We start from the raw sequence: 115,777 nt of genomic DNA on the forward strand, positions 1-115,777 counted from the left end.
TTAGCATCTTCGATTTGAGAAATATGATTGGTATGAGAGCGGATTCGATGAATAGCATGAAAGAAACTGGTGTTTTTGTCTCCATCGGAGACCCAATTTAAACGAGCACGCTGAGCCCATTTAATGTTATTCTGGCGCTGAAGAGCAGAGAGTTTAGCATAAAGGCCTTTAAGAACCAGATGAGAGTTGGGGGCTAGATCAGAGATCTCAAGAGAGTTAATAACACTTTCAGTTTTGGAAATGGCGATGTCCAAATTACTAACTCCAGAGATACTCCAACGCTTAAGCCGAAATCTAGTACGAGAAAGAAAATGAGAGAACACATGCATAGGATTACCCCGAGGGTGGAAATCCCAAGCATCACGGATGCACGAATGGCAACCAATATAATCCAACCAAAAATTTTCAAATTTGAAAGAGCTCTTTTTGAAACCGGGAGAGAAACTAGCATTAAGAAAAAGCGGAGAATGATCAGAAAAGGAACGATTAAGATGAGAAAGAGTGTAATTTTTGAAAATGTCGTTCCACTCGAGATTAACCAGACAACGGTCAAGCCTGGCCCATCTACGAGCTGAACCAGCCTGGTTGTTACACCAGGTGAACGGGGATCCGACAAATTTAAGATCCAAAAGATTGTTACTGTCGATGAAATTGTTAAAAAATCTAGATTTGCGGCTATAGTAAGAAAAAAAGAGCCACCCGATGCTCGGGTTCTAGAGAGAATGGAATTAAAAATCTCCCGGAATGAGCCAAGGAAGCTTAAGATTAGAAAGTTTTTGAAAGCTCATACCAAAAGCCATTTTTTTGAGAAATACAGCGAGAAGAGTTATACACCACGGAAATGATGAAATTTTTGGAGAAACTGGAAGAAATGACGATATGAAGAGCACGACGAGAAACAGAAATGGGAGTAGCTCGACCGATGGCTGGATTCCAAAGGATAAAGATACCCCCCGAGAAACCGTCAGCGAGAACAGAAGCCCACTCCCAGTGCTTGGGGATCTTTTTACAGAGACGGTCAACACGATCCGAGTTAGCGCGAGTCTCAACAAGACAAACCATGACAGGCTTTAACTTTTTAATAATTCTGGCAAGACGAGAAGAAGTATTCCGATCTGAAATACCCCTGCAATTCCAACACAAGATTTTAGTTGTATTCATAATAAATATAAAAAATAATAGGACCGAAGAAACCTCCCTAAAGAAGAAGAGTGAAAGGATAAACAAAAAATCAAACTCCGGAGCTTCCGGTTTCAATTCTGCCTTTCTTCGGAGAAACTTCATCGGCATGAACACCTTTCCTGATGAGGGTTTCTCTTCTGACTCCGGCTTGATATTGAACTAGAGTCATGGAGTCATCAGGCTCAATCTCATCATCTGGCATTTCATCATCTTCATCGTCAGTGGAGCCCTCATCCGAAGCGCTATCTTCTTCCATTTCACTAGAATCAAGAGCAGAAGAGACAAGGGAGACGACAGAACCATGAGAAATATCAGAGGGATTAATATTAGGAGAGACTAAAGGAACGGACGATTTCAGGAAAGGGGAGGGGAATCGGGCTTAGAGATGGGCCTTGAATGAGTGGTAGGCAGGTTGGTTTCTCGGGGGGAGCGAAAGGGAACGATTTGATTGGTTAAGATGGGCGGTGGAGTGTTACGCAGGGAAGTGGAAGCAACGATTTGACATGGGGGGACAGACGAGTCGGTTGCTTGGGAAACAAGCGAAGATGAGGGCGTAATAGTTAAAGCTTTATCTTTTGCTGGCTCGATGTTCGCAAGGCTGAGATTAACGGTTGGATCAGCATCTAGGTTTTGAACGTTGAGATTCTTAACGGGATCAGGATGTGGGAAGTCGCGAGAGGAGTGGAAAGTGGATGACCGCCCGCGACCAGCAAATCGCGAGCCTCCACATAAGCTGTGCGAAACAGTGCCTCGGAACTCGACAGCTTCGCCTTCCACGCCGTCTGCAGTGCGAGAGGTCACGTGAGGAGCACGGGAGGTGCTTCCTCCGCGACCTCGAGCACGGCCACGCCGGCGAGAAACCAGAAACCATGGTCCGAAATCTGTTTCAATCTCATCTTCAGGTACAGGGACGAATATCGGGTCCGACTCGTCCATAATCTGGTCGACATCAATCGGATCCAGGACGGTCCTCTCTACCGGCACTCGAACAGAGCGAGTGGGCAAAGAGTTCCCTCCGGTTCCAGAAGAAGCCGCCCGCGAGCAGGACTTGCTGCCGTGTCCAATAAGCCCACAATTATAACAAAATGTTGGTAGCCTCTCGTACATCACTACTACAAACACTCTCTGGTGATCGTCACCGATCCAGAACCCACGACAGAGAGGTTTCGACAAGTCAATCTCTATACAAACACGAGCAAACTTGGATCTGGCCAATGAAGACGTAAGCTCATCAATCTTGACAAGGTTACCAAAATTGCAGGCAATGGACTCAAGAATATCTCCTTCCCAGCATTCGACCGGGAGGTTATGAAATTGAACCCAAATTGCCGCTGAGTTTAGTTTTGCGAAGCTTGGTTCAAAGAAAGGCTTCCAAGGGGACAGCTGAACAATGATCCCGTTAACAGACCAAGGTCCGTCAAGCAGGAGCTGTTGCATTACTTTCTCAGAAGGGCATCGAACGAGGAGGAAGCCGTTTGGAAGATCGGAGATGAAGATCTCTCCAAATTGATTCCACTGATTCAGAAGCGCCGTCCTAACCTGATCAAAAGGAGGAGATTTACCAAACAGTTTACCGTACAAGGCATACTGGAACCTCATCCGACCGCGATTAATGGCATCTTTGTCCAGCTTAACGAAATTGGAAGTGGAAACTTTCAACTTGTTGAGGAGTTGCTCATTGTGAAGAGGAGAGTTATCAGCGGATTGATTCAAGGAAGCTGTGATTTGGGACCAAGATTTTTTGAGGGGAGGATGAGGTTGGCCCCCGCTTGCCATGGCAAGAGGGGAAGCAGAGACTCCCAAACTTGGTTGATTGTTTTACTTCAAAGAGTTTGTTCAACTCAAATATTCAATAGAAGATTCAATTCAAGAACATTGTTCTAATAATTTGAGTGATAAACATAAAAACAGTGCTCCATTTTTGCAATTTGGAATGATATTTTTTAAAAAATATTTAGGGGAAATTACTTGTATTGCTCCCACGAGTTGTCATTGGCCGGTATAGTGTTTACACCGCTGCAAACTACACAATATATATATATATATATACCTCTGGGAAGGTTCATAGCAACGTCCCCAGAGTATAAAAAGAATGAGAGAGAAGAAGGCAGAGAGATTTTACTGTAGGCAAGTAGATAAACAGTATAGTGAGAGGTTACCAAATGCTTGTATCACCAACCAGACCGGTATTAAACATATGAACTTTTCTAGAGTTTAAAAAAAATGAGAGAGACAGAGAGATTTTACTGTAGGCAAATAAATAAACAGTGTAGTGAAAGGTTACTAAATGCTTGTAGCAGCAACCAGACTAGTATTAAGGTGTGCATTGGATTTATTTTACCTTAACTGTAGGTCTAGTAGAAATATAATTTAATGGTTGTGATTGATTAAATTACTATATATCTTTGGTTTAACTGTTCAGATCAAAATACTATACATCCCAATTTTAAACATAATGACATAAATTCAAAACTTGAAGACTGTTGAACTCCCATCCATACGCACAACACGTATCTCTTTGAAAAAAAAAAATGAGTTTTTATTTAAGTTTATCCATTTTCTCAAGGAAAAAAGACTTTCAGTGGGTAGCTTAGCGTATTTGTGCATTTCATGTACCATAGAGTTTAGCCGTTCTAGGATTATTTATTAAAAAAATTATAAATATCTTATCAATTTGTATTAAATAAAATTTGAACCACTGAAGATTGATTTAAGGAAGAAATTTTGAATTTAAATTTCAGTGTATATGAAAAACACGTGTTAGGAGATAGAAACTTTATCTCATCTTTAGGAACTTATGGTAAAAAAAAAAATCAACACTAATAATAATAATAATAATAATAATAATAATAATAGAACTGTTTGAAATTTGAATTAATGAGTCAAATAACTATAAACTTTATTTTTATGTCTTTATTATGATTTTTTTTATTGTATTTAGGTTTATAGGTATAGTTTTTTTTTATTTTAAGTCTTTATCATGTTATAAACTTTGAATATTTTTTTATTTTAAATTTATTTTTTAATTAAATATTAAAACTACAATCAGATAGATTTTTCACGTTTTAAACTTAGAAAAAAACTAAATTTTTTATAATAATTAAAAAATATGATATTATTTTTTATGTCACATAATAATAAGGCCAGCTGAATTTGTCAAATGGAGTTTGGGGCTCCAGGGACCCAAGGAGTAAGGACACAAGTAAATTCAGAAACGAAACCAAAGAGGGGCTAGCAGGGGTTTCAACCCCTTCTTGGCACTGCCAATCCCGTTATTTTGGCTGGAACCAACCACCTTGGATGTTATTTAATACGTCGTGATCTGTACAAGTTACATTGGATATATGATCCAACCACCAAATTTAAATTCAATTATGTTTGAAAATTGGAATTGGCGGGCTTGTGTTGTATGTGAGACTTGTGGGCCAACATGCTTATGTTTTATGGGCTAAGAAGGCAAGGCAGCTAGCAGATTTAAATTGAATTATGAGAAAAAAAATTGTATTGGTTTGCATCCTTGCAATTCTATACATTGGTTGGAGATAATAATGAGTATATTAGTATTTTTCTTCTTTTATTGGATCATGTATTGTTTCTTAATGTAAATGAGAATCAATGTATAAAATTTTTGGGTGAAAAACATAGAACATGATTGGTAATTACATTCTTGTGATACAACTACAATGAGTTTGATTAAGTGCCTAATGCTATTGGTAAGCAAATTGTCTTTCATGAAGGGTTCTCAACTGGTAATTGGCTGTCTCCGGACAATCCTGATTATGACTTGCGTGTTCAGTCCATAATTGGGGTTACTTCTTGGCTTATTTGGAAGACTCGGTGTAATCTTATTTTTCGTCAAGAAACTCTTGACTTTCAATCCATTCCTATCAGGGCAATTAATCATGTCAGGGAGTTCTCTCAATCTTCAACTTTTAATTCCAGCAAGCAACTCATACTAAGCAATTTCTCCTTCAATGATGGGCCTTATCTTTTTGTGGCTTCTATGAGTAATATGGAGGCCAATACTCATGGTGCTGGTTTTCATCTTACTATGGTTACTCTCAGTTTGTGTTTGCAGGGTACTGTAATAATTTTGCAGAAACAACTCTTGAAGCTGAATCCTTAGCTCTTTTGATTGCACTTGGCAGCCTCCATGCGTCTGATCTCCAAGTTAAAACAATCTTCATTGCTTGCCCTGAGCTCTTCAACATCATTAAACATGGCTGCGATCCTCAAGCTTGGCGATTGAACCCGTTAATTATCAGCATTAATGATTATCTTTCCAGCTTTGATCTCCCACGAGTTTGCATTATTCCGAAGGCCTGGATGAATGTTGCCAATGATCTGGCGATTCATGGAGTTAACTCCCATGCTCTCACTCTTTTCCATCAGGGTAAGGATCTTCCGCGCTGGCTCATGAAGCAAGTCCTCAAGTCTGGCTTTAGTTTGTAATTTTTCTTTATTTTGTTTTTGCTGTGTGTTTGTTTTTATTGTTTTATGTTTGTGTTGTTTTTTTTTTCTTCTGTTTTTCTTTTGGCTTTGGTCTGTATCTTTTAAATCTCTTGTGTAATTTATGTTTGTTATCAATAAAATAGCTCTCCGAGCTCCTTCCCAAAAACAATGAGATCATTGAGATGTAATGTTGAGAATATCAGTATATGTCATAGTGTATATATGTATAATTAAATAAGGTTTCGTGGTAAGTCTACATAATAAAATGCATAAAAAAAATGTTATATCTACTAGCAAAATGCATAATAAAATAGGTTGTTTTAATCAAAGATTACGTTGTCAAGCTATTTTGTATTGAAAACATTTGTTATGTTAAATGAATTTTCTTTGATATTTTGCCCTCGTCCCTTCCTACCAATAAGCTATGGTTCCATCCCTGCAAGCAATCCCATAAGACCATTCTTTCTGAGCGAGTTAATTGCTTGAGATAAATAAATCGTAAAGATCTCTTTCATTGGGCTGTTAAGAACCCCTTATTGTTATAAGCTATTTGTTTTGTCTGTTGTAGTTATCTATATTTAGTAAATCCTAGATGTCTATATTGTTGAGGAGTTTCTAGTTTCTACAAACTCTTTATTATTATTGTTGGATTTGTATACTCTTTAAATAAATTGAAATAGTTCATCTATTTTTTCTTTTATAAAAAAATTGTTAAAGCTGATTAAACCATTGACATTTCATTCTACATTTTTAAAGTACAACATTATATTAAAAACACTAATATATTTATTCAAGTCTTACTACCATCTCTTCCATTTTAATTGTTTGTTTTATAAGTTAAAGGTGAGTCATTGAGAATTCAACTTTCACCCAATGTGTAGTTAAAACATAAATAATATGTGCACAAGTGACTTATCCACATAGTAAAAAAAAAATATTTAACTCAATTTAGGACAAAACTATGCTCAATCCACAAGTAACTATTTAAAAAAATATATACATAAATATATATATCAAAATGTTTTCATTTTAGTATGGCAATCTATTTGACATGCTTTCAAAATTGTTCAATATAATTTGTATTGCTGTTGTTGTTACTATTATAATTATTTTCATATGGACATTCACATGGTATAAAATATTGAAAATTTGGTATTCCCATCAACGATACACATTTCCTACATTTACCAACAGAAACTGAAATAATTATATATTTACATGGACTAAATCTGATTGTTTCTGAAGAAAATGGCCTTAATACCATTGATTTATTGTCGAGGGGCCAAAATGAAATTACAAGAACTTATCTAAAATTAAAGAAAATAAAAAGGATTCTTTTGAAAAACTATACAAAAGAGCGGATAAGACCGCGTTTCCCGATCGCGTTTCCCACCTCTTTAAAAGATCTAAAACCCTCGACGAGATAACTTTGCTAGGGTTTTTCCATCCGATTTGGTTCCTCTCTTTCTTTCTAATGGTGTCGGCGATGGCAAGCCGAACCCTAATCTCCAAGCTCATCATTCCAGGTCTCGCCGTCCCCCGATCCCTCTCTCGAGCTGCTATCCGCCCGTCCGGGTCGCCGCTCCTCCGTCTCCGCCGCCCACTTGCGGCCTTTCGATTCCCCTTCACACCCGGTGTTGCCGATGGATTGCGTTGCTTCTCGACCCGGCCGACGACCTCTTCGCTCAATGATCCGCAGCCGAACTGGACCAATCGGCCGCCGAAGGAAACGATCTTGCTGGATGGCTGCGACTTCGAGCACTGGCTCGTAGTCATGGAACCCCCCGACTCCAGCCTCACGCGCGACGATATCATCGACTCTTTTATCAAGACCCTCGCTCAGGTCGTCGGCAGGTCTGGGGTTCTCTCTGATTTTTTATTCTTTGTTTTATTCTTGACTCTCAAGTGTTTGTTTGATGCCCTTGCAGTTCCTTGCGATTGTACAAATTTTCTTCGTATTTTCTCATGAATCTTAGAGATTTTTTTTATAAAAGATGGTTCCTTTATGATTTTGGTTGATTAGATACTTAGCTATATCATATATATATATATATTTATGATTATGTCTCTAGCGTGTGATTTTAGGAACATTTGTAAGAGATTGTCTGAACTGTATTGGATTTCTTAGAAGTTCGTCCATGGGAGCTTTTTGGTACTGTTCGGCTTGCTTTGAAAATATTAGGGAAATACTCAGTATGTCCTTCCACCTAATTGCAACAGTATGATGCCTTTTCAACACCCCTTTTTTTTTTTCTCTTGTAAATAATCAGGGGGATAGATTTTTATCAGCAATTTGCACATCCTTCTTTGTTTTGATTGCTTCAGGTTGTGACTTTACTTTCTTTGTAACATGGATATATCTACATATCAATATAGCTTGTTGTGTTGTGGGTTTCTTAATGAATAACTTTCAATGTTAGTTGTGATGTTTATGTGTGTTCCGCTCTATTTTTTGAAAGCAATTTTGATAAAATTTTCTATTGTATGTTTCTTTTATAATATTGTTTTTTTTGTTTAGACTTCCATTTTGTCCAATACTTGCCTTGTTACAGTGAAGAAGAAGCACGGATGAAGATTTATTCAGTGTCTACAAAACATTACTTTGCTTTTGGAGCCCTTGTCTCTGAGGAACTTTCTTACAAGATCAAGAGTGCATCTCTAACCCTGTCTTTTCCATGTGGATAGAGTATTGAGTTATAATGTATAAACACATTATTCTTGTCTTCAAACTATTGCAGCTCTGCCAAAGGTCCGCTGGGTGCTTCCTGATTCCTATCTGGATGTGAAGAACAAAGATTATGGAGGTAAGGGCACAAGTTATATATGGTGTGCATATCATTTTCTACACTTAATTCCTATCATTTTCTCCTCTTAATTCAGCAGAGGAGGAGATATCAGCCATAGAAACTTATTTACATTGTGCATATAAACATGGCTTTGTATATGCATGTATATTTAGGATTTTGGCTTGGAAATAATTCTTCTATACTCTTTGTGATTTTTCTTTGAAAAATAAGTTTTAATTGGCTGTTAAACAGTTGTACCTGTTTTTAGAGGCGGCTTGCCCAACAGGCTTATGATGTCAGTTATAGTTTAAAGAGGAAATTTTCACCTGCATGTTTGCATCTAGGCACTTGCAAGTATAACATTGTGATTTTGTGATTTCCATATAGTTAAATAATTTGAACTAGCGCTCACTAGTAAAAAGTATGAGAAACATCGGCCATTCTTTTACTAGTTTTTGTTACATTTTGGTGTCCATTTGTGCATACGGAAGAAGGTGAGCATGCATAGCAATTGAGAAGCCACGGATTGCTAATCTGTATTATATATATATATATATATATTTTCTAATGGGCAGGGGAACCCTTCATTGATGGACAAGCTGTACCATACGATCCTAAATACCATGAGGAATGGGTACGTAATAATGCACGTGCAAATGAAAGATCCCGCCGCAATGACAGGCCACGTAATTTTGATCGGTCAAGAAATTTTGAAAGGCGCAGAGAGAACATGCAGAATTTCCAGAACAGAGATGTACCCCCCAGTCCAAATCAAAACTTCCAAGCTGGACCGGGTTCTATGCCACAGCGTGATGCTTCTCCCATGGCTAATCAACAAGCTCCAAATACCATGCCCCCACCCCCACCTCCACGTGATGTTCCTGCTACTGGTATGCCCGGACAAGGTTACCAGGGCCAAGTGCCTAATCCCCAGGGTGGCTACATGCCAAATAGAGGTGATGGTAACCCACCTAGAGCCCCTGGTTATCAAGGAACAGGAGGCCCTGGGTATCAAGGAGGCAGTCCTGGTTACCAAGGAGGCGGCCCTGGTTATCAAGGTGGAGGCTACCAGGGAGGCGGCCCCGGTTATCAAGGTGGAAACCCCGGCTATCAAGGAGGCGGTCCTGGTTATCAAGGTGGTGGTGGTCCTGGTTATCAAGGTGCTGGTTATCAAGGTGGCAACCCTGGCTATCAAGGTGGCAATCCTGGCTATCAAGGGGGGAGCACTGGTTCGCAGGGAAGTGGACCTGGTTATTCAGGCGGTGCACCCGGCTATCAAGGTGGCAACACTGGCTACCAGGGAGGGTCTGCTGGCTACCAAAGCAGTGGCACTGGCTATCAGGGAGGAGGTGTTAATTATCAAGGTGGTGGTTCAACTTATCAAGGGGGTAGCTCTGGTAGTCAGGGTGGTAACTAAACATATCAGACAAGCTCTACTTACCAGAAAGTTATCTGTGATAACAGCTGCTATCTTGTGATAATTTGATGTTTTCATGAAGTAGTCTGTTTATATATCCTGATGTCACTTTTATGTGTTCTTGAGATAGATAGGGAATTTAGTCAAGGGTTGGATGATTCATGGGGTCCTTATTATTTAAGAGTTTGAGTCAACAGGAACTAATGCTGCTTTTGTCAAACTTGGGTTTTGATGAGCCCTCAGCTTATATGTGGCGCTGCATTAAGGCTTCCCTTCTGGTCTAGTGAGAGGTTATGGCAAATAAGGTCCTCAAAAACTTTTGTTTCATGAATACTGTTATGGTCTGCGTTATATTTAGAATCTCAGACATTGAATATGTGCTGGTATTTGATCTTGTGGCCAAATTATCATTTGGGAAAAATTTTGCCTACTCAGCCTTTGGTGCTTGTTTCATGACATGGTGCTTTATGTTTCAATCATGGTTCTTTTTTTTCCCTGAATGAGAATGTTTTTGGTTTCAGCAGAAATGGGACAAGAACAAATAGAACATATAACTTAACTCATTTCATTTCAGGCATGCACATATCTGAATTGGAAATTCCAAAAGTGACAAAAACACATAACATAAACGGATAAACCTTATGCAAACACAAACTACAATTCCCTTTGGAATTTCCATTAGTTTTGTACCAATAGATAGGTCAGAGCCCAGGAAGCAGCATCTTTAATATTAACACAGGTAAAAGTAGAAAGAAAGAAAAACCAGAAGAAAGGCTTGGCCTTCCTTTGCCACATGACTTGCCCATATGCATTCAATTTATAACACCTCTTCTTCCATTCAGTACTCAGAAGAGGATATCAGATCAAATCCTTTCTTCCTCTTTCTCCACCACATCCCTCTCTGCCTTCTTCCTTCACCTTTAACCACAAACACACACCGATATTGCTATCGCCTTCTCAAATCTTGTTTACTGCCTTACGATGATGAGAACTCCCTTCATCACCTTTTATAATGAGAGGTATTTGATGCTTTGTTAACGTGAAAAAGTATAATTTAACAAGGTCATTATTATCCTCACCTACATAGAAAAATTTGGTCTAGTTACTTTAACTTTATATTCTTCGGCCATTGATACTGGTGGTTAGAGGTGGAAAGATAATTAGATGAATGGAAATGGGGACCGACATGATTAATTTAATTACAATAACTATAAGAATAAATGCAAAGCAAAAGCTAATGTGAGGATATGGAGATAAAGGATAGGTAGGAGAGCAACACAAGTGTGAATGGTGGGGAAACATGTCAAGCACTAGAATTGCTTCTATTGCATAATTTAAGGAAAGGAAGAAGTATTACTCTTCGAAATTCTTTGGTTCCGAAGGGCTGGCGTGCTCAAGGTACATTTGCACCTTTAGAGGTTCGCTACTCATGGACTTTATCGGTGTTATTCTTGGAGGCTGAAGCCACTGTTTTGTGTCTGTTGGAATCCAAAGATGTGCATTCTTGGTGCTGCTTTCTTGAGGAAGAGTTCGAAAATATGAAGTGACCTCCCACCGGGTACCTGTTTGAAAGATTAAGTAATAAACTTGGCCTCCAGAGTCAAACAATTGAAACTATAATGCGAGGAATGAACTGGAATTCAGTAATTACCGGCCGGAAGGGTTTTTGTCAGTGGTTCAGCAACTGTCAGTTTGATCAAGAAAGCACGAAGAGCGAATTCTAAGTCATTTTCTTCGACCTTTGAGTGGTATGTCTGGTTCACTGCAAGTTTAAACACAAATTTTTCAATGGGGGCCTGCTTTTCGTCGTAAAAGATCACTGCCACTCTCTCCACCAATCCCTGCAGAAATGTTAGAAGCCATGCCATCAAACACAAGCTTTGAGCAGTGATTGAGATCGTCACAGACACAGTGATAATAAATTCAGAGAAAACTTGAGCAACGTCAACAATAAAAAAAACTTATCTTGCTTCACTGCAACAAACAGAATAGAAAACCAATTAAACTAAATTCATCATCTCAAAGTTCAATTCTCAAAACTTAAATGTCATAAAGAGAAAAAGAAGTATCACCATATCAAGGCAATTTCTCAAACACATGGCAGGCATCAGAAATAACAACAAATTTAGCCAAGGAAAGCAAGAAAGGCAGAGACCTTTTGGATGAATGACTGCAAACAAGAGGTAACAGAGTGGATGTAGCTGGATAATTCTGGATGTTTCGCCTTTTTCACCACAACATTCATGTATCTCCTCCTCTCAAATGCCCCTTTTTTGTCACACATCTCCCATCACATAAACACACACATATATATAACAAGAGGGAGATTGAAAAAACCAAAAAAAACTAACAAAAAGAGTGAGTACCTGGGGGATAAACACCTTTGAGAAACACAATGGAGGTCACAGCCACTTCCAAGAACTCCACAAGTATCCTGCTTGTTTCTTCTATTGAAAAACATACAATTAACACAACATATGAACAATAAAACACAACACATGCACAGGCACAGAGATACCTTGTGGAATAGTGTTCTTGCGATCCATGGTGGTGTTGTCGTTGAGAATGAGAAGAAAAGGAGATGTTTCGAAGAACAACAAGAGAAAGATGAAAAAAGATTCAAGCTTTGAGAACGGAGAGGTGTTCAACTTCCATTGATGATCTTTGGTACACGCGCTTGTCCAAAAATAAATAAATAAATAAATAATAATGATAATAATAAATATTTTTTTTGGCAATTTATCTAATGTTGACGAATGAAATTAAAAGATCTTAACTTTTTAATGAATTGACAGCCAATTGAGATTTGAACGCTTATTTTTCTCAACAAATTTGAAGTTTTTTTGTAATTTGTACTCAATTCTTCGATAATTTTGTTCCAAATGTTTGACCATAGGATTGACTTATCCATCCCATCACTCATATGTTGACACGTGGTAGATTTTTATAGGAGTGGGTTTGCGTGGCGGTCAGCCGCGATAAGAAAAACACGGTCATAACAAAGAAGAGGCGGTGGAGTCGAGAGAGAGAGAGAGAGAGATCCAGCGAGGGAGTATATAAGGAATCAGAGAGCAGAGGAATTCCTCTCGATCTCTGATTTCTGATCTCTCTCTTGGATTTCTATGCCCTATTTAGGGTTTTTTTTGGTCTCTTGATGATCGATCTCCTGGTGATTCAACAAGTAGGGCTTGTGATTTGAGCCGAAGTTTTGAGATCTAGCGAAGTTGGGTGATTTACTTTTGATTCGTCATCGGTAAGGACAAAGGATTGAGTTTGATGTAGAAAAGTTGTTTGCTTGATTTTGTTTTCTGCTTTCGGATTTTATGGGCATGGAGTTGAAATCTAGGGTTAGGATAAAAAAACCCTAATTTTTTTGTTTCTCTTTCTTGCTAAACTTGCCGCTTCTCCTAAAATTATCGGCTTTTTTTTTTTGGGTTGAAAATTAGTTGATTGTGTTGGGAATTGGTGGATTTGTAAATGAAAATTTTCCTTTTGGCATGTTTTACCGCATGAAAGTTTGTCTGGCATGACCTATAGAGTATTTTTTAATTGAATTGTGTTCTTCTTGTGTTTGATTTGGTGAAGAAGTTCAAAGGGACAATCAAATAAAACAAAATTTTCTTTCCTTCATTGTTGTTCTCGTTGGTGGTTGTCTGTATTTTGGCTTTCCTCAAGGCAAGCTAGCACACCCTAAATTTTAGGAAACAATTGGAAATTTGTGTCTTTTTATTCTTTGTTATCATGATCTTGTAAGTAATATACATGTATGATTTTTAGTCATTCTTTTGTTTTTTGAGTCTTTTTTTTTTCCCTGTTCTTGGTCTGATGTCATGAGTGCATCCAGTAGTGAAGCCATCATCAGTGAATCTTTGTATCTTCTTGTTTCTTAGGATATTTCAAGGATGGAGAATTTCCCACTTAGATATAGTGCATTTGGACAAGTACATCCTGATCTTATTGTGCCTAGCGTGACTAGAGGTGAAATCCTCTGTCCTGAACCTCGCCGTGCTAAAAGAATCCCTTTTGTCTTAGAGAATTATGGCAGGATCAGTCCCAAGCCTAAGAGGTATGATTTGTAATTTTATGCGCTGCCTAGAAGTATGAATTCTTTTGATTGTTTAGTTTTAGTGTTATTTTCTATTTGCATCCATGATTCTGTTCCATCACTTGTTCTTTGGCGTTTCAGAAAATAAGGTTTATTATTAGATGGATTTCCAAATATTGCTGGCTCCACCTGAATTTCCAGATGGTTGGCCGACATGTATGCTTACTGCCGCTTCCTTCTTTTGCTTTAATCAATAAAGATGATAGTAAGAAATGTGAAATGCAACAAAGATGCTAACTTAATGCAATAATTCTTGATGTGTCCATATTATAGTAGCCTATGGTCCTGAACCTCACCGTGTATTGATACAAACTTGCTTAACTTGTTCAATACAAATTCATTAGTTGTATGTGACTCAACAAATCATTGTGTTAGTGCTGCTATAACTGGCAAGGAAAATGCTGTGAATTAAGGATAGAATTAAGTAAAGGATACATCTTATGTTTAACAGAATTTTATCGAGTATCTATGTATCAAATTCCTGGAACACCAAACAATGATTCTTGCTAAAATCTAACTCAAGGTGATGGTCAGGTCTGGCAAGATGACCATTGCCAGGTAGGATGTGTTTTACATGAGTAAAATTTCCCATCAAAGCTGGTCATTTTCTACTTTGTTAGATGTTGTAGAAATCTGTTATCGTATAAATATTATTTTCAAGAATGTTAACTATTGCATGATACTACTGTAGTTTGAGCAAGCTTTTGGAACTCCATTATTATATCTTTATTTTATTGGGTTGTAACCTCTAACTTTGTTCACTTGTTTTACTGCAGTATTTTACCTGTGCCTAGGAAGGAGAGTGTTTTGGAGGTTTTGGATGCGATACTAGATAAGGTTCTTTGTTATTCTTTCATGAAAGTTTCCTCTTTTAATTATATTCAGCATGTACTCTTTTCTATTGTTCATAATTCACACAACACTTGACTCTTTGGCTTCTGTTCTTTACAGGATGAATACAATGAAAATGATTTAGATTCCAGTAACCAAGCGAGTTTCTTTTGCGGATCACCACCACCACGGACGAGCAATCCAGTAGTCAACGATGCACAATTTATGAACCAAACCCGGGCAGTAGCTTCGCCTTCAGGATTTTACTGTGATATGAAGCCTTCGGCAAGAATCAAAAGAGGTTCCCCTACTTGTGGGTCTTCAAAAGACACAAATCCGAAACTAACGATTGAAGGTTTCGCTTGCAGGAGTCCAGACTCTCGTGGTGTAGTCCCGCCGGCATTTGCCTGATTATCTTGGAAACTATCTTTTACCTCCTGTAAAAAATTTTGACAGCCCTGCTTTGGTCCTGAGATCTCCATTGCATCTATACCCTTCACACAGCATTCATTTAGCCAGCCTGTACATACCACCAAGTTCTTGTAAATACTAGTCCTGTCTATAGTGGTTTTATGAGTTGTTTGTGCTGCTCATAATGTTTAAAGCTAGATTGAGTTGTGATCATGTATATGAAGTGTCCTTTTTGTAAATAGTGGAATTTGTGAAGATTTGAGTTTAGAGCCTTCTGTTCATAAGCTTTTGTGTTAAACACCATTATGAATCAATGAATCCTTTACAGGAAAAGAATGACTTCCTCTTAAGTTTTCAACCGTTATACATATAACATCAACCATACCCATTAAACAACGTTGTACCTAATAAATAAAATAATGTTCGTCCTGCAGACTCCTTCGCAAAGTCAAAGACTAGTATGTTCGTCCTGATTGAGTTTAGTTAGAGTCAGCTGATTGCTTCTTTTGATCTTCTCCTATCTCTTCACATTCTTTTACATATGCAAACACTGCAGGATCATAGGCTGCAGCTCTTCGAAGATATTTCGCAGCTTCGATTTTCTCTCCTTGTTGAAATAAAGTGCTGTGCAACAAGTTCTGATCAAGTTAAGGAAAATGATCTACTAGTAAATAGTGCACTGCATTATTAATACCTTCCTAACATAACCAAACCCCGGTAGTAGCAAGCCTTCTCCATAGGGTTTTCTGGCTCTGTCAACTCGGCTATTCTTTTCAAATGTTCAATCCCCTCTGATTTATTTCCCTGATGAAAATGATGATGCATGCGTTACATAACTGAAGAAAGTTGAGCTAAATATGAACCAAAAGGTGAATGTATTCCAGTTGATTCACCTGCCAAATTTGTGAAACACCTGCACCAAAATATGCCAGAGAAAGAAGGCCAACATCTTCTTGTCCAATCTGTTGGTTAGCAAATTTGAACATTAGAAATTGCAAGATGTTTTGGCTAAGTTGATAGAATCATAATAAGCTGCAGGGGTTGCTGACCTTTGGGATTGCCTGTTGGAAAGATTCAGAGGCTTCAGCAAATAATCCTTTTGAACATAGTATCTGGCCCAAAGCAACATGAGCTCTTGGCAATTCAGGATTCTTTTCTGTTGCAATTCTGTTGAGAAAGGGTGCAGTGCTTTAGGTTTGTTACAATATGAAGTTTAAACTGCAAAAGCAGAGTGAGAAGCCACTAATAGCTTCCTGAACAAAGAACTTGAATATGTAAGGAACTACCGTAATAGAGGGAGTGCACTATCTTGATGGCCCTTTGCTAACTCTTCAAGCGCAAACTGTAGCAATTTCAAACGTAAGCATGTAAGTTTACAATGATCAGTATTAACTAGCATCCACAAGAAGGATAGTGCATTAGTTGTTAATACTTACATCAAGTAACTTCTCTGCGGAGAGACTTTCTGCAGATATTTGAAGCTCCAATGGACCTTTGTTCTCCTCTCCAATGCTTTCTGTTGGACTTTTATGCAACAAAGCCTTTTCATCATGCAAACCCAATTTCTTACGAACATATGGGCTTCTGAGACATAGTTGCTGCAATATTTTTATGTCTCAAAGGTCAGGAGTACGAAATCAACTTTGTAATGATTTAAACCAGTATTCAAAGACCGGCTTTGCAGAAACAAGAGAAAGCAGAGTTTAGAAAGTTCAATGGTGGATCAGCTAGTACAGTTGGAATCAGAACGCAATGCAACAAACAATGCGGTAAATTCTAGCTGCGATGCAGTGAAGACATCTTTCACAAAGTCCAAGATAAATAACAGGATTGAAGAAAAAACGAAATATATACAACATATTAATATTTTTTTTTTTTAAAGTTAATTTTTGAAAACTTAATGGGTTATTAACAACATAATATTGTTCAACTTCTAGGCTATCACCAAATATCAACTGCAGAAAGGGAAAAAGGGAAACCAAGAAAAAAAAATGCCTATTTGCCAACTTCATTTAGTTCACAAAAGCACAGATTTTAAACATAAGAATTTAGAACCTTCATTGTACATGTGCAGAGAATGACCAAACCTGAAACAAGGTCAACGAACTGTTTGTTACCCAATAGACCAAACTACCCTGCAAAAAAAAAAACAACCATGAATGTAAGAGACATATATATATATATATATATATATCAAAGGTAGCTTAGTTAAGAACTGGTGGGAGTCTGCAACTCAACAATCTAGCATGTGCTATGGTAAAACTTAACGAATTACGAACTGTTAAAAACTTGAAAGTTTAGCAAATTGACTGAAAATGGAAATATATATTATTGCAATCAACACAGAACATTTCTTTCTCATGAAAATTTTCGAGAGGGAATTATAACTCCATAGTAACAGTCCGAATAATTAACAATGGACATATTTGAAGAACCAACCCATCAACACCATAAAGGGGAAGTTGGCGAGAGAGCTACAACAAATTTACAATCTAATAACAAACTGAATGTAATTAAACAGTAAATGATGACTTACCTGAGGAACGCAATATCCTATAAAAACTAATGGGATGGCCAGAACATCCAGGTATAATTTGTAATACTGCCAAAAACAAAATGAATCAAGTCATTTAAATGTTTCAAGTTAAGAGTGTGATCAGCATCAAGACATTTCTTAGGTTCTGTATAATGGGCCAAATTAAAGCCCGATAACTCACTCTTGCCAACAAGCCTAAAACTCCTTGCAGTTTTTCGACCTTAAATGTCTGGAAAGAAACCTGAGGACAACAGAAACTCAGCATTTTTTTGACATACTTCCTGCAATGCTTTAGCAAAAGACTTGAATAGGAGTAAGACTATTTGAAAAAAAAAACTTAAGCATGGATTGACTATTCAAGAACCAAAAGAAAAAGCAAAATCATGCATAAGTATGATCTCCACTGCCTTACTGTCAATAACTTACCATAGAAGTGACATGAGTTTTATGTACTTAACATGGTTGTTCATAAAATCCATCAAATAGAAATTAATTCTATGGGTGATATATATATATATATATATATTAGATGGAGACAAACAAACATATGGAGCCAGGAGCGCCTCTTGCATCATAATGCAAAACAATGTTTCCCACCAAAATATATTCTGTACTAGCTATAGGCGACAATGTCCTTCAAAAGAATATAAATTTAATCTATATCAAGAAGCAACATGACTAACAAAAAATGGAGCAATCAACATATGGTTCAAACCACCAACCCAATACTACCACTAACTCTCACAATTCTCATGTGATGTTATCTATTGGTCACAGAGAGGCATTTCTATGTAAAAAAAATAACAACCCAATATGTTCAAGGAGGATTATGAAGCACTAGGTGAATTTCCTTGCCAACAACCAGTGACGCTAGTAGACAGATATGCTTTGTGCCAACTGGTAGAGAGGTGAGGCATCTAACCAATACTCATGCCATTGATTGCCAGATAGACATCAACCATCTTAAACTTCTTATCAAGTTTTTAAAGGCAACTTTAGGCAAGAGATGGAGATTGCCACAAAAAGCTTTAAACAGAGCTAGTAAGCAGGTCCTGCCTTGACATTTCCATATTCAAGTTCATATAACTGAAGAACAACTATTTTATACCCAGATGAGGCAGACCATTAGAATAGTATTATATGGTTATAGTATAAGGGTAAAAATATCTTTTGGCTTAAGTTTGGAAAACCTAATCCTTATACTACTTTAATATAGACATCTGAAATACTGATCTTCAAGGAGCATTACTATATTGTATGTCACTGTTAGGTGAGCAGAATTCATAATTACTAAAGCCGTTGGTGTTGCGGCATAGAGTGGATTGGACAAGGTTGGGTTCTAAAAGGCTGCAGTACGTAAAAACAACAAAATATGCCAGTCACCAAGAGCTTTAACCTTATTTTACTATACAAGGGTGCAGTCTAGAACATGTTTCAAATTGAACAAGTTTAACTTATCTTTACCAGGATTTAAACACACACACACAAGTAAAGTTATGATATTACAAGATATAGACAGGAATGGTAAGCTTCACAGTTAGCCGCAAAATGTATCATTCCCACAAAACAGATATGACTAGTAATATACAAGTACATGATATGCTCTTCCAAAAAGAAGACAAAAGTAGCTCAAGATTTACATTGTTATGAAAATGATCACCTGAACATTGGTGTAATGCAGACCAGCAATCAAGATTGGAAAGATAGGACCAAAGACACCATGTGGATAGCAAGTGAGATCTTGGAACCACAATATGCCACCCTGTAAACTCTTATTTGTCAATCCATGCACAAATTTAAGGGGAAGCTTAAAAATTTATACTAGAATGAGCAAACGCATACATGTTCCTACAATCAGAAGTAAATCTAGATATAAATTATGAAGTGTCAAAGAGACAAAGATAGCAAAAGAAAAGGACACAATCATAGTGTGAGAGAGCTAATATATATGATGACATGAATGGATGAGCATACAGAAACATGAAATGAAGTTATCAAGAATTTTCCCAATTACGTAATGCAACAAACTAAGAAATAGAACAAACGAGGACAACTTAACTAATTAGAAATATCAAGCCAGATGTCTGATAAGAAAAAAATAATCCCAGTTTAAGATAAATAAATCATTCATAAAATGTTAGCCAGATTAAAATTTCCAACACTATTTTTGGGTCAGCAACCCATATTATTCATTTTCTTAAAAGTTTGGAATATTGATAGTGCAATCCACTCTTTCACACTTTATTAACAAAATCAAGATAATTAAACAATGTATTTTGATCCTCAAGCACATGGAACTCATAGAATTGAGAGATATGCATTCATCATGCATCCGCATTCCTTAATAAAAACACAATTAAGTTGAACAGAACCCAACCATGGATACATAATTGCTAATACAATACAAAGAACTTATTGTTTATGAAAATAAATATATATTTGCAATTTCAAGTCTCACACTTTCAAATCCTGGGTGATGGTCTAGACACATTGTCCGAATGCTGGCCATCCAAAGTAAAAAACAAGGAAACTGCACAATAGAATGGAGGAGAAAATATGAGCATAACAGAGTTGAGTAAAAGAAAGAGCACATTAACGCAAGCAAGTAATTATATCCATGAGTTATTAGAAAAGTTGCATCAGTATTTGTTTCTAATGCAAGTGATATTGAAAAAAGCTTGCATTTTACATTGTTAAAGCAGAATTTATTCCATGAGACTCAAAAAATATATGAATATAGTCACTGCGTACAATGATAAGCAACTGCTTCAAATGGGAATTGTCTAAGAAATAGGCCAAGATTATTTCTAAAAATACTGTGTGAAAATATAGAAAAACATAACAATGACAAATATCTAGAAAGTAATTGCAAGAAAGCCTCACATTACCTGAATAAAGAAGGGCGCAAAGCTCCACAAGTATGAGGGGCAGCCCAGTTCTCGTTTTTTCTTTTGGAAAAGCAAGAACTGCTCTCGGTAACTCCTTCCTGATAAAGGTGGCGGCAAAGGAGGAGGCACTTCCTAATGCAACATATTATTAGCTAAGTGTCCAGAGCCATCTAAGAACTAAGCTTATTATCAAATTAGTACTTCATGCTTTAATGAAGCATTTAAGAATATTAACTTTTAAATCTATGGGCTTGGTATGCAGCAAAGCATCCATCATGGCCACAATTAAGCATGCAAAAATGAGTATTCAAGAACAATTGGAATGCGAACATATAACTGAGAAAGAATGGATTCCAAATCAGTTATTATATAAGATTAGAAAAATCAAACGGGGACCCCAGTAAGATATCATGCGCACATACATTATACTGCTGAAAGTCATAATATATATGGTGGACTTGTCCTTTTATATTAATCACCACACTAAATAAATAGGCATAGGCGTCTAACCTAAATGATGAAAGGGCCATTTAAAATATCATTCTTCAGAAAAATGCATGAATTTAACTTCCAATAATGCAAGTAAAGCTTTTGCAATTCAGATAATATGGACCTTACAAAACATGCTCTTCCAACATAATTTCTTTTAGTGATTAATATGTCCCTTTCATAATCATCCAATATCTATTCAATTTGAGATCCTGAGTATCAAGTTCTGGTTGCTCACTTTTAAACACCAATTTTCACTTAAATCGTCATCTCCTAACTAGATGATGAAGTGCATACTTTGTATTTCTCCAGGCCTTACTCTAATACACATGGCTTGAACACTTCCCTTTACATCTTCTGGTGTTCACATATAATGAAGGGCATGAAAGTTTGTACTAAGATCTTACTCAAAAAAAAAAAAAATATGAAAAATGTATCTGTTTATTGTAAATCCATTGGAATTCTTTATTTTTCAGCAAAAAAATCTGACTCATTTTTCATTTGAAATTTGATTACGCATATCAATACATATTACATACTTTGTATCTGCAATGTTGCTCAAAGGAGTCAATGTCTATTAGCTTATGATATTCAATAAGGTAGAGAAAGAGCTTTTACTTGGAGAGGCACAGTGTCAAATTAAAGCATAAGTTCAAGTTTAATAAGATATTTTGCTTACATTTTGGATACAATCTTGCAATCTCTCCCACCTTCTTTAGTTGCAAAAGAAGAACAGGAAATAGGGTAGCTCTAAGGGCTAGAGTTGATGTGGGGATTACTACCCACCTGCATCAATTCACAGACAGATAAACAACCCAAAAAAAAAAAAAAATCCAAACTTCAAACTCCAAATGTTCAGCATGAAAGTGATTGCCTTTCAAGAAAAAGAATACACAACTATGCATCATCACAAGAACATGGTTGTTTACCCATAAGCAATTCGTATAGAATATCATATTCTGACAGCTCAAACTCACTTTTAACAAGAAAAAACCACAAAGCCACACAAAAAGCCCGCATCTTGAAATCATCATGTTTATAATCGACGGTGAGCATTTCTCAAAGTGATATACCAAATCAAATCACCTTCACATGATATATCTTGTTAAAAAAAAAGCAGAATATCTCACCATGGGAGGCCACTGAAGTCATGAAACCCTTCGAGCAGAGAAACAACACCATGAACAGGATATTGGTACCAACTCGCATCACTGACGGCTGCCTCCGAAAGCACAGCCCCATCCAACTCCGAACCCAACAACGCCAATCCAGCCCCAGGATCGCCCACATGAATCAACCCCTCTCCAGACCCATCGCTCTCAGGAGAGGAATCCTTGTCGTCGGCCTTGGGACCAGCAGTCCACGAATACCACGAGAAGGACCGAAAGGAAATGGTAGCGCAGAAAGGAGGACTGGAACTGAAGGGATTTGGAGAGGTAATGGGTTTAAGGTTTCTGAAAGGAGTGTGGGGGAAGAGGGAACCAGAGATCGCCGGAGGAACGCGACGGCGGAGGAGATTAACGGCGGTTCCCATTGTGAAGCAAATGAAAAGTCGATGTTTTGGAAATTGGAAATAAGTTCACATGATCGGGTTTTTTATATATATACCCCCAGTAAAAATTTTAATCATTTACATGCCCTCATAAAACTGAGACTTCTGCACTACGTATATAATAATGGAATTTTGGAGGGCTGCATATGCTAAACAACCATAAAGATGTGAACCAACAACAGGGCAAGTGGTAAACAGAAACAAAAGATGTTGTGAATATGAATAAAAGCGGTAAATTTCATGTCAAGTTCACGGAAGTTAAGTATAAAAAACACGGCAAGGCACTAAGAACAAGCACAATTACTTTGTTATTATGCTCATTTGTAGATCCATCAACTTGATAGCTTTGAGTAATCCACAGAGAAGATCAAATTAAGATTAATTTTTCAAAAAAAGAAGATCAAATTATGGTACATTTCAGGACTCTAATCCTTTATTTATCTCAGACCAGTATAAGACCATCAACAACCATATTGTTGAAACTAAAGAAGAGACATGATGTGAAATGAAGTTGAAGCAATGGTCACTGAAAAGGAGAAAAATAATCTGACAATGTTCATGTGGAAATAATTAGTCAGTGGATATGGATAAAACCAGAACATACCAATGCCAGAGAAGAGTTGACTATGGAGAGGCTACACGAGGATGAAAACCATGCCAAAAAGCAGATGGTATCATATGACAGCAAATAACTTCAACTCCTCTGCAAGACATGTTTCTGATAATAGGAGTCTGTTTAACCCTGATAGAATCCAATGTACAACTCCTATCTGGGGATGTGATGAATCGGAAACCAAAAATTCATGGACAACTCCATTTACTTCTATGAAAGAACATCCGGGTTGCTTCCGAATGCTATTATCGTGCATAACCTTCCTTACTCGATTTACATCGGTCCACCTTGATGTAGAGGCATAAACATTAGAAAGCAAGACATGAGAGCCACACCTCCTAGGTTCCAACTTCATAATTCGACCTGTTGCAAACTCGGCTAATTTTACATTCCCATTTGATCTACAAGCAAAAAGCAATGACCTCCAAATTACAGCATCAGGTTCTATTGGCATATCTCTGATAAGATGCTCTGCCTGAACCACAAGTTTAGCACGTCCTAAAAGATCAACCATACAACCATAATGTTCAATTTTAGGAATCAGACCATAGACCTTAGTCATACAATTGAAGTAGTAGTATCCTTTCTCAACCATTCCCCCATGGCTGCACGCAGACAAGACACCCAAAAACGTTACCTCATTTGCCTTAACCTCCGCCTGAGCCTCCATTTGTGAAAACAAATCCAATGCTTCCTCAGAGTATCCATTCATAGCAAGCCCGGATATCATCACTGTCCAAGAGAAAACATCCTTTTGGACCAACCCTTTAAATATCTGAAGAGCTCTATTGATATCCCCGCACTTAGAATACATATCAATCAGAGCATTCTTCACATTTAAAATCATTCCCAAGCCATTAGTGTCACAGTAAGCATGAAGATACCTTCCCTGGTCGAGAGCACCAGTTTGCGCACAAGAGGAAACAACAGATGCTATTGTTGCACTGTCGGCTTTCACTCCCTCCATTTGCATCTGTCTAAATAGTTCAATTGATTCTACAAATAGGCCTGAATGCGCGTACCCAGAAATCATGGAAGTCCAACAAACAACATTTCTCTGGGGCATTCCATCAAACAATTGCCGCGCAAGATCAACAGCCCCACACCTTGCATACATACTCACCAACGAAGAACCGAGATAGAAATCCAGATGAAATCCATTAACAACCACTAAAGCATGAATCTTTTGACCTGTATCAAGATCAACTCTCCTCCCACAAGCACTCAATGCCCCCACTGGAGTCATCGCGTCAAACCTAATCGACCTCCTCACCATTTCGCAGAAAACTTGCAAAGCTTCATCACAATGATTGCTCTGCGAATAACCGGAGATCATACTATTCCAAGAAACCAAATCACGCGCAAAATCCGGGGCCAAATCGAAGGCTTTCCTGGCATGCCCAAGCAACCCACAAACCGAATACATATGAATGAGAGAATTCAAGACAAAGGTATCAGATTCCAACCCCAATTTGAAACTCAAAGAGTGGATTTCCCTGCCTCTCTGAGGGATGAAGAGACGGGCGGCAGCCTTCAGGGTCGAGGTGAAAGTGTAGTTATCCGGAACAACACCATGGATGCGGATGGAATCATAGAAAGAAATTGCGAGATTAGGGAAAGGGCCAAGAGCAAAGGAATGGAGAACGGAGTTGAGGAAAGGGAGGTGCCCGCGGCTACGGAAGAGCGCAGAGACAATGGCAAGGGACATGAACTGGTCGAGGTGATGGACGATTGAGATACGACGGCAGAGAGGCAGCCATTGAAGCTCGATCTTGGGGAGATGCAGCTGCATCAATGGCTTCTCTCTCTCTCTCTCTCTCGCTTGGTGGCGGGAATGGGCGTTAGAAGAACAGTTGACAGTTGGACAGTTGACTTTGCAATTTTCTTTTTTCGGGTTTTAATTTTAAAATTTTGTATAAATATTTAAACATTTGAATATTCAAACATTTTTTTGATTAAAAAAATAAATATTTAAACATTTTTTGAATAAAATAAATATTCAAACATTTGAATTCACCGCATGTGGTTTATTCATTTAAACCCATATACCCAAAGAAAATATTGAATTTTGAATGAATAAAAATGAATCTATATATATATCTTTTCCTTGATTAACGGCCAGTCTCGCAGCAACGACTGAGATCGCAGCACTCGACGTCATGAGCTTCGAAGACTTCGGATCCTCGACGAGCTGGAACTCCATCGCCGGCGCCAAGGCCGACGTCGCAGCTGGGATTTTCCAGACTGCTACGGCCGTCGCCGGCTTCCGCCGCCTCGTCGATGCCATTGGTTCCGCAAAAGACTCCCCCAAGCATCGCCACACTTTGTAATCCTATCTTTGTGTTTTTTTTTTCTCTCTACTCCTCGATCGATCGTTTAGGTTTCAAGGTGAGTGAATCTTGCTATTTGTGTAGGCAGGAAGCGAGGAAGTGGATCGCGCAGCTCGTGAAGGACACATCGTCGAAGCTCAAGGTATTCTCCGATGCCAATGTCGACGCACAAGTACGTGGACTGTGTAAATTTGCCTTTTCGGTTAGGGTTTCCTTGAATTCGTTTACGGTTTTTATTTTTTTAATTGGAAATGATTGAGATTTGATTGATTTTGCACTTGAATTACTGAACTGTTGGTTTGAATCGAGTTTTTGAGGTATCTCTTTGTGTTGATGTGTTCTTTGAGTTGTTGTTTGGAATTACGGAAATCAGGGAGTGCATGTCCAACGAGATTTTTAGCATTGGTAACCAAGTGCGACGATGTGCTTTGGGTATTGAGAATTCCTTAAAATCATGGGAAATTTATGCTTTTTAACTGGAAACATAAACTTTGTGCTTCTGAATAGGTTTGTTTGTCAGCTTGGTGAAATTCATGCTAGTTTTTGCAGTGTCATCTTGGTGTCCCTCTGGAGGTTTAGGAAGTATCTATATGTTTCTTGATTATGTTTGATTTGAAATTGTTAAAGCAACTGGATTCTTGATATATAGGCTTTGGATTCCTAATTAAGTATTGTGTTCTCAGCAATTGGATTTGTTTCTGAAAGTTCTAAAATCATTGAAACTGGTTTCTGTTTTCCAAATGAGAATTTAATGCTTTGTGATTCTCAAAATCATTTTACACTATTTTGAAGTTCTCATGTGAAACAAATAGCAATTTCAAGTGCATGGAACTGCAGAACAAAGGGATTGCAAGCAAGATTTTGATTCCTTTCCTTGATTGGGTTCTCTTGACTTGCATTAATGATAGTTGTTTATTGTAGCTAATTAATAGAACAGATGAGGAAAAATTAGCAAAGGATTTCCAAAAAGTCTTGCTCGATTTCCAAAAGGTTCAGAAGCTCGCTGTCCAGAAGGAGGCAGCTTATGCAATGGCCACAAGGTTTTGTTCTGCTGTAAATGTTTCATCTTTGGGGGTTTGTACCTTTGATGGAAATGTAATTAGAGTGGTAAGCTTGTGCTTTTTGTTTGACAGCTTGAGCTCTGATGAACATAAGACACACGACACAAATGAAGAGCATGAGCAGCTCCTGCAGGAGCAGAAGAGGTAATCTATTGGCTTAAAAGATCTAAAAAAAAATTAGTCACCACTATTGGTTGAGTTTTCTTTTTCCCTACATCAGCTGGCATACTTGTGTTCTCAATAAACATTTTCCTTATTTTGTTGTTCTTTATCTGATTTTTGAGTAAACATGTAATTAGATTTTGCTCATATGGATTGATAATCTTTCTTTTTATTCAGACAAGAGGAGATTTCTTTAGACTGTGAGATAACTTTTAATGAAGCTCTGATAGAGGAAAGGGAACAAGGAATTAAAGATGTACACTCCGATGTGGTTGAAATAAACGAGATACTTAAGGATCTTGTTTTCCTTATTGACAATCAACAACCTACACTAGGTACTTAAAACTTGATAATCATACAACAGAATCAAAACTTCAAGTTTCTTCAGCATTATACACAATCCCTTTTATGTGTTTAATATTTGTGATTCAAACTTTCTCGATAGAGGACATTGGTATACGAATAGAAGCAGCAGCAGCAGCATCCACAACTCAAGCAAGAGAACAACTCGCAATGGGCTACAAAGGCAACAGATCGAACACCTCATCAGTGCGTGCACATACAATGCATCATAATCCCTAACTTACCAACTAAATGTTGATTGTTATCTCTTGACTTGTTTTGTTACAGTATTGCTGGGTGCTGATGCTCTTTGTTGTGGTGCTTGCTACCTTGCTTATGGTGTTGATATTGTACTGACAAACACCCATGCAATCAAAGATTTTGACTTGTACAAATTTAGCTGAACAGGTTTGTATTGAAGAGAATCAAATATCTGTGGAGAGATTTAGATTTATGTGCTTGTGGCAATATCAATGCAGAGTCTGACAGTGTTGAGAAAAAAGTTGTATGTTTACTAAGTTATACATCAGCATGGGGAATTTTCGGAATTCAACGAGGCATACGTATCATGTGTGTGTATTATACCATACAATGTGTAAAATTTCTATAGACAAAAGGCAAGAATGGGATAACCATGAACTCAACAAAATATGATAACTGTGCACATGTTCCCTTTTGCTTGATAATATATATTGTAGCGGCATATTGGTACCAGGCATCCCAACCTTAACAATTCAGCAGCAAACATCAAAGGAGGATTTAAACATCACAATGGGGATGCAATGAATAAGATTTCACTTAAAAGTACTATGATTACATCACCTCCTTAACAAGAGTTTAACTTATTTCTCAACAATTTTGACATCTGAAATAAAGTATGTTTGCAAACTCGAACCACAATATGTATGGAAATGAAAAATATAGACCGTAAATTCTTGCACAATGAGTACCATAAATGCAGTCAGCACAGCAGAAAGCGAGCAAATTCCTTGTTCTACAATGCCGATCTCACAAACCCTGTAAGTAACCACATAACATATTCATAATGACACAAACTTATCTTTATCAAAAGAAACATAGTGTTGTTACATATGCAAACTAATACCATCCACACCTCGTTTGAGATTGGCAAGCACAGCAGCAATCTTTGCACCAACGAGAACATTGTTCTTCACGAGAGCGATATCTATGAGTTAGTTAAAGAAAAACCACACTAAAAACAATAATATAACAGTGCAGACACTTGGAGGATAAATTTTTTATGTGGTCACTGTGTTATGGCTGATTTTCATTTTTTTTTATTGTGTTTCAATTTGTTTTCACCGGTTGGTCACTTGGGATTTTCCGGCCAAATTTAGATGATGTGGCGGCCGAAAATGCCACGTCACTCTTTTTTTATATTTTCTCTCATCCCAACTGGAGAGTAGTTGCTGACTCAGCTCGCTTAAAAAAAGAGTGACGTGCCATTTCCGGCCGCCGCGTCATCTAAATTTGGGCAGAAAACCTCAAATGACCAACCGGTGAAAACAAATTAATATCTAATGATAAAAAAGAAATAAATTGAAACACAATGACCAAAATGAAAATCAGCCATAACACAGTGATTACATGAAAAATTTACCTGACACTTGGACATAAAACTTGCAAGCAAGGATACTAGCAGCCAGTGAAGCTCCGCCAGTTAGTTCATTCACTCTAGCAAGCAAAAAAGGAGTGACAGCATTGCCAATCACATTCTTATGACTGCGACAAACAGAACAGTTCAGTGAATCCGCCAGTGGTACACAATGAATATAACAATTTCCATAGAGAAATTATGTATCTACACATGAAAAATATAGTGTATTTGCTGTGCATGTATAAATATGGGAAGAGAGTACTTCGCTTCTTCAAGGGCTTTTTGTATCGCAGATTCTATTGTGTATCCTGAGGCAGAATGATCTTTTGGAATAGGAACTGCTATTAATATTCCAGATCCAAGTCCTAAATTCAAGTTTGCATCTGTAATTCCAACACAATTTTTATTTAATATTAATGGCAATGAAGCAAGTCAGGAAAAAAATAGCATCTATGATTCACTTACGTATTAGCCTAGCACCGTCTTCCGGACTATCTAGACGACAAGGTATCTACATTCGGAAATATATATTCTTCTCTATAAATTCCTAATGTGAAAGTGGTTGACCAAAAAAGAGCGTAGATTTAAGTGAAGGATATCAGAGAAAATTCATATCACCTTGCATCCACTTGATTCTGTAAAAAATGCAGGAAACTCATGGGTCTTGTAAGCAGCAACAGTCACACCTTGAGTTTCCTGAATTTCAAAATTTAGTGCCTTGAGAAACTATATTATGAGCAACAGGTTTAATTGACAAGCAACAAAGAAAGAAAATTAGTTGCATTTTAACAGACTGAGAAATTGGGAAAATCAGGAAATCCTACATCTATCCTTGATCAGTTGAAACCTCAGCAATAACTGAACTTTGAAGAAAGTTCACTGAAAAGGGTAGAACTGTATGCTTTGCTGTATACCCTTATTATTTTGGTTAAACTTGTTCTTTATGTTTCTTATACGCATTGCAAACTTTTATTTCCTCAAATTATATACGATAGCTAGTCCTTAAATTTCTGCAGATAGATATTATTGATCCCCTGCAGCATGGCTTCACACTATTACAGCTTTGTTAGGATGGCTTGAAGAATTATAGTTTATAAACTAGTTTACTTCATCCATGTAAGCACCGTATTTTTGTTGTTGTTGTTTTTCTTTTTTGGGAAAAGGAGCATACCAGAAACTCCAGGGTTCTTGGTATATCTAGGATTGACTTCACTCCAGCTGAAACAACTGCCACTGGCGTCCTTCCAAGTTCTGTCAGATCAGACGATATGTCCATGGCTGCAAAACAGAGTAGTAATTCATTAAGGAAATGAAACTTCAGGGAAAAATTCAAGTTCATGTGTTAAACAGACTGATGATTATATACAAATAGAGAATTGTATGCAATGCCCAATAGAAGCTCCATAGTTCGTTGTATAGGTAGAATCTCTATTTTGATTTCAAACATATGTCAGCAATTTAGTTCATGTTCTAATTCGGTTTAGAGTTAGAGATTATATTAATTAGCGATAAGATCTAGCAATATTCTCCATTTTTTCCATTTGTTGCAATGAGAATATTTCTCACTCCAAATCAACCGATTTCAAACACAAGTAAAGGAAAAACTGATTGATAAGTACATGAGGACTTACTTTGTTCACCATGCCGATGGACTCCTCCAATTCCCCCAGTGACAAAAACATGTATCCCAACCTGTACAATATTAGGTGACAATCTTTATCATACGACTTTTTGGTAAAATTTCAGTATAATATGAGCGTCATATTTATGCTAAGTTGTATTATACATGTAACAATCTAGAAATAATAAAAAGAATGGCAGAAAACTATTGCCAAACTACGAACTAAAAAAGACACAACGTTTGAATCTATGAACTATGGCATCCCATGACTAGTTATATTTGCCGATGATCACATAGTTATATGCAAAACGAAAGAAGTAACATACAAGGAGACAAGCTACAAGGCAATACTTTAGATGCAAAAAACATGGTTGCAGAAACAGTTGTAGCACCATTTCCATGAGCTGCAACCTGTTGAAAAAAACAAAACAAAAAAATTAACAACATTACCAATTGTTAGAAACTTCAGATAAGCTTATAAATTTTCTACTTAAACTAGGAGTCAACAACAACTAGAACACAATTATGCCATAAAAATATGCTGGGACAAGAAAACATGAAAAAAAATAAGGTAAAAACTTACAACTGATAAGGTAAAAATTCTATAGAATTGCCACTTTAAACATAAAAGAACTTTGTCAACCAGCACTCACAATATGTGGAATGTCTCTGCGAGCAGTTTTTTGAGCTTTCTTCCCAAGTTTTGCGAGCCTCTCAAGTTGCTCATCATCAAGGCCTATGGATAAAACTAAACTAAATATTCCAGGATATGTATAACGAAAATGAAATGAAAAAGAAAGGACAAAACAAATCAGAGATCTACTTTTTGTTTTCTATAATTCCTGGCAGTAGAATTCATACATAATCGTCATTTCATGATTACCTAAAACGTTCTTTTATCATCCAAATGAGATCCCAAGCGAATGGTACTGTTCACTAATACCTGCTTTGCTATGATATGATTTGAACAAATGCAAGACATACTTGGATGCTAGGAAAATATCAACTTTGATCCTCTTCTATCACTATGAAATCTTTTCAAGTGCTGAATATACCTATGCAGGGAACACCATCTAAAATAGCAATGGTTGCCGGAATTGCTCCATTGTCCCTCACAATAGCTTCAACCTCTCTTGCTGTCTGAAGGTTTTCTGGATATGGCATACCTAAACAAAAGAAGCTAGTAAGGACAAACACCATGAGGAAAGTGCCAAGGAAAACCGATATTATATTGTTCATGATTTTACACGACATTTACGCCGCTTATGCCTAGCTATGAGATATTGCACACATACACATGATTCTCAGTATCAACAATTCCTTTCTAGTCTGATAGTTAAGAATGCGCAAAAACATGTAAACTCTCACAATAATCAATCAAAAGATCTTTAAACATCTAATCATGGCAATGCCATAAAACTTTTAATCTAGGAAATTCAATTAAAATTGCTTTCTACTCAGACATCATGACCACTTGAACAGCATGGCACATTCTTCATATCTCCAATATCACTAATTTGATCTTGTTCACAGTCATTGCTTGGAAAAATTATAACACTCAGAAGAAAGAGCAACTCAAACGTTCTTGATTACAATAAAAGCTATAAACAAACTAGAAACATATCAAAATCTTGTGATGAAATTCAGACACACCATGAGAAATTATTGTCGATTCTAAGGCGACAACTGCATCACCACGCAAAAGAGCACGATGAACATCGGGGGCTATTTTCAAATGATCTCTACCAGCCTACAACAAAAATAAATGTCAAAGCCACTTCACTGATGAATAAATAGGCTGAAACATAAGATCTTCCACATCTTAAGAAAAAGTTGTTCTTGGTTTCCCTTCTTTTGAACATTATAGCCTAATAATACAGACCAATATCAAATTCAAAGCCCTCCATATGGATTAAACAAACAGAAGCAACGTTGATCATCAGAGGTAATAAGCAAAAAAGAAAATTTGATGAAGAAAACAACATCCAAAAATAGCATATGCTACTAAGATAAGCATCAAAACTTGAAATTTTTTACAAAAAAAAAAAAAAAAAGTGACGATTTGGGAAAGAAGCCCTCACCATAGTCTATTGGTAACTCACCTTAAGTTCACAACTTCCAAAAGCGGAGATAGAAATGAAAAGATGCCCTGGTTAAAATCTAAAAGTTAGAATACCCGATTTAGTTTCTCTTATATAGTTAAAATATTTTTTTTGGTCCTTGCTGTGTGCTTGTAAAAATTTTACAATATAATATTTGAAAATCTAGTCTATTTCTAAATATAAATGATCACTTATAAAGTATTGATTTCGTTTAGAATATTAAAGAATAAAAGGATCTGTAAGATAAATGGACTCAGAAGGGAACGTAGATTATGGGTTAAAATTTCATTGGATTTGAGTTATTAACATGTGTGTGTATTATTATTATTATTTGGGGATGGGGGATTTATTTGGGTGGAGAAGTGATGTGTGAGGATCATGAGAGGACTACGATGGGTGATATACATGAGATGCTGGGAGTAGATGGTGGGCGTAGCAATTTTAAATTGGAGAGGGAAGGTTGGAGATGAGAGTAGTTACCCAGCATATAAACAATACAATACTTCTTGTGTTAAGTGTTGATACTTTGGATTTGTTATAGAATGATAAATCTCGATGGAAATGACTTAATCTACACCGTTAGTTTGTCACCCCAATCCCAAACCCTCTATAAAAAAAACAGGCAGGGTTCTGAATTTCCACCGTGGTGAAGACTGGAGACCGGAGATAATGATCATCAAGGATTAATTCCAGCAAGGGTGCTGAGGTTTGCTCACAATAAAGAAAATGAGAGACCAACTTGCATTACATTGCCATTAGATGCGTATCATAAGTTTTTATCATATTCCATGCTTGGATGAGGTTTAGGAAGAATAGAGTAAAGTAAGCGGAGAAAATGGGAAAAGAAGGAAAGGATATATGCTGGTATATCTTATTTGGGGCGAAGGTAAACTAAAGAAAATTTTTGAAAGTAATACAAAAGAGGTTTATATACTGTTATTAGTTATTACTAAAATATCTCTTAAATTTTAAATATTATATTATGATAAATAATGGATAAAAAAATTAATTTTAAATAATAATCTCAATTAAGTATTATTAGAAAAATAATTAAGTGACAAATAATTTTATACAACCTCATATATATTAGTAAATATAAATAAAAAATATTTTCATCCAATAAAATTATAAGAAGAGATTCATATATTAGTAAATATAAATAAAAAGATATTTTAATCCAATAAAATTATAACAAGAAATTCCAATGGATTTGATGAGAAGAGAGGAAGCTCAATGCTAGAGTTTTTTATTTTTTATTCACTCCTAAAATATAAAAATATTTTTTTTATTTTCAATAAATTAGCAATAAACATCTTTTTATTTTTTTCATTGTGCACATAAAATAAGATAGGAAATTATTAGGCTATGCCTTGGTTCTTAATATAAAAATATTATTAATTATTACAAAGTTATTATAAAGATGTTTTCATTCATAAACTTATCAATCTTTCTCAACCCTCCAATTTGAAGAGTTAAAAATAAAAATAAAAATAAAAAAAGTGTTTTCAACCCTCTATTTACCTCCTTAATCTTTACCCTCTCCCACATAAAAATAAAAATAAAAAAGTGTTTTCAACCCTCCATTTACCTCCAACCCTTCTCCCTCGTTAAGATCGTTTGAGAAAACTATCCCAAAAAAAAAACCCCTCTACCCTCACCCCCCCAAGCAAAGGGTTTAGATTCACCAAAGAGCAGATTTATTATTATTTGGGAACAATATAATTGTATAGAAATTAGCATTAAAAATAGCTTTTTTTACAATGATATGAAGTTCAAAGGGTTGTTACCGCGCGCGCGATGCTCGTCTCTTTTGGGAATTTCGTCGAACAAGAAGCAGACAATGCAGATTCACGCTCAGATGATCAAGAACTCTCTCTTGAATGAAGCTGAAGCAGTTGTTGAGCTGATGGAGAACTACTTTTCAATTAAAGAAGGGGAGGAATACGCGCGTCTTGTGTTTTGGAACTCTGATGCAGCTCTGAAGAATTTGTCCGCATGGAGTGCTTTGATCCAAAGATGTCACCTTTTTGAGTCACTGCCGCTATATGCGCAGCAAATTAGGATGGGCGTGATGCCAGACAAAACGTCGAACATCTGCGTTCTGAGGGCTTGCGCTCGGACTCTGGCTTTGAGAGAGGGCGTCCAAATTCATGCTCAGGTTTTCAAATCTGGGCTTGCTTCCGATATGGCGCTTCAGACGACATGCATTCATTTCTATGGGAACTGTAGAGATATCGACTCGGCCTATCACTTGTTCGATGAAATGTGTGAGAGAAGTTGTGTGACTTGGAACGCCATGATGAGCGCGTACTGTCTTTGTTTGCGGGCAAAGAAGGCCCTGGAGTTGTTCAATAGGATGTTGAGAGAGGGAGTGAAGCCAACGGAGAGGACAGCGCTGCCGGTGCTGTCTGCGTGCGCGCAGCTTGGCGAGCTTGACAAAGGCACAGCTGCGCATGGCTTCATTTGCAAGGCCATTGTAGATTATCATGAAGACTTGTTTATAGGAACTGGAATGGTGGACATGTACTCAAAATGTGGGAGTTTGAGCAATGCTAGCAAGGTGTTTGAAGAAATGACACAGAGAAATGTGTTGGCCTGGACGGTGATGACCGCTGGCTTGGCAATGCATGGGAAGGGCCAAGAGGCGTTGAGAATGCTGGAGAGCATGCAGGAGCAATGTATCATGCCAAATGCTGTGACTTTCACTTGCTTGCTAGCTGCTTGTTGCCATGCAGGGCTGGTGCAAGAGGGCCTTCATTTGTTCGAATTAATGCAGATAAGGTTTGGGTTAAAACCACAAGTGCAACATTATAGTTGTGTCGTCGATCTCCTTGGTCGAACGGGAATGGTCGATGAGGCGTATGATGTTATAAGGAACATGCCAATCGAACCTGATGCTGTGGTGTGGAGGACATTGCTTAGTGCTTGCAAGATGCATAATTGTGTGGAGCTGGCAGCCGAGGCGGCAGGAAAACTACTGCAGACGGATCAGGCTTCTCCGGCGGCAATTGATACATGTGAAGACTTTGTGGCATTATCGAATGTCTATGCATCCGCCGAGCGGTGGGACGATGTTTTAATGGTGAGGAAGGAGATGAAGAACTTGGGCATACACAATAAGCCGGGTTTCAGTTCTGTTCATGCGCACAGGCTAGATTGAGATTTCATTGTAATATATAATACTGAAATTCAATTGACAGAGAACATCTTGAACTCATTCTGCTTGTATTGAGTTCAAACTTCAGGCTTCAATAGTTTTCGTGATCTATCAATGAAGAAAACAAGATCACATTTGAATCTACAGGTTTCAAAAATGATACAGAAATTAAAAGTTACACTAAATTACAATCTCCCTACTTGTTTCTAGTAGGCGAACAAGATAATACAATGGTGTACTTGCTATGATTCGGTCATTTTCCCATTCTCTGTGTTGATTTCAGCAGTCAATGCTTGTATATCATCTAGTGTTGCTTGTTCACGGTTGGTCTTGCTTTCGGTGATGATCAAATGTGATGGTTGCGGGTCACAACCCTCTGATACTCTCATGCTGCCAATCTCACTCTGTATGTCTTCAAGTTCTTCCTCTGCCACGGCATGCCGTTTCCCACCCATCTCTAAGTCAACACTTGTTTTTGGAGGACTTGAGACTTGTCCCGGAGGGAGTGAAGAGAAAGGTGTTGAGTGATTTTTTACTGTGGCTCGGAAATCATTCTTGGAGCTAGGAATCTCGGAGAAGAAGGTCTCCATAAAATTTCTCATCCATCCTTGGTTATATGGATTAGTCTTCTTGTCATAACGGTATCGGAAATTCTCATAGGTTGTCTGCAGGATGATTTCCAAATTAGTCAGAATCCGGAAATACAAAGCAGGAAGAAATGGGAGCTCATGATGATAGATAACCTGATTGGTGCTAATTAAGTAGAGGTGAAACGCTGTCAATCCTCCGACAAACCACGCCGCTACAAATGTGTAGAGGATAAGAATGGCAGAAAAAGGGGACCTCAGAATCGCTCTCCACAGACTACATTCATTTGTGTCCATTATCTTCTTTAGATTAACGCAGCAAAACGTAAAGACATACAGGCAAAGCAAGGTTGTGGAGGACACGAACATGAAGAAGAACCGGTAATTTCTCTGCACAGAGAAGTGATTTAAAGAAAAGTTATGTACCAAGTCATCGATAAAAACACCCAATAGAATATACATCCTTCATTAAATTCAATGTATAATTGATACAGGAATTTGAGATTAATAGAGCCTTTTATACCCAAAATGTGTGTTTTAATAAGCAAAAAGTATAAGATAATTACTTCACTCTTGGCTTACAGAACATGGTGCAAAGGCGAAGATACACTGGTGGATGCGTGTGTTTCAACTGTAAAGCATCCTTTATACGATTATATCTGACCATGAATAAAATAAGATACTGCATGATGAAGAAATAAAGCAAAATTAAACTCACTTTTCCGATGCACTGCCCAACCCAAGGACAGTGATGATCGAACCGCTCAACACAGTTGTTGCAGATAGAACAATGGGAGCATCGTGGAGGCCGATATAGCATGCATGTGTGGCAATATTTGACCTTTACTGTAATCCCATTCACAAGGGCATCCTTTGTTGGCGGCAAACTTAATGAACCACGCTGATTTCCCACCAATTCGGATTCAGTATCATTATCTGGCTCTGGAGGATGTGCATTACGAGGAATAATGCCGGGATCCCTTGCAGATGTGAATACAAGAAGAAACAGAACCTACATTGTCAATTTAAAATTAATGAACCAACATAAGAAATGAAATACTATAGCCAATCTGTCAATTTCAGGGAGAATATTAATAAATTAATAGCATTACGTACATATATTGTAAAGACAACACCGATAGCCATTATCAGATATCCACGATGGTGAGGGAATTCATTAATCAGCCTTTGTGAGACAAACACTGTGAATAGGATCATTGGAATTACAATAAGAAATACTGTGAGAACCATTGACTTCACATCTGGTCCAAAGATAAGCCTTCCACCTAGGAGGAACCTCTGCAAGATAATTTAAGAGGCTGAGAAAATGAATATGAACTTCATATGCATTTACATCATTCCTAGACAGAAACCAAAAATACTTCCCAACTAAACAAATCAGATGAGAGAGCCCAAATTATCACTGTACCGACAATATGCTAGCATGAATCAGTATCATAACCTCAATCATTCAATATAGAACCGAAAGCAAATTGCGTTCTTTTAACAGTGGTTGAGCAAGATTTCTGGCTTTATTATGAAAGAGTGGCGACAAAGGAAAAATAGAGGCCGGAAGTCATCGGCAAGAAAGGAAAATCTTATGCTTATGAAGGAAGGGTTTTCTCTAACATTTGCCAATCAAATCATCCTGGTTACAATAACTCTTGCTTCTGGCATAAAAAAGCAAACTTTAAGCTAAAAACCAGTATGCATTAGAGATTGTTAGATTGGCAGCGAGTATTAGAAATTTGCTCAATCCTCACATCGAACCATAACCATCAAGACGCATCCCAAATTATTCACAACTCCTATAAAAACTATTCCAGTCAACTTCACATGAATGTTAGGCAAATGAAAAAGAAGGAAAAAAAGGGGAAAAGAATGAACTTTACATTGTTTCCTTTCCAGACTTGATAAACAAACTTAGCAGATCCATCAGCCTCAATAATGTTCCTTTTCGATTCAGAGAGTTTAGCAGTGTGTGGAGCTGCACACATCTTACCCTCTATTCACTGATCAATGATGCTTCATGAAGTGCCTCGCATTGCCCCCTCCAAAGCTTCCAATCTACTGAAAAAACACCAAAAAAACAAAAATCAATCAACAAAATAACTATAGAAACAAATTGCACAAAAAAAAAAGGAACTTTTTGAGAACAGAGATTTGATTTAAGAACGCCAAGAGAATAATATTGAGAAATTTAAAGAGACTAAAGAAGAACCTTTTCAAGCATAAAAGACAGCAAAGAATGCAAATAGGTCAGCTTTAAGAGCAATGAAAGCATAAAAAAGCACATTTTCAACAAAAGCGAAGCTGCATTGCTTCCATACCTCGGGTAACTCGAGCTCCGGCAACGGATCAGGTCAACGCCGGTCGGCTAGCCGGCGGAGGAGGAAGAGGAGTCAGTGATCACTGCGAGGGTTTAGGTTGCGATTTAACGAAGGAATCAGGAACGGATCGGCGCCGGAGTAAAACGGATCTTCGCGGTCATCGGAGAGGGAATCCTAGATCCGATAATGTCTCGCCCGACTCCGAAATTCAGAAAGCGATTGGGATTTAGAACAATGATTATTAGTATTATTATTATCATAATAATTAAGCTTAAATACACAGCCAAAACCACCCTTGATTAATTAAACTTTATTTTAAAGGGAGTTTTGTTATGATTTATGTAATATAATTATGTAATCACTAATCACAAACAAAGTTATTTATTCAAGTGGAATTCAAATTTTTTTATGTACTTAAAAAAACTGCCATTTAATAAAAATAGTCATTTTACAAAATTTTTAAAAAAATTTTTAACACATCACATACAGTGATAAAATAATATCTCACACACATGATCACATGCTATTTGTTTGGATAAATATAACGCCGAATTCTCATAAAATTATTCTCGAGGAGTCACTCCCAATGATCAAAAGAAGTCTTAATTTGGTGCGACCCCTACTCTTTACTCTTTAAAAATCAAGTAACTCGTCAAGTGATCCTTTCTAACGCAACCTGATCTGCAAACAACGTTTAATGTAGTCTTTTTGTTTTTACCTTCTTTTACTTTCAATTATCATTTGTGTTTTATCGCCGGACACTTAGTTTCTTTTTGTTAGCTTATGTCCTGTTTTATACTGATTTTTCTATTTAACAAAAAGTGATTCATCCTATCAACAAATTAAAATAATATATATAATTAAATAATTAACAAAATTATATTTATGTTATTATAAATTATTATTATTATTATTATTATTATTATTATTATGCCCACGGCCGCCCGAACACGTGAGTTATTCGCATTTGCTTAAAAAAAAAAATTTATCTTCGGGGACATGCTTAAATTGAAAGCAGCACAACTAGCAAGAGGAATATTTATATTTCATATCCGCATTGCTTTATTCCATCATTTCAGCCAATAATTTTATTCCTCACCACTAACACATATTTTTTATAAAGGAGATAGGAAGAGAAAACTGATTAAATGAGTGGAATATAAATGTGAAACTAAAAAAAAGAAGGAAAAATGAGAATGTTAGATCTAACAGTGAGAGTACTTGATTTGTCACCCAAGGCAACAGTTGAAGATCTCACCATCTTCTTCTCATACTGTGGATCCATAGAAGAAATCAAGCTTAACTGGTGATTGATTATTAATTCATTGTTTCTTGTTTCTCTCTTGTCTTCATGATGTTCAAAATGATCTTTTAAATAATGTCTTTAATTGTTAAATAATTCAGGATTGGAAATGAGTCCAAGATGGCTTATGTTACATTCAAGCAACCTTTTGCTCATCAAGCTGCACTTCTCTTGAATGTAAGAATTCATTAGTGTGTGTTCACAAATCACTGAAAATTAGATAAAATTTATAATTCCTCTAGTGCTGTGTTTTCAATAATCAGGATGCTGTCATACTAGATAAACAAGTTCAGATACAGCCACTGAAGCATTTCACAAGCATTCCAATCAAATAATGTTGTTCAAAAACCATAAAGAACAATGAGGACAAAGTATGTCTTCAGCTCATCTGACTCTTAATTTTGTTGTTTTCTTTTTATAATGTAATTAAACAAGCTGTGCAGACATTGGTCATGGTATGAAGAGTAGTAGCTAGCTGTATCTGAGAGAGAAGTTAAGTTCTGGCTGCTTGAAAGAGTTTCAAAGTCTATGGCCCTCTCTTAGCTAGAGTCAAAGGAGAACATAGAGAACAACTCATGCATTATGAATCAAAGATGTTACAGAAAGTCAATTAATTTTAATGCACATGCTATGAATGGAAGAAGATCAATTACACTAGCTCAAACAAAACAATGATAAATAAGTTTGAAAATCAACCTAAATTATACATGCACATTATGTCTTTCTATATTACAATTTACAACATATATGCATATGCTCAAATTAAGTTGGTACTAAATATCATCATTAGAAAATCTCACCGGAGATGATGATGTTGCCTTCTTCGCTGTCTCAGAATGCTGTCTTCTCCTTGGTGGCTTGAGAATGCTGCAAAGATGGACTGAACGTTAAGTATGTTTTGTGCTAGTGTTGCACTAATTGAAGTAGCCATCAACCAAGCTTATAAGAAAGGTAATCCTGTGACTGTAAATAAGTGGAGGATGGAATGTAATATATATATATATATATATATATGAGTTATTAGTCTTTTAACTATTGCCAAAATTTTGAGTATCAGAAATGAATGGGATAGCATTACGTACGATCAAAGCTGGAATATCACAGGAATAAGAGAGGATGAATATATATGACTTTACTGGTGAGTTAGCTGTTAGCTAAACTAATCTCATATCTGCTGAATATAGAAACACGTCTTGAATGAGAGAGTAACATAATATCAAAGCTAACATAACATAATTTAGGAAAAATAACAAACTAACAAATTACATGTGCTTGCAGACTTTAGACCCATTAGCCTCATCAACTCCACCTGTAAAATCATCTCCAAGATTCTTGCCAATAGACTTAGTGAGATTATTAATTTACTGGTGGACGACTCTCAAACTGGTTTTATCAAGAGCAGATGCATTGCGGATAATATTGTTGGAGCTCAAGAAGTCATTTTCAATTTGCAAAAACGGAAATGTCTCGGTTACATCTTTAAAGTGGACTTTGCAAAAGCTTTCGATACTCTTGATTGGAACTTTCTCCTTGAAGTACTTGCTGCCAGAGGATTTGGACCTAAATGGCTTTCTTGGGTTTATTCCATCCTTAGCACTGCCAAGACCCAATTCATCATTAACGGCACTACTCAAGGTTATATCCGATGTAAAAGAGGTTTGAGGCAAGGTGATCCACTCTCTCCCTTACTTTTTGCCCTTGCCTCTGATGTCCTTAGTGCTATGTTTTATCACGCACTAAAATCCAAAGTCCTTATAGGCGTCCCCTTAAATCAAACCGATAACATTTGTCATCTCCAATACGCAGACGATCTCCTTATCTTTTCCGCTGGTGGACAAGAAGACCTTCAAATAATCAAATTGATTCTTTATCTTTATGAGGGTTCTTCTGGCTTAGCAATCAACTTCTCTAAAAGCTGTTTGTTCTCCTCTAATTATGGCTTTCAACCTCATCTTTCTTCTGCTAAAATTCTTAGCTGTTCCAGGAACTGCCTCCCGATCACCTACCTTGGGGTCCCTCTCTCTGGTCGAAGACCCAAACGAATGGATTGGGCAAGCTCATTGGCATGGTTCGCACTCGTCTCTCTTCTTGGAAAACAAATTACTTATGCCTGGGAGGACGCCTAACTCTTATCAATTCTGTCCTTACTACCGTCCCAGTTTATTGGATGTCGGTTTTCAAACTCCCTATCTGGGTGATCCTGGAAATTGATAAAATCCGGCGCGATTTTCTTTGGAAAGGGCCCGAACTGAGCTCTAAAGGCGTTAGGCTCATCGCCTGGAACAGAATCACTAGACCTCGCAACATGGGAGGCTGGGGAATCCTCAATCTCCAACATTTTAACAATGCTCTCCTTGGAAAATGGTGGTGGAAACTTTCCCATAATCCAAATTGTGGTTGGGCTAAAATCATCCAAGCTAACTACTCTGTTAGAGACCCATATGGAGCTTTGTTTCATTCCCCTCCTAAAAATAAATCCTTCTTTTGGGCGGGAGTGACTACCATTCTGCCATCATTTAGATTTTGTATCACGAAAGCCATAAATAACGGGGCTAACACTTTTCTCTGGTTTGATCGATGACACAATGGGATTTTACTTAAAGACCTCTGGCCTATTCTTTTCTCTGATTGTGCTGATCCTTGGATTACCATCAGACATTTCCATCAACGCCTTCTTAATCCAGAATCTTTATTTCCCTCTGCCCCTGCTGAATCCCTTTCTGCCCTCCTTGATATTATTCCTGAGTGCTCCCATAATCAAGACGACACCCTCATTTGGGCACTTGAAAAAAATGGTAATCTCTCAGTCAAATCGTTTTATAGATTTCTCATTGATGGTGGGCTCCGCTGCCCACTTTACTCAAATTTCTGGAAAATTCGTTGCCCCAGTAAAGTCACTCTGTTCTGCTAGCTAGCTGGAGAGGACAAAATTCTCACTCTCACTAATCTTTTCAAGAAAGGTTTCAACTTTCAAAATTCCACTGATACTTGTGTCCTCTGCCATAACGCCTCTGAAAACATTCAGCATCTTTTTCTTGACTGCGATTTTACTAAACAAATTTGGACTTTCTTTCTTCATGCCTTAGATTCAAATTTCCTCCCATTTTCAATACAGTTGTTGTGGTCCAAATGGCTACCCTCTATTGGCTCTCAGTACCGAACTCTCTGGGACCTTGTCTCCCGTGCTGTCCTTTAGAATATATGGATTGAAAGAAACACTCGTATCTTCCAATTAAATGCTTTGCCAAACATTAATATTATCTTTAAAACTACTAATATGCTTCTTTCCTGGTTTTCAACAGCTGATGATAGTCATCAACAATCACTCAATGAAGCTTCTCAGAAAATTAAGCGCTCCCTCAGCTTCCTTAGCGCTAGAGACTCCGACCCTGCTGGCGATCATGCTCATGACATAGCTCAGGAGTAGTTGCTCCTACTTCTGTCTAGACAGGCCTGAGTTGCCAGATGGTGCCTTCCGCCTCTCTAGACTCCCCTCTTGTTATTCTGCTTTTTTGTATTTTCTGTTGTGTGTGTTGTACCCCCTCACTTCTGGTGAGAGGCTTTGGTTATGTACTGTTTCTTTCCTTTTCAATAAATCTGTGGTTTATCCACATTTATTTAAAAAAAAAAATTACATGTGCAAAATTAGAATGTCGCAAGACATAGATCTGATGTAACTTGAAGTCTAATGCTTTTCTATAGACAAAGTAGCCTTAATTATATGTATACATTACTTTAACCTTAACCCTTGGTTTAGGAACTTAGTATATATATGTACGCCTTTTCTTATATATAATTGAACAGTTTAATATTAAATTAATGAAAAGGCGTAATTAACAATCTTTTTCTCTGGTCTCCCTTCCAATGTATGCGTAAATAAATAAAATGTGTGCTTGCCTACAATTAAAAAATATATATATTTGAAAAAACTAATCTCAAAATTGGATCACTGGCCGCTAATTAAGACAAAAAAAAATTTATGGGGAAACAAACTTTTTCATCTAATGAGACAGCGCACGGGTGAATGAATAGATAGCTTTTCACCGAATGAGATAACATATGGGTGGATATGTAGATAGCTTTTCAAAAGTCATGCTTGGGAAGTATCTACTATAGGAGTCAGGAGAAAACAGTCTAACTAGAGTCTAGAACGTTTTAATATTTCAATGAGAAATAGGAAAAGAGGAGTGTTTAAAATTGCTGGACAAAGGCTCACCTAAGGATCCACAACAAGCATCAATGATTGACCAAGTGCACAGGCTTTCCCAACTTTCACCAAGCTTGACAATGATGACTCCAGCCTGAAAGATGAGTGACAAATTAAAAGCTTAGAAGATGACCATTAGTGGGGACTAAACTTTGAAAAAAGAGAACCAAAACAAACCACATATAGCAGCACATCCAATTCTCATGTCCATTATTTCAAACCTCACCACCTCATACAACAAACAGTTGAAAAATACATGGACGGGGCACACCTAAAAACAATGCCCCGTGTATGCAAACATCCGAGAGTTTATTATAACCACAGTACATAGATATCTCTCATCAACAATACCAAACAGTACCATAAACAGTAATCAACACAATGAAAACAATACAGAGGAATTATACGGCAAACCTAATGCATGCAACAACAGCAGATGCATAAAATATATGTATGTACGTAGATGTAATAAGGCTAATTAACACTACATGCATGCACGTAGAATATATGGTATTGACTAATAAGCTCCTCGGACAAGCATGTTCTGATACTCCCTCTCCTGGTACTCTAGCAAAGCAATGCGGCTTTGAGCTTTCAGCTGCTCATAGAACCTCTTGATGAACTCCTCAGCCTCATCGTCCACCTCAAGGACAGAATTATCACCACCATCATCATCTGAGAAGTCGGAGACTCTGATAGACAAAGGAGACACCAGCGGGCTGCTGCGTAGATCTCCCGGAGAGAGATCAAGCTCAGATAAGCCATCATGTGAGGTCTGAGGAGAGAATTCAATCCTGGGAAGCACAATGACTGGGCTCGGGCTGGGAGACTCATCCTCGGCGATGGCATGGATGCAAGGGAAGTAGTTGTGGCGGCGTTTGGCGGCAGCGTGGAAAAAAACTGGGTTTGGGCTATTGCTGCAAGAGAACTCATAATCTTGAAAACCATAGCCGGAACCACGCCGCCGAGAGTGGTGGTGGTGGAACATAAGATTGCCAAGTGTCTTCTTGCCGACGAGCTTTCCTCTCTTTACCATCAAGTTCATGTCCATGATAAGCTTCCTTTTAGAAATGAGTCCCTTCCTCATCATGTAGAAGGCCACCCTAAGGACATTCCATATTCTCTTGCCGGCGCTTGGAGAATGGAGCTCCATAGATTCCAATCTAATAAAGCTGCTTGATTTTGATATATATAGATAGAAAGATTGATAGATGGATAGGTTTATTTTTATCTCTGCGAGGTTGGCAAACCTCGCAAGAGATAAGAGAATGGGTTGTGAATGATACGGAGGGTGGTATATTTATATAGATGGAGAGAGAAGAGAGGGGATATATAGTTTAAGGGAGAGATGGTGGTGATTAGAATTTCAAACAAGAGCATTACTCAAAGGAAGAGATGCTTGGTGGAGAAGAGAAGGTGGGTTAGGTGCATGAGGGGTCCATATGAAAGAAAAAATAGTGGCAAGCTTGCTATTCTGAACCAAATTAAATGGTTTGAATTTTGAACTAGACAGTCTAGACTCTTGGACAGCTAACTGGAAGGACAAGGTGGTCATGTTTCCTGCCAGTCAATTTTGAACTTTTACCTTTGACAATGCAGCAACAGACGGACCTTCAAATTTGCAAAAACTTTTACACTTGAAAAAGCATCATAAAAAGAAAAGGGGAAAATCTAATCGTCGATTAGTGGGTAAAACTAATGCAGAGTTTGAAATGTAAAAGTAAACATTATGGATTAGTTTGAATCAAGACAGAATAAGAAGGTTGATGCTTGATAGGCACGTTTGAACAATTGGGGACAGAGAAAAACTCCTTCCAACCATTAAGAAGACTTAAATTAAAGCGGTGGCTTGCCTTATGTTGCTGTCCTATTCATAAAAGATATATGAAAAACATGGACATAACCCTACTGTTTTCCAACCACCTACCGCAATTTTAAGGCAAGTGTCTCATGGTAAAGTTTATTTTATTTTCTGGGATATTTTTATAGTCCTTAAAAAAAGAACCTTGATTCCAAGTACTTAATTGTCCTGTTATACTATTCATAAGAAAAGGCAGTGGAGGTCCCATAATGCAGGTGAATGAGAATTTTGATATTTCCTAGTAGAAGCAAAGTGGATAGCTTCCTTTTTTATAGGGCAGCCCAGCACTCCCCCACGCTTTATCCTCCCACACAATGATAATGATCCCCTCCACTACTAAAGCACAACTTTTGTTATATCATGTACTTCCTTTCCAAAACTTGAGCATCAGTTACCAGCAACCAAGAGCCTAGAGTCTCTAAATACTTATGACTTTAGAATCCCAAATCCAATATTTTAGAAATGTTCAAGGTTTGATTTACAGCAATTTGATTGAAATTAGTAACGCAAACTACTTATTCCAATAAGATCTAAGTTAAATTGGAGGTAAATTAAAATATTGTAACTAAAACTATAGCACATCTCGTCCTTGGCTCAAATATAAAGCACCTTAAAGAGAAGTCCATAAATTAGCAAATGTGAAATGCCCCCATGATCCTGATTAAACAATTGATTAATAATTGCATATGGAACAATTACCAAGGCTAATGAAAATCCCCACTTATCCACAAATCTAAGATTTTGACTGTGTCTATTGTATTCAATGTATTGTGATACTGATTAAATTGATCGCAAGCTGGACACTAAATAACTTTCTAAATGTAATTGCATCAGCAAATATGCAAGTGTAACTTTTAAAAGGATATCAATTTAATAATAAGAAAAAAGTCAAGTAGTAAAAAGAGAACAATATCTCTAATTAACAACTCCAACACTCCATGTATCAATCAGACCTTTCTGCATCACACCGAGAAATGATTGTCCTACTACACCTTTTCTTCTCTTCACATGAAGACTGAGGTCTTCTAATCCGCGTTCTCTCTAAATACTTAAAAATAAATTGTAAAGCACTTCATAAAGCAATAAAAGCATGAGGTTTTGTTTGCTTTTTGAATGGAAACGTGATAGAGGGGAAATTGGGATGAAGACACGGACCTGGGAAATTAAAGACCAATTGCATTGTTCCTTGTCTTTCATTTACGTGCCATAATTCATGCCTCATAAAAAGTGAAGTGATTGACCTGTATATCCTTTAATATCTGCTTTTGAAGTTTTCCTACCAAAATAATAATAATAATAATAATTAAATTGAAGAAAAAAAATTCAAGCTGATACATGATTGTCAGGTGATCATCGTCCAGAATGCAGTTTAATTATTTTTGATGTGCAAGAGTGCAGAAGACTGGGCTGCAGATGGCACAACAATAACTTGGACAATAAGATAAAGAACCTGGCAGAGATAAAAGGTGACAATAAGAGAATTTGGCATGTTTTATGTCTTGCTATATTGCGTCTACTGTACTGACTGTAAAGTGAGAGGTTGAACCTAAGAGTTTTCCATCAAGTGCCACGGCAAAACTTAAGGAAAAAAAATGGTAAGACCATTAAGCATGTGGGAATCAATCAGGAGGACCAAAACAATTGGCATCCGAAGTTCAATTCAAACAACCGCGTTTAGTAGAACTAAATGAGCTGGGGTGTGCCCACAAGCATGTGGGAATTAAAAACTAAGGTATTCAAGCCCCACATTAACAGGTTCTCAAAAGCAAACTGAGCCCACTCCTCTAAATGAATGATGAACTGAGAGCATTAAATATACAACTGAACAGAGAGAACAAGATAGAAAGTGTCAATATTTCTAACTACATAAACTTTGGGAAAAAAATATCCTTAAATTTCCAATAATGTTTAAATGACACACGATTATTATATTTATTTATTTACGCATATTACTTGCATATCCAAGCATTAAAAGCCACAAAAACTTTCATCCAAACCAGTCCAGTAATGTAAATACATCAGCAATCACAAATAAAAACCTTTTGCAGATCTCCCTGGGCCACAATATATATTACTTGAGGACAAAGCTCCAATCATGACACATTGAGATGTCTCCACCCAACATCTTCCTGTTGCAGTTAATTTCCACAGATTCAATTCTGCAAGTCCAATTGACAGTGACCTCAAGGACATAATATTTCTCATTCATAGAATTAAAAATAATTATAAATTCATGGGAAACCACAATTTGCATTGATGGGTAAAACTAGGCAGGTAAACCATCAGAGGCATATAACATAGGAGGAAGGTGTTCACATAAGCGACCGATTTGCACTACTTGAGTCTATGACCAGTAATAAAGTTCATCCACTTCATTTCCAGGAAGTTCAAAAGCAATTTCAAAATAAAAGGCCATTGCACACGAGGAACAGATGGAAGTGAAATAAGTAACACTTTTAAAAGAATATAGTCATTAGATAATTTGATCTCCATCTTGCGTATGAACTGACCAAGAAAAAGCCCATTTTACTAAATTTCAAAATAGAATATCAAATGAAACTCTAAATGATAAAATCTAAATTCCATACTACAACAATTAAAAAGAAGCCTTTCAGTCTTTTACAGTAGCAGTAAATAAAATTAAATCAAAATGTTCAACATCCAATATATATATATATATATATTCCTTGACATGAACTGCATTTAAAACTAATAAACAGAAACAAAATGCTAATTGTGCTGAGAATTTAGGAAAGAGATAATGAACCAATCAAATTCTGGATCATAACACATCAGCAAACCAAGTGACTGTTATTGGTGGGGATGTTCAAATTGACAATACACAGAACATGCCCTTAATGAAGAATGTTAGGAAGCATTTGACACCAACGAACAAGGCAAATGAACAATATAAGGCATCAAACACAAATAAATAACCACATGGTTCAGCCAAAACCTAGACTTTTATATATTGAAGAACAATATAATGGTAGACTTTCCATCACCTCGAGAGTGTTCTTTGTTAGAGGTGGAAGAAGAGAGTTTTGAAATGGTACATTCTGAATGTTAACCTTGGTCTTCATGGACTTTCAAGCCAACACAACTTACACTATTTCATGCTAAAAGATAAAACAAAGGACACAGACGTAACTAAAGTCACATACATTACAAACTCTTAATATTAAAAAAGACAGTTCAACATATACCAGGTTTCTCCATTAGTACTTCTTTTAAGTTGGTCTTCATTAGCGGTCAGAGCATTCTCCTCTTTTCTCATTGGTCAAGGCCATGTGAGCCATGTGAAGCTTCCAATCACTCTCAACAGAGAGATTGCAAGGACAAGAGAAGACCTCACCATAAACTTTACAATTGCAAAAACCAAAAAGGATCCGCAAAGCTTTCACCATTAAAATTTATGATACATGAAGTACAACCAAACTCCAAGAAACTCCTTAATACAACAAAAGAAATCGATTACTAAATTTCCAGATGCCAAAACAAAGACAACACTAAACCAATCAAGATGAACCTTTTCATTGTAGCAGCATACAAAAAAAAGTAAAACAGTTCCGCATCCACAACAATCATCAAAACAAGCTTCATTTCAGATTCCTTAAGAGAACCAAAATCATACCATTGAGAACTGTAGGAAGAAACAGTGCTCCTCTGAACTTCTGAGACCAAGCACACGGCATCAAACTCACTAAATGTTTTTTGGCGGGAAAGCTCAAATTAAATATTTTTTGTCTTGTTATTCAACAAATATTGAGCAAATTAAATCCTTCTCTGACTCCATCAGTCCTAATAACATGCAAAACTAGATAGCCCAGCCAAACTATTCAGCTGTTGGCAGATTTGAAGCTACATTGGAGAGTTGTCGATCACTCAAGCTCTATAAGTAGTTCATAATAAGATCATTTTTAAATGAAGTTCTTCAATCATCATTTTATTGACTTTATAAATCATATTTGAGTTGTTTATCCATGCTTTTATACCTGAAATTAACAAATTTCAGCATGGTTCCCTTTCCTCGTATGCCACAATAATCCCAAGATGAGCAATTAACCATCCATCCTCTTAGATCCATCACACATTTTCTGGGGAAACCTTTCACCAAGGATACCATTTAAAATAAAAGACCCTAACCCTAGAATCATATACCCATAAACATTGAATATATGCGCACACACACACACACACAATTCATCCAAAACAAGCCATCACTGGAGCTAAAACAGTAATAAAGAATAAATCCATTAAAAAGAATGAAAAGAAAAATACATAAAAGGAAGTAATCTATGCATGATCTACAGCTATATTAACTAAGAGGGAGACTATAACCATGGGCAATCTACTTGAATTTAGCCGATAACTCCAAATTACCCAAATTCGTAGTAATCTATACATGATTTATAACTGGATTAAATCAGGAGACTGTAACTAATGGGCAATATTCTTGAATTTAGCCAAGGACTTTAAATTACCCGCTTTCTTGGGGAGCAAAACATCAACAACAAAGGGGGGCCTGCCTCCTTCGGCAATGGTCACACCCTTCAGCAGATTGTTCAATTCTTCATCGTTCCTCACCGCCAGCATCAAATGCCTGGGAATGATCCGGGCCTTCTTGTCATCCTTCACAGCATTCCCAGCCAATTCCAAAACCTAAATCACAAACAACAATGAGATCTCCATCAAGGGAGGGCAAATGAGATACATTGGCGATTTTAGAGACCCATAAAAGCATACCTCCGAAGCGAGGTACTCAAGGAACGGCAGCGATATAGACCGGAGTTCCTCTGCCAATGCGCTGGGCATAGCGGCCCTTCTTCAATAACCTACCGATCCTGCCCACCGGGAACTGCAAGCCGGACTTCACCGACTTCGACACCCTCTTCCTCCTCGCCAATCCCTTCCGGCCGCCGGCTGCGTTTATCGTCGTCGAAGCCTCCATCTCGAACCCTACTCTTTCGCCTCGCGCGCGATTCAAATGCACGATGCTTTTGATTCACGACGAGTGGGGACAAAGGTTTTTATATTGGGGGAGATCATGAAGCAACGGTCTTGATTGAATTGATTTGATTGAGCATTTACGGCTGGGATTGAACGGGGGATTGAAATAGCGATCCAAGATTAATTATTCTAACCAATAGAATTAACGCTTCTTGGAATTTTTTTTTTCTTTGATTTTAGTTTGAGCCAATAGGAAAACGCCATGATTTTTTATGGTAATTTCAAATTTTATTTTATGTTAAAATTTACAAATATAAATGTGTACATAATAAATAAAGTGAAGCATTTAAAATATATTATAATCTTATTAAATGTTTATATTATATGGGAATAGTTGTTTATAGAATTTTGGTACTTTTTAATAAAAATAAATTCATACAAGAGTTTAGAACAGTTGAATAAGAAATATAGTGGATTCATCTCCTGGTAATAAGCCTTGGTTAATTTAACTTATATGAACAGTTGAACAGTTACTGATGAATCCTTTTAATATAGGAGTTCAACAGGAGGAGAAATCCAAAATTGTGCAGTTAATGAAATTGATTAAGTGGGAGGAGAGTTGTTTGAGGCAAAAGTCAAGATGTCAATGGGTTCAAGAAGGTGATCAAAATACTAAATTTTTCTTTAGAATTTTGCAACAGAGAAAGGGCAGAAATAACATTACACAGCTAAGGCTTCCTAATGGTGAAGTATGTACAGATCATGATATTATCAAAGAGACTTTACTAACACATTTTAAGAACTTTTTGGGAACTGAAACTACCAGGAAGGGTTGTTTTGACAGAACTGGTTTTCAAAAAATGATTGTTACTGAAGAGGCTGGTGACATGCTTTGTAAAAGGGTGACTGATGAAGAAATAAAACAAGCATTATGGAGCATTAGTGATGATAAAAGCCCTGGTCCAGATGGGTTTAATAGTTTTTTCTTCAAGAAAGTATGGAGCATTGTGGGAAAGGAATTTTGTTTGGCCATTAAGGATTTTTTTTCCACTGGATTGATGTTAAAACAAGCAAATTCTACATTGATCACATTAATTCCTAAAGTTGTCAGGCCTGAATCAGTAACAGATTTTAGACCTATATCATGTTGTAATGTGATATACAAAACAATTTCAAAAATTCTAGCAAGTAGATTGAGGATTATTCTGAATGAGATTATACATTTAAACCCGTCTACATTTATTCCTGGGAGGCTAATTTCAGATAATATCTTGTTAGCACATGAACTTCTTAGGGGGTATCACAAAAATAAGTTGGGGTGTTGTGCGATGAAGATTGACTTGCAAAAAGCTTATGACTCAATTTCATGGGACTTCCTAGAAGAGGTGATGTTGGCTTTTAGATTTCCAGATCTTTTTATCAAATTGGTCATGAATTCTGTTAGAACATGTATGTTTTCAATCATGATTAATGGGCAGATGGAAGGTTATTTTCCTGGGAAGGCTGGTTTAAGGCAAGGTGACCCTATCTCACCATTGTTATTTGTATTATGCATGGAATATCTAACCAGAGTCCTTTCTAGGCTGACAGGGGATGGATTTAATTTTCACAGAGATTGTCAGGAGCTTCAATTAAACCATCTATGCTTTGCTGATGATCTCTTTGTATTTGCAAATGGTGATGTTAGATCTATTACACTGATTCACAAGGCCTTAGATCATTTCAATGAGATTTCAGGATTGAGGCCAAATATGCAGAAGAGTGAAATATTTTTTTCTGGAGTGGAACAGAATGTGAAAATTCAAATCTTGAAGATTATGGGATTCAAAGAAGGAGTACTACCAGTCAAGTATCTTGGTCTTCCTTTGATTTCAACTAGAATGAAAAAAGAATTTTGCCAAGATTTAATTTCTAAAATTACTGCCAGAATTCAAAGCTGGACTGTTGGAACTTTGTCTTATGCAGCTAGATTGCAACTGGTGAACTCAGTGTTATTAAGTATGCAGGTGTATTGGTGTTCAATATTCATATTACCAAAGGGTGTGATTACTGAAGTGGAAAAGTTGTGTAGGAATTTCTTGTGGCATGGAAATGATGGGGTGAGAAGAGGTGGCTTATTGGCATGGAAAGAAGTGTGTAAGCCAAAAGGTTTGGGAGGCCTGGGAGTAAAACCATTGATGATGTGGAATCAAGCAATACAAGTGAAGCATATATGGGAGTTGATTCAGGAGAAGAAGACCTTGTGGGCCATATGGGTGATCAGGACCAAATTAAAGAAGTTGAGTTTTTGGGGTATTACAAAAACAGTTGACAATAGTTGGAATTGGAGAAATTTACTGAAGCTAAGGAAATTAACAAAACCTTTGGTGAATTATCAGATTGGAGATGGGAAGACTTTCTCATTTTGGTATGATCCTTGGTGTAATGGAAGTTCTATTGTAGATAGATTTCCAGGAATAAGTTTCAGGAGACCTTATATGTCAAGAACTACTAAGGTGTTTGAATATTGGAAAAATGGAAGATGGGAATTACCAGCTAGATGGGATACCTTAATGGCAGATATTATGATATTCCTCAATGATAATTTTGTTTTGGATGATAATAAACAAGACTACATTGAGTGGAAACCAGAGAAACAGGGGATGTTTAGTGTTAATTTGGCTTTGAAATCTCTGGTACAACCTAAGGAGGAAGTGTGTTAGGCTAAATTGGTGTGGTCAGCTAGTAATGTCCCAAGACAATCTTTTGTGTTATGGTTGGCTCTACAGGGAAAGTTGCTTACTAAAGACAAGTTATTGCAATGGAGGATTGTTGAGTCAGATGTCTGTGTACTCTGTAAAGCAGAGGGTGAAAGAATTGAACATCTCTTTTTTGAATGTGTTTTTTCTAAGGCAGTGTGGAGCAAGGTTTTGTTGGCAGTCAATGTGAGAAGAAGGATACTACAATGGAAAAGAGAGATCAGTTGGTTCATTCGAAAAGCAATGGGAAAGACATTACTTGCAAAAATGAGAAGAACTGCCTTGACTGCTTGTGTTTACACATTATGGAGAGCTAGGAATGAGGCAATTTTTCAGAATAGGTGTGTTACTGAAGTAACAGTTTTTGACCAGATAAGGGAGGTTATGATATTCAAGTATCAAGGTATTCTGACTAAAGAACAAGAAGCTGGGAATGGGCTTATGACTAGATGGTTTGTTTGAGTGCAAGCTCAGGTAATGTAAAGAAGATGGTTGGTAAGAGGGGCAAGGGAAGTTATAACTGTTAGTGGAAGGTGATAGGCTGATGAAAGATTTGTTTTGGTGAAATAATGAAGTGGAGTTCAGCTGGCTAGTTGGTAATGGATGGTTTTTAAAAGAAGATGAATAGTATTTGGGTAAGGTTGGTGCTGGTCCTGGTGCCATATGGAGTTTGAGTGAATGGTTTTTGAAGTGGAGGAAGTTGGAATAGTTGGAAAAGTGAGATTCAACTAAAGAGAAAATGATTGGTTGTAATTGACTGTGGGGTTATGTCTGGTGTTGTTAGCTGATTGGTTGACCATCCATTTAGTTGAGTTTTTAAAATGTTTTGTAACGTTGAGCTTAATAAATATTTCGATTTTGGTTTGACCAAAAAAAAAAAAAGATAAATCGGCGTTAAAATTTAGTTTAAAATAAACATGAAAAAAAATTCAAATAAAATGTCCTATGGAATAAAAACGAACATAAAATATCAACAAATATCATTAATATACCGAATGATTTCAATTTATTTTCAATATCAACTCATTTTCTACTTCAACAAAGAGTTTTTCTCCTCGACCCCATTACATATTTATAACATGAAAAAGAAACTCTTTTTCTTAGTCTACTGGTATCAGGTCTTTTTGTGTAAAGTGTTAATTATTTTTATAGAGAATCCGAAATCAAACCCCAAAAATTTAAGCATTGTAAAGGCGTAAGTGTTTACTGAGCATACAATTATTTTATGTTTTTACATGTCTCTGACACCCTTAAATCGGGGGCGCTTATCGCCTATTTGTAAATAAAAAAATAATCTTTAACAAAACATCTTGGGAGTTTAAAAAGATAGGTCACAATTGAAAACAAGGCCGGTTCACCTAGACTTAGTTGATGGATTGAATAAGGTGGCCCATTAGATATTACAAAGAAAATGTTGTTTGAAACCAAGATCATTGATTTCAACTTCCGTCGTTTAATTGCATATCATTTTAGTTCTTTTATAATTGAAGCGTAATAAGTGAAAAAGGTGGAAGTAATAATAAAAATACATGAGTTACATGCACTTGGATTATGTGCATGAAGATACACTACAAAGATGGTGTACTACTTTTATATGAAGAGATGCACATGTTACATTAACAGTTTACACATGAAGAAGTGTACTACTTATGGTGGTGGTTTATAGATACAGAGATGTATTGGTCATTGTTGTGGTTTATATATGAAAAAAGAGGTGTATTAGTTATAATGGTGGTTTATATTTTAAGAGGCATCAATTTTTATTAAAGAGCGAACCAAACAATAGGACACTATTTTTTATAAAAACTACAAATAAAATTATAAATAATATCAATGAATTCACCACAATATATATATATATATATGATAATACATTTTATTATGGACATTCGTAGATAAAAAAATTTATGGACGTTCAATTACTGTTCAACAATACCGTCCATTGGATCGTGATCCAACAGTTGATAATTGGACGTTCATAAATTTTTTATATATAAATGTCCATAGAAAAAATAGTCCTCTATATGTATAACATATAAATCGCTATTTGTTAGAAAAGTTGATTTGATTACACCCTTACATGTCATAAACAACCTCCGGCATAAACACATTGATCCTAATTTCCATAAAAAATTAATAACATTTATAATCTCGGTCCATTTTCAACAACGTTTGGTAAAATAGGACTTTCAACAACTTTGTTGGTTAATTCATTATTTGGCTTTTTCTATATAACTTGTGATATGATCAGGTGGTTTATACTAGTATCATAGCATTGATTTCATTGTTGACTTTGGTGGTAGATCCAAAAATCTATATGTATAATTCTTCTCTTCATTGTGATCTTGGTGGAAAACCAATGCATCAAAATTTCAATGGTCATTTTGTGGTGGTGGTGGTGGTGATCATTTTGATGGTTTCTAACTTTTACTTGTCTTGCCAAAAATTCATATTTGAAATGGGAAACTTTGACATGTTGGTTTATTTGGTTGAAAGAAGGCACATGTGCATGATGAATTTTTCAAATATGTTCACTTAATTGCCATCCTTTTTTTTTTATATATATTTTAAATTTAAGAGAACTTGTTTTTTTTTTTTAAATATGTTTTTGCTTATATTTTTCTCTTTATTTATGCATATCACATATTAGAAATATAATTTGATATTCTCATATTTCATGTGTTATTCAATAATATAAGCTAAAACAAATTTATTTGCACCCAATTTAAAAAACATAAAAAAATGAATTGAAAATAAGTTTTTCAAAACAAATAGATGAAAAATTAATTCACCATTTTCAATGGTTTGACTGACTTTTAAAACATATATATATATATATAACTAAAATTCTATTTACTGTGATATAGCAAATGGTCAATTTTAATGAATATTGTACTGCTAAATTCCAAATCAGGTCTATCAAACACAATCAGAAATGCAAACAATATCATGCAATTTGGTACAAGTCCATAGATGACCAACCTGCCTTCCATTCTTTTCATTTGATAAGTTAGTTTGATGAAAAGTTAGAAGAAGTGAAACTTAGATGGAACTCTTGTACTAATTGCTTCCAAAACATGGCTCAATTTCCATTTATATTTATTATGTTATATATCATAATGATATGAGACATTTTAGTACTATTATAATTATATATTTATTTATTTATTTATTTATTTACTAAATAGACTAAGATGACAAGGAGAAGACATCAATTATTTCATAGTAGTACATTGGTTATTATTGTACTTCTAGCTAGATATGTTAGATCATAGAAAAGACTACTCTTTTTTCCCTCTTTCTTCATTTAAAATTATATATATATATATATTTATAGTTTGGAATTCAAGAACCTAATTATATATATATATATAATTAGGTTCTTGAATTCCAAACTATTTGGGTAGTTTGATTGAATTTAATCAGAGTGGTTTAAAAGTCATGCATTAGTAGTGATTTGAAATATGTATTATGGAGTTTAGCTCAACCTTGCTATCAAATATCAACAACAATCACCATCAACTTTCATTGAATTAGTGTTGTTGGATTAGATCACTAAACTTCAATGACTATGAGCATTATTTATGAATGAAAAAAAGATCAAACATCTCCTCATTCACTCAACTCTCTTTGTTTTATCACCAAACATGGATTCAATCTAAAGTTATGCCCAATGCAATGGAAAGCTACTTATTAACTTACCATTATTTGTTTATTTCTTGAGGAAAAAAAACCCCCTAATTTCCTATATATCATCACAGTTGAAGATTATTTCAAAAATTTTATAAAAATATTTAAATTTTTATATTTAATATTCACTTCTTTTTCTCACTCAAATATATATTTTTTTTTTAAAAAGTTTTATTTTAGTTATTATTTAAATATTTGCAGTTAATTCATAATATAAATAAATAAAATATGATATGTGGAAGTGTGTAAATTATTGTTTTTTTTCTCATTGAGATAAATAGTGCAAAAGTTTTTTTATTTCTTCTTAATTTCTCAAATTTTGCACATTAAAAGGGTGACATATATATATATATATGAGTTATGAGGTGGGCCAAGCTAAGGAATAGATCTATCTCATATTAGGATAGGGTCTAGTAGGGCCCACCATAATCATGGACAGACGATGCAAAATAAGATAAGCTCGTACATGTGGGGCCCATCATATCAATCCTTCAAGACAAAAACCAATTAAAAAAGTTCATGGTTGGGGGCCCCACTAGCTTTAGGCCCACGCATCAAACGGCCCAACCATAAAACTTGGGCCCGCATCAGTGGTAAGGGTGGACCCCACCTAAAATGCAATAAAAGCCCAACTGCTGGGAACCAGTCACCTTAGCCCTAACAGAAAGCAAGGTTTTAACTTTCTTTTCCATCACTATTAATTATGCATGGCCCCCCCATCAACACATTCCTTTCCTCTCTCTCTTTCTCTCTCTGTCTTATTTATTTAATTTTAAAAAAAGTTCTCTTAGAAAGGAGTAAAATATCTTCATGGAAAAAAGAAACATTATGAATTGAGCATTAGTTGCTAATTTTCATTAATTACTTTCTCTCTCTCTCTCTCTCTCTCTCTCTCTATATATATATATATTTCAATGTAGACAGATTTAAATCAACTTTTAATTTGTTTTATTAAACCAAAACATGATTATAGTATTAAAAGCAAAAATACTAAATTACAATTGTATTTTGTATCATATATTGTCAATATTAATTAACGTAATATATTTTTTTATATTGTATTATTAATCTTAATTTAGCCTGCATCGACCCTAATTAGACTTTTGACTCCTGATTTTGGGGTTTATTAGATAAATACCGGAGTTGAGTCTCATAATATTTAATAAAAATCACATGAATAATATAATTATTATAATTTGATCTGCTTGTGATGACTCTTTAATTATATACACTACACAAGTGAATATATAATAGGACTAAGAAGACATAGGAAATAAAGAAATAAGAAGCACACAAGTGGATGAGTGTTATGCATCTTCCAATAATGATTTAATTAGCATGTGGAATAAGAAAGGAATGATTTAACAAAACTAAGTATTAATTAATGGCAAAGGGGGGGAATTGAAAGTAGTGTGGGTAGTGATGGTGGGTGCATGGTGGCAATACAAAGCCTATTGATGCTTTTAATGCAACTAATAATAATAAAGTTTGCTTAAGATTCATACTAATTGATTTGGATGCTGGCCTAATTTATTGAGTAAAAGGCAAAGATTAGTATTATAAAGAGCATATCATCACATGAACCAAGACTCAAGGCAGTGATAAATAAAAAAAAAAAAGTAAGGAAAAGCATGTGAATTGAAGTCATAATGGTGCTTGAATTGGAGTCCATTAACAATTCAAGCTAACATCATCATCATCACCTCTGAAGAGGATAACAAGGCACAGTGTGATAAACAAAGTAGTGTTTGATGTGCTCATGGTGGTGATTAAATGTAAGCACAAGGATAACATGGGGACAAGACAATGCAAGTAGGGATTAGTTGTCAATTAATTGATGCATTACTTTGCTTTCTCACAACCATAACCAACCAAATCAATATATATCTATTAAAAAAGTAGTAAAGCTTAGGTAAATACATCTTATAATTAAGCCATTTTAATTTTATTTTGATTTTTAATTGCTTAATTTTATCCATTGGAGTTGGCAACTATAATAAGGCATTCCATAAATCACATAAGTCTATTTCTTCATATCATCAAAAACAACCTAAAAGTCGCTTCAATTGCTTTCATAATTAATAATTTAAAAAGAAATTTGATTGAATTTTATTAATAAACTAGTATTTTGTGTTTCTAGAAAACGTTTTCTCAAATTTTATTTTATTTTCATACACTCGAGTCTAATTTTCAAATAAAAACGCTCTGAATATTTTGGAAGAGGAAATTGTGATTTATTCAAACATGAAATTCTCAAACTTAATAAAGATTTGTCAAGAAAAGCCAAATGAAGCCGAGTATAAGCTATGTAACTCTAAAAAAATTCAAAATGTATTATTCTTCTAATTAAATAATTTAATAATACATTTTTAAGTTCAAAAGATTAAAAAAAAAAAAAAGGTGCTTTCCCCTAAATATATATATATATATATAGATTTATCAGGCATAACATTTGGTGTTAGGTATGAATCTGTATTGATTATCACTTGATGCGAAGTTGATTTTTCTAAATTCTTATTTAAGAGGATAGCGACAAATTTGAGGGTTAAAATCACAATAAAACTTATTACTAATAAAAAGGTGAATAAAAAAGTCAAATAAGAGAAGAAGTTATAAAAAGGAAATCAAAGTTAGTGGGCATGTCTTTCAATGGGTGGTGGAATGTTGAACAAGAGAGAAACATAGAAAAGCAAAGATGTTGAAAAGAAAATTCGGATTGAGATAGAGAAAGAGATGGAGATGGAGATGGTGATGCAATGCACAAAAGAATCAGCATAGCAGCCCTAAAATGACTAAGGAAAAAAGAACCATCTAACCTTTTTTTTCTTTCTTTTTTTCTTTTTTTTTTGTGTTTTTTGTGTGTGTGTGTCTAAATTAAAAAACAATATCACAAACCAAACTTTGGAAGCCGGCCATTAAAAATGAAAGAGATGTGTTATTGGGTGGTACCTCACAAGAAAATGCTCAACCATCATGAAATAATACTCACTTTCTCAATCTTTGCTTTTCAATCCATATCCCTGAAAGAATAATAAAAATATACAGTATCATTTGCATTGCAAGGCCAAGACAATGACAAGGGATTTTTAGTGCAAGGGTGACTGGTGATGGTTTATATTCTGTAAAAGAGTGTGGCAGGTGCTGTATAGGCAACCACACATACAGAAAAAAAATAAAATAATAATATATAGTAATAAATAAATAAGAGAATCACATCTTTGTAAGAAGAGAAGCCAAAATGAAAGCAAAAGATGAGATAATAAGTGAGGGAGATGGCTTTTGACATGAAGGGTTTTATGGTGGAATGGGAAAGCAAAGATGGAAAAAGAAAACAAGGATGCATATGGGTCTCACATATAAGGTGCATGTCAGGGTATCTACCTGGCGTGTTTGAGGACAATGCCTTACTTAGCACATATAGTTCCAAGTGTGACAGAGTGGCCTTTCTTTGAATTGATGCTTGAAAAGAACCCTCTCCTTTCTTCACACTTCTCTCTTTCATTTCTCAAATTCTCAATTCTAATCATGGAGGGGCCACTTGGTGATGTGTTTCATTTGAACTCACTGCTTCACACAACACATGTTAGATGGATTCCATACTAGATTTAAAAAAAAGGAGATTTGTTGGCTGATTAATATTACCTCAATAGATTAATCAATCATTCATCAACCACCTGACCAGGCAAGTATTGAAAGAAAAAAAAAGAAAGAAATAAATAAATAAATAAAGTTTTTCTTTTTTTCTTTTCCTCTGATTGATGCACACTCAGAGATTGGATAATTATAATTAACACTGTTGTACTACTGTGAACACTGTAATTGAATCTATGCCTTTTGTCTACAAAAATTTTGTAAAAATGATATGAATTTATCTTCTAATTAATAAACCTTTTTAATATTAACTCTATGCATTTGAATACTATAATCTATGGGATTACTATTATTATTATTATTATTATTATTATTATTATTATTAAAAGCATGATAGGTAATTTTGAAGGTTTTTGATGTGCCTGAGAAAACAACTAGAATTGGAGACAGTTGAACAGCCTTAAAGATATCTAACAACTGCCACATTGAAGTTGTAGGACAGTCATCAAGAAACCTACCAAGCATGAGACCAAGAAACTTGGCGTCAAATGCAAACACTTAACCCAACAAACATGAGCCTTATATTTAATTTTTAGTTGATCGATTGATTCGGCGCAAATCATGTTCCATTGACTTGGATTGATCTTGATGTAATCTTATGTGGGTGGATCCCAAATCCTTAATTAGCTATTCAAACAAGGCAATCTATTTCCTTCTCTTCTTTTTACAAGATTCATTTTGGATTAGTTGCTTGGCTTCTTATAAAAACCATTGAGCATATGTCTTGCTATTGACAAAAAGAAGGAAAAAAGTGAAGAAGGTGCATGGAAATTGGGTTAGATAATGATGTGATCATATAAGAATTAAGAAGAAAACAATAATCGATGAGGTTTCTTTAAAATTCAAACAAGTTGGCAGTGGGGGTGATGCAAAGAAAAAAAAAAGGGAAGCGTTGGAAAAAGTTCAAAGTTATTGGCGTCAAAGAGTGCACTAGTATGAAGAAAGAATGAGAATGGCCAGCCATCCAACTTTGTCAGGGATTGCTTAGCCGAGGGAAAGAGACATGAGAGGAGGGCAAGGAGATATCAATCAAACTGAAAAATAAAATAATAAAGTATTTAAGTAGTAGTAGTAGTAGTAGCATTAGCATAAGAATAAGTATCAGCATAAGAAATGGAATAGAGATTGATTGTGACTAGGAAACCAATACAAAATGGTAGTGAAATGAAGGTGACCACCTCCTTTTGATTATTAGGAATTTCAGCCATTGAGTTTGTTTGATACTTGAAAAATAATTCCCCCATAAAAGACAAGAAACAAAGTTGGAAAGAATCTAAATGACAAGCCATGTCCAAAACTGAGTGGGTTTTGTATATGGATTTAACTCTCAAAACAGTCAAAATGACAAGCAATATATATAAAGTCTTTGTCCTCAAGAAACAGCCAAAAAACCAAGTTGAGCCTAACAATGCTAGCTTACCATTTAACCATGGCTTATAAAAACAAAAGGAATAAAACAGAAGATTGAAAACATGAAAACGCAACAAAATGTCCAGGGAGGGAATCAATCAATCACAAGGAATCACTATAAAATGAATCATAGATAGAGAGGTTGCCTTGTTTGACCCATCTCTCAGTCTTCTTCATCTAACTTCATTAATCTCTAAAAACTAAGTCCTATTCCCAAGAACAAGGAGAAGGCATCTCCCAATATGGAGAAAAGATATTACTATACTGAATGCCCCATATTTTAGGTATTTACTAGTTTAGATTACTTACCCAGAGAATTTCACCACTCCCAAAGCCTGTGTGAGTGATATTAATATACTGTGTGAGAAGACGTGACACCCATCTGCCTATCTATTATACTACATCCAAAGTATCCGTACAACTTCCTTGAATTTATTAACTAATTAAAATATATACCAAAGTTATGTGCATATATATATATATATAGATTGGAGTAAGAAATGGGGAAAAAAAACATAAATGTGGATGGTGGAAGGCAGAGAAGGGCGTTGGTCACAGAGGAGACCGACACTAGGTAACAGCGCTGCCTTTGTCTGCCAGTCACACTGAGAAAGCGAAATTAAAATCATAAAAAGGACGTGCAGGTGCACTAGTGGCATACCATGCCATCATCTATTGCCCCCACTCTTAAAATTTACTTTTTTTAAAAAAAAAATAATTAAATTTTAGTTTTTTATTGTTAAATTACGAGTTATTGCCGTTATTTTGTAAGTTTGGATTATGTTAATATTTATTTTAACTCTTTGAGAATACAAATATTTTAATTGATATTATCTGTCTATCTACATTGACCCCAAAAAAAAAAAATTTTAATGGAAAATTTTATATAATTAAAAATTTTAGGAGTACACAATGGCTAGTTTATCATATTAACTGTATTACTTAAAATGCTAAATTGTCAGTTTAAATTTATGTAGTATGATGCTATGTCACCATAAATATCGGTCATGGTAGACCCAGGGATTAAATACTAATAAAAATCTTTAATTAAGATATTAATTCAATATATTTATTTTTTTTCTGAAATCTTTTTAAAAAAAGAAAATATCCAAAAACTCCTAATTTAAAAATCAATTATGACTCTAAACCTCAAATTAATTTTCATATATCTATCTAACACCACGGATTGCTAAACATATTGCTTAAAATAAAGAAATAAATGAGAACCAAATGGATGGGAGCCAAATCAGGGAATATGATGGAAGGTGGGGTGGGTGGAGGCAAAGGAACCGGACAATCCGGCAAACAAAATAAATATTAAATATTAAATATTAAATCTAACCAAATAAATATTTCCCCTTAAAAAAAAAACTAAATAAATAAATAATAATAAAAAGGAAAGAAAGAAGCGCGAAGCGCGTGAGCAAGAGAAAGCGGAGGCGGAGTGCGTGACGAGGCCGACCCGCTCCTCGCCCCTTTTCCACTCGTTTCTCGTGTGCTACTTGTCCCGTGTCACTGTCTCTTGCCCTTGCCCTCATTTACTTTTTTCCCTATTTTCTTAGTAATTTTTAACATTCCTATTATTAAAATTCAAATATATATATATATATATATATTAATAATATTAATAAAATGTAATTAATTAAATTAGATTGAGCAGTCCGTTCACTTTCCCCCACATCTCGCTTGTCCTCTCTGTCCCCCATTCTTAGCTATAAATATAAAACCATAAAACCATCGTAAGAGAAGAGAAGAGAAGAGAAAAAGAAAAGCGTACTCGTTTCAGCTTCCATCCATGGCTGTTCCTGCCCCACGAGCTCTCGCCCTTGAAGAGCATCACCATCTCCACCACCACCAGAGCACCAACCTCTTCGGAGCCTGCTATGAATCCTCATACCCTATTAGTCATCAGCCGCTCAACGCGTTCAGTGGACCTGAAAGCGAGCTCACCTGCAATGCCTCGGGATCAAGGAAGCGTAGTCGGATGCCGGATGGTGCTGTCGCGAACTCCTTGTTTTCTGGGATGAAATCGGCAGCGCTTGCCACCGGATTGCAGCTTTCCGGTGATCAAACCCGGATGATCGCCTCTGCCGCTACATCTACCAGTGGCCGCCCTTCTGCTGTCTCTCCGGTCGCTAAAGACATCGTCTCGTTTCTCTACAACCAGAATCTGGAGATCGATGCGCTCATCCGGCTCCAGGTATGGATGGGGATCCTTCCTCTCGATTTAACTTTCTCGCGCGATCTGGAGCTTGATTCTTTGCTTTCTATATGGTTTCAGAATGAGAGGTTGAGATCGGGAGTGGAAGAGATTCGGAAGAGGCATTGCAGGGCGATGTTGTCGGCGTTGGAGGATAGGGTGGCGAAGCGGATGATGGAGAAGGATGCGGAGCTGGAAATGGCGAGGCGGAGGAACGCTGATCTTGAAGAGAAGCTACGGCAGCTCGCCTCTGAGAACCAGATCTGGTTCAATGTCGCCCGGAACAACGAGGCCGTCGTCTCAGGGCTTCGGTCCACTCTCGAACAAGCTCTTCTTCAGAACGCCGCCGTCGGAGTTCCGCCTGTGGAGGGAGTCGGTGATAGCGACGGTGGCGCGTTCGCCGTCGACGATGCTCAGTCGTGCTGCTTTGAAGCGAGGATCGCCGGCGGCGACGAGGAGGCCGACGCCGAGAGAAAGAACAAGGCGCTGAAGAGGCGGATGGAGTGTAAGGTTTGCGGGGAGAGGGAGGCGTGCGTTCTGGTGCTCCCCTGCCGGCACTTTTGCTTATGCAGGGACTGCGAATCATTTGTTGACACGTGTCCCGTTTGTCAGTCAGCGAAGAACGGCAACCTACACGTCTTCCTGTCCTAATTTGGCGGGAAACGTTGATCCATTTTCGGTTTCTTCGTTTGCGTCCAGCACTTCATATTTTGTCCCCTTTTTTTTTTCTTAAAAAAAAAATTATTTTTGTTATTAAAATCTCTGGATTTGTTACTTGAATTAAAACTGCAGAAATTTTTTATATAATTTTATTTTCCCTATTTTATTAACGATAATTACTTTCTTAAAAAAAAAAAGTTAAAAATATGACCAGCTTGGAATTCAGTATTGGAAACCGACATAATAGTATGAATTATTATTATTATTATTATTATTATTATTATTATTATGGGAGTTGCATTTGGAGAAATCACTGCAATGAAACATTGACTTATTAAAGCATCAAAATTGTGGCACTTAAGTTGGCACATAATGGCCATGCACGGGCCCACCATGGAAACTCTTGTTAATTATAAAAGTCTAATGAATCAATGAATCAATGGAACAAACGTAGAATAACAAATATTTACATTGATTCATTTTTCCCCCTTTTTTTTTTGGTAATTATTATTACTTCATTTACAAATAATGATGGCAAGGCCACGGTTTACTCCCAAAAATATATAATTCATTTAAAATTTTGAAAGGCATATTATCCCGAACCCATAGATCTATATTTTGCACCAAAATTCCTTGACCTTTTCAAACTTAGCTGCTTAACACTAAAAAATTGAAATAATTAACACTGATTTATTTCATATAACAATAGTCATAACCTTTTAGAGTATTTTAATATTATTATGTTCTTCAAAAATTTTATAAAAAATAATTGAATAGAATTTTTGCATAAATAACAATTAATAAATTACTAAATATTTTTTTGGTATAAAAAATTACATCATATTAAAGAAAATCAATATGAAGACACTCTGCTTTGCAAATCATGGTCACAAAATAACACTTATGGTGGTTATATATGAATAAATATTGTTAACTAATCAATACAAAATAGAATATCAAAACAAATATTGGAAAGAGAAACTAATTTTAATAGATTTACAAAAAGTGAGAAACTAACATGAGGTCGTCAAGACTTCCTCCAAATGCATAGCATAATAAAAAATATATTTAAGGTGATGTATACATATTTTTGAAAAAAAAAAAATAATAAACTAAAATAACTTGTAAACTATTGAAGACTTAAGTTTGTTTTAAACTCTCATTAAAGCGAAAAAAAAGTAAAAAAAATAGTATTTATTTTATAAATTTGAGTTGAATATAAAAATCTAGTTAAATTTTAATAAAAGTTAGAAGAAAAAAATTGTGTAAATTAATTCAAAATAACTAAAAATATTCAAATAATAATTGCAATTAAGTTTTCTCTTCGTAAACATATTACCATATAAGTTCTAGTATATATATTTAGTTTAAATTTAAATTATTATTATTTTAATAAATATGGATAAATCACATATTTTTATTTTTTTTATATAAAAAAAATATACATTTGTAAACACTAATAAAAATTTTAAATAGATCCTAGAAAGATTTGTGTGAACCCAGTACTCATCAAGTGGAAATTTTTTTTTTTTGCCTTCTCTAGTGACAACTGACCCTTCAAATCACTGTCCTCATTCACCATTAAACAACAACAGAGCATGAAAACATGTGAAAGTTTTCATCTTTTCTTTCTTTGTTCCATTGATAGTTTCTGTGTTATTTTTGATGGTACATTTCCATGCACTCTGACACTAATCAATCCCTGTTTTTTTACTGTCAATCTCACATGGTTTGCTGCTGTAGTGTACTCTATATATTCATTGGAATAGCATAAGGAGACAATCTCACCACACTGTTCTAGTGGAGGACAAACAAACATCAACTCTTAGAAATCTCAAACATAAATCACTATTCTATGACATCCATTTATTTATTTATTTATTATTCATTTGTTTTGAGATACACTTTTGTAAAAATGAGAGTGTTTGACTTATTTTCTTTAGTGGTAGAGTTTGATTTCTTTTATTAAGCAAAGTGTTTTATGTTAAAAAAAAAAAAAGGAAAAAGTTAGTATTTGATATAGTTTTGGTGGGTTAGGAATACATGGGAAATGTGAACCTTTTTCTTTTCTCTTTTATTAAAGTGGGCCTGCAACTTCTCTACTCTGTCAAATGCTTTGGCTTTTCTCTTAATTTTGGTAACATGCACAAGGTTGGGTGTGGGACCTGTTGTCTGCCAGAGATTGTCTTATGGTCAAGTTATTATTTATTATATATTTTCTTGGAGAAATCTAATGAATCAGTTGACTTGTCCTGCTTTCCTTTATTATTTATTTATTTATTTATTTTTATTTTTTTTTTAGCTTTATGTTTAGCAGTATCTTTCCATATGCTTCTGGTCAATAGGAGACATGATCAGTAGGTACTGTCCAAGAAGCCATTGTATTTGCTTTTATGAATTGTTCCTCTCCGCAATGTATTTATAAATCAATGTTTTCATATGAAAATTATAATTTTATTAAAAAATTTAAAATAATTATAAAGGAGAAGAAAAACAAAAAGAAAATAACAAATGATACATCAATAACATTACAGTTCACACGTTCCACCAAAAATGAATATGAGTACTGGTATAAAAAACACATGATAATACCTGTGATTCATAATAAATGATCGTCAAACCATACATTATAAATATCACTTTAAATAATAAAATATCTACAGATTCAGCCTGTTTTGTAGTCAAAGATTATCGTTTCATCCATACCACTATTATCACACTAAAAATATTTAAATTTTGTTAAATTGTGAAAGCATAATCCTCAAAATTGAGTATTTTTCCATATTCAGGAATCTAAATATCTAAGATAAAATTATATGATTAATTTTTATCATAACTGAAATAAGTGGCAGAGCACTAAAGTAAAAAAAAAAAAAACTTGGGCAATATTTTGATTCTCAACTCCACCAAAGTGATTACATACAAAGGTGGTGGGTTATGGGAACAGTGAAGAAATGGGTATAAATCAACTATACATCTCAATGTCAATGTCCAATGGTCACAAACATGAAGTTATGTGCCCACATGGCTGGCATATTCCCAATAAACTAACTTGTTCTGCTTGTGGACCTTATTCATCATTCAAAGTGACAAACCCATGAACATGAACATCAATCACTACAGCACCACCACCACCAGTACTTTGTACCATTTTAAAGATATATATATATATCTCTGAATACTTTTTAATAACTTTTATTTATTTATTTATTTATTTATTATTAGTATTAGTATTATTATTATTATCTGAAGTCTATGGAATCATATCAACTTTATTAACTTTGGCAAGCTTTTAAGGTGGAGTGTGGAACCTAGTAATGAGGAGAAGGTGAGTTCATCTTGCATAGAAATTGGCAAAGGTGGCAGTAGCTTTTGTGGCTGTTGCATCACTGTGAGAATATGGCATAAGTATACAATTTTCATAATTGCTTACTGTTCATTGCTCAGCAATTCACTATAAAAGCTTCTTGTTTTTATATATATATATATATATTTTAATTATTGAGCATCATAATTAGATAGGACTTTTTTTTACTTGCATATCTTTGAATGTTTTACACGCTATGTTGGTGATATCAATTAGCATCAAAATGTAAACATGTTGAATTGAGCACTTTGATCGGTTGTTATAATTGAGGGACCAAAAACACACATGTAAAACACATTATCTTGTTTTTCCATTAACTTTTTCCTTTTTTGTTTTATTCTGTATCACTTTGGAAGATAATTACAAAGTAATACATCAAATCAATTTAGATTATTAGTAGAATAATATTTTGTAATTTTGATTTTTTTTAAATAATTTGCTGAATCAAGAAGGTAATTCATTCGATAGTTAAAAATTTCATCATTGATAATAAATTAGTTTTTAATTAACAAAATTGACGTTCTTGATATTAGATCACATAGGCGTTGAATTAAGCTTGGATTTTTTCTCTCACTTATGGTGAGAGGATTTAGCATTTTGTACTTCTGTTCTCCTTTTAATAAATCAGTGGTTTATCCACTTTTACTCAAAAAAAAAAAAAAAAAAAAAAAAAAATTAAGCTTAGATTTGTACAAGTAATGTACCTTAAATTGAAATAAACAGAAAATAATTCATTACAATCTCAAGGAATTGGAATATTGAGTTTTGGTGTTTGATTAGGGTAACTCAACATCCTAATGTTTTGCATATGTCAACAAGATTGCCAATCTCAACGACCCAAGTTGTGTTGAAATGTTGGTCGAGAAGTGATTGTTGGAGCTTGTGTTTTTAAAAGTACTCCAACGGATAAATTAGAATAAATAAACTAAAAGACACATTAACTATAATAGAGTAGCCATTAATGATATTAAAACTTTTATTGACACTCTTGTACCATATAATGCGATTGTATCTTTATATTTTGAAAAGATGCTGTGTTAACAAGTACATATTAACTCCCATGAGAAGGAAAAATATTCATGTTAGCATTAAATAACTTTTAGTCCTAAATTTTTCAAAAAAAAGATGTTTATCTTTAATCAATTTTACAATTAAAAAAATTGTGTTATTTATAAACAAATCTCTTAAAATTTTTATGTCTAATTTTATTATAAAAAAGGTAAAATCCCCCTAATACTTATAAGATAGTGAAAAAGATTAATTACATGTGCCTAATTAAAAAAAAAATAAGAGAATTTGCTTGTTTAAGTACCAAAAAAAAGTGCAAACTATAATTATATAATCATATCATAACGGTTCACAGATTATGTTTAACGACAATTTATACTTTGGTTCACATATTATGTTTAAGAATAACTTATACCTTAATTAAACAGCATTAAATTAAACCTATGTTTTTATAAATATTTGTTAATTTTAATAAATTTTAAATTACTAATTCTTGTTTTTAGTCTAAATAATAAATTAAAATTTTGGTCCAACAATTTTCAGGTGTTTGTTTTGCAAAAACGGGTACTAAGATTTTGTGGGCTTTTAATTCTAAAATTGCCCACTTGGCACATTTGGCCCACAAACTACCTAGTAAGACCTGTTATCATATGTGGGCAAAACTAATCGTTTATCAATTGGAACAACAGTTCGAACTCTAGCTTTCTTGCTACACAAAACTCTAAGTGGACGTTTGGTTCGCGATAATGTAGAAAGATTACCATGCGTTACATGGTAATATGAAAATATTACCACGTTTGATATTGCAACGGTGGTAATTTGGATGGTAATATCACATTACCAACTTATAAGTATTACAAAAAAATGGTAATCATATTACCACCAAATTTGGTGTCTATCTTGGATTACCGTGGTAATTTTATAATTTTTTATATTTTAACAAATTGATTATCACGACAACCAAACATGGTAATAAACTATTCCCGATAATAAGAGTCCCCAACCAAATTTGGTTATATTAAATTACCGCAATATTCCCAACCATATAACATTCCCACTCATATTACCATGGTAATCTCGTTACGTGGTAATATGTCATTATCACGAGCCAAACGGCCCCTCAAGTCCATTTGGCAAGAGGAAAAGTTGTTGCTTTGCAGGGAAAGTAACAGATGTGAATCATTTTCATCTGTTTAGTTTATAAACCAAGTGCGTAAAATGATGGTCAAAATGTAATCACTTTCCATTTGACTAGTGAAAGTCATATGGAGGGGTGTGAAAGAGATTTCATGGTTGGATGTAATCTTGTGACATTTGTTAAATGACCAAATTACCCAAATGAATTTCTCTTTTTCTATTAAAAAGAGTTTTCTTTCCATAATATAAAATTAATGAAATAATTATAAAAATATTAAATTATGTTAAAGTTTAGTTTTTTAATTAAAAATTGCTTTCCATAACAAAATTTTAAAGATAATAAATTAATTTGATATTAAAATTTTAAAAGAAAGTATTATTTTTTAATTAATTTTTGAATTTGTTTTTAAATAACAAATTTAAAGATTAATTAAATAATCATTAATATAAATAATTATTAAAATAATTTAATAGTTGACCGCACACATATTACTATTGACATAAAAATGGAAAGAAATAAAAAAAATTATGGGCTTTGTTTTACTTAAATAACTAATAAGGGCAAAATTGACAATAACCATAACTTTATGATTACACCAAACAAATGAATTAACCTTGCATGAATTTAGATTACAATTTTCTGGAAACATAACAAACGTTGTAATGTAACTTTACAAAAAAACACTTTAAGGGAAAGATTTTGTTGGGAAATTATATTCTTGCAAAGCACCAAACAGACCCTAAATCTCTTTAATTTCTCTAGGTGAGATCAACTTTCAATCCATTTCTCTTAGTTTTTGTGGTCTGATTTTGTCCTTGAATACGATTTTTAGGATTTCACCATGTATTTGTCGGTGATGTTAAGTTTCTTTGTGTTTTGATGTATAATTTAAGGATTTGGTGTTGTTAATTATTGGCAAAATTTGAGATATTTTGGTGATTTTTTAATTAATTGTTCATTTTTTTCGTTACAATGGTTTAGATGTATTGAAAAGTAATGTTTTTAGTGAAAAGGTTGTGAATTTTGCTAGTTGATTTGGTTGTGTTCATGTTAATTTTGCTGATTCAAAGCATTCTTGTAATGTTCTCCCTCGATTGGTTTGTTTGATTTAGGGCACTATTTATTTTGGAAGTGAGGTCGAACGAGATCTAAGAAAACAATGAAAAATTTCCTGCCCAAATAAATAAATAAATAAATAAATCAGATTGCTAAATTAGATCAATGAGCTTTTTATCAAGGTAGTATTGTATTGTTGATTACATGCTAATATTAGCCAGTGGAATTCTGAGATGCTCTTGTTGTGTGACTGTTCAATTATCACATCGTGAACAATGATTGGGGCATTGAAAGGATATTTTTGTATTATTGTTTGAAATGTATAAATAGACATTTACATATTATAAACATTTGTTAATTGACTCTTGTACTCCTTACCATTTGATTTGAATTGTGTTCACACAAACATGGGATATCAATGCAAATATGGGGAATAGAAATGCAATTATCTCTATTTCGGGTGTAGGCAATGATTGAATGGGATTATTTGGATCCGGAATACTTGGAGATGGGGTGTCCATTGGCATATTTGCATAATAATCTATATCAGGAGAGCGTCTTCTTGCTGCATATCTCCCTGTATTGTTTGTTCCGCCGATGTTGTTTGTGGTTTAGAGGACACTAAAACACTCATAGAAAGCTCACACAAACCAAACAAGAAGGAGACACACAAGATTGGTAACCCAGTTCGGCGTCCACTCGTCTACGTCTGGGGGGGTCAAGCTCGGAGATAAACAATCCACTAAAGGAGGTGAAAATAAATGAGTACAAACACTTGTCACTCACTCTCCCAACAATAAAGATTACTATCCTCTCTAGATTGTCTAGTGTTCACACTCTCTCCTCCACAAGAGCTACACCCAATCTCAGAGTAAGGTAGGTTATATAGACGCCTTAACATCCCAAATATAACACATACCGCTTTTAGAATCTCCGCGGCTACTAATTTAAAACCTTCCGAAATAGCTATTGCAACTCCTGTTGTTACAGGAATTGCAACATGGCACTAACTGCTAACTTGACTGAGTTCTGGTTATGTTGCAAACAAACTCAAGACCCATCAACCTCCCGGTCATGCTTAGTCCGAGTCGGTGCAGCCCGATCTCCGATCTCGACTACCGGCAACTAGCCTACCTCCTCAGTTTCTCGCCACGCAGTCCCCTCGCAATTCACTCAAGTTTGGTCTTCAAATCTTCCCAAGGAAGATCTTCAATCAATCAACTCAATCATGCCAACAATAGGCATGTCTTCAAATCTTACCTTTAATAGTCTTCAACCATCCTGATTAAGGTTTCTTCAAATCATGCCATCAATAGTCTTCAATCATACCATCGATAGGTATTTTTTCAATTAAGCACCATCCATATTGAGTCTTCAATCAAATCACCCTAAATATAGTGTTGATATGATCTTGTCTTTAATTTGTAATACATTGCCAAAAATAACTTCACAAAGATTTTCAAGATATTTATCTCCAAGTCAAGACTCCTTGCTATGTCACCATGCATTGTCATGTCATCAATTATGCCACGTCACACAGGTTGCCACGTAATCTTGACTGTGTGTCAAATCATGACAATTATAGTGCGGTTACACTAACATGTATAATAAATGTACAAACAATTAGAAAATTTCTTACATCTGTAAAACAAATATTAGTAAACAACAACGAATTTTTTACCCTCATAAATCTCTTGCAATGCTGTGAAATATGGAAAAGGTTTTTGATGTCATCTCCTTGCTTCTTTATTTCTCTGCATATTATAATGAAAATGTTTAAAAAAAATTATTGGATAAAGTTCGTTGGTTGTGTGATAAATATATATACCTCAAATAGTGGTGCTCAAACTTCATCAATGACTGAAACCATCTTTTTTTTTTCATAATCCCATCCAAGGCTACTTAATTCGGCAAACTCCTTCAGATGCTTGTAAATTTTTTTTTTTATCTATTGCTCTAATTCTTTAACTTGTACAGCAGTGTAGTTTATATTAGAAAATTTCTTTACCATGTCACGCAATATTCTATTCCATGCCTCTTTAATCTATCAATTTTGTGAGTGGTATGCTAGAACATTACAATCACCTAACAATTTCACTAGATGAGGCTTATGAATTTCATTCCATTTGGCACTTGTGATGGCCTTCTCTTGATTTGCCATCTATAATACAAAGTCAATGTAATTTTTATATTGCTGCACAAGAAGCATTCAACAGTCTCTTGAAAATTAGAGAACAATGTGCAGTATACAAGGGTCATCTCAGTATACAAGGGCTATCCTTGGATTAAGAATAATTGTTAAGATGAACCGCAGACATTAATAGGGTAGTTGAAAAGGAAAATGAGAAATAGAGGGAAATAAAACTTAACATCCACTGAGATTAACAAATTCGGAAGTAAAAGAGAATGAAAAGCAAACAAGCATTCTCTTTTGAGCTCACAACAACCATGAATTTTATTTAAAAAATAATTATTAAACTTGAGTGGAAGTTTCACACAAATCTTGGTAACATTCTAAAATACAATCACATAAATGAAACTATATCAAAATAAAAAAAGAATCAACAAAACAACAAACTGCATCATGATTCAAAACAAGGCTGCTTTATCACTTCAATGGAACTGCTACATAATCTACTTTAAAAACATGCAAAAAACCATCATCTGATCATGATATCCTCTACTTGGTTCTTTTAAATTAATTACTTATTATAACCCTTGATTAGCATCTTTAATTTTCTAAATAATTAGACAATAACTACATATTTAAATATATTTTAACCATTAAGACAGTAGACATCATTCAATATCACTATCTTTCAACAATTAAATAGATTTATTCCGATGAGATTCTCTATATTCCACAACCATGGCAATTTTGAGACCAAATGTTTGGGATCAAACTTTTATAACACTTATCGACACAAATATCGTTTAGATTACACTAATAAGGAATAGCGAATGCAATGACAAAATAATTAGAATGCAAGCACCAGCAATTCAAAATGAAAAAATTGACACATAATTAGAATGTTAGGCTTAGTAAAGATGTTAGTTTATTCAAGGAAGGGCTTTCAAAAAGCACTTCTCATATGAGAGGTGTTTGAAACGAGCAATATTTCATCACCGCCCATCATCAATAATTCACAATGAAGCAGTTAATTGTGAGAATTAGACCAGATCAATGTGTTCAAACCTTTCTAGATATCTTCTTTTATTAATCTGCCATGAAGAGATGTAAATATTGAAAAGAGAGAATGAAAGATGAATAGTCTACTAGAGTACATCAACCACAACTGCTCTGCTCAGAAAACAAAACTAAAAATAGAAGCATTCCTCATAAAACCATCCTTCCCCCCGTTTATGAATAAAGATAAACCAACCACAATAGGAAATATTAGGAACAGTTAAATTTATGATCAGGAAAGGACACATATTGTCAAATAATAACATGTTTTCTTTATCACTCAGCAATTGGTTATTTGAGTAAATAAATCAGAGGAGACAAATTAAAAGCATTTCCCTCTATCAAGAGGAGCATAAGCAAACCATCTAAGCAATATACTAAATAATAATAATAATAATAATAATAATAATAATAATAATAATAATAATAATAACACACATTAATTTGTGATTTGTAGAAATTGATGATAATATAAGAAGAACATAGAATTAATACGAAGTGATAAACCTTTAAAATATCGATCCTAAGGATGTAGAGAGATTGATCGGAATATACGAGATAGGTAGGGTTTCAAGTTCCTAAAGTCGAATGACGTGAGGCTGGCTAGACCTCAAATCGTCTCTATTCTCTTGTCAAGACGAGGTCAGCGGGTTGGCAAACGGCGGCGGCAAAGGGTAGCTGCAAGTGGCAGTCATGGATTAAGACGAAAAAATGGAGAGAAGGCCGCCACCATGGATTAGGGTGAACAAGAGGGATAGAGAGAAGGCCGGAGTGGATCGGGGTGGATGAGCGAGATGGATAGAAGACTGGCGCGGCTTGGGATGCACGAGATGGACGAAACGGAGGAGGAGGTTTTCTAATTTCCCAAACAACAACGCTCTGTCCGAATTGTACTTTAAAAAAAATTTGGGGGCAACCCTTTTCACAAATTACTATAGAATCATGTGATTGCATAGTAATTTTATATCGTCAAAATAGTATCAAAACACCCTTATTATAATTTCCTACATAATACTAAATTAAATAGGAATGACCACCATTCCTATGGAATTTAGTGGTACCTAAACAGACCATTAGTGTTAATCCACGCAATAAAGGTCAATAAGATTTTTTTGTTGTTCTTCTCCTTGCATTTTCATCAAGTATGTTTATTTTTACTTAATTTTAAATTCCTTCTGACATTTGTGATTGCAAATCATTGGTTAAAACACTTGTATTGTGCTATAACTCTACTGACTCTTCTAACACATTATTTTGGCTATAATTTGCCGTTAAAAAATGATCTTGCTTCAGTTTAAGATTTTTGTACCATGAACTATTATGAAGCCCACTTTAGTTCTGTTGAGTTTTAGCACTGTGGTAGGGGCTAACGCATGTCAATCTGCTAAGTGGGTCTATGCACCGCTCCTACTATAGGGCAATCTGATGAAGTGTGCCCTCCCCCACATATGTCACACGCTATAACTGCAATTGTTTTCTAGGTGGATAAGTTAGCAATCTTTCTACTCAAGGCCTCCACCTGCACCTCTAATGCGGTGACTTTGCTAACCTCTAACATCCAGCGGTCTTGTTAACTAACTTTTCCCAAGAATTCTAATGGTAGTCATTCATGGCGTTTTTCTTTATCAATTATTTGGCCACTTCTGTGGTGTTACTGCCAAATTTTACACATGTTAATGTGTCTATCAGTTGTCTAGTGTTCTGATTGAGGCCCTAATGATATATCTGAACTTCCATCCATTCTGGGCGATTATGGTGCGGACACTTTCTCAATAGAGCCTTGAATCTATCCCAGTTCTCGAAAGTGACTCTAAATCCAACTAAACAAAAGAAATGATGTTCTGACGTAACTTGTTCGTTCTCCCAAGCTGAAAATAATGAGCCAGAAAAGCCTCAACGAGTTGTTCCCAAGTCGTGATCAAAGCACAGGAAAGGGCCTGGAGCCATTGCTTGGCTCCACCCTTCAAGGAAATTGGAAAAGTTGGAGTCTAATAGCGTCATCGGAGAAGTTTTTTTTCTTGAACATATCTCAGATTTCAATAAACCCACCAATCTGGTTGTTTGGGTCATCGTCTGGTAAACCATGAAATTGTACTGATTGCGAGACCATGTGTAAAAATGCCACCTTTAACACAAAGTTGTTCGTGGCCACTGGCAGGCAAAAAATACTTAATTGCGAGCCATTCTATGTAGGCCGAACGTAATTCATATTTCTTGAATTCTCTACTTCAATTTGGATTGTAAGTGAACCAGTCTCAATCAACAATGATGTTCTCAACAGTGTTCTAATTACCCGCTTAACACTGCTCTCTCATTCCATCGATTGTGTGGTCTTGCCTTTTGATGGCAAATACTGCATTTAAAACAAAAGAGAAGAGAGGTCAGAAAGAATAAATAAAAAAAGAAACGAAAGAAAAATAAATAGCTAAAATGACGGAAAATAAAAAAAAACGTTCCTAATATCTCTAATCTTCTTTGGTAACGGCGCGAAAAACTTAATAGGGGCTAACACAAGTGTGCGCGCTGATGAAGTAGTAAAGTTTGCTTGAAAGCAGGGTATCGATCCACAGAGAAAATTGAGATTACAAGTAGTAGTTATTGTCTTGAAAGTTAGCCAAAAAGGAAGTTGTGGTTTACTTGTGTGAACAATTTTAGAAAGCAAGGAACACAAAATAAAAGGGGTCAAGAAATTAGAGAGAAAAGGGATGTCCGTTTATAGTATTTCTCTATGGTTTTGTTAAGTTCAGGACAAGGATTGTGTAATCATGAAATATTATTTAAACTGACAGATTTCTTAAAGTATACTAAACCTCTCTTGCAAGGGTAAATAGTATGTAATTCAGTAGAGTGCTAATAGAGACACATCACAATCGCTTTGCAATTTATGAAACATTAAGATGGATTAACAACAATTTTTAAAATAAATAATCCTTTTTGCTAAGAGATTACCCCTAATCCCATGCATAATAGAAATATGATTTCGCTATGATTGCAAAGATTCTGTAAAGAAGTTTTTAAGGAGGATTGAGCGAGGAGAACTCTCCAAAGTACCCAATTGCTAAGTTTACTCACAATCCACTCTAAGTGGGGCATGCCTATGCTAGGTGAGTATTTGTATTCGTCACAAAGCACATCCAACATGATAACTAGGATTTTCGCCACGATAGCAATGAAGCAATACATGCATGTAATTAAATTCAAATAGCATGGATTGCAATTAAAAAAATAAATAAATTACAAAGTTCCATGACAATTGTCAAAAAGGATAAAACCCTAGAGTTCAACTATGCATGAACAAATACAAAATTAGCTCTACATTAATGGAGGACAAGCATTAAAACTAGAAGACACGAAGATAAATAAACTAAATATGAAAAGCCTTCTCAATTGCGAGGGAGGATGATCGCCGGAGAACGCGCCCAAGATCCTTCCGCGAACACCGGCAACTTTGTCTTGCCATAATATTTGATTTTAGACCATGCTTGCGGCAAAACTTTTATTCCCTTTTATTCCTTTGGGTTTATGATTAAAATATCAGTATGGATCCATTATTTCTATGTTGTTCATTGAGAATGGTAAAACATGAAATAGAAATGCAAAGGATTTTGTTATATGGATTGATGAGTTGTATTGTTTCTTCATTTGTGATTCTTTTGCGTCCAACCTCTAGGACGAAGAAGGTTGTGCACAAGGCCACACCAACATATGACAAATGGCTTCAGAGCACTTTTAAAAGAGTTGGGGTTAATACTATCCCTGTGGTAGAGGAAGCAAATATTATTATCTTGTTATTCAGTTTTCCAACCCCAAAGGTATTGCCACATTTCCATCAAATAGAAATTTCATTTAGGGTAAGAAATTGGTCTTTATCTATTTAACTTTTTTTTTATCTCTTTCGGTCAAGCTTCAATTGGCGTGAATAATTGGGTGGTCAGTTGTGCTCCTCAAACGAAGAGTAAGTTCTTTATACATATTTGTAGAATAACAAATGCATGTACAATGCATTTGTCTTCATTGAAATATAAGTCGCTGATTCGCATGCATCATAAACATTATGAGTTGGAATGCTACAAGCTTTGAACCACTTGCTTGTGTTATAACACATGTATGGATTTTGGCTATGTGATAAAGTTTCATGATTTTTCATAAATATTGCCTTTGTGGTTATAAATGTTGTTTCTCTTTATCTGTTGTTGATATTTTTTACAAATCTTTCATAGATTGCCTACTGATTTGTGGAATGATTTGTTAATAGAACTTCAGGATTTGTTGCATGCTCTCTTGAGTCAATTAGGTATGTACTTGTCTTAATTCATATGTGCATTTTACTTCATCTTTAATAGTCGATGTTCTAAATATTCATATTCTCTGTTTATACGGGTAATATGCGTGGGTTCTAAAATCAAAACCTTTATCATAAGCAGTTGCAACTTGCCAAAGAAACACTTGATTCTTCAGTCGTTACCAGTGTCCATTTATACGTAGTGTGTGCTTGTTAAGCCGACTTAGAATTGGATTTGTGGTTAAAACTGGGTGATTATTGGGTTTAGGCCTGTTTGTCCAACCAAATAATTGCATAGCTAATACGATTTAGTTGTAATTGAACCTCTCCAATTACACTCTTTAATACATTTTGGGAGTAATTACAGTATAAGTGCATTAACCCATTTTCAAAAAAAGCTTTGGGCTTTTTTACATATAGCCCCCTTACTTCATCAATATTTGATAAAAAAAAACCTTATTTTGTTATCTCACCTCGTGTAATTACACCTTTCTATCATTTTTACTTGTCAAAGCCACAATTTTTATAATCAAAATATTATAAAATTATTATATAAGAAAAAAAACAGTAAGATACATATAAAAAAATTTTGTTGTTGCTAAACATATATTATTTTCTAAAGTCTGAAAAAAATATTTCTCAAAAATTTTAAAATATAAAAGAACTAAAATGAATTAAGTCATTTGTGTGATATTTTATAGCTAGTTATATGGTTAAAGGGGGTGATCGGCAATAATTGTGGTTAATATGGATATTTTGTTTAAAAATTGATAATGTATATGTTAAATCACAACGAAGACATCAACTTACTATGTGTAAATGGTAATTTTTTTTTAATTTCCTATCATCATATTTTTTTTTCAATAAAAACATTGATAAAAATATAATACCGAAATGAAAATAGTCATTTATGATGTTTGTTTGTTTTTTTTTATTATCGTCAATATGATGAGAAAATGAGCTTACAATTAACATTTATACTAGTATTTAGATTTTATTTTTTAAATTAAAATTTTTATTTTAAATATTGTATTTACTGTAGTCATTTAAACATGTTCGAATTTAGATGTAATTACATATTTATTTGAATATTTTGTAATTCAAATTTTGAGGAGCATGGTGTAATTACTGTTGAGTGGATTGCATAGTTCTTTAATTATCCATTTTCTTCCAAACTTGCTTTTACATGTTTGTCCTTGCTATGTATTTTGCTTTTTCCTTTTCTTTGCAGTCAGATACACCTGATATATTGTCATGTATGCGAGATTTGTGTTGCGGGCACTGACAACAAGGATACTTTTAGGAAGCTCACCGAGTAATACCAAAAACAGGCACAAAATTCAAGAGCCAGCAAACAGGAAGACAACAATGATGATGTCCCCGAACTTGTGCCTGGAGAAACACTTGAAGATGTATTTGCTTGAATACAGTAGAGTTTTGTTCTTCTTTTTTCTCCTTCCCTTTGAGGTTACTATGTCTAGTTTCTCTGTCCCTGTCCTATTTAGATCTGAAAATTTGTAACTTGATCAACAATTCTCTTCTTGTAAATCTTACAGTGTTTCTCACTACCGTCTATTAGTTTGCTTGTAATATCTCTGGTGTAACATACCTAACTGTAACACCATTAAAGTCATATATGTTATATTCAAGAATGCTCGTTACTGTTTTGAGGTTCATAATTGACTTGCTTTTGGTGTGTATGTTCCCAGGCCATGCTAAATTTTCAATTTTTATATATTCTGTTAATGATAACAATTTGATTATTAATAGAGTGGCCTTGTAACAGTCACTAAAACGCTAAGTGCAGGCATTTTATTGAACCACTAATGGAAAACAAATTACAAGTGTTTTTTTTTTTTTACAAATTTTAAATAAAAATAATAATAATACCTTTTTATGTTATATTTATAAATTAAATAAATAAAACTGGGCTCAATCTTTTGTAGGCCAGGCCCATAACATCCCTCTATATAATGCAAGAACGTATCTCTTTATTACCGCGGATCGAAACCCTAGCGGCCACCAAAACCCTAGCTGGCTCTGCTTCCCTATTCCCTTCTCTCGATTTCTCAAGGTGAGATCCTCGTTATATCGTTTTTTTCTTTGGGTTTTGTTCAATCGTGCCGCAGATTGCTGTTTTTTTTTTTTGTTGATTTTTAGGATATTTCATGTGTTTCTTTGATGTTTCGTACGCGCTTGTTCCATTTCTTGCTGCGTCTATCTCTAATCAATCGATTTAGTTGTTTTTCTTGTGGAATTGCGAATTTGAAGTAGATTGCTATCGTGTCCGAGTGCTTTCCTTGTGATCATGGTTTGCATTTATTTGTACTGCTTATTAGAGTTGCATTTTTATGTAATTACATTGGATCTTTTTGTTTTGTGTGATTAGATTCTATAGAAAAGTCTTGTTTTTGTATGCTAGTTCTGTTTGTCTATTAGAGTTGATGAATCTCCTGGCTGAATTAATCTTTCACTAGCTAATTTTGCCAATGTCAAAGAAGTCTTATTTAATTTCCTATGGATTGGTTTGAGCTAGTGTGGCATTTGCTTGTGAAATCAGTGCAATAAGAACAGGAAGATATTTTTAATGTGATCTGCTACATTCATACTTGGGCTGTGTCTAGTTCTATTAAATTATAATTGGTGGAAGAATGCACTCAAAAATGTCTTTATATATACCGTAATAGAATATGTTAAAATGAGCCATAATTTTAGCAATTATTGCTTGTGTGCTTACATTCTGATTTAAGCAATATTTGATCTGTAAACCATAATGTAGTTCTGTTATCTGAGTAGATATGGCAAACATTAGCTAGTGAATAAGGGCTTTGGCTCTGTACTTGGCCTGTTCTATATATCACAGGTTAAGTAAGAGAATTATTGAGCAATGTATGTTCACTTCACTTCTGGTTTTAAATATTCCGCTCGTTTTAAATTGTACAAATTGTATATTGAAAATATACCATATAATCATCTGAATATGTATGCTGATGTCTGGTTTGTTTTGGAGGAGTTCCTGCCATCTTTGAATGTGACATGTATATTCTTCTTTCCATTTATTGTAACCCTCAGTTTCATGTGTAATTTATTCATTCTATTGTCAAAAGAATATCGTTTCCCTTTGTTCACAATGCTTGATTTTTTCTCCTTCACAGATGGATGTTGAGAAACTCAGGAAGATGGCCGGTGCCGTTCGCACTGGTGGGAAGGGCAGTGTGAGGAGGTAGTTTTATCTGCTTGTTTATATCAGATCCTTATGTAGATTGTTTGACTTCCATAGACAGTGTGATGAACTTGGAATCTGATTTGCTCAAATGTGTTCTATTCAAACTGTTTATAGTTTGCCTTTTGCAATATTTTTAGTTAGCTGTCCCTGTTTTCCCTTTGATTTGCTGGAGAGTGCTGGGTAAAAATTAATTGTTTTCTTTTGTTCACTTGGCTTTAGGATTTGTGTATTGGTACTTGCAACTGGTGTTGTTCGAAATTTTGGATCTACTTTATGACCAATATGATGTTTGATTTAATTTATTCGGATTGGCATTTTGTATGCCTACCAGGAAGAAGAAGGCGGTTCACAAGACCACAACAACAGATGATAAAAGGCTTCAGAGCACTTTGAAACGAGTTGGCGTAAATGCTATCCCTGCTATTGAGGAGGTCAACTTTTTTAAAGATGATTATGTTATTCAGTTTTTCAACCCCAAAGGTATTTACTTCCTAGGTGCTTCAGTCATATGAAGTAATCATTCCACTTCTTCATACTAAGTTTTTCATCTTCATCTTTCAGTTCAAGCTTCAATTGGGGCCAATACCTGGGTTGTCAGCGGTACTCCTCAGACGAAGAGTATGTTATCTTACTACTTTCAATTAGGAAAACATGGTCAAATTTGCTCATATACCTTTCGATCACTTGGGTCCTATGGATCTGAATGGTTATTGAACTGACATGGGTCCTTATGACTTCTTCCTTTGGAGTTAGAAATCTAGGGATTTTCATACATTGTAATTCCTGTCTACTTACATGGTTTTTTTCTCAATGCCTACTGATTTCTGAAATAAACTGTTTACAGAACTTTCGGATCTGTTGCCTTCTCTCTTGAATCAACTTGGTAGGCACTTACATTCTTTCTTGTGATAAATTTAGACGTGTACTGTATTGTATTCATTTGGATTTTTTTGTCAACCCTACTTACAAATGTTTTCACTGGATTTACCTTTCCAGGACCTGATAATGCGGACAATCTTAGGAAGCTCACCGAGCAATTTCAAAAGCACGCCCAAAGTGCCGGCGCTATCAAACCAGAGAATGAGGATGACGATGATGTCCCTGAGCTTGTTGCCGGAGCGACTTTTGAAGGTGTAGCTGATGAGAAGCCGTCTTCATGAAGAGATAAAGATCTGTAATCGATCAAATTTAGTTTTTGATTCCTTCTCAGCATCTTCACCCGCGTTTTTTTTGTGTCCTGTCTGTTTTTGGCGTCCGAGCAGTTCACTTTGCCAAAGTTTCTTGTACACTTCTGAATTGTTTCCTTAAATTCACAGGGACTCTCTCTCTCTCTCTCTCCAACATATCTTCCTTTCAATTCGTGCACTTCTTTTATATTCAATACATTTTCTTCATGAAAAATAACCAAAATAAAATATTAAATATATAAATATATATATATAGTTTATACTTCTCTGAGGATGAGGCATGATTCTAAGAAGCATGTGTGGTTGTAGGCTCTTCAACAACAGTAAGCGGGTCGACGAGTATGCGGATCCACAAATATTCGACCCGAATCCGAAAACCAAAAAAATAATTAATAAATGAAATCTAATCTCATGAACCGGCGGCGAGCATCGCCCGATCTCTGTTTCTTCCTCCCATGATCTCTTGCCTCCCTTCCATCCCTGACCCGCTCCCCATCGACGCCGCCGGCGACGTTCGTTTCCGGTCATCTTCTGCCGGACCTCGTCCGCCCGTCGCTCTCCGTCTCCTCAATCAAACCCGGACGTTGTCCCAGCTTAAACAAGCCCACGCCTACATCCTCCGCCATGGCCTCGCCCACAATCCCGCCGTCGTTGCCGCTCTCCTCCGCCTCTATTCTTCCCATCGCCGCCTTGACCTCGCCTCCGCGGTCTTCTCTCCCACCGTTGCAACCGCCAACACTTTGCATTGGAACTTGATGATCCGCGCTAACGTCTCTAATGGCTCTCCTGTCGAAGCCCTCCGGCTCTACAATCTCCTCATCTCCGAAGGTTCTCCATCGCCAGACAAATTCACCTTCCCCTTCGCCATCACTGCCTGCTCCGCACTTACCCACCTCCCCAAAGGCATGGAACTCCATTCCCTCGCAATCAAAGCCGGCTTCTCCGACGACACCTACGTCCAAAACGCTCTTATCCATCTCTACTTCACTTGTGGCTCAACCGACTATGCCCGCAGGGTGTTCGACAGAATGACCATGAGAACAGTCGGCTCATGGACTGCTCTAGTCTCAGGGCTCGTGGGTCTCGGTGATCTGGATGCTGCTAAGCAAGCATTTGATGAAGCGCCGGACAAAAATGTGGTGACTTGGACAGCGATGATCGATGGGTTCTCGAAGAATGGGCGGCCAGACGAAGCATTCGAGCTTTTCCATAGCATGCAAGCGCACAATGTGAGGCCGAACGCGTTCACAGTCGTCGCACTACTCATCGCTTGCAATGAGTTAGGGAGCCTGCATTTGGGGCGCCGGGTTCACGACTACGCCCGGGCGAACAGCGAGCTCTCTACAAACGTCTACGTTGGCACAGCGCTTATAGATATGTACAGCAAATGTGGTAGCTTGATGGATGCTGTTAAGGTGTTTGATGAAATGCCTGTGCGTAGCTTGGCTACTTGGAATTCAATGATCACAAGCATGGGCGTGCATGGCCGTGGAGCTGAAGCCATTGCATTGTTCAGGGAGATGGAAAGGTCCGGACTGAAGCCTGATCGGATTACGCTATTCGGAGTTGTGTGCGCATGCTCGAGAGCGGGGATGGTTGAAGAGGCTTGTGAACTGTTTAAATACTTGGTTCGATGTTACCGAATTGAGCCGGAGCTGGAGCATTATAAGTGCATGGCTGAGCTATTAGGTTCGGCCATTGTGAATGGAAAGGAAGATGAGATTGTTGATTTGGTTAGGAAGTTAATTGGGGTGATGGATGATGCTGGGGTGCAGTTGATGCTTGAAGCTTGTAGATATCATGGTGATGTCAAGCTTGAAGGAGTTGTTTCTAGTTGCATTCATGAGGTTGAGATTTCAAAAGAAGGTGGTTCAAGTAAGACCCAACTGCAGCAGCAGCAGCAGCAGCAGAAGCTTTGTTTTTCCTGGGAAGTGGGCTAATGCTGTCGAATGACTTTTGGGGCCTTAAAGACTTCTTTATGATTTATTTTTAGTATTTCAACCTGTATAATAATCATTGGCCTTGATATGGTAAAGCCCTCTCTTGTACACTTAAAGTTTAAATAGAGATTGGGTGAGAGGAATCAATAGAGACTTTGACAAGATAAGAAAATGGATTCAAATTTATTGTGCAGAGACTTTGGATTACAGTTTAAATCATGTTATTTTCAGGAAAAAAAAAATTTACAGATTTGCAGTATCATGTACATGTTATAAAACAAGTAATAGAATGCAGTTGCATCAGCTTCAATTGCAATGGATAGATTACATCCACAATCAGTAAGAGATGCGAAGCCTATGCCAGAATAATGCCGCAGTTTAAGAAATACTAAAATAATCAGTAGAATTTTTCAACATAATGTTTCCTGTTCATGAACATTGCATTTCAGTCATAAAAGAATGACCTCACACTCAGAATAAGAAATAAAAGAGTGCCACAAAAAGTTCAACTCATTTGATAGTCAAGATAAAACCCTGCAGGACCACAACCCCATCTAATTTTAATTATAGACAATGCAAGATCGAGAGAAAGTTCTTAGGCGACAAAATTAATATGGTCCCTACCTCTCAAATAAGGCAATTATCCATCACATCTAACATAAAAGAAAAATCAATGACATAGGACTTGTAGAAAAAAAAAACCACCAAGAACCAGTTCATGATCACCCTTTGCAGGTGTATAAAAAATGCTTCCCATGACTGATCACTTTCAATTTGCCAATACTTATTAATGACTTTCTAGACTTGTACTGAGATTGCAGACAAATCACCAAAACCACCCGAAACTAATCAATCGAGCCAACAATCTCTCCTTTGCAATCCATATGTCTCACCCAATTTTTGTACTTGTGGAGGAAACACCACATAACTCATTTACACCAAAGTAAAGCTCCTTCTATTCAGACAAAAGAACATGGCAGAGATCTCCAATACAATCTCAAAGATATGAATTTACCACCTCTGATTCATAGGTGAGCCAAAGTGGCTGTCAACCACAAGATGAGCTCACAGAGTAGTGCCTTGAAAACTGAAGTTCTTTCAATGGACCAGATCATCTTAAGTCAGCCAGATAGAAAAGATGCCTACAATGGAATGGTTCTGGAAGAAACATGATACTTTCAAATAAAAAATTAAATTGGCAAAGTTTCAAATTTTAAAAAGACAAGTGAAAATATGAATGATTTGCTTGCATCATGATACTATATTATTTCTGCATTCTGGAAAAGTCCCATGGCTCAGAGCAAACAGAATTAGTCAAGACAAATCATCAGATTATCAATCAAAACTTGATGCATTATGCACAAAAAAATAATATAAAATAAAGATCAGCTAAACTGATCAACAAACATCACCAAATTTTGTATGAACATCTAATACTATTCATGTGCATGACAAATAAAATACAGAGTTAATAGCAACTTACAGTTTCTGTGCAATCAGGGCAATGATCAACACACCAAATCAGAGAAAAAGCACCTGTAAACAATAAATGAATAACTCTGACAAAAGAGATGACAAACTTAATTAAATTTAATCAGAATATTCAAGCTTTTTTTTTTAAGCAATTAGGATGAAACAACTTACAAGAATGAACAAATACATGTTTGATTATCCATACAATCTGAAGAAGAGAGAAAGAGCAATTCTCACACACAGAAAGGATCCAATTTCACAGCAACACCATCCCATAATCCACACAACCTGAAACAAACAAGGTGGTGCACAGAACACACATCAGATGCTTCAGATCCACAATAATCTCTGTTACCAGAAACTCTAAAAACCAAAAACAAAAACAAAAATAAAAAAACACAATCTTTGAAAAGAAAAACACAAGAACACGAATCAAATCCCACCAAAAAAAGCTTCATGCTTTAGATCTTGAAACAATCAGAACAAGCATCCAACACACAACACACATTTGAAGATCAGAACTCAACAAGAGAAAATGAGAAAATATCATTAAGCACCTGCCAGGAAGGTCATCCATCCATCCATCAATCCATCCAACCAAATGCTTAATTACACACCACTCCAATCTCCATCATATATACACACACATATATATATATATATGTATATATAATAAGAGAGATAAAGAGATGTTTTTTACTTAGCTAGGGAAGTACAAATAGATGTTCCCATAACTAGTGCTAACTCCTCTTCATCATTTGATTGTAGATACTCTTCATATAGCTTAGGGTTTAGGGTTTCTCTTTCCCGAAATCAAACAGCCTCCACAGTCCTAGTGGAGGTGGTGGAGACGGCAGGCGGCGGAGGCAACGAAGCACCAGACGTCGCCGAGCGGTTATTATTTGAGCTAGTCCTATGAAGCCTGCACTTGAACGAGCCGGCATGCGTCGCCGGCGCGCACACACACTTGGGAGCTCCATGATCGCAGCTTGATGACGAGTTCGTCGACCACGTCCTCTTCATCTCCTTCGGCGACTGCCCTTGCTGTTGCTGATGATGATGGTGGTGGTGGTGGAGAAGGTCCTTCTCCTCCCCAAAGTCAAGGTATGTGGACGCCATTGCTCGAAAAAGCTCTGTTCTTCACTCCCATCACATCACATCACATTCAATTAATCAAAATAAATTCCCCAAAATAAATAAATAATTAAATAAATAATGAAAATTTTAATTAGCCGGATCTGGTCTAGTTTCAAATCCAATAAAATTATTATTAAACTAAAAATAAAAATAATAATTAAAGAGCATGGTAGTGCAATCTAAAAACCAGATAAATTTGAAAATTATAAATTTAAAAAAAGAAAAAGAAAAGGAGCTCACAAGAATGAAATAAAGAAGAAGAGGAATCAGGCAGCCAAAGCGGCAAACTGCCACACGACTGACGATGCGTGGGTTTATATAGAGCTGGGAAAAGGGTTGAGGGCTGCCCGAATTGCCCGAACTGACCAGACGGGCAGAACGGGCTGCCCGGGATTCCGACCCGAAACCATGGGCCCCCACCACCTTCTCACCTCTCCCCCCACGGCCCATCACTCATCCGACCTAATAATAAAAAAATAATAATAATAATTTTTAATTAAATAAAAAAATGGGAAATGTTATAGTGGGATAAGGACTACCTTGCCCCTCCGGCACGTTGTCTATGACGCCGTTTGTTTTGTTTTTGTTTTTGTGTTTTTTGACTATATGGGAGTAGGGGTAAAACCGTAAAAGGGTTATTTTGGTTTGCATTGGATTGAGGACCTAGGAATCGGAGAGCAGGGAGAGTGGTGACAAAAACCCGTTGGCTATTGGAATTAAGTATAGGATGGGGCCCGGTTGACACGTGTCGTTGAGGAGGAGTGTACGTGTGTGTGTGTAATGTGATTATGTGCAAGGAGGTGGCCATAGCCATGTGAAGGAGTACACAGATTGGGGAGTTTTGTGGGTGGGGGCGGTTTTGTCCTGCCGTTATCTCACTCTGCCTAACAAATTATGGTTCTTTATTTATATATATATATATATAATTAAATAATAGGTTAAAACATGAAATTAGATTTTAATAGCTAAAATACATTTTTATATTGATTGAAAATACAGATAGTATTTATTTATTCATTTTTTTTATTTATTTGCACAAGGAGAGCAAACAGGAGTAACACATTAAATCTTCCACTATATTTAGAAGGAAAAAAAATTCAAAACCATTGCATTTTTGGTTGGAGTTAATGCCACTATTATTCATCAATTGTGATGATAATAAGTAAAATGTGATTATGTTTTTTATTTATTTATAATTTAAAATGTTTAAGTGTTATTTTTGTTATTTTTTTTACAAGAACGACAAGTGTAATGAAAAGGATAAATATGTATAGAGATGCCTTAGTTACGGTGCATTAACAAATCTCTAAAAATTTACATGTGGAGTTGGCTAAACCAAGAGTAATTAAGATGTGTCACATATGACTATGATGACATATAAAGAAATAAATTATAAAATAGTAAATTCTTCTTAGTATGCAACTCTAACAAGTTAAAAAAAGTACAACTCTTATGCCCATGGATCTACACTAGAACTCAATATGTAATAAATAAATAATAATTTTATTATCGGACTTAATGAACAGTGAGTGAATAATATTTGATAGTACTGCACACATGATTTCTCTATTTCTGAGTGAACATATAGTGAGTGAATATATATCTACCCATTCACTGTTGAGGTGAGAATTTACAGAGCTATCCAGTGAGTTTTCTGCTTTTGTTTATTTTATACCTGGTCATTCATAAAACATATATAATTTATACGAAAATTATGTAAAATTACTATTATTATTTGTTTATTTCCAATTTTTTCCCATAAGATTTTCCAGTGAATTTTTTTAAAACATATTTTCAAAATTTATAAACTGTATTTTAATTAAATATATGCTATTAAAAATCTTTTAAATATATGTGAATATTATCGAACAAATAAATCGACTGGTTGTTGATTGTGGTTTTTAAGAAATGTACAAGTAGATTTCAAAGTGTTTTTTTTTTAATCAGCGCAAAAAAAAGAAAAAGAAAAAAAAACAGCGAAATAACTTTGAAACATGATTAGTAAATTGCTATGTTATATGTGAATTTGACCTAGAAATTTGCTGTTAAATTAATATAAATTTGATAAATTCCAACTTTATGGTTTCTAAAAAAAAAATCTGCCTTTGGAGAGAGAGGAATATATATATATATATATGTGTGTGTGTGTGTGTGTGTGTGTTTTTAAAAAAACAATGAAAATAAGAGAAACGAAAAGAAAACGCGGAAAGGACTACCTTGCCGACTTATATTTTTCAAAAAATAAAAAGAAAAAGAAAAAAAAAATATTATGAAACTAATAAAACTCAATGCTTGAAATGTTGACTTCACATTTATAATAAATTTATTATAAATGACCGCCTTCCAACCTTTACAAAAACAAATTATCTTTATAAAATTATAAATATACAATATATTGGATAATAGGCAATAAGCCCGGAAGAAAACTTGATCGATTGATTTTATAATAAAAAAAAAAAACTTGATCGATTCGATTTTTGGTATCTGATTTAAACCAGGGTGGATATGGATCGAGTTTTGCCGATTTGAAAAACCAGATACCTGATTTTGTTTACTCTTAATAAGCGCATCCCACTTAAAAAATTTGTTAAAAGACAGATAAATATAAATGTGTACCAACTACAATGATTTATCGATTATGTAGAACCTTATTAATTTAGTCATGAGCTACATGGGGTAATAAAAGTTTTCCATCTTAAAACCTATAAGATTTGCATTAACTATACCAAATTAATAAATTTTTTTTCTATCATGTAACTCTGTAGAAGAGAAGAATACAATTTTGTGAATTTACTAAAGACCCATTTAATAATACTATAAACACTATTTTTTGTTTGCCTAGAAAATTTTTGTGAATTTTACCATTATAGGACTACAGTACAAGGGTTTGACCTACACCCCCTGTGAATTGTATGTGACAATTCACTGTGCTATGCATTAGTTGCCAATTATTAAATATGTATTATATAAAACATCAAGATAATGTATGAATGTATTTAATACTATTGCTATTACAATAACAAAACATGATAAAATATTCAAATTACCACGGTAATGTTTTCACATTATCACAAACTAATCATAGCCTAAATTTATCTTGTAAAATTAACTCTTAACAATATCCTTAATCCTTTGTTTAACTTAACTAAACCTCTTCACTAATGGCTGTCTTGATCAATAGGGTTGGTGAAGTTGGGTTCCATCGTGAAAGAAACATGATAACATCCACACTCTTGTCACCGCCTTTTAATGCTAAATTGCTTATCTTTATTCATGTTTGGATTCGACCAAAGTTACTCCGGCCCCACATGACGTGCCCATCATTGACGTTGATGTAGACGCTGTTACGGTCAGAACGTTTCTGTCAGTTAAAGTTAACGGAAACCCAATCGCTTTCGCTTTGGTGGCGTGTGTTGACATGCCAACTGGCCTTGTTGTCTTATAGTGACTGCAATATTATTATAAAAAAAATAAACATTAAAATAATATAATGTTATTTAAAATAAAAACTAATAGTATTTTATTTAATTTTATTTATTCAAATATATTTTAAAAAAACTAACTAGCATCGAGTTGCCGAGTATTCATATTTTTATGAAAAAAATAAATTCAAAGAGGTCAGTTTATATATAATGATAATAATCCTGACATATTTTATTTATATTTATAAATAATAATTAACAATAATAAATAAATAAATAACAATTGTGTGGATTCTCATCTTATCATGAAAAAAGATGATGTTTTAAATAATTTTTTTAAATTGATATTATACGTCTTAATTGATAATTGGTTTGGATACCAAGTAAGAAATAAGATACTTATTCTGTTTGTTCACTGTGAGAACAAATGAGAAAAAAGGAAAGGGATATATGCATTTAAAGGTCCAAGTATATAAGTTTAACAATGTTATCATCTACATCATAGCTTTCATAATCAAATGTGTTTACTTGGAATTTATAATAAATACAATAGATCTTGGAATAACCAGCTGGGTTGGATTTGGATGCAGATGTGATGGGATAGGCTAATCAATCTAAATCAAGTCACCATAAGAGGACCCAATTATCCTCTATTGCTTATAAGTGCTAATAAGATAGCTTAGGTGTAAAGTATTAAATCATTTTAGCAAGGAAAATTTATGTTTGGCTGACGTAAATTGGTTTGGAGGATGAGAATTATATAAATTTTTTTTTTGGCACTATTTAATAATTTAAAAGAAAATTTTATTTGCATATTTATCCAAAACATGGAGAGTTTGATTATATACCATTTAAAAATATCATTTAAATTAAAAAATGTCATTAAAGAATAGAGTACCATTTACATTATCCTCTTTGTTCATATCAAGATTAAAAAAATATACTGTTATAAAAAATATATAAATAAATATGAGTCTTGTGAGAGGGTACATTAGCAATTATTTAGGGGCAGGCAAGCAAGCATTTTTCTCTTTTAACAATATAATTTTAATTTATTAATGAGATATTGAAACAAAATATTTAGCCGAAAGCGAAGAGATAACCTCTGATTAAATTTCAAAGAATAAAAAAAAACTTAAATATATTTACAAACAAACAAACATATCGGGTCTCTTGCGTAGAACGTTCGTTTCGGGGAGGATCCGAGATCGAACCTCATCCTACGCAAGGTGAGAGCACGTGGGTCAACGTTGAGCCTGCTCTCACACGCGTCACGCGTCCCCTGCTATGTCGTCTTTCTCAAAAAACCTAAACTTAAATATATTTGCAAACAAACATATATACATATACATAAAAATTTAGTCAGTTCTTATACATCTATGTTAAAAATATATAAAAATAAATCCATTTTAAAATAAAATTTAAAAAACTCAGTCAACTTATTTTTGTTCTTTTGCATCTCCTAAATAGAAAACATTTCTCCTATTTTGCATGCCAACAGATCCCATGACCAACTTATAAGTCATAAAACCCCAACGTCACAAAGAACAGCACATAAGTCTGCTCTTATAAACAAAAATATCCACTCAATTACTCACATTCTAAACATTAAACATTATATACATATGATGCATAAAGCAACCTGGAGATCATCATCATCAAACACAACCAAACAAAAATGGCATGCCTTGCTGTGGCTGCAGAGGCCAGTCTTATTTCTCATACTAGAAAGCATACCATAAGGATAAGATGATAAGATGATAAGATGATAAAATGAAAACCGGTGCTGAGTCAGTCTCAAATATCAAATGAAATTCATCTATTGTATGAAATAAAGAATCCTGATCTAATCAGACAAGCAAAGGAGGAAAAAAAAATAAAAGTTTGTAGACCAGACGAAAGAGAAATGTAGGGACATTGAACATTAATCAAAAAATCAAAACCAACATAATACAGATAGTGGTAGATGAAGAAAAACTACTTATATTAATGGGCCAGAGTACCAAACTATCAAGTGATGAAGGAGAAAGCGTATACCTCTTGCAAAGTGTTCTTAATCCACAATCAACATCGGCCGCCGCTGCAGCATTTGTATCAGAATGTTGCACGCATTCGCAAAGCCGCATTCGCAAAGCCGAAATAGCCATCAATTAGGTAGGATGAGTACAAAAGACACAAGTAGTAGCTGAATGGTGGATATGAACGTGAATTTATTAATGATACACAAGTAAAGCAAAAATTTTGGTAAAAGTTATGGAATGGGTTCTCTCCATTCCTAGAAATCAATTGGCAAAAACTGAGAATTAAATTATTGTAATCCCAACACTTTCTCTACAGTGCGTTGAGGGCAAAAAAAATTCAACAGCATGTTTGCTTGGTCACGCTTGTGCATTAATACTGAGAAGTGTTAACTTACTCCATCTAACTACATGGATTTTGCAAATGAGCTCACAAAAAACTCTATCAGATCACAGTTGGTTTAAAGCTCAACTTATGACCTTTGAGACAACGCCGGCACCAACAGTCCGACCTCCCTCTCGTAAAGCAAATCTTTGACCTGTAAAGACAATAGAAATCATGTGTAAGTTACTCCAAAATGAAACCCATATCATATATCAAATGCACAAAATTTTCAGCACAAGGTTCTTGACAGTATATTCGAGTTGGAAACGTAAATGAAACATGGTCAGACACCAAAAAGGAAAGCAAATTTCAAAGTAAAAACTGGAAAATAACTGTTATCTGCCAGGTTCCACAAAGAAGATCCCATTCAACAAAAGTGAATTCTCCGCTAATGTAAAATTAGACCATGCATTACCCAAAATGAAACTAAAAATTATAATTCTGTCCTACTTCATATGATGCTATAAGTAAGGATTACCAGCTTCAAGGGGAACAGGTAATATCAGTTCAAATGTTGCAGTCACATTATCACCAGGCATAACCATCTTCACGCTCTCAGGCAAGTCCACCTTCCCAGTAACATCTGCAGTCCTCATGTAGAACTGAGGACTGTAGTTGGAGAAGAATGCAGTGTGACGACCACCTTCATCTTTTGTAAGCACATATATTTCTGCCTCAAATTTCTTATACGTCTTGACAGTACCAGGCTTGCAGACTACCTGAAATGAATAATATGCTACAGTCAGATAATAATTATTGGCCAAAGAAGCTCCATAATGTTGATGAATCCAAAGCAAAAGGATTATCACCATTGCACATAATACAGGGACCACAATATAGAGGACAACTCTATCAATGAATAAAATGGGATGCACTGCTGGAATATGCAAATGAAAACAACATTTAGACAGCGCATGTTCTTTTGTTCTCTTTGTGTGTGTGACATGATTTTGTGGTAGTTTCTTAACATAAGGCTGCAGTGATTTTCTTCATACCATTTTAGCGAATGTTGTACTTTTCAACATGTAGGCTTGAGAACAAAAGAACAAATGACATAAAAATAAAGACAATGAACTGGTTCAAAGGGTTAACCCTACCTTAGACATATAAAAGTTTTATGACTTAATAATAAAACAGATTTTGTAAGGTCATTCATTTACTGCTGAGATTTGTTAATAAGAAGGATTTCATAATGTCATTCCTCTGGCGTTGAAATTTGCTTGAACCAACATAAAATAATTGTTTTTAGTTCAAATTTGAAAATCAACAGCTGAGAAGAAAGAACACATGAGAATCAACGAGTATTAGTGTCTTCAAGTGAATGATTTGGTGCATTACTTACCTGCCCACGTTGTACATCTCCACGTTTCAAACCACGTAAAAGAAGACCCACGTTATCCCCAGCCTATATTCACATAGAAAAGGAAAATCCACAGTGGTGCTCAAAAAAATTTGATCAGAAGACCCAAACTTCTTATAACTCAATTATACCTGCCCATGATCCAAAATTTTCTTGAACATCTCAACACCTGTTACTGTCGTTTTCAGAGCACCGGTCTGTCAAGAAACAAGACACCAGCTGAGAAGATTAAATGGATATTATCTCTTGTTTCACATGTTGATTGATTTAAATAGATTAACTCCAAGAAAAAAAAAACAAATTTAGTTCTCAGCAGAATCGATATGCCACTGTTTTCATGATAATAACCCAATACAAGCAATGTACACCTCCAAACACAGATTGGATAAGAAAGGATAACTTGCTGCATATACAACGTGTGACACAATGGTGAGGTGGATTCTAAGACCATATGATGGCAACTTACCTGCATTAATCCTAAGACCTCAACTTCCTCACCAGTTTTGATTGTTCCTTGTTCCACACGACCAGTTACAACTGTACCACGTCCCTGCAATTACCAAGCCGCCAAGATTACATAATTTCTAGTTACAGGCCACTGAAACAAACTTTGAGCCAAAAAGAAGAAAAAAAAAGAAAAGAAAAGGGAATTGAAGACAAAAGAAAATGTCATTTCCTATTTCCAATGTTGCATCGTCACCGGCTGCAAAATCTGTATTACTAAAGGCTGTAGGACTACATATATGAGAACTAAACTTATTTGGACATGTCAAGCATTGGTGGCAGCTCATACTTGATAAAATGTCCTTCCATACCTACAATTTTACCCAATTCAAGCTTGTCTCTGAATACACCTTACATACATCTCAACAACCTGAGATTATTTATACACAACTTCCTTGTATGCACCATCATCAACAACGAGGTTTGAAGAAATTGATTCTGAATTCTAGATTCAGACTCATGTAATTACCTGAATGGAAAATACATCTTCAATTGGCATCAGGAAAGGTTTGTCCAGCTGGCGAACAGGGTCAGGTATATACTCATCCACAGCATCCATCAATTTTAGAATGGATTTTCTCCCCATTTCTTCATTAGTGCCCTGTAAGGCTGATAAAGCTGAACCGCGGATAATTGGAATCTCATCTCCGGGGAACTTGTAGAAGCTAAGAAGCTCTGATAACAACAAAGATATCTAATGTTGACATTATCACAATTGAAACAATGTCATTCCGCATTATTAGGCTTCAAAAATTAGGAAGGAATACCACGCAGTTCCATCTCAACAAGTTCCAACAACTCTGGATCATCAACAGCATCAACCTTGTTCAGAAAGCACACAAGTGATGGCACACCAACCTGAATAGCAGGGAAATAAAAGTAAGATAATTTATATCATCAACCTTTGAGAGCACAGGGATTCTATCTGAGATTAAAAAATCCCTATCACACTAACTAAATAACTCCAAAGTCAGCAACTTGCCTGACGAGCAAGTAGAATATGTTCCTTAGTCTGTGGCATTGGACCATCAGGAGCCGATACAACGAGAATACCACCATCCATTTGTGCTGCCCCGGTTATCATGTTCTAAAAGGACCAAATCACAAGTAACTCATGACAAGTGTAACATACAAAAGACTCATAATCCTATGAAACCTTGCAGCAAGGAAGAAAGTCAAAGTATTAAGATGCTCAAGTAGGGGAAAAGGAAAATATTAGTTGGTAAGTTCCAAGGCACTCAAAGTTAGTTACATTGCCCCTTTGCTGCCACTTTCATGGATATTCTACGCCTTACTTGTACTAGAACATAAGATAAAGGATCCAGCATGTAGCTGGCAAAAAATTTCATAGGGTTTTTCTTCACAAAAAAATAGGCTGGAAGCCACAAAGAAAACCAGGCAACTTTCATTATATATATATAAAAAAAAAACTCACAAAAGGTCAACAAAACAAGATAAGATGACGACTTGATTTGATTCCAAGGAGAGCATACAAACACATAATTATATATTTACAGTCATGATATACATGAAACATAATGAATCTAAATACACATAGTAGGGTAACTACTAATCTAACAAAAGTATGAATGCTAAGATAGCTAATTGTTTAGAATATACAAATTCAAACACAATGAAACAGAACACAAGTATTGAATACTATAGAGAACACATATTAAGAGAACTAATTGATCAGAACATTCAAAGTAGGCATGCTCAACATCATGATCACATTGACAAAAATGGAAATAGATTCAAGGTCAAAATATTCTACTTTTTCTTAATAGTTTCCTTCCTTCAATTCTATGGTGTTGCTGCATATACACAATAGACTTGCTTAAGTTTACCCGTGTCAAAAACTGATATTTTTTTTTATTTCTTCATGCATAAGTTGGTTGAGTAGAGAATTTCAAAGAATATCCATATCAGACATTTACACACAATAAAGTTGCTTAGCTATAATGAAAGCTAAAGTCCCCAAATATAAAAGAAATCTTTCACAACTTACTTTAACATAATCTGCATGCCCAGGGCAATCAACATGAGCATAATGCCTTTTAGCAGTTTCATACTCAACATGGGCCTGCACAATCATAGGTAAAATAAATAAACACCGAAAATTTCTCATCTTTCTCCAAATAAAATCTTACAAAACAAAAAGACAAGAAACCAGTCCTCACAGTTGCAATTGTGATTCCTCTAGCCTTTTCCTCTGGAGCCTTGTCTATCTCATCAAAAGCTACAGCCTTTGCTTTTCCCTCCTCAGCCAACACCTGTTATTCATCAGGGACAAAACAACCTTAAACAATTCTCTTTATCATATATGGGCCATATACAATACACCATTAAGGTAATGCATTTCAGCTTTGGTAACAAAATTTGCTACAAAATTTGAAAAGGTGCTTTTAAGAAAATGTAGCGAATTAGTTTACCTTAGTGATAGCTGCTGTTAGAGTAGTTTTCCCATGATCAACATGTCCTATGGTACCAACATTCACGTGAGGTTTCCTGAGGTAACAAGCCAAACACAATGAGGACATGGATAATCATATTGGCTGAATTTCTAACTAACTGAAATAACTTGCATGTCTCTTAATCAGTTTACTATCAAAACTTAAATCTGGAAAGGCTAGTCAACATTTGGATCTTCACAGAGAAGAAAGTAGAACTGCAGTTGGCAAGAATGAACTATTTTATGACTGACAACTTGAATGAAACTTGTTGCAGAGGCAAGTTCTGCCAAGGTATAATATAGAGTTTCATCAGCTGCAGTACAAGATCACATGTCAAATATGGGAAAAAGAAAAAAGAACAAAAAAAAAAAGAACGAACTGAAGATGCACAAAACTCTGCAGGGAGAGAATGAATATAGAGACTCAAAAAGACCACATAAAATGGAATTCTGAAGTAAAATGCATGCTAATAAGCCATTGAAATATTAATAAATAAGTAATGTACTACATGGCATGACCAAATACATGGATGAAAAACGAAATAGAAATTTGTATAAAATTAAACCCCAGTTCCCTTGTGATGACAATACAGCAATTCTACAAGTCTAATGGGAAAGGTAAAAAAAAAACGAACTTTGAAGAATAGTGACAAAAATGACAATCTAATACTCCAGCAACAAGCTCATACTAACCAATTTCAATGAACACATTCGTTCCTAGCCAAGATACATAATCTAGCACATCAATCATGGTTCCCATGCTATAAATATGAATCATCCGATCAGAACAATCACAAAAAAAAAGAGAGTAAAAAGAGTTTCTTTTGCAGCATAGATGAGAGATCATACGTGCGGGTGAAGGTGGCCATGGACCTCCGCCACCATGACCCATAATCCAAAGCCTTCCTCTCACTAGTGCCAGGAAGCAAAGACTGCGGCGACTCCAAGCCACAGCCGACGGCGCGGCAGCAAGAATGATAGTACGACGGCGAGAAGCCAACGAGCCGCCTCGAATTAGGGTTCCTAAGTGCGACCGAAGCAGCCATTTCCGACGAGGAGAAGAGACGAGAAGCCGGCGCAATGGCGATTCTTCGAATGCTTCGAGATCGCAAAATCACAGGGTTTAGCAGTGATGTAGGGTTTTTCAGGTAAAATATTCGGGCCAAATGGGTTTCGTTGGGCCCATTGAAACAACCCAAGCCCAAAACTTCCCTCCAGATGGGCCTTTGCTTGTGCAGGCTAAAAGTCACCGCTGGTTTTTAAAATTTCAGTTCTTATATATTTTGGTCATAAAAAAAAAAAAATCCATTTTAACTCATGAATTATATAAAATTTATTTATTATAATTTCTGAAATTTTTAGATTTACGTGACACGGTGTGCATGCGTTCATGCAACTTGCAAGAGCTCACGTAAATGCTACTAACCAAACACTAAACATAGATATTGAAATGGTCCAAATGGGTGGATGCAACGTCAATGAAGGAGGAGTTTGAGCTCTTGGTTTCTAAAAATCAGCATGACCATACATGTTATACCAGCTCCAAAGATCATAACCAATTTAGCTCAACTATCACCGCCATCACCATCCCCGCTCCCCTCTTCTTCAACCCACCAAGCCGATGCCGGAGTTCAAAAAGGCAAGCATATATATATATATATATATATTGCTAATTAAAATCCTTTTTAGATATGAATTTACTTTAAATTTATATTTAAATGTAAACCATAATTAATTCTTTGATAAAAACGATTATACAAATACAAAATATTGATATGTTCTTCATGTCGTGGTGAGATTAATTCATCTATTCACTAGTGGATTTGTTCCCAATACACATTGTGGGATGTATATATATAGTTGATAAATATTAGTAAAAAAAAAACATATCTATACAAACTGAGAATTGAACATGTGAGTTATAAATCTGAATTCACAATTGAGGATTTATTACCATCACCGTATCTAATAAGATTTGAATTCACACTCACGTTTAATAGTGGGATCCTACGAAACCTTTAGCATATACTGGCGGAATTGACTGGATGTCTTTAGTAATGAGTATTATTTTTCATCGTATATATTAATGAAAAATAATGATTAGTGATTAATGATCTTCATTAGTATGTATATGTATATATAAGAACAGGGAAAGGCACGGACTCCAACTCCGCAGTTTGGAGAATGGAACAAGAAGAGAGGGCCGGTGGCTTACTCCAGGGTCTTCTCCCGCCTGCGCGCAGACAAGAAGCTAAACAAGTTCATCTTTGAGCGCCACAGCTTCACCAGCAACGATGAAGAATTCATTCCACGCCACCACCGTGATGACCTCTCCCCACCACCGGTACATATATTTAACCACTCACTAGTCACTCCTGCCTATTTGTTTTTGGTTATATATATATATATAATTATATTTTATAACTTTGTAAAATGTATGAATGATAGTAAATGTTTTAATTAAAAATATAAAGAAATGATCAGTAAGGGAAAGAATGAACTTTGAGTTGTATTGTATTTTGTGGTGACTTTATTTTGTTGATCATTGGATGCAGAAAAGGAGGCGTCTGCTGCGTTGCTTTAGTTGCTGCGGAAAGATGTGATTTGTATTAAAACTTCCACTTGATATTGGTTGGAATTTATGTATTTATTAAAGTGCTTGCTTGTCTGTTTATTATTAGCAAGCTATGGATATCTTTTTTCTTTTTGATCCCTCTGTTTCACTGATGTTTTTGTTAGTGAATTTGATGGCGACTTGACAATAATATTTGCTATTAATAATTGTCAGATAGAAAGGACTAAACTTCATTATGCAGTTAACATTTGGTTAATCCTGTTTGACAAGTCCATAATTCATGTTGAGGAATTAGAAAATCCAAGATTGAATTTGATTGGTAAAACTTGAAGTTTAGAGGGTAATGACAAACTGAGACCAAAAACAACACTACTTTGAACATTGCAGATGGATGGATTAATGTAAAATGTTCACTAGTTCAAGAAGAACAGAGTCACCTGATAAAGCAAGAATTTTTAAGCAATGTGATATGAATCCATAATCACAAAATGATTCAGAAAGACGAAGTTGATTCTAATAATTGCAAAGAAAAATTTACTTCATACATTGCATTAGAGGGTTGATACATTGCTCAGTTTGGGAGTGAATGATTCAGATTGAGGGAAAAGTGGAGAACAAAAGAAACATAATTCTTTTTAATAACAAATAGATGCCTCCAGAAGTGCAAAACATTCTTCGAAACTCAATTTCAATAACATTTCAACTGTTTATAGCACAACCAGGCCCAGGAAGACACACATCTGAAGATCTAGATGTTTGCCCAAACTCAAACAATGTTAAAACAAAACCACACTACTTATCTATCTACCTAATTTCACAAACCAGAAATACTCATCTTGGGATTATCTCTTCAGTTCATACTTCCTTCTCTTCGGTGTATGCATGAATCGCATGATTATTCCTTACAAACTCCTCGAGCTAACAGCTGAAACAGCTGCCCCTAGCACTACCATGCAGTAGGCTTGATCGAACCATAGCTTTGATGCCGTTAGCTCATAGCAGCATCCCACTGCAAAATATAACACAGCTGAGCTACATGAGCTTCAAGAAAATGTAAGTTTAGCATGATGACTGAATGTATTACATGCCAGCCATCCAAAAAATCTGCATTACCAAAATCCAAATCATCAAATGATCAATGTATGGACCAAAAAGGCAACTTGGAAGCATGTTTGATGTGCATGAGTAAGAACCTGCTTAAGGTACGAATCAAAGAAGACTATAACTATTCCAAACAATTTGTTATGGACTCCTGCGCTAAAGTTGCAGATAGATGCAGACTGCACATGCTTTTAGATTATTAAGTTACAAAGTGTCGCAGCCACTGAGAGAATCAATTTCTGTTTTACCACCTATAATATTTGAATTTTCTTTGAATTAAAAAAGGAATAGAGTGAATTCTTGATTCCCATTAACAAGGTAAAACTGGCCATTGCAAAGGAAGAGGAGTGCTAAAAGAAAGTCCAGTATGACCTGTGTATGGCTGCTCTAGTAGACATTGAGGCAGTAGCCAAAAGGAAAAATGTCTACTGAGGCATTAACTATTGAAAAATCAAATTTTCTATAAGAAAGAAAAGCCAGAGGAAAAAAAAAATGTCATTCCATGGTGTGCATGAAAAAAGCCTAAATGAGAATGTACAAGAATATGAGGAGAAAACCGAATCACTTCAACAGGTTTCAAATATGACCCCTAGCCATAGCAAAACTTGCTTAGAGTCATATTGTTAATGTGATTTAAAAAGTGAATTGCAAAAGAGGTATTTTATTTGATTGAAAAATTGGAGGTAAAAGGGAAAAATAGTTCTCCCAGTGAAGCATGCGGTTTTAGAGATTCATTTAAACTGTAAAAAGGTGTTGATTGCTGCGGTAATACTGCAGAATTTCTATGGCCTAATGGGAGGGTCTTTGCCAAAACCTAGTATGAAATAGAGAAAAAGGCGTGCCTCAAATGGGGAAAACCAAACAGCAGCTTCAAGTAACATTAAAGTTTCAATCTTGTCTAAACAAACTCACACTAATTCATCCATCAGATAACGTATGTCAAAAACAACACCATGCAGTCTTGAGAATCCCTATATCAAGTCACACATAAAGTATTTTCAGAAACTCATGTCTCAATTGCAAAAAGCTAAATCACAACAATGAAACAAAACAAAACAAACACAAACAAGAGCAGAGAAGTGAAGAAGAGGCTACAAGATCATATACCATACAAAACAGCAACAGAGTAATCATTCATCAAGCATGGAAGCATCTCCACCAAAGCCATCGTCTGTCTTGCATCGGCCACACACATTACACTCCATAACACTCGAAGTAGTCCCTCCGGGTGCCGGAGGCAGAGGAGCCAATGTGCCTCCGCAATTCTCCCTGTCACACACATACCTTATAAAGAAGTAAGCATGAGGGAAATCCCCATCATCTTCACCACCAACACCACCATTATCTTCCTCCATTCCTTCCATCCCATCCTCCTCATCCATACTCTCCACAATCTCTTCCTCTTGGTCCTCATCCTCATCTTTCCAGTTCTTCTCAACCTGGCACCTATCACACTCACATTTGAAACCATAATCTTGGAGAAGCGTCGCTTGCCTCTCTTTGTAGTTCCAATTCACAGGGAAGTAACTCAGGCACACTTCCCTACCCTCCGGGATCTCATGTATAGCCCTTACCACAATGGCAGTGTTGTTTTCCCCATCCCCATCTACATAATCAAACCTACAAGCATTCGGAAGGCAATCATGGTTAAAAAATGAAGCTTTCGGGTAGATTCCATAAGCTCTCACCCTTCTCTCCCCAGAGTCTTCCTCGCGGAACGGTTCCATGAGGCCAAAAGCGTTGAGCTTGTCCTTGGCGAGCAGCGCAGCGGTGAGGTCCGGGGAGAAGCCCGGAGGAAGAGGGGAAGGTGCGAGCGAGGAGAGAAGAGCGTGGAGAACTGATGCGGAGGGATCGGTGTGGGAGCCCTGGAGGGAAAGGAAAAGGGAGAAGGAGGAGGGAGAGAAGGCGGCGAGGTCGTAGGCGGCGGCGAGGAAGCAGGCCTGAGAGAAGAGGTCTGGTTCGCCAACATGGGAACGGAGGCGACCGATGGTTTCGGAGAGCCATGGAGAGGGTGGCGGTCCGGCTAGGCAGCGGTGACCGCCGGCGCTGAGGGATCGGTAGCACTGGGAGCAGTAGTTGGAGGCTATGGTGGCTGGGTAGAGGAGGAGGGGCGACTCGGATAGCAGGACCTCGCCGGGTTTAATGGCGCGGGTTGCAACAAGGGCTCGTCCGCGGCCTGGAATCTCGGCGAGTTTCACCAGAGGCTCCGGTGATGCCGCGGCGGCCACCTCCACCACCACCGCCGCCGCCGCCGTCGCCGTCGCCATACTCGGGTTTACCGACGAGTTTGAGAGTAGAGTCGGTGCAAAGCTGGGGTTTTGGTGAAGCCTTGAAAATTTTGTGGGGGTATGAATGTAAAATTACATTTAGGAAATAAATTTTATCCTTATTTATCAAATTTTACTCATTGAATCATGTATTTTAGATTTTTATTTTTTATTTTGTGGCTTAAGTTATGTAAATTTATTTATTTTAACATTTTTTAATCTTGGTAGTTATTGATTTATTAGATTTCTGGCACACAAAATGCATAACTTCTGTTTTAATAATTTATTTTTGAAAATTTGTTTTGACGAATTTTTGTTTTGAACTATTGTGTAATCAATGACGTAGTAATATTCATGGACATAAAAAACTGGTCAAAATGATATAATTATGTATCTTTTAAAATTTTTTATTGCTATATATCTGGGGGCTTTTTAGTAAAAGAACAAGGATTAGGGTTTGGTCTAGGGCACCGACTCTCGGAGTCTATAAAAGGGCTGGTGTTGTGGTTTTCTTGTTCCACCTCTTTTCATTCTTCACGCGGCGGCGAAACCGGAGAGGTATGCTGCGCTTCTCTTTTAGATTTGTTTCTTTCTTCTCTGTTTAATGGTCATGCTCTCATTTCAAAGGATTTGATGTATAAAAGTTGGATCTTTGTGATTGGTTATGTTGAATTTGTGGGTTATAATGCTTCATCGCAATAACGTTTGATCTAAGAATAGTTGAATCATTTTGAATGTTGATGCTTACTTTATGGAATATTATGCTTCAATTAGATCGTGATTTTATTCAGAAAAAAAAAAGTTTGAATCTTGATTTTATTCAGAAAGGTTTGATTTTTTTTTTGAATTGTTTTGGTGTCGTTGTGGTTTTGGATTGTTTCCTATGATGATCAATAGAATACTTTCGTTCTTCCGAGGGTGAATGTTGCCCATGCGGAGTAATTTCTGGAGACCTGAACTGAGGAAACTAAACTGGTTTATAAATCCAACATTGCCAACGCTTTCGGTCGTTTTTTTTTTTTGTCTTTGGAAAATGGGGAAGTATTCATTTCTTTTTGATTCGGATGTTGGCTTAATACTCTATTTCTTTTCAATAATCCGTATAAGTTTGTGTCGTGTCCTCATTTATGATTTCCCTGTTTTGATCCCTGTGATGATATCCATTTTAAATTAAAGTAGTGGTCTGACAACGATATGGTGAATGGAATGTTTCTGAGGGGTTTTCTGTTAGGATATGCAACACCTAAACTTTCATTAGTTGTGCCATTTGCTTAAATATCCTCTCAATGCTCTCTTGTTATCCCTAATAGGACCTTTTTTTTTTTAATTTATGCATACATTTACATGCATACAATCAAGACTAGGAGTTCTTGTTATTGCTTGACCATTCTTACTGAACCTTTTTTAAGGAAAAATTATCTTAATGCTGTTGTTGTTAAAGGTGTTGTTTTCTCAATGCTTAAGAATAATCATAGTTGTGTTAATGATCTGCTAATAATTTGTTTCTTGATTTTTTGTATTATTGTGTGTCAATTGTTTCTGCTGTAATCTTCCAGTGATTTTAAAATACAAATGTTTCAGCCTTGTCTAAATATCAATGTTGAAAGTTATAATTTTCTTCTGAGGGAGAGCAATTTGTTTACCGGTTTGGTGGGTTCTTCAAATGGATGTTAATACATGTCTTAGTTGCAACCCTGATAGAAATTTGGGGGGAACAAAGATATTGATTGATTAGCTATGTGAATGTCTTGGGGAAAGAAGTTTCCCTTATGTATATATAGCATTGCTTCTTCTAGTAGTCCCTGAGGAATATCTTCTTATGATTTTAAAGTACAAATGTTTCCATGTTGTCCTAATTTTCTTCTGAGAGAGATTCCAGTTTTCTCTAGCTATATGTTATTACTATTTGCTGATATTTGATTATTCATTAGGGAGGAAGATCGTGATGGGTCGAAGGCCTGCTCGCTGCTACAGGCAGATCAAGAACAAGCCTTATCCCAAGTCTAGGTACTGTCGTGGTGTTCCTGACCCGAAGATTAGGATCTATGATGTGGGTATGAAGAAGAGGGGCGTGGATGAGTTCCCATTCTGCGTCCACCTAGTGAGTTGGGAGAAGGAAAATGTGTCAAGTGAAGCACTTGAGGCTGCTCGCATCGCTTGCAACAAGTACATGACCAAATCTGCTGGAAAGGATGCCTTCCATCTTCGTGTGAGGGTCCATCCTTTCCATGTTCTTCGGATCAATAAAATGTTGTCATGTGCTGGAGCTGATAGGCTCCAGACTGGTATGAGGGGTGCCTTTGGAAAGCCTCAGGGAACTTGTGCAAGGGTGGATATTGGGCAGGTCTTGTTGTCAGTGAGGTGCAAGGACAACAATGGTGTTCATGCACAAGAAGCTCTTAGGAGGGCTAAGTTCAAATTCCCTGGCAGGCAGAAGATCATTGTGAGCAGGAAGTGGGGCTTTACAAAGTTCAGCAGAGCTGATTATGTCAGGTGGAAGGAAGAAGGTCGAATTGTTTCGGATGGAGTTAACGCTAAGCTTTTGGGATGCCATGGACCTCTGGCCAATCGACAACCCGGCAAAGCCTTCATGACTGCAGTCTCGTCCTCAGCTTAGAAAAGCTAGTTTTCTATTGGTTTTCTGCATAAACTCTTGTTTTTGTTTATTCAAGACTTGTCTATTTGGTTTATGAATTTGATGGTACTGTTTGTTTTTGATACATATTCCTTCCAGACTTGTGGAATTATGTTTTTATTTAATATCATTTTGCCATGAACGTCAATGCTATATGGGATTGTTTGCTTGAACGTATGTTGCAGTCTTTGAAAATAATGTTTGTTACATTTGTTGTGTTTTAAGCAACTTTTCTTCACCTAATATCCTAAGAAAAACACATTTTTTATATTTATGAAACCATGCTTGATAAAGCGAAGAAGTTTGTTTTGAGTTTGATTCTGCAGATGTGTTTCTGGAAAAAAAACAAAAACAAAACATGCCGACTAGAAATTCCTGTGTGAAAAAAACGCAAAAAAAAATTACAATTGAGGCATGTTATTTTTAATCTCAAAGATTGATTTGATTACATGTAAAATGAAAGAGAAAGAGAAAGAGAGAAATATACAAAAGATGCTTCCTATCAGAAGAGGACCTCAATTAGTAACTCAGAACTCTTTGGATCCTCTTCAATCATCCACCGTACAACTCATAACTCTTAAAATTTTTTGGCTTAACAATTATGAAGATGCAGTAATAATAGAATAGTATTTTTCATGCTTCTCTTTATTAATTGAATTATTATTAAAAAAAAAACAATTTCCTTCATTGTGTTTCGGAACGAAATCAAAGCCATTATTTATCAAGCTTTAATTTTGCAATATAACATTCAAATAATTCGCTATCACGTGAGTTTTGGCACCTGACATCTGGAGTGCAATTTTTTTTTAATTATTATTTTTTTATAGAAAACCCCTCAAATAACCAAGTAATTATAAAGAGCCCTTCTCAAAGCCCTGGCTTTATCCATTCACAAGCTTGGAAACTCGAGACGACGCATCCTCTGAGAGCCGCTGCTTTCCCTCGGTTCCGTGGAGAAGAGGAGAAAGAGAGATCGCGACGACGAGATGGAGGAAGGAGGGAAGCACGGCGTGATGGTGGTGACGCCTCTACAGCATCCTCAGAACCCTATTGAGCATCTGCAGGCCCGCTTCAAGGAGCTCGAGAACGGCTTCAAGGCATGGGTCTCCCGCCAGCCAATCCCCATCGAGGCTGCCGTCGTCGGAGGCACCGCTGCCATCCAAGGCGCCGCCATTGGGGGCCTCATGGGAACCCTCACCTCGGACATCTCCTCCACCTTCCCCTCCCCTTCTCTTGACGCCCCTGGTCTCAACCCTCAGGCCATGGCCTCACTCAAGCAAGCTCAGGTTTGAATTTCTCTTGATTCGTTTCATTTTTGAGTTCTTTTTCATTGTTTTTCTGGAAAAGACGCGTTTTTGGGTTGGTTTACTGAAATTTTATGATATGGTTTGAGATAATTCTAGTTTTCGTTCAATGCCTGATTTATTTTTCTTCAAAAAATAAAAAAAAAAAGTTTTTGCTTGATTTAGTGTTCTGGCTATTGTTCAGATAAAGAAAATGTCTTCTAGTGATCTGCTAATAAAACACTAGTTTACATGAGAACGAGAATACCTAGTATTCGCTTGCTTGCAGAACTTATTGCATGGATTGCAATTCTTTGGGGTATAGTTTTATGGGGTGCAGATAATGAGCCTCCATAGCAGCCGCGTGGCAAGGATGTTATTTTCATAGGCTATTTCTATTGGATTTATTTTGAAATGGATTTTGAATTTATGATATGATGAGTCTTGGAAAATATTTTGTGTACTAAAAGGGAATCGATCTTTGATTTTTTGCTCGTGTTTCTAGGGTGGAGTTTGAGGTAAAACACTGACACTATTTCCTGGGTGTCAGTTCAGGCAGTTTTCCAGAGCAAGGAACAAACTAGGAGCTTCTGACTTGTTGCATTGACATGATTGTGCTTTTTATTGAGTATTGACTTAGAACACAGATCATAATTACAATGCCCTAACGGTCGGTTGATGTGATTTAACTTCAAAAATTGATGCCAAATAATTGCAGACACTGAAACTGTTACTATCTACTTGTTGTTGGACCTCCGTTAGTTGAGTTCAGAGTCAGTTTTAACACAGTTAATCCATTCATCGTAACCAAATATAATTGTGGTACCTCTCAACAAACTCAGTTGATGAAGAATTGTGATGCCCCTGTACTATTTATTTGGGCGTTATAGTTAACGATTCCTTTTTCATGATGGCTAAGCAGGCAATGTATTTTTTACACCTTGAGGTCAACTCAATGCGTAAATAATGTGTAGCCCAGCTAGGGGAACATAAGTTGGTGCATGCTGCAAGTGCCATGGTTTTGGACTTCTGATGTTCAAAGTGTTAATATATCTCCCAACATGTAGCTAAGAGCAACTAGAAGCTGTTTAGACATGACTGACGTAATTTGGCTCTGGTTGTGTTTAATTTGGACATTTCAACAAGAAACTGTTTAGACATGACTGACATAATTTGGCTCTGGTTGCGTTTAATTTGGACATTTCTTCAGAGTGAACTTTTTCACTGCAATTTTTATTTGCCGTCATTAATATCCAATTAAAATGGCTGGTGTGTTTTGGAAAGTAATTTGAGGCTTCTGGTTTGTCAATGCTGTGATTTTCCTTTAAGAACAGAAAATCTTCTCCTCATTGTCTTGGAGAGAAGTTCTTGTATTTGTTTGTTTATGTTGAATAGATTTTTGTAGCTCATTTTCCTATTATACACTGTTTGCTGGTTAAGAGATACCTTTTTCTTATATGTATGGTAAATGATTATGAATGACAGGCTTTTTCTGGAGGTCCCTTAATACAAGCTCGTAATTTTGCTGTCATGACTGGTGTGAACGCAGGTATAAGTTGTGTCTTGAAAAGAATAAGAGGTGTGGAAGACTTACAAAGTAGGTAAGGAGCATCAGTATCCCTTTATTGCCCTTTTTCATTGCATGTACCTATTTTCAATTGACATGCCTCGATGGTGGAAGAAAAAGGAAGCTAAATGTTCAAAAAATAAGCAATTTATTGGTAATGCGAGTGTTTTATTCCAAATTTTGAGTTTTGGATGCTACTGTTATTTAGGACACCTGTATGCAATGATGACTGCTCTATCATGAACTCTATTAGATTATTGATGCATGCTTGCTACATAAACTCGGTTGTCACATATGATAATGATGAATGTGTGTGCGTGGCTGGCATTATATGCATATCCTTATCTTCATTTAGTGCAATGGTTGTTAAGCCATCATAACATGAACAGGGGTTCTGCCAAACTGACTTTCCTAAATGGTTTGTTAATAGTCATTCTAGTAGTAGAAACTGGAAAGAGCAGTTATAGACTATACTGGTTTTATGATTTTGAATGACAGTATCATTTCATTGTTACTTAGAAAATTTGTTGTGCCAGTGTGGTGGCAGCTTTTGGTTCTGGAGCAACGTTTTCACTGGTTAGTGGAATGGGAGGCCCAAATCAAGCAGGCAATGCAATAGTATCTGGTCTTTTCTTCGCGCTTGTTCAGGGTGGCATTTTTAAGGTACAAGCAAAAAGTATCACAGCTCTTCAACTTTCAACATTTTAGGATGATGAGAGATGAGAAATCATTTGTTTTCTTGGTCTGGACTTGAATGTTGAATACCGTGCTTGTATGAGGCTTGATCTTTACAAAGTAAAGCCATCTGTTATGACTAATGAAATTTATACAATTTCCTTACTTGAGTACTACCAGACATATCAAGCATAGTCACTAGCTATTAAATTTGATCAAATAGATAATTTTTTTTTTCATGAAAGTAAAGTTGATACTTTTTTTTTCCACCAAAATTTGCAGTTCAGCCAGAAGTTTTCACAGCCACCAGCAGATGATACGTTTTACACCCGAACAAGGAGCATGCTATCAAGCCTCGGCCTTCAAAAATATGAAAAGAACTTTAAGAAAGGGTTGCTCACCGACAGCACTTTGCCTCTTCTCACGGATAGGTTAGAGTTTTATACATTTTATGTGTTCATAATCAATGATCATCTCAAAAATATGTTACTGGACTTAAACTCAAACTCAAACTCATTCCTCTGTTTACTTTTAACAGTGCACTCAGAGATGTTAAGATTCCTCCTGGACCTAGACTGCTCATTCTTGATCATATTCAGAGGTACCATTTGCCAATTCCTTCATTCATCTGTTACATGCTTCTTGCCGATTACCTTTTCCTGTTTGGTAATATGCAGGGATGATGAGTTTTCGAAGGTAAAGCGCCGAATGTAGTAACTCTTCCATGGTTTGTTTCTCCCGCAAATTTCTTTAAGACTGTTGCTAGGAAACTCTTCTACCTTTACAAGGCATCAGCATTTGACTGCATTTCCTTAAAACAATGATTTCCAAGAGATGGATAATAAGCTTTAATTTTGTTTGTTAGCTTTGGTTATGTCAATTTTTGTTTATATCTGAATATTCTGCTGAAATTCTAATATGTGTGATCAGATCATATGCCATGGCTTGTGTAGTAGAACAGAGAGCAGGTGAAGCATGGTCTAAAAAAATTAAAAGCATATGCATTCCTTGGTGGAATATCCCAAAAGCCTACTGGATTGGTTTTAATAATTTTATACAAATGCTTATTACATTTAGGGCACTAAGTTAGTGGTTAGACTATCTTAGAGTTTGATGTTCATACCATCTTATCAACCAATTAAATTCTTATTCATTAAACTATCTTTCATAATAGTTATACTATAAAATTAGATTTATCAAATACTTACCCATTAAATTATATCTCATTAATATTTTATACTATAAAATGAACCCACAATTATTTCATTTATATTTTAACTATTAACGTTAATATATTCCACTAAAACATGGTTATTTAATAAATTTTTATTATTAACAAAATAATTAATAACATATTTAAAATTATATTTTAAAATAAATATTTAAAATATAATAAAAATGTTCTATATTATTTTGAAAAAAATAATTAGTTTGTGATGTGAATAAATAAATAATAATTTTTTTTAGAAAGGCGACAAGCACTAGAACTCAGAGACATGCACGTGTGGGGAGCAAAGCTCAACGCCAATTCACGTGCCTTCACCTTGGTAATAAAAAATATTTTATCAAAAATAATCAAGAAATAAAAAACAACTTATATAAATTAAAAAAAGGGAAAATTACTGTTTACCCCTCGATAATTTCAAAACTTCCCAAACAGCCCCTGTGAGTTTTGCATACCTCAGACAGCCCTTCCTTTATTGTTTCACTTCCTTTTTACCCCTGCATTATGAAATTCCATCATTGCCCTTAAACCTTTTTGCATACATTTTTTTCATTCTTTTTTGCATTCCTTTTTGCATGTACTCATTTCTTAAACAGAGAGCTCATTTTTTTAAACAGAGAACTTATTTCTTAAACAGAGAGTTCATTTCTTAAACAGAGAGTTCATTTCTTAAACAGAAAACTCATTTCTTAAACAGAAACCTCATTTTTTTAAACATAAAACTCATTTTTTAAACTAAAACATTAATATTTAAACAGAAAAACAAATATTTACGTGATAAATTAATCCTGGATATAAAAACCAATTAATCTTGGCCACTCGTACATATTTAAATAGAAACAACGATATTTAAGCACTTTTTTAAACGTAAACGCAATATATTAAACAGAAACATCGATAGTTAAACAAAGACAAACAAGCATATAAACAGAGAACTCATTTCTTAAACAGAGAGCTTATGTTTTAAACAGATACCTCATTTTTTTAAACAGAAACCTCATTGAGTAGGGACATTGAGTATCTCATCGTCGCTGATCTCGCGCGAACGCTTGAGTAGGGACATTGAGAACTCATTTCTTAAACAGAGAGCTTATGTTTTAAACAGAACCTCATACCTCATATTTTAAATAGAAGCTTCATTTTTAAATAGAAACTCGTTGCACCGAAGGGCATTATAGTCAAACCCTGTCACACTTGCCACAACTTCCCACGCAAGGGACAATTTCGTCCAAAAAATTCCAAATTAACTCTATCAATCAATGTTAGATGTTTGGGGGGTTTAAAAAATCATTGTATTCAAAAGGAAGGGGTTTTTGGGGAGTGCAAAACTAACGGGGTGTTTTTGGCAATATTGCAAACTTACAGGGTGTTTTTGGCAATTTCCACTTAAAAAAATATTAAAAATATTATATAATTAAAAGATATGTTCAACGGTTGAATTTTAAAAATAATAAAAAAATATTAAAAGATATGATCTAACAATTGAATTGATTAAAAAAATAAAATTAAAAAATTAAAAAAAAAAAAAACATTAGAGGGGCAACTAGGTAGAGCTCTCATAATGGGGGGCAATTCCATTGAGCGCTCAGGCCACTGAGTTCTCATAACGGGGGCAATTTCATTGAGCGTTCAATGAGCACATGGAAGCCCTCAATTAAAGTTGCTCTTACTAACCTCTGAAATAGGAGATTGTTATTTTATTTCTGTCTGAGTGCATGTTTGAGGCTTGGATTGTTGACATTTATTATAATTAATTAATTAAATAAATAATTTCACTTTTTCTCTTTGTTTATTTTTCCTTTTTTGCTTTTTTTTTTTTATAAATAAAATTTGGTAAGGTGCAAAACATTATGTTGTTTTATTATGAGCAATCTTGGTATAAAATTAGATGGAGAAAATTCATATTGATAACATGGTATCTTCCAAAATTTATTTTATTAAACCTAGTAGACATGGACAAATACATGATATATTACTCTTTATTTTTACTTATGAATAAATACTAAATAGGGTTGAAAATGTAAATGACATTCATACGGACCTATCTTTTATCCAATATATTTAAATTATTTTCTTTTAATTTAATTACATGCTCTAGCATGCCACATGAGAGAACATCATTCTAAACACAATATCAATTTTATCCAAAGTACAGCACCAATAAACCAATAACCCTTATCAGTTACTCATCTTTAATGGACTTTGCATCTGTGCTCAATGAGCATTTGATGCGGAGCATTCAATCAATGAGACCCATAGACATTTTTCTATAAAAGATATATATATATATATATATAAATTAACTAAAGTGTGGGGCCACAAATAAATTTTTTATAAAATTTAAACATCAGGCAACGACTCTCTTGTTAATTTTTTTATTTTTTTTTAATTTTTTTTAATTTTTTTAATTTTTATCTCCATAAATATACCCACGATCTCAAACAAAACTTACATTTTTCTCCACTTTTTCATCTTCGAATTTTCAAAAATTTTCATAATCTTTCTTCCCATCAAATATACAAAATTTTTAAAATTATCCTCAAAATTTACAAAATTATCCATCTCACAAAATTTTTTCTATTTTTATCCAAATATCCAAAATCAACCAAATTTTAAATAAATAATTTTATTAATAATATTTAAGATTTTATTAAATAAATATGTTTTAAAGAAATATATAAATGTAAATAGTTTATAAGTTGAATAAAATGATTATGGTTTCCATTTTATAGTATAACTATTATGGGAGATAATTTAATGAGTAAGAGTTTAATGAATTAATCAAATGGCATGAACATCAAACTCTAAGATAGTTTAACGATTAAAGATGCCATAAGGTTGGAAGTGCAATAAACTATAAGAGATTACATTAGGGCACGAATGACATTAAAAACTAATGCACTTAGAAAAATAGACGTGTTCATAAAGATTTGTTTTAGAAAAGTAGACGTGTTCACAAATCTTTGGGTCTAAATACTTGGTCTCATTTTACTGGATATCAATTTGATTTGATGTCTGCATTGTGGTATTTTTGAGGAACTGAGAATACTAATGAAACCGTATGCATACGAGCTCGAAACAATCCATAAAAGACCATATGAAATATCCTTTAGTGTTTCGATCCATTGTAAAATTGTATTCAACAAATAGATAATATGAACTTGATAAATATTTCATCAATTTAGACACATGCATTATTTACCTTATTGCTAGAAGCAAGGCTTCTACGTATTGTTCTATGTAGTATGCTATGTGAGTATCATTTTGGGTCCGAGTGGTCGAGTTGATATCAAATTCGGAGTAACATATATGAAAGCAATGCACATCATTAGATCCATGTAATAACCGTGGTTGAAGAGCACTTTTTCCCCTACCATTTTCATGAATTATAATTGGAGGATTCTCATATCACAGCTTGACGTGCTCGAGTATCTTTTGAAAAGCCCATGGTTTTGCAGCAACTGGTGGCAATTGTTGTTTCTTGACAAAATCCTATCAAATTTGTACATTATCAGACCATGTGTAAAAACATGTATACTTCACTATAACAGGTTGCACATTACCTTCAATGACAACTCCTTGGAACCTTGATCAACTACAATAGAAAAAAAAAAAAATTAGTTATTGATAAACTCACTCAATTGCACTTATTACACACACATACACTCGCGTGCACTCAAGTACATTAACTTGCATGATAATTTAATCAATGTTTCTATGACATATATAGTCCCTCCTTTTGCTATCCAAAGCTTGGTGGTAGGCTTTCACATAGAATACATAGTAGTGATTGAGTCCAATGTTGTCAGATGATCCTCTCAGCATTTTAGATTCTTCTGCAGTGAAGGATGGTAGTCTTGAATCCGTAATTTTTTTCCATGACAATATGGTAAGAGCCAAACATTAGAGGGTTCATAACCTTGTTTTAATTAAAATACTAAATCTATAAGGCCTTTTCTTTCTTCTCTGTTATCTTTTCGAATACATGTACAATTGCATTTGGCTTCATTGAAATAAAAGTCCCCGATTCACATCCATCATAAACATTATGAGTTTAAATGCTAT

General features: G+C 35.4%; 18 protein-coding genes and 2 non-coding genes across 31 annotated transcripts; 10 read left to right on the forward strand and 10 right to left on the reverse strand.

The window, feature by feature from the left end:
• The first annotated feature begins 7,067 nt into the window (after window positions 1-7,067).
• Window positions 7,068-10,229, forward strand: LOC120249745 (multiple organellar RNA editing factor 8, chloroplastic/mitochondrial-like). Of its 2 annotated transcripts, XM_039258373.1 has the most exons (5): window positions 7,068-7,488; window positions 8,187-8,284; window positions 8,373-8,438; window positions 8,996-9,580; window positions 9,617-10,229. In XM_039258373.1, the coding sequence occupies exons 1-5, from the start codon at window positions 7,109-7,111 to the stop codon at window positions 9,835-9,837; spliced, it is 1,350 nt and encodes a 449-aa protein (XP_039114307.1). In that variant the 5' UTR covers window positions 7,068-7,108; the 3' UTR covers window positions 9,838-10,229. The 2 variants fall into 2 exon arrangements, with proteins under 2 accessions (XP_039114307.1, XP_039114306.1); XM_039258372.1 differs by having other exon boundaries at window positions 8,996-10,229.
• Window positions 10,230-10,388: 159 nt separating this feature from the next.
• LOC120250445 (DNA polymerase zeta processivity subunit) lies at window positions 10,389-12,604 on the reverse strand. Of its 3 annotated transcripts, none has more exons than XM_039259265.1 (6): window positions 12,356-12,604; window positions 12,204-12,281; window positions 11,993-12,105; window positions 11,489-11,678; window positions 11,195-11,399; window positions 10,389-10,916 (listed from the first exon to the last, which is right to left on the reverse strand). In XM_039259265.1, the coding sequence occupies exons 1-6, from the start codon at window positions 12,381-12,383 to the stop codon at window positions 10,913-10,915; spliced, it is 618 nt and encodes a 205-aa protein (XP_039115199.1). In that variant the 5' UTR covers window positions 12,384-12,604; the 3' UTR covers window positions 10,389-10,912. The 3 variants fall into 3 exon arrangements, with proteins under 3 accessions (XP_039115199.1, XP_039115198.1, XP_039115197.1); XM_039259264.1 differs by having other exon boundaries at window positions 10,389-10,841; window positions 12,204-12,284; window positions 12,356-12,601; XM_039259263.1 differs by having other exon boundaries at window positions 12,204-12,284; window positions 12,356-12,600.
• Window positions 12,605-12,837: 233 nt separating this feature from the next.
• On the forward strand, window positions 12,838-15,468 carry LOC120250447. Of its 2 annotated transcripts, XR_005533014.1 has the most exons (5): window positions 12,838-13,090; window positions 13,728-13,903; window positions 14,024-14,098; window positions 14,719-14,779; window positions 14,894-15,468. XR_005533014.1 is itself a non-coding variant. In XM_039259266.1 (4 exons), exons 2-4 carry the CDS (start codon window positions 13,740-13,742, stop codon window positions 15,182-15,184), a joined length of 516 nt encoding a protein of 171 aa, XP_039115200.1. In that variant the 5' UTR covers window positions 12,842-13,090; window positions 13,728-13,739; the 3' UTR covers window positions 15,185-15,451. The 2 variants fall into 2 exon arrangements, 1 of the variants encoding a protein (XP_039115200.1); XM_039259266.1 differs by lacking the exon at window positions 14,024-14,098 and having other exon boundaries at window positions 12,842-13,090; window positions 14,894-15,451.
• LOC120250444 (ALBINO3-like protein 2, chloroplastic) lies at window positions 15,466-22,715 on the reverse strand. The gene is made up of 14 exons (XM_039259262.1): window positions 22,228-22,715; window positions 21,777-21,883; window positions 20,609-20,736; window positions 20,179-20,250; window positions 19,381-19,482; window positions 17,902-17,961; window positions 17,721-17,786; window positions 17,272-17,319; window positions 16,621-16,782; window positions 16,471-16,526; window positions 16,234-16,351; window positions 16,078-16,146; window positions 15,879-15,988; window positions 15,466-15,808 (listed from the first exon to the last, which is right to left on the reverse strand). Exons 1-14 carry the CDS (start codon window positions 22,629-22,631, stop codon window positions 15,664-15,666), a joined length of 1,647 nt encoding a protein of 548 aa, XP_039115196.1. The 5' UTR covers window positions 22,632-22,715; the 3' UTR covers window positions 15,466-15,663.
• Window positions 22,716-22,825: 110 nt separating this feature from the next.
• LOC120250443 (pentatricopeptide repeat-containing protein At1g08070, chloroplastic-like) lies at window positions 22,826-25,104 on the reverse strand. Its single transcript, XM_039259261.1, has one exon. The coding sequence runs from the start codon at window positions 25,052-25,054 to the stop codon at window positions 23,324-23,326; it is 1,731 nt and encodes a 576-aa protein (XP_039115195.1). The 5' UTR covers window positions 25,055-25,104; the 3' UTR covers window positions 22,826-23,323.
• A 275-nt stretch (window positions 25,105-25,379) lies between these two features.
• LOC120283765 (syntaxin-22-like) lies at window positions 25,380-27,813 on the forward strand. 2 transcript variants are annotated; one of them, XM_039290494.1, is made up of 7 exons: window positions 25,380-25,588; window positions 25,677-25,764; window positions 26,514-26,632; window positions 26,726-26,797; window positions 26,993-27,150; window positions 27,261-27,364; window positions 27,446-27,813. In XM_039290494.1, exons 1-7 carry the CDS (start codon window positions 25,422-25,424, stop codon window positions 27,512-27,514), a joined length of 777 nt encoding a protein of 258 aa, XP_039146428.1. In that variant the 5' UTR covers window positions 25,380-25,421; the 3' UTR covers window positions 27,515-27,813. The 2 variants fall into 2 exon arrangements, with proteins under 2 accessions (XP_039146428.1, XP_039146429.1); XM_039290495.1 differs by having other exon boundaries at window positions 25,677-25,734.
• Window positions 27,814-27,915: 102 nt separating this feature from the next.
• On the reverse strand, window positions 27,916-32,482 carry LOC120283407 (pseudouridine-5'-phosphate glycosidase). 4 transcript variants are annotated; one of them, XM_039290086.1, is made up of 13 exons: window positions 32,478-32,482; window positions 32,050-32,146; window positions 31,452-31,562; window positions 31,050-31,132; window positions 30,748-30,807; window positions 30,407-30,467; window positions 29,947-30,053; window positions 29,394-29,471; window positions 29,241-29,286; window positions 29,038-29,158; window positions 28,815-28,900; window positions 28,272-28,326; window positions 27,916-28,174 (listed from the first exon to the last, which is right to left on the reverse strand). In XM_039290086.1, the coding sequence occupies exons 1-13, from the start codon at window positions 32,478-32,480 to the stop codon at window positions 28,000-28,002; spliced, it is 1,083 nt and encodes a 360-aa protein (XP_039146020.1). In that variant the 5' UTR covers window positions 32,481-32,482; the 3' UTR covers window positions 27,916-27,999. The 4 variants fall into 4 exon arrangements, with proteins under 4 accessions (XP_039146020.1, XP_039146019.1, XP_039146022.1 ...); XM_039290085.1 differs by having other exon boundaries at window positions 28,779-28,900; XM_039290087.1 differs by having other exon boundaries at window positions 28,019-28,174; window positions 28,272-28,343.
• A 1,856-nt stretch (window positions 32,483-34,338) lies between these two features.
• Window positions 34,339-35,658, forward strand: LOC120284185 (pentatricopeptide repeat-containing protein At3g18970-like). The gene has a single exon (XM_039290979.1). It carries the CDS (start codon window positions 34,339-34,341, stop codon window positions 35,656-35,658), a length of 1,320 nt encoding a protein of 439 aa, XP_039146913.1.
• On the reverse strand, window positions 35,643-38,816 carry LOC120250250 (probable protein S-acyltransferase 7). 3 transcript variants are annotated; one of them, XM_039259044.1, is made up of 7 exons: window positions 38,573-38,816; window positions 38,135-38,312; window positions 37,359-37,541; window positions 36,961-37,254; window positions 36,399-36,632; window positions 35,856-36,320; window positions 35,643-35,763 (listed from the first exon to the last, which is right to left on the reverse strand). In XM_039259044.1, exons 2-6 carry the CDS (start codon window positions 38,237-38,239, stop codon window positions 35,898-35,900), a joined length of 1,239 nt encoding a protein of 412 aa, XP_039114978.1. In that variant the 5' UTR covers window positions 38,240-38,312; window positions 38,573-38,816; the 3' UTR covers window positions 35,643-35,763; window positions 35,856-35,897. The 3 variants fall into 3 exon arrangements, with proteins under 3 accessions (XP_039114978.1, XP_039114979.1, XP_039114977.1); XM_039259045.1 differs by having other exon boundaries at window positions 35,705-36,320; window positions 38,135-38,309; XM_039259043.1 differs by having other exon boundaries at window positions 35,705-36,320.
• Window positions 38,817-44,097: 5,281 nt separating this feature from the next.
• Window positions 44,098-50,907, reverse strand: LOC120249735 (histone H2A, sperm-like). The gene is given in 6 exon segments (XM_039258355.1): window positions 44,098-44,176; window positions 47,099-47,219; window positions 47,983-48,072; window positions 50,428-50,605; window positions 50,690-50,710; window positions 50,712-50,907. Coding segments are annotated over 5 exon segments (537 nt in total). The 5' UTR covers window positions 50,895-50,907; the 3' UTR covers window positions 44,098-44,176; window positions 47,099-47,154.
• LOC120249734 lies at window positions 44,264-45,466 on the reverse strand. The gene has a single exon (XM_039258354.1). The coding sequence runs from the start codon at window positions 45,233-45,235 to the stop codon at window positions 44,600-44,602; it is 636 nt and encodes a 211-aa protein (XP_039114288.1). The 5' UTR covers window positions 45,236-45,466; the 3' UTR covers window positions 44,264-44,599.
• Window positions 50,908-64,109: 13,202 nt separating the features above from the next.
• Window positions 64,110-65,398, forward strand: LOC120283602 (probable BOI-related E3 ubiquitin-protein ligase 2). The gene is made up of 2 exons (XM_039290307.1): window positions 64,110-64,582; window positions 64,664-65,398. The coding sequence occupies exons 1-2, from the start codon at window positions 64,178-64,180 to the stop codon at window positions 65,231-65,233; spliced, it is 975 nt and encodes a 324-aa protein (XP_039146241.1). The 5' UTR covers window positions 64,110-64,177; the 3' UTR covers window positions 65,234-65,398.
• Window positions 65,399-74,847: 9,449 nt separating this feature from the next.
• Window positions 74,848-74,942, reverse strand: LOC120250983. The gene has a single exon (XR_005533309.1). It is a non-coding gene; the product is annotated as a small nucleolar RNA snoR1 (small nucleolar RNA).
• Window positions 74,943-81,282: 6,340 nt separating this feature from the next.
• Window positions 81,283-83,842, forward strand: LOC120283569 (nascent polypeptide-associated complex subunit beta-like). The gene is made up of 6 exons (XM_039290279.1): window positions 81,283-81,354; window positions 82,436-82,503; window positions 82,838-82,986; window positions 83,068-83,124; window positions 83,351-83,389; window positions 83,503-83,842. Exons 2-6 carry the CDS (start codon window positions 82,436-82,438, stop codon window positions 83,664-83,666), a joined length of 477 nt encoding a protein of 158 aa, XP_039146213.1. The 5' UTR covers window positions 81,283-81,354; the 3' UTR covers window positions 83,667-83,842.
• Window positions 83,843-83,922: 80 nt separating this feature from the next.
• LOC120283568 (pentatricopeptide repeat-containing protein At3g26630, chloroplastic-like) lies at window positions 83,923-87,107 on the forward strand. Its single transcript, XM_039290278.1, has one exon. It carries the CDS (start codon window positions 84,149-84,151, stop codon window positions 85,631-85,633), a length of 1,485 nt encoding a protein of 494 aa, XP_039146212.1. The 5' UTR covers window positions 83,923-84,148; the 3' UTR covers window positions 85,634-87,107.
• A 6,797-nt stretch (window positions 87,108-93,904) lies between these two features.
• Window positions 93,905-99,494, reverse strand: LOC120250463 (elongation factor Tu, mitochondrial-like). Its single transcript, XM_039259281.1, has 12 exons — window positions 99,234-99,494; window positions 98,365-98,440; window positions 98,113-98,205; window positions 97,941-98,015; window positions 96,915-97,019; window positions 96,700-96,790; window positions 96,402-96,607; window positions 95,895-95,978; window positions 95,560-95,625; window positions 95,411-95,473; window positions 94,547-94,787; window positions 93,905-94,222 (listed from the first exon to the last, which is right to left on the reverse strand). Exons 1-12 carry the CDS (start codon window positions 99,428-99,430, stop codon window positions 94,152-94,154), a joined length of 1,368 nt encoding a protein of 455 aa, XP_039115215.1. The 5' UTR covers window positions 99,431-99,494; the 3' UTR covers window positions 93,905-94,151.
• A 2,075-nt stretch (window positions 99,495-101,569) lies between these two features.
• LOC120250464 (histone-lysine N-methyltransferase ASHR2) lies at window positions 101,570-104,366 on the reverse strand. 2 transcript variants are annotated; one of them, XM_039259283.1, is made up of 2 exons: window positions 103,168-104,366; window positions 101,570-101,986 (listed from the first exon to the last, which is right to left on the reverse strand). In XM_039259283.1, the coding sequence occupies exon 1, from the start codon at window positions 104,325-104,327 to the stop codon at window positions 103,191-103,193; it is 1,137 nt and encodes a 378-aa protein (XP_039115217.1). In that variant the 5' UTR covers window positions 104,328-104,366; the 3' UTR covers window positions 101,570-101,986; window positions 103,168-103,190. The 2 variants fall into 2 exon arrangements, with proteins under 2 accessions (XP_039115217.1, XP_039115216.1); XM_039259282.1 differs by having other exon boundaries at window positions 101,570-101,968; window positions 103,168-104,365.
• A 416-nt stretch (window positions 104,367-104,782) lies between these two features.
• On the forward strand, window positions 104,783-107,135 carry LOC120250192 (60S ribosomal protein L10). Its single transcript, XM_039258983.1, has 2 exons — window positions 104,783-104,885; window positions 106,259-107,135. Exon 2 carries the CDS (start codon window positions 106,273-106,275, stop codon window positions 106,942-106,944), a length of 672 nt encoding a protein of 223 aa, XP_039114917.1. The 5' UTR covers window positions 104,783-104,885; window positions 106,259-106,272; the 3' UTR covers window positions 106,945-107,135.
• On the forward strand, window positions 105,204-105,295 carry LOC120250971. Its single transcript, XR_005533297.1, has one exon. It is a non-coding gene; the product is annotated as a small nucleolar RNA Z159/U59 (small nucleolar RNA).
• Window positions 107,136-107,835: 700 nt separating the features above from the next.
• On the forward strand, window positions 107,836-111,421 carry LOC120283342 (chloroplastic import inner membrane translocase subunit HP30-2-like). Its single transcript, XM_039289995.1, has 6 exons — window positions 107,836-108,248; window positions 109,731-109,846; window positions 110,349-110,475; window positions 110,770-110,918; window positions 111,026-111,088; window positions 111,165-111,421. The coding sequence occupies exons 1-6, from the start codon at window positions 107,949-107,951 to the stop codon at window positions 111,199-111,201; spliced, it is 792 nt and encodes a 263-aa protein (XP_039145929.1). The 5' UTR covers window positions 107,836-107,948; the 3' UTR covers window positions 111,202-111,421.
• Window positions 111,422-115,777: the final 4,356 nt, after the last annotated feature.

This window comes from Dioscorea cayenensis, chromosome 19, assembly GCF_009730915.1.
Source record: "Dioscorea cayenensis subsp. rotundata cultivar TDr96_F1 chromosome 19, TDr96_F1_v2_PseudoChromosome.rev07_lg8_w22 25.fasta, whole genome shotgun sequence".
NCBI lineage: Eukaryota > Viridiplantae > Streptophyta > Magnoliopsida > Dioscoreales > Dioscoreaceae > Dioscorea > Dioscorea cayenensis.

Bases quoted from the DNA above. Each gene is read 5' to 3' on its own strand.
- LOC120249745 (XM_039258372.1), top strand. From the start codon at position 7,109: ATGGTGTCGGCGATGGCAAGCCGAACCCTAATCTCCAAGCTCATCATT. The intron at 7,489-8,186 runs GTCTGGGGTTCT...GCCTTGTTACAG, and splicing joins CTCGCTCAGGTCGTCGGCAG to TGAAGAAGAAGCACGGATGA. The intron at 8,285-8,372 runs GTGCATCTCTAA...AAACTATTGCAG, and splicing joins ACTTTCTTACAAGATCAAGA to CTCTGCCAAAGGTCCGCTGG.
- LOC120250445 (XM_039259264.1), bottom strand. From the start codon at position 12,383: ATGGATCGCAAGAACACTATTCCACAAG. The intron at 11,679-11,992 runs GTCTCTGCCTTT...ACATTTCTGCAG, and splicing joins TGCAGTCATTCATCCAAAAG to GGATTGGTGGAGAGAGTGGC. The intron at 11,400-11,488 runs GTAATTACTGAA...TCTTTCAAACAG, and splicing joins GACAAAAACCCTTCCGGCCG to GTACCCGGTGGGAGGTCACT.
- LOC120250447 (XM_039259266.1), top strand. From the start codon at position 13,740: ATGGAGAATTTCCCACTTAGATATAGTGCATTTGGACAAGTACATCCT. The intron at 13,904-14,718 runs GTATGATTTGTA...GTTTTACTGCAG, and splicing joins ATCAGTCCCAAGCCTAAGAG to TATTTTACCTGTGCCTAGGA. The intron at 14,780-14,893 runs GTTCTTTGTTAT...TGTTCTTTACAG, and splicing joins TGGATGCGATACTAGATAAG to GATGAATACAATGAAAATGA.
- LOC120250444 (XM_039259262.1), bottom strand. From the start codon at position 22,631: ATGGGAACCGCCGTTAATCTCCTCCGCCGTCGCGTTCCTCCGGCGATC. The intron at 20,737-21,776 runs GTAAGCAAAATA...TGCATTAGGAAG, and splicing joins TGCAAGATTGTATCCAAAAT to TGCCTCCTCCTTTGCCGCCA. The intron at 16,147-16,233 runs GTCAGCAACCCC...GCTAACCAACAG, and splicing joins TCCAACAGGCAATCCCAAAG to ATTGGACAAGAAGATGTTGG.
- LOC120250443 (XM_039259261.1), bottom strand. From the start codon at position 25,054: ATGCAGCTGCATCTCCCCAAGATCGAGCTTCAATGGCTGCCTCTCTGC.
- LOC120283765 (XM_039290494.1), top strand. From the start codon at position 25,422: ATGAGCTTCGAAGACTTCGGATCCTCGACGAGCTGGAACTCCATCGCC. The intron at 26,633-26,725 runs GTTTTGTTCTGC...TTTGTTTGACAG, and splicing joins GCTTATGCAATGGCCACAAG to CTTGAGCTCTGATGAACATA. The intron at 26,798-26,992 runs GTAATCTATTGG...CTTTTTATTCAG, and splicing joins CTCCTGCAGGAGCAGAAGAG to ACAAGAGGAGATTTCTTTAG.
- LOC120283407 (XM_039290085.1), bottom strand. The intron at 30,468-30,747 runs GTATTGCCTTGT...AATATTGTACAG, and splicing joins CCATGTTTTTTGCATCTAAA to GTTGGGATACATGTTTTTGT. The intron at 29,472-29,946 runs GTATGCTCCTTT...TTTGAAATTCAG, and splicing joins CAAGAACCCTGGAGTTTCTG to GAAACTCAAGGTGTGACTGT.
- LOC120284185 (XM_039290979.1), top strand. From the start codon at position 34,339: ATGCAGATTCACGCTCAGATGATCAAGAACTCTCTCTTGAATGAAGCT.
- LOC120250250 (XM_039259044.1), bottom strand. From the start codon at position 38,239: ATGTGTGCAGCTCCACACACTGCTAAACTCTCTGAATCGAAAAGGAAC. The intron at 37,255-37,358 runs GTACGTAATGCT...TTGACAATGTAG, and splicing joins GTGTTGTCTTTACAATATAT to GTTCTGTTTCTTCTTGTATT. The intron at 36,633-36,960 runs GTGAGTTTAATT...TTCTCTGTGCAG, and splicing joins TTGGGCAGTGCATCGGAAAA to AGAAATTACCGGTTCTTCTT.
- LOC120249734 (XM_039258354.1), bottom strand. From the start codon at position 45,235: ATGGAGCTCCATTCTCCAAGCGCCGGCAAGAGAATATGGAATGTCCTT.
- LOC120283602 (XM_039290307.1), top strand. From the start codon at position 64,178: ATGGCTGTTCCTGCCCCACGAGCTCTCGCCCTTGAAGAGCATCACCAT. The intron at 64,583-64,663 runs GTATGGATGGGG...ATATGGTTTCAG, and splicing joins ATGCGCTCATCCGGCTCCAG to AATGAGAGGTTGAGATCGGG.
- LOC120283569 (XM_039290279.1), top strand. From the start codon at position 82,436: ATGGATGTTGAGAAACTCAGGAAGATGGCCGGTGCCGTTCGCACTGGT. The intron at 82,987-83,067 runs GTATTTACTTCC...TTCATCTTTCAG, and splicing joins TCAGTTTTTCAACCCCAAAG to TTCAAGCTTCAATTGGGGCC. The intron at 83,390-83,502 runs GTAGGCACTTAC...TTACCTTTCCAG, and splicing joins TTCTCTCTTGAATCAACTTG to GACCTGATAATGCGGACAAT.
- LOC120283568 (XM_039290278.1), top strand. From the start codon at position 84,149: ATGATCTCTTGCCTCCCTTCCATCCCTGACCCGCTCCCCATCGACGCC.
- LOC120250463 (XM_039259281.1), bottom strand. From the start codon at position 99,430: ATGGCTGCTTCGGTCGCACTTAGGAACCCTAATTCGAGGCGGCTCGTT. The intron at 95,626-95,894 runs GTAAGTTGCCAT...GTTTCTTGACAG, and splicing joins AGGTCTTAGGATTAATGCAG to ACCGGTGCTCTGAAAACGAC. The intron at 94,223-94,546 runs GTAATCCTTACT...TTGTCTTTACAG, and splicing joins ACCTGTTCCCCTTGAAGCTG to GTCAAAGATTTGCTTTACGA.
- LOC120250464 (XM_039259283.1), bottom strand. From the start codon at position 104,327: ATGGCGACGGCGACGGCGGCGGCGGCGGTGGTGGTGGAGGTGGCCGCC.
- LOC120250192 (XM_039258983.1), top strand. From the start codon at position 106,273: ATGGGTCGAAGGCCTGCTCGCTGCTACAGGCAGATCAAGAACAAGCCT.
- LOC120283342 (XM_039289995.1), top strand. From the start codon at position 107,949: ATGGAGGAAGGAGGGAAGCACGGCGTGATGGTGGTGACGCCTCTACAG. The intron at 110,919-111,025 runs GTTAGAGTTTTA...TACTTTTAACAG, and splicing joins TTGCCTCTTCTCACGGATAG to TGCACTCAGAGATGTTAAGA. The intron at 111,089-111,164 runs GTACCATTTGCC...GGTAATATGCAG, and splicing joins ATTCTTGATCATATTCAGAG to GGATGATGAGTTTTCGAAGG.